The sequence below is a fragment of the Dasypus novemcinctus genome, chromosome 12 (genome assembly GCF_030445035.2).
Source record: "Dasypus novemcinctus isolate mDasNov1 chromosome 12, mDasNov1.1.hap2, whole genome shotgun sequence".
NCBI classification, from domain to species: domain Eukaryota; kingdom Metazoa; phylum Chordata; class Mammalia; order Cingulata; family Dasypodidae; genus Dasypus; species Dasypus novemcinctus.
This window is the reverse complement of record NC_080684.1, coordinates 102,093,584-102,222,351: the sequence shown is the minus strand read 5'-3', so window position 1 is coordinate 102,222,351 and position 128,768 is coordinate 102,093,584. Positions and strand designations below refer to the sequence as shown.

The 128,768-nt window shown below is 44.2% G+C and overlaps 5 protein-coding genes and 1 non-coding gene across 10 annotated transcripts; 2 read left to right on the top strand and 4 right to left on the bottom strand.

Annotated features, from left to right (window-relative positions):
- Positions 1-26,529: 26,529 nt before the first annotated feature.
- NDUFA6 (NADH:ubiquinone oxidoreductase subunit A6) lies at positions 26,530-31,866 on the top strand. The gene is made up of 3 exons (XM_058308854.1): positions 26,530-26,714; positions 30,898-31,013; positions 31,667-31,866. The coding sequence occupies exons 1-3, from the start codon at positions 26,576-26,578 to the stop codon at positions 31,796-31,798; spliced, it is 387 nt and encodes a 128-aa protein (XP_058164837.1). The 5' UTR covers positions 26,530-26,575; the 3' UTR covers positions 31,799-31,866.
- Positions 31,867-33,453: 1,587 nt separating this feature from the next.
- On the bottom strand, positions 33,454-37,068 carry SMDT1 (single-pass membrane protein with aspartate rich tail 1). The gene is made up of 3 exons (XM_004463462.5): positions 36,793-37,068; positions 35,208-35,348; positions 33,454-33,701 (listed from the first exon to the last, which is right to left on the bottom strand). Exons 1-2 carry the CDS (start codon positions 36,976-36,978, stop codon positions 35,211-35,213), a joined length of 324 nt encoding a protein of 107 aa, XP_004463519.1. The 5' UTR covers positions 36,979-37,068; the 3' UTR covers positions 33,454-33,701; positions 35,208-35,210.
- Positions 37,069-37,363: 295 nt separating this feature from the next.
- On the bottom strand, positions 37,364-44,479 carry PHETA2 (PH domain containing endocytic trafficking adaptor 2). Of its 4 annotated transcripts, XM_058308852.2 has the most exons (5): positions 44,325-44,479; positions 43,932-44,046; positions 42,398-42,498; positions 40,696-40,756; positions 37,364-39,543 (listed from the first exon to the last, which is right to left on the bottom strand). In XM_058308852.2, the coding sequence occupies exons 2-5, from the start codon at positions 43,932-43,934 to the stop codon at positions 38,698-38,700; spliced, it is 1,011 nt and encodes a 336-aa protein (XP_058164835.1). In that variant the 5' UTR covers positions 43,935-44,046; positions 44,325-44,479; the 3' UTR covers positions 37,364-38,697. The 4 variants fall into 4 exon arrangements, with proteins under 4 accessions (XP_058164835.1, XP_071075174.1, XP_058164833.1 ...); XM_071219073.1 differs by lacking the exons at positions 43,932-44,046; positions 44,325-44,479 and having other exon boundaries at positions 42,398-43,923; XM_058308850.2 differs by lacking the exons at positions 43,932-44,046; positions 44,325-44,479 and having other exon boundaries at positions 37,364-39,513; positions 42,398-43,923.
- Positions 44,480-44,695: 216 nt separating this feature from the next.
- Positions 44,696-54,588, top strand: NAGA (alpha-N-acetylgalactosaminidase). Of its 2 annotated transcripts, none has more exons than XM_058308848.2 (10): positions 44,696-44,797; positions 45,148-45,230; positions 45,915-46,050; positions 46,409-46,580; positions 47,055-47,232; positions 47,547-47,641; positions 48,317-48,478; positions 49,753-49,950; positions 51,085-51,228; positions 51,695-54,588. In XM_058308848.2, the coding sequence occupies exons 2-10, from the start codon at positions 45,215-45,217 to the stop codon at positions 51,824-51,826; spliced, it is 1,233 nt and encodes a 410-aa protein (XP_058164831.1). In that variant the 5' UTR covers positions 44,696-44,797; positions 45,148-45,214; the 3' UTR covers positions 51,827-54,588. The 2 variants fall into 2 exon arrangements, with proteins under 2 accessions (XP_058164831.1, XP_071075173.1); XM_071219072.1 differs by having other exon boundaries at positions 44,737-44,797; positions 45,487-46,050.
- A 5,198-nt stretch (positions 54,589-59,786) lies between these two features.
- On the bottom strand, positions 59,787-128,451 carry WBP2NL (WBP2 N-terminal like). The gene is made up of 8 exons (XM_058308847.2): positions 128,325-128,451; positions 101,355-101,463; positions 100,957-101,098; positions 100,400-100,492; positions 80,655-80,768; positions 69,569-69,922; positions 60,600-60,653; positions 59,787-60,051 (listed from the first exon to the last, which is right to left on the bottom strand). The coding sequence occupies exons 1-6, from the start codon at positions 128,384-128,386 to the stop codon at positions 69,633-69,635; spliced, it is 810 nt and encodes a 269-aa protein (XP_058164830.1). The 5' UTR covers positions 128,387-128,451; the 3' UTR covers positions 59,787-60,051; positions 60,600-60,653; positions 69,569-69,632.
- On the bottom strand, positions 102,722-102,882 carry LOC111765371 (U1 spliceosomal RNA). The gene has a single exon (XR_002797746.1). It is a non-coding gene; the product is annotated as a U1 spliceosomal RNA (small nuclear RNA).
- Positions 128,452-128,768: the final 317 nt, after the last annotated feature.

The window sequence follows — 128,768 nt, the reverse complement described above, 5'->3', positions numbered from 1 at the left end:
TTTATGCCTGCTATATCTTCCTGGGGGATTGTCCCTTTTATTGATATATAAAGGCCTTTTGTATCTCCTTAACTATTTTGCAGTTAAAGCCTCTTTTGTCCGATATTAGTAAAGCTACCTCTACTCTTTTTTGGTAACTGTTTGCACAGATTATCTTTTTCCAAGTTTTCACTTTCAGCTGGTTTATATCCCTGTGCCTAAGTGGGTCTCTTGTAGGCAGCATATGGATGGCTCGTGGTTGTTTTTTTTTAAATCCATTCTGTCAGTGTACATCTTTTGATTGGGGAGTTTAATCCATTCACATTCAATGATATTACTGTAAATACATTTTTTACTTCCACCATTTTATTCTTTGGTTTTCATATGTCCTATCTTACTTTCATCTGTCTTCTTACTCTTTTGATTATCCTTCCTGCTCTTTGGCCTCTACACTCCCTTCCAGGCGTAGCTCTCCTTTTTTTATTTTCTTTTGGCCTATAAGCCTCTCTTTAATACTTACTGCAATGGCAGGTTTTTTTTTTCAAATTCTCTTAGCTTCTGTTTATTTGTAAATATTTTTAAATCACCTTCATACTTAAAGGTCAATTTTGCTGGACAAAGAATTCACAGCTGGCTATTTTTCTCTTTCAGTCTCCTAATTGTATCATACCACTGTCTTCTCACCTCCATGGTTTCTAAAGGGAAATCTGCACTCTTTTTTGTGGTTTTTTGATGGCATTAATTTACTTCTCCCAGTGCAGTTATGCAAAATAGACGACTGCACTGAGTTCCAAGGTAGAACACCTTCCTGGGTAGAGGTAGAGAACTTTGACACCTCTGTCCCCAGAGGAGGTGTCCCCAGAGCACCAGCTGTGATCAGGACTGAAACTCTGGGGAGCCTAATTCCTAAAAGGCAACACATTATCTCTGGATCTTGCACTAACATAAGACTCCAGCAACAGCACATCCCCCTGTAAAGCTCTGGCTGTCATCCAGGAACAGCAGCAGAGTGGGGCTGCTCAGAAAGCTGGAGACAGATGCCAGCCAGGCAGCTCCCTCACACCACCAACGGAAAGAGGGAAAACAAACGTCTTCAGTCTGTCAAACAGGTGCCCCGGACAGGTGCAGAAACATCTCCACAGAACAGCTCTGATCCTGAGCTGGGGTCAGCCTTCCCCACAGGGAATTATTCTCACGGTAGGTAATAAACGATTGCAGCACACAGCAGCAGCGTCTCCACAGCCAGCGACGCCAGCCTGCAAGCCGCTCTGAAACCATTGGCTCCTGCAGTGATGTAACCACTAATGATACTGTTCTTCCAGTCTGATTTTCCCCGGTACTCCCACAGGCCAGCGCTGCTTGGAAGGCGCAGCTGTCCATGGACTTGTCAATCATCTTCTCTTCACTCTTAGCCAGACTCGGGATCCTGCCCAGGATACCAGGTTCCAGGAGCCAGGGCTGATGCTTGTCACCCTCCAGGTACTGCAGAAGAAGGCTATTCTGCAGTGAGGCTTCAGAGGAACCCACCACTTCCAGCACTGAGGTCTGGAGGTTGGAGGAAGGTGCTGACCTGACTGTAGTGCCCAAGCAATTCTCACATCGTTTTTGCACTAAGTCTTACTGGGGGTCCCTTGTATCTGATGTTTTGCTTCTCCCTTGCTACTCTCAAGACTTTTCTCTTTATCATTGACATTTGACACTCTGAGTAGTGTGTGTCTTGGAGCAGGTCTATGTGGATTTATTCTGCTTGGAGTACACTGCGCTCCTTAGGCATGTAAATTCATTTCTTTCAAGAGAGTTGGGAAATTTTCAGCATTATTCCCGAAATAATACCTCTGCCCCTTTTTCCTTCTCTTCTCCTGGAAATTTCATGACTTGTATTCCTCTTTGTTGCAATTCATGTTTTAGTTCAATTCCCTGAGGCCCTGCTCGATTTTTTCCATTCATTTTTCTCTCTGTTTTCTCTCTGTGCTCTCTAGTGTGGGAGGCAGGTGCTCAACTGCTTGAGCCACCTCTGCTCACTTGTTTTTGTGTATTTTGGCTTGTCTGCTCATTGTTTTTGTTCATTGTATGATAGGTTTTTTTGCTCGCTGTCTGCTTCTTGTTTTTGCTCAATGTCGGCTTATTGTTTGTCTTCTTTAGGAGGTACCAGGAACCGAACCTGGGACCTCCTATGTGGGAGGTGGGCACTCAACTGCTTGAGTCACATCCACTCCCCTGTTTGTTTTGTTTTTAGGAGATACCAGGGATTGAACCCAGGACCTTGTACATGGGAAGGAGGAATTCAACCACTTGAGCTACATCTGCTCCAGTCAGTGTCTTCTTGATGTCCTTTATCTCTTTGCCATATTGTCTTTCTTTTTTTTTTAAGATTTATTTATTTTGTATTTATTTCTCTCCCTTCCCCCCCCCCCCACAGTTGTCTGCTCTCTGTGTCCACTCGCTGTGTGTTCTCCTGTGTTCGCTTCCATTCTTGTCAGCAGCATGGGAATCTGTGTCTATTTTGTTGCATCATCTTGCTGTGTGAGCTCTCTGTGTGTGTGGTGCCACTCCTGGGCAGACTGGACTTTCTTTCACATTGGGCGGCTCTCCTTACAAGGTGCACTCCTTGTGCATGGGGCTCCCCTATGCGGGGGACACCCCTGCAAGGCACAGCACTCCTTGCACACATCAGCACTGCACGTGGGCCAGCTCCACATGGGTCACGGACCTCCCATGTGGTAGGCAGATGCTCTATCCATTGAGCCAAGTCTGCTTCCTCACCATATTGTCTTTCAACTCATTAATTTGATTTTGGAAATTTGTATGAATCTCATTGATTAGTTGTCTCAAATTCTGTCTCATCTGGGCCTTGATAAATTTTCACTTGCACTATTACTTCCATTTTCTTAGTATGGCTCATAATTTTTCCTGATGTCTAGACATCTGATTATAATGGTGAGTTTGTTTTGATGCTCCATTTCTCTCTCTTTCCATAGGTATTTAATAGTGGGAGTCATTGTTAATGCCATACTTTGATTCTTGGTTCAACCTGTTCTAGGGCTTTAGGATTATCCTTGTTAGTTGCTCACATCTGGGCCACGGACCCAGTGATGGGTTGCAGACCTGCTTCCAAGGGCATGGGGGAGGATGGCTGAAAAGGCCAGGTAAAATCCTCTCACTTATTTACTTTAATTTCCTCAGATGCGTGTTCTTGGCCCACCAGCAGATGGTGCTCTCTGGCAGCCCTCTCAGTTCAAAGCCTGGTAGAGTGTGTTTGCTGCAACACCACCTGGATCACTGTTAGAGAGGAGCCTGGCTGAAGGCTAAGAACCTCGGAATTCAAACTCTCTCAGAGGCTGTTCTCCAACCTTCGCAGGCAGCCCCTTCCCTCTTCCTGGGTAGGAAAGAATTACCCTCCTGTCTGCATCCTCAAAAACCAGGCCTGGTCAGGAGGGGTAAATCTCTTTAGCCCTGTGCCAGCCCTGAGGGCAAACAGTGGTACGGCCCTTTCTAGCCTGGATGTGCTCATAGGACACAGTAGACCAAACTTGTTGGCCAAAAGCTGAGTCAGCATTAGACTGTGTCCCTCTCTCCTGTTTCCTGGGGAGGTGGATCCCTGCACCCCACCCCACACCCTGTCTGTAGTTACCAGCCCAGCCAGAATATTCAAAATTGTCTGCTTGTGGTGGTTGGGTAGGGCGTCAGCAGCTGCAGCTCAGCATCTACTCCTGGTCTTTCCACTGACATTTTTCCCCCCATGTGCCTCTCTCTTCTGGCTGTTTCTACCTGTCCTCTAGCAATTTTTCTGGGAGAGAAGTGAGTCCTCTGTCTTTCTAAACCACTATCATCCCAAAAGCTTGGACGTGTGATTTTTGACAAGAGCACCAAATCCATTCTATGGAGGAAAGGATAACTTCTCCAACAAATGTTGCTGGAACAAGTGGAAATCCACATGCAAAAGAATGAATTTAGAACTCCATATCTCACCGTATCCAAAAATTAATTCAAAAATGGACCAGCTGGGAACTGGACTTACCCCGGTGGTTAGGGCATCCATCTACCACATGGGAGGGCCGTGGTTCAAACCCCGGGCCTCCTTGACCCATGTGGAGCTGGCCCACGTGCAATGCGGATGCGCACAAGGAGTGCCATGCCATGCAGGGGTGTCCCCCATGTAGGGGAGCCCCACGCACAAGGAGTGCGCCCTGTAAGGAGGACTGCCCAGCGTGAAAGAAAGTGCAGCCTGCCCAGGAATGGTGCCACACACATGGAGAGCTGACACAAGATGACACAACAAAAAGAAACACAGATTTCCGTGCCACTGACAACAACAGAAGCAGACAAAAAGAAGAACATGCAGCAAATGGACACAGAGGACAGACAACTGGGGCGGGGGGCAGGGAGAGAAGGGGAGAGAAATAAAATAAATCTTAAAAAAAAAAATGGATCAGCCACCTCAATATAAGTGCTAACAAGACAAAACTCTTAAAAAAATATATAGGAAAACATCTTTAAGACTTTGTAGTAATGCATTCTTAGATTTTACAACCAAAGCATGTGCAACACAAGAAAAAAAAGATCAGTTGGAATTCATCAAAATTTGAGGCTTTTGAGGGTGGGTTGTACCATTGGATAGAGACCCAAGTAGTGAAAGTGGGGGTGGACCCACATCCTCGGGAGGATTAATGCCATCAAAAAAGAGGGAACTGTATCTCTCAAGAGAAAGGGTGGCTCCCAGGGCATTAGGGCAATTGAGAAAGTCAGGCCATGAACACTGTTGCAAGTATCTCTGGACGTGGCTCCTCGGGAAATGGAGATTGGCTGTCGCTGTGGGCCCCAAGGGGAGGGGGAAATGGATGTTAAATGGATGGAACCAAGGTAAATGTGGGGGTAAGAGAGGAGTTTTGCGAGAGTACACAAGGATGGCTATAAAACATGTAATATTACACCAAAAACATATAAGGGACGACAGACTAATAATGTAAACCATAATGTAAAACATAGGATAACTAAAAATTTAGAAAACTGTATATCCTAAAGTATGGACCACAATGTAAGCACAGATGTCACCTTGTTTGAAAGCTATTGTCTCAGAGTCTGTACATCAGTTTAAGTAAATATGATATGAATAAGTTATAAGAATATCGCTGTGGAAGGGAAAAGGTTTTATGGTGGATGCATGGGAGTACTGTATATTGCATATATTGCATATATGAATTACTGTCATCTAGGGCTCTTGTGAAGAGAAGCTCAATAATTAGGAAAAAAGAAAAGAAAAAGATAGGATGTAGAATTTTTCCAAATCAATACGTATTCTATATCTAACCTTTAAACCCATCGCTATATTCCATTTTACTAGTAAGGGATCCTGACATTATATTGGGCTTCACTTTTCAGGAAGTTTTGGATCACAGACTGGTTCAACAATGGCAGTGGAGGAATACTGGTATAGGATGTTATTGACAGGTGATATATGGTTGACAGGGAGTTATATAGGGCATATGTCCAGGTTGCATGGTAATGTTTGGATATACTCATAGTGGCAACAATTAAAAACAACAGCTGGGGGGCTACTGGGTTCCTGCCCAGGGGTGCTCTGTTGTAGTCCTTAGGGGAGCAGCGGCAGTCCCCCAGGTGCAACGGTAAGGACTAGGAAGGAATGAGGGTCCAAGAGTGAGCCCCTGATACTAATGACTATGCTTGTGAGCCTATACGCCTGAAATAAGAACAAGGCCTAGAGCAGCACTGTGCCTAGGAGTTTCCTCCTGACAGCCTTCGTACTCAAATATGGCCAGTCTCGAAGCCAAACTCAGCATGTAAATGCAATGCATTCCCCCCAGCGTGGGACGTGACACCCGGGGATGAGCCTCCCTGGCACCGAGGGATCACTACCAAGTACCAGCTAATGATGCAACTAGAAAATGACCTGGAATTAAAGGTTCAATGTGGACCAGCAGAATATCCCTGTCTACATATAATAACAGGAGTTTAAAATGCTGTTTGACCTAATGTAAGGGGGAAATGGAAAGGAGAAATGAGTTTATATGGCTATGAGTCTCTAAAAAAGAGTCTGGAGGATGTCAGAAGGATTGCCCTTATGCACACCTGAGCAGAGTCTCAGAGACAGATAAAGTAGATACAACCCCAGGTACTGGTTCTTTTGAGGGCTAAAGAGACCCACAGGTTCTATGGTCATGGCAGATGGGGTTCACTGCCATGTCAGTTAGCCCTTCTTTGGAGCTGGTGTTTCTGCGTGATGGAGCTGGACACAGATGGGATCTCTTGTCACAAGACTTTCATGCTACTTTACTGGAATTGTAGTTGGTGCTGGGGTTTAAGATATATCTAGGGGATTTGAATCTCTGGACTGACAACATGATAGCCAGGCCCTGCGACTCAACAGACTTCAACTCCTACACTCTGATTTATTGGACTTACCCCACTCAGCTAACATGGAGTTGAAGAATGTCAACCACCACACCATGGAGCCTAGAGTGCCTACAACTGAAAGCAGGAGGATTGCATCCAGTATCCATGTGGAATCTAAGCCCCCTCTTGACATAGATGTGCAATGGACACAACCAATCCAAGGTCCACAGAGAAAATGTGGCATTGGTGTGGGAAAAGTGGCCATGGTGGCTGCTGGGTGCGGGGAATGGGAGGAAGAGATGAGATGTGGAGGTGTTTTCGGGACTTGGAGTTGTCCTGGGAGGTGCTTCAGGGACAATTACGGGACATTGTAGATCCCCCCAGGGCCCACTGGATGGAACGTGGGAGAGTGTGGGCTATGATGTGGACCATTGACCATGAGGTGCAGCGATGCCCAGAGATATACTTACCAAATGCAATGGATATGTCATGATGATGGGAGAGAGTGTTGCTGTGGGGGGGTGGGGTTGAATGGGACCTCATATTTTTTTAATGTAATATTTTTTAAAAATGAATTAAAAAATTTTTTTTAAAAGACAAAAAAAAATTTGAGGCTTTTGTATATCAAAGGTCATTAGCAAGAAAGTGAAAAGAACCTACAGAACTGGAGAAAATATTTGGAAACCATATATCTGAAAAGTGTTTAATAGGCGAAATATATAAAGAACCCCTACAACTCCACAACAAAAAGAGAAAAAACCCAATTTAAAAATGGGCAAAGGACTTGTATAGACATTTCCACAAAGAAGATATATAAATAGTCAATAAGCACATGAAATGATGTTCAACATCATTAGTCATTAGAGAAATGCAATCAGAACCACAGTGAGATACCACTTCACACCCATTAGGTTAGTTATTATTTTTACATGGAAAATAACTAGTGTTTTGGTAAGGATGCAGAGAAATAGGAACCCTTGTGCATTGTTGGTGTGCATGTAAAATGGTGCAGCTGCTGTGGAAAACAGTTTGGCATTTCCTCAGAAAGTTAAACAGATTACCATATGACCAAGCAATTCCACTTTTATGTATATATTCAAAATAATTCAAAACAAGACTCAAACAAATGTTTGTATACCAATGTAAAATAGCAGTATTTTTCACAATAGCCAAAAGGTAGAAGCAACCTGTGTCCATTAATAGATGGAATGTGGTGTATACATGCAATGGAATATTATTCAACTGTAAAAAGTAATGACTGCTGAGAGCATGCTACAATATGGATGAACCTTGATGACATCCTGTTGAGAAAAACTAGCCAGACGTGAAAGGACACATATTATATTACTTCTTTTATTTAAAATACTTAGAAAAATCAAATTCATAGAGACAGAAAGCAGAATAATGCTTACCAGGGCTGGAGGAAAAGGGGAATGGAGAGTTACTGTTTAATGGGTATGAGTTTCTGTTTGAGATGATGAAAATGTTCTGAAAATAGATACTGGGAAAGTTACACGGCATTGACACTGTACTTAATATCATGGAATTGTACACTTAAAATGGTTACAGTGATTATTATGTTATGTATTTGGCCACAATTGTCAAAAAGAAAAAATACAACTCATAATGAGGAGAAAACCAATCAATCTAACTGATCTGGAAGTGATACAGATAGATGATAGAATTAATATACAAGGAGGTTAAAACAGTTATTATTAATAACTGTATTCCATATGTTCAAGAAGCTGGTATGCCAGGTTAAGTTAAATACAAACATAGAAGATCTTAAAAGACCCAAATCAAACTTCTGAAGATCGAAACTACAATGTCTGAGGTGAAAAATAGATTAGACATTGCAGGAGGAAAGTTAATAAACTTGAAGACATACCGATATTAACTTTACAAAATGAAACACAGAGTCTTAAAAATAAAATACAGCATCAGTCTTTAAAAGCTTCATCCTTCTTTGAGAAGAAAGGCTGCAGGTAATTCTTGGCTACTCTGCACATGGCAAGGCACATGTCTGGCTTATTTCACTCAACACAATGTCTTTAGGCTGCATCCATGTTGACTTGCATCAGAACTTCATTCCTTTTTAGGGCTGAATAGCGATCCATTGTATGTATATACCACAAATTTAGCTTATCCTTTCATCAGATGATGGACATTTGGTTACAATCATTGATAACACCACTCTGAACATCGGTGTGCAAATACCTTGAGACCCATCTTTCAGTTCTTTTGGTTATATACCCAGCAGAGGAATTGCTGGATCATATGGTAATTCCATACCAAGCTTTCTGAGGAACTGCCAAGCTGTCTTCCACAGCAGGTGCACCATTCTGCATTCCCACCAGCAGTGAATTAATGTCCCTATTTCCTACATCCTCAACAACACTCTTTGTGTTTTTCCTTAATAGCCATTCTAGGGGATGTGAAATGGCATCCTATTGTGGTTTTGATTTGCATTTCCCTCATGACTAATGATGCTCAGAATATTTTCACATGCCTTTGGACCAATTGTATATCCTCTTTGGAGAAATTTCTACTCAAGCCTTTTGATCATTTTAAAATGCATCTTTTTGTCTTCTTATTGTTCACTTGTAGGATTTCCTTATATATTGTGGATATGAATCTCATTGGGTATGTGGTTTCTGAATATTTTCACCCATTGTGTAGAGTGTTATTTTCCTTTCATGATAAAGTCCTCTGATGCACAAAAGTTTTAAATTTTGCTGAAGTCCCACTTATCTATTTTTTTAATTTTTTTTTCTTTTGTTTGTTGTGCTTTGGGTGTACAGTCTAAGTAGTCATTGCATAACCCACATCCTGAAGATGTGTCCCTGTATTTTCTCTTTTTTCCAGATTTATTTTATATATTTCTCCCTCCTCCACCCTTGTTGTTTGCGATCACTGTGTCTGTTCATTGTGTCCTCATCTTTTTTTTTTTTAAGGAGGCACCAGGAACTGAACATGTGGGAGGAAGGCACCTAATTGTATGAGCTACCTCTGCTCCTGTTTGTGTTTCTCATTGTTTTTCCTGATTGTGTCTCTTGGTTGCATCATCTCATTTTGATGTTTTGTTGGATTGGCTTGCTGACCAGCCCACCGCATCAGCTTGCTGTCTTACTCCTCTTCTTTAGGAGGCACCAGGAATCGAACCCAGTACCTTCCAAGTGGTCAGTGGGTATCCAACTGCTTGAGCCACATCCTGCTTCCTTCCCTATATTTTCATCTAGAAGTTTTATATTTCTAGTTCTTATATTTTGATCTTTGATCCATTCTGAATTGCATGTTGTATACGGTGTGAGGTAGGGGTGCACCATCAATCTTTGGCATGTAGACATCACATTCCCAGCACCAGTCTTTGAAGAGACTATTTTTCCCAGTTGAGTGGACTTGGCACCCTTTCAAAACTCAGTTGATGGGAAGTGGATGTGGCTCAAGCACCTGGGCTCTCACCTATCACATGGGATTGATGTCTCCTAAAGAAGACAAGCAAAACATAGAGCTAACATGACAGGCTGGTGCAGTGAGCTGACACAGAAAACTGACACAACTAGATGATATAACCAAAAGAAACAGCGAGGAAACAAAAGAGAGATACAACAAACAGGGAGCAGAGGTGGCTTAAGTGATTAGGCACCTCCCTCCCACTTGAGAGGCCTCGGGATTCGTTCCTGGTGGCTCCCCCTTCAAAAATCAGAAGATGTGCAGACAGTGAATGCAAACAACGAGGGGATTTGGGAGAAGTAAATAAAAATAAATAAATCTTAAAAAAACAAAAGATTGAAAATATTTAAACATTAAAAAGTCAGTTGGCCATTAAAGCAGGCCTTGATTTCTGAGCTCTCAGTTTAATTCTAATAGTCTATATTGTCTGTCCTAGTGCCAACACTATGCTTTTTTTTTTTAATTTATTTCTCCCTACCTCCTCATTGTTTGGATTTGCTGTGTGTTTGTTGTGTGCTGGTCTTCTTTTTAGGAGGCAACAGGAACTGAACCTGGGACCTGAGATGTGGTAGGGAGATACCTAATCACTTGAGCCATCTCTGTCACCCTGCTTTGTTGTGTCTTTCATTATGTTTTCCTCCTAGTGTCTATTGTTGTGTCATCTTGTTGCATCAGTTCACCACACCTGCCTGTCGCATCAGCTCACTGTCTTACTTGTCTTCTATAGGAGGCACCAGGAACCAAACCTCCCATGTGATAAGTAGGAGCCTCAGTCGCTTGAGCCACATCCACTTCCACCATGCTTTTTTATTTGTATGACTTTGTAATAAGTTTTAAGATTGGGAAAGGTTAGTCCTCTAACATTGTTCCTTTTTTCCAAGATGACTTTGGCTCTTTTAGGTCCCTTACCCTTCCATATTGATATAATGGTTGGCTTTTCTATTTCTGTAAAGAAAGTTGTTAGAATTTTTATTGTGATTGTGGTGAATCTATAAATTGCTTTTGGTAGAATTGACAACTTTAAGTTGGAAGAAGAATTTTTTGAAAAAGGAAATAACCAATTTGTGAGGGAATCAGAAACTGAAAGGGTATTGCCCTAAATCCTCATATTCCAAAGTATGACATCAAAAGATAATCAAATGAAATATCCATAATACCACCATGTTGATATTGGCATGTTATTTAGTGACCATAGATACACATTATTTTTAATGTTAAGAAGGCGTGAAACTGGTTATTTCTTAGAAGCTAGCAATTGTTGCAGTAGTCAGTCAGGGACAGTTATTCGTTATGAGCCTCTTAGAACAGTTGACGTTTATCTTCATATATAATTTTAATAAAAATAAATATTAGATAAAAAGCTAATCAATGTAATTAAACATATTAACAGATTAAAAAAGAAAAACATCATCATCTTAATAGATGGAAGGGAAAAACATTTGACAAAATCCAACATCCATTCCTGATAAACCTCTCTGCAAAGTAGTAGAAGGGTACATCCTAAACCTAAAGAAAGGAATCTATGAAAAACATACAGCTAAATCATAATTAATGGTGAAATATTGAATGCTTTTCGCCTAAGTAGAAGAACAAAGCAAGGCTGTCTGCTCTCCTGACTTCACTACAGCATTGTACCAGCAGCTCTAGTCATATCTGCTTATGCAATAAGTAAAGAAAAAGAAATAAAAGACAACCAGATTGGAAAGGAAGAAGTAAAACTGTCTTTATTTTCAGACAAAATGATTGTGTATAAAATCCTATTGAGGGGTACAGGTGTATCTCAGTGGTTACGTTCCTGTTTCCCATGTATGAGGTCCCGGGTTCAATCCCCGGTGCCTCCTTTAAAAAATTGATTATTCTAGTTAGAAACCAAAAGGTAGGATTCTGCAGGACGTAACTGCTCCTAAATGGATTAAGAGGGGGGATATGGGGAAGGGGATTAGAGGTCAAGACCCTGATACTGTTCAGGACACTTGGTATACCAGCTCAACAAAAAGCTATTAGAGTTTAGCAAGATTGATGGATACAAGGTGACTATAAAATCAATTGTATTTCTATATATTAACTAAGGACAATTAGAAATTGAAATTAAGAAACTACCTTTTTATAACAGCATCAACATATGAAGGATGAAAACTTTTGACAAAAGAAGGGTACATGATCTGGACACTGAAATCTACAAAACAGTGCTGAGAGAAATTAAAGAAAGCATAAATAAATGAAAAGACATACTATCCATGGGTCAGAAAACTCAATATTGTCAACATGTCAATTCCTCCCAAATTGATATATTGATTCAGTGCAATCCTAATCAAAATCCCAATAAGTTTTTTTGTAGAAATTGATACGTTGTGTCTGAAATTCATATGTAAGTGAAAAGAACTAGAATAACCAAAACAATTTTTTTAAACAAGAGAACAAAATTGGAGGACTTATAACACCTGACTTTAAGGTTTATTGCATAGCTGCAATAGTTAAGACAAAATGAGATTAGTGTAAAGATAGACGACTAGAATCCAGCTATAGACACATCTATTGCCAGTTAATTTCAGATAAGAAAAAATGCAATTTAGTCTTTCAGTAAGTGGTCCTAAAACATTTGGATATTCATATGGAAAAAAAGTGGACTTTAATTCATGTATCACACCATGTACAGGAATTAATGAAAAATGGATCACAGATGTAAATATAAAACCTATTTGTAAAATTTATAGAAGAAAGCAGGGGAAAATCTTGTGACCTTGAATTAGGCATAGATTTCTTAACTATAATAATCAAAGCATAATCCATGATAGAAAAATTGATAAATTGAACTTCATTAAAATGGAAAACTTCTGCTTTTGTAAAGGCACTGTTAAGAGAATAAAAAACAAATCACAGCATTGGAGATATTTATAAAGAATATATCTTATAAAGAACTTTTGTCAATAATATGTAAAGAGCACTCAAAACTCAATAATAAGAAAACAAATGACCCAGTTTTTAAATGGGCAAAAGATTTGAACAGGTGCTTCAACAAAGAAAAAAAGCAGATGACAAAAAAGGCACATGAAAAGAGCTCAACTTCATTGGTCATGGAGAAATTGACATAAAAATCTCAATGAGATATCACAATACTCCTATGTGAAAGTATCACAATAAAAAGTCAGACCATACCAAGTGTTGGTGAGAAGTAGCACAACTGGGACTCATCCACTTCTGGTAGGAAAGTAAAATGATACAACAATTTTTTGGAGTTTGGAAATTTCTTTTAAAAGTGAAATATACACTTATTATCTAGACATTCCTAGACATTTCCACTCACGGGAGAGAAATGAAAGCATATATTACTACAAAGACTTGTACATAATGTTCATAGCAGCTTTAATTGTAAGAGCCAAAAAATGGAAACAGCCCAAATGTTCATCAATAAGTGAATGAATAAAATTGTGGAATATCCATATAATGCAATACTACTAAGCAATAAAAGAAATGAACTATTGAGATATACAACAACATGGATGAATCCCAAAGTAATTATGATGAGTGTAGAAGTCAAAAAAGAGTGCATGCTGTATGGTTCTGTTTATTTTTTAAAATCCAGAAAACACAAACTAAATTTTAGTGACATAAGCAGATCAATAATTGCCTGGGGATACAGAGAACAGGGCAGAGGAAGTTGGGAAGGAAGCATACAAAGGGGCAAGAGAGAGTTTTTTGATATGATGGATTATGTTCATTCTCTTAAACATGGTGATGGTTTCACAGATGTACAATATATAAAAACACATGCAGTTCATTGTATGCAAATTATACATCAGTGAAGCTGTTTTTAGAAAGGTATTTACATAAACTATACCCTTTTCTCTTTCTCTAGACCTAAAACAACTAAATAAGCTCTCACATAATCTCTAAAGGAAACCATCTTAATTCTCAATATAAAATCAATATAGATATTTCTTTGTAAGGATAAGAAACAAATAAAGGGCCTGTGAAAATAACTGGCAGTCCCAAAGGGAGAATAGAGTGTGATGATTCATAGCAATGATTACCAAAAAATAGGAGACACCAAGAAATGTTTTATTTAGTATTCTCAATAATATTCAAGTGGTCTTGGTATCTACGAAATGGGAGCATAATGTCTGCTGCTAAGGTTTCCACTACAGATGCAAGAAAAAGAAGGTTCTCCCCATTTCTGTCTCGGCATCAAACTCTGGACCTCTTATATGGCAAACACGAGCCAAGCTGCTTGAGCCACATCCATTTCCCCAGAAATGAACTTGTAAACAGTGACAAAAAAGGAACTGGAGCAGACTGTAATAAAAAAAATATAATCTGATATAGGACAATAGCTAAATTTTAAAATAAAATATAAACTGTAAATAGTTTAATTACTACCAAAAAAATTGAACTAGTGAATTAAAGGAGAAATTCAAGAAATTTATGCAGACAGAGAGGCCAAGGACACAGGGATGGAAATGATGATAGAAAAGATGCGAAATATGGAAGACAAACCTAGAAGATTGACTAGACATATAATAATATTACCTAGAAGAAGAGAGTTGAAGGAGAAGCAATAATCAAAGAAATGAAAGAAGCATGTTCCTTAGACTAGAGAAAGCCCTGACTCTTTAGATCACATGCTTTAAAATTAATTATTGACTCAAAATTAACCAAAGGGTCTGTTTTAGTTTGCCAAAGAGGTGCTGATGCAAAGTACAAGAAATGTGTTGGCTTTTATATAGGGGATTTATTTGGGGTAAAAGCTTACAGTTCCAAGACTGTGAAAAGTCCAAACTGAAGCTTCATCTGAGATGCTTCTCACCACAGTCAGCTACTGTTGATCCCGGGGTGTTGCCACATAGAGAAGCAAGATAGCCACGGATCTCTGTGGAGGTCTCTGCCTTCCCCTCCAGAATCTACTGTCCCGTAGAGCTCAGCCTTGAGTAACCAGGCATAGGGCCTGACTCTTCCTGAGCCTGAGCTCTTGGAGCCTCTCCGGGCTTCTGTTTTCCTGCAGTCCTCTCTCTCACATTGCAGAGTCAAATACACTGGCTTTCTTTTCCTGAGTCTGTTTGTGTGAGTCCAGCAAGGGAGTGGAAACTCAACCTGAGTCATTCCTCACTGATGTAGTTCAATCAGAAGCTTTACAGTGATCTTGTCAAGTAATCTAATCAAAGGCCCCTCAGCTGAGTTTAATGCAATCAAAGGGTACCACACCCAGAGGAATAGATTGTTTTACAAACATAATCTTTCACTTTTTAGGATTCATAAAATAATCTCAAATTGCCACAGGGTGTCATACATATACATAAACTGGTGAGTTTTTTTTTAATTTTAAGAATTCAAAAAGGATGAAAAACACTTTACCAAAAAAAGCATAAAGAATCAAGGTGGCATTAGAATTATCCCATAAAATACTAAATTCCAAAAGAAAATGGATTAATGTTCTACAGAGTTTGAGGGAAATGATTGTGACTCTAGTATTTTATGCTGACCAACCCAGCTTTCAGTGTGAGGATAACAGAGATTCTCAGGACCACTGGTCCAGCCATCATACTGCTTCCCTCTCCTACCCCAGACCACAGAGATAACAGAAAGTGGATCTTGAAATAAATCCATAATAGTGCTGGAAAACAAGAAGTGGTGGCCTCATTGAACCAGAAGCTATAAAGAATCCCTTAAAAAATGGAAGGCAGGAAGACAAAAATGAGGTTGGCATAGGAAACCATAGCACAAAATGCAGGAAGGAGAGCACTGCCATGAAAGGTGGAAGGGTCTCTGAGGGTCTCTGACTGTGTGTGCAAATAGTGGATCTGGGGGGAAGCGGACTTGGCTCAACAGATAGAGCATCCGCCTACCACACGGGAGGGCCATGGTTCAAACCCAGGGCCTACTTGGCCCGTGTGGAGCTGGCCCATGCGCAGTGCTTATGCGCGCAAGGAGGGCCGTGCCACGCAAGGGTGTCCCCTGTGTAGGGGAGCCCCATGTGCAGGGAGTGCACCCCATAAGGAGAGTCGCCCAGCACAAAAGAAAGTGCAGCCTGCCCAGGAGTGGCACCGCACACACGGAGAAGTGATGCAGCAAGATGACACAACAAAAAGAAACACAGGGAAACGGACTTGGCCCAGTGGTTAGGGCATCCGTCTACCACATGGGAGGTCCGCGGTTCAAACCCCGGGCCTCCTTGGCCCGTGTGGAGCTGGCCCATGCGCAGTGCTGATGCGCGCAAGGAGTGCCGCCCCACGCAGGGGTGTCCCCCGCGTAGGGGAGCCCCACACGCAAGGAGTGCGCCCCGTAAGGAGAGCTGCCTAGCGCGAAAGTAAGTGCAGCCTGCCCAGGAATGGCGCCGCCCACACTTCCCGAGCCGCTGACACAACAGAAGCAGACAAAGAAACAAGCCGCAGCAAACAGACACAGAGAACAGACAACCGGGGGGGGGGGGGGGTGAATTAAATAAATAAATAAATCTTTAAAAAAAAAAAAAAGAAACACAGATTCCCATGCTGCTGACAACAACAGAAGTGGACCCAGAAGAACACACAGTGAATGGCCAGAGAGAGCAGACAACAGGGGGAAAGGTGGGAGAAAGAAACAAAAAAATAAATCTTAAAAAAAAAAAAAAATAGTGGATCTGGGGAGTAGAAGAAAGTCCTACCAGGATAATTGGTTTCATATGAAGTAAAAAAGTAAATTTCTCCTCCCTTTGCCCACCAGTGGCAAGCAGAGAGAAAAACCAGAATCATCAAACTCCAATGAATGTAGGAATACCTGGCCAGAGACACACTGGATGGCTGGTGTTTTTGTTTGCCAAAGGGGTGTCGATGCAGGGTACCAGAAATGTGTTGGCTTTTATAAAGGGTATATGTTTGGGGTAAAAGCTTACAGTCCCAAGGCTGTGAACAGTCCAGCTCAAGGCACATAAGAGGTGCTTTATCACCCAAGTCAGCTGCCATGTGTTGCAGCAAGATGGCGCCTGGTCTCTACCTTCCCCTCCCGGGTGTACCATCTCCCTGAGCCCAGCCGAGGGCAGCCAGGCAAGGGCTTGTCTCTTCCTGGGCCTCTTCTCTCAGGCTCAGCTGCTGAGCTTTCTTCTGGCACTCTTCTCCTGATTTCCGTGCAAGCTATCAGGCAAATGACTCCTCTCTCCCCAGGGACTCAGCTGCCTGAGCCTGTCCTTTCTGTCACACGGCAGGATCCAAAATGTCAGAGCTCTCTTTTCCAGCATGTTTCCGTTTTTTATTGGATCCAGCAAGAGGGTGGAGCCTCAACCTGAATCATGCCTCAGTGAAGTAGTCCAACTGAAAAAAGGTCTCACACCCACAGGCATGGACTAGCCCACAAACAAAGCTTTCCCTTTTGGGGATTCATAAAATAATTTCAAACTGCCACAGCTGGTAACAGCCAGAGGCCCAAAATCTAACCACTAGTACACGCTGCTGAGCAATATCTTAACATGACTCCACATGGTGGGACTCCAGACTACATAAAAACATTCAAGGACAGTATCAGAACATCTCAAATTCCTGAACACTTATCAAAAAATTGCCAAACATTTGAAGAAAACAAATGAGGAAAGAGAGGCACCAAACTGCACAAGCAAAATAACTAGTAACTGGGAAGCAGACATGGCTCAACTGATAGAGCTTCCGCCATCCATATGGAGGGTCCAGGGTTCTATTGACCTGTGTGATAGCTGGCCCACACGCAGTGCTGCCATGTGCAAGGAGTGTCGTGCCACTCAGGGGTGTCCCCTGTGTAAGGGAACCCCATGTACAAGGAGTGCACTCCGCAAGGAGAGCAGCACCGTGTGAAAAAAGCACAGCCTGCCCAGGAGTGGCGCCACACACATGGAGAGCTGATGCAGCAAGATGATGCAACAAAAAAAGAGATGGACTTTCCCAGTGCTGCCTGATAATACAAGCAGATGCAGAAGAACACAGAGCAAATAGACACAGAGAACATACAATGGGGGATAAGGGGAGAGAAATAAACATAAAATTTTTTTTTAAACTAATGTCTAAGGGAAGAGTTAATAGAGTAAATCAAAGGAGAATTTAAAGTATATATGCTTGGGAAGCAGACTTGGCCCAGTGGTTAGGGCGTCTGTCTACCACACGGGAGGCCCGCAGTTCAAACCCCAGGCCTCCTTGACCCGCGTGGAGCTGGCCCATGCGCAGTGTTGATGCGCGCATGAGTGCCACGCCACGCAGGGGTGTCCCAGTGTAGGGGAGCCCCACATGCAAGGAATGCACCCCATAAAGAGAGCCACCCAGCACGAAAGAATGCGCAGCCTGCCCAAGAATGGCACTGCACACATGGAAAGCTGACACAACAAGATGACGCAACAAAAAGAAACACAGATTCCCAGTGCCACTGATAAGGATAGAAGTCGTCACAGAAGAACACACAGCAAATGGACATAGAAAGCAGACAACTGGTGGGGGAAGGGGAGAGAAATAAATTAAAAATAAATAAATAAATCTTAAAAAAAAAAAGAGTGCCTACAGCTGCAAGCAGAAGAATTGCATTCATCATCCATGTGGAATCTAAGTCCCTCTTGATCTAGAGGTGGAGCGGACATCACCATCCCAGGATCCACGGAATGGAGGAATGAAATATGAATTAGAGTGGACTTACTGATATTCTACTATAAAACTATTGTGACTAGCAATAGAAGAAATTGTAGCATTGAGGTGGAGAAAATGGCCACAGTAATTGCTGAAGGCAGGAAGAGGGAAGAAGAGATGTGATGTGGGGGCATTTTTGGGACTTTGAGTTGTCCTAAATGATATTGCAGGGTCAGATGCTGGACTTTATATATCCTGCCATAACCCACTGAATGTACTGGGGGAGAGTGTGAACTACAGGGTAAACTACTATCCATGTGGTGCAGAGTACTCCAAAATATGTTCACCAAGTGCGATGAGTGTGCCACAATGATGGGGGAGGTTGTTGGTGTGGGAAGAGTGGGGTGGGGAGGTGTGGGGTATACAGGAACCTCTTATGTTTTTTAATGTAACATTTTTTGAGATGTACATATCTTCAAAAAAATACAATTTACAAAAATGATGGGGGTGTGGGGTGGGGAGTGGGTTATATGGGAATCTCTTATGTTTTTTAATGTAATGTTCCTTGTGATCTCTTAACTTTAATTTAAAAAGTGTTAAAAAAAAAAAAAGAAAGAAGGGAAATTAACACAGACCCCACATGAAAAAAAAATCATAAGAGGATATTATGAGAAACTGTATGCCAACAAACTAGACAACCTAGATGAAATGGACAAGTTCCTAGAAATGCACAACCTACACTGATGTTAAAAGAAATACAAGAACTTAAACCAATCATTTATAGAAATTGAATCTGGCATCAAAAATCTACCAACAAAGAAAAGTCCAGGACCAGATGGCTTCACAGGTAAATTCTACCAAACATTTTGGGAAGAATTTACACCAATCCTGTTTAAACTCTCCAAAAAATTAAAGAGAAGGGAAAATTACCCAACACATTTTATGAAGCCAACATCACCTTAATACCAGAGCCAGATAAAGACGCTACAAGAAAAAAAAAATTACAGACCAGTCTCTCTATGAACATAGATGCAAAAATTCTTAACAAAATACTTGCAAATCAAATCCAACAGCATATCAAAAAACTTATATCACAACCAAGTGGAAGTTAGTCCTGGTATGCAAGGCTGGTTCAACATAAGCAAATCAATTGATGTAATACACCACATTAACAAACTGAAGGAAAAAACACATGATCATCTCAAATCAATGCAGAAAAGGCATTCGACAAAATCCAGCATCCTTTCTTGATAAAAACACTTCAGAAGATAGGAATAGAAGGAAAATTCCTCAAAATGATAAAAGGCATTTATGAAAAACTCATAGCCAACATCATACTCAATGGGAAAGTTTGAAAGCGTCCCCTCTAAAATCAGGAACAAGACAAGGATGCCTACTGTCACCACTGTTATTGAACATTGTGCTTGTGCTTGTCAATTAGACAAGAAAAAAACTAAAGGCATCTAAATAGGAAAAGGGGAAGTAAAACTCTCACTATTTGCAGATGGCATGATCCGATATTGAGAAAATTCTGAAAATCTATGACAAAGCTTCTTGAGTTCAACAAAGTGGCAGGATGCAAGATCAACATGCAAAAATCAGTAAAGTTTTTGTATACTAGTATTGAACAAACTGAGGCAGAAATCAGGGAAAATTCCCATTTAAAATAGCAACAAAAAAAGACTCAAATATCTAGGAGTCAATTTAACCAAAGAAGTACAGGACATATATGCAGAAAACTACAAAACTGCTAAAAGAAATGAACGAAGACCTAAACCAATGGAAAGACATTCCATGTTCATGGACTGACAGACTAAATATGAAAATGTCAATCCAACTCAAACTGATTTATAGATTCAATGCAATACCAATCAAAATTCCAACAGCCTGGGAAGCAGCTCAAGCACCTGGGCTCCCACCTACCATATGGGAGGTCCTGGATCCAGTTCCTGGTGCCTCCTAAAGAAGATGAGCAAGACAGTGAGCTGAAGCAACAGGCTGGTGCGGTGAGCTGATGCAGTGAGATGACACAACCAAGAGACACAGTGAGGAAACACAATGAGAGACTCAACAAACAGGGAGCAGAGGTGGCTCAATTGATTAGGCACCTTCCTCCAAAATGGGAGACCCTGGGTTTGGTTCCTGGTGACTCCTAAGAAGAAGACAAGCAGACATAAGTGCAAACAATAAAGGAGGGAGAAATAAATAAATAAATAAATTTTTTTAAAAAAATTCCAACAACCTACTTTACAGACTTAGAAAAAACAGTTACCAAATTAATTTGAAGGGAAAGTGCACCAAATAGCAAAAAGGATTGTAAAAAAGAAGAGCAACATGAGAGGAATTTCGCTGCCTGAACTTGAAATATATTACAAAGCTACAGTTGTCAGAACAGCACGGGATTGGCATAAATATAGGCACATCAATCAGTGGAATAGAATTTAGATTCCAGAAATAAACCCTCACCTCTGTGACTAACTGGTTTTTTACAAACTTACCAATCCATGTTAATGGGACAAAACAGTTTCTTCAACAAATGGTGCTGGGAGAACTGGATATCTATAACCAAAAGAATGAAAAAGGATGCCTATCTCACTCCCTGTATTAGTCAGCCAAAGGGGTGCTGATGTAAAATACCAGCAATCTGTTGGCTGTTATGAAGTATTTATTTGGGGTATAAGTTTACAGATACTAGGCCATAAGCATAAATTACTTCCCTCACCAAAGTCTATTTTCACATTTTGGAGCAAGATGGCTGCTGACGTCTATGAGGGTTCAGGCTTCCTGGGTTCCTTTCTTCCAAGGTCTTGCTTCTCTCTGGGTTCAGGATTCCTCTCTTCCCAGGGCTTGCTTCTTCCTGGGCTCAGGGTTCCTCTCTTCCTGGGGCTTGCTTCTATTTCTATTTTCCTGGGACTCCAGCTTAAGGCTTCAGCACTACACTCCAACATCAGACACCCACAACTCTGTCCTTTGCCATGCCTTTTATCAATGCCCTACTCATAACTTAATCATGTCCAGGTTCAGATCAGTTTACAAACGTAATCCAATATCTATTTTTAGAATTCATAACTATGTCAAACTGCTACTCTCCACACTCTGAATTCCAAAAATGATATTACAATATTTAAGAAAACCTTAAATGAGTAACAATGCAAGTACTAAATCATATCACAATCAATTTAAAGAAATACAGTTTGTCTTGGGGCAAAGTTCCATCTGCTATAGACCTCTGAAACTTACAAAACAATTTATCTGTTTCCAACACACAAATGGACAAAGGGTAAACGTTTTCATTACAATAAGAAAAAATTGGGAGGGAAACAGGAGACATGGGTCCTCTGCAGTTCAGTAAACCTGCAGGGCATCCTCCATTCCATTTCAGTCTGAGAGTCATTCTTAAGATGATGGTTTCTTCTCCTTGGTGCCTTATGGGAACCCACCCTTTCCATAGGCTTGGCCACTGCCTTTTCTTGGTTCCACCCTCATCATGCATCTGGGTGTTGACCAAGCTCCAGACCTCACCCTCCAAGAGTGTTGGTGTGATTGACACACCTCACCCAATCTTTGGGTTAGAGCCTTAACCCCCATAGTACAGTGACATGAAGACAACATTCCCCTAACCTTTGACAAATAGGCTCAACCCACTCAGAGCAAAGAGTTGACCACCTGGCATTCCCTAATCCATGGGGGACAGGTCCACCACTCTCAGACCTGTGGGGTGCTGACCTTAACTGCCATAATCCTTGGGGAATGTGCTCACCCTCTCTGTACCCTAGGGCGGTAAAACTCTCCCCAAACTTTGGGTGGGAACATCCACCCTCTTCAACTGCTAGTGCAAACTCACCTCTTTGTGTACATGGGTGGGGTTCCTCTCTTGGCCCAACGTGATGTCTTAATTCCAGATCTCAGCTTCCATGGTTTTCCTCTTAAAGCTGTTTCTCCTCCAAGCTCTCCTTTCCATGTTCCTTTTACTCCAAGCTAACGGTGGCTTTGTTCATACAACTCTCTCAAAAACCTTGTTGGTTTAGTATGCAAGAAGCAGGGGTTCAAGCCATCAGACACCATCAGACAGGAAGACTCCGTAAGTTTTTCTGACATAATTGCATCTTCAGTCCTGATTTACAAGTTTCACATTTAGTTAAGTTCTCCAATGGGACACATTCTTCTGGGAGCTTGCCTTCCAGAGGCTTGGAATTTCCAGAATTAGTTTCTGTTTTCTTTGTGTTTGACAGTTCAGTCCTCAGTATATCTCTCTTGTCCAGCATTTTCCTATAAGCAGCAAGCAGAAGCCAAGCTGCATTATCTGGGTTTACTTTGGAAATTTCTTCAGCTAAATACCTGGGCTTGCCATTTTCAAATTATGGCTTCCATAAAACACCAGGAGTTAATCTTGCTAAGTTCTCTGCAACTTTAACACACAGATCACCTTTCCTCCAGTTTCTAATAATAGTTTCCTCATTTACTCCTAAGGCATCATAAAAAGTCTCTTTAACATTCATATTGCTATCTACAGTCTCCTCAAAGCAATCTAGGCCTTCTCCATCAAGCATCTCACAAATTCCTCCAGAACAAACCCCTTACCCATTTACAAAACTGTTCCAGCATTTCGGTAATTGCAAAAGCACTTCCCTGCTCCTTGGTACCAAATTGTGTATTAGTCAACAAAAGTGGTGCTGATGCAAAATACCTGAAACTGGTTGGTTTTTATAAAGGATATTTATTTGGGATAGGAGCTTACATATATGAGGCTATAAAGCATATTACTTCCCTCACCAAAGTCTGTTTTCACATGTTGGAGCAAGATGGCTGCTGACGTCTACAAGGCTTCCTGCGTTCCTCTCTTCCAGGGTCTTGCTTCTTCCTGGACTCAGGGTTCCTATCTTCCTGGGGCTTGCTTCTATTTCCTCTGTGAACTTTCTTCCCAGAGCTCCAGCTTAAGGCTTCAGCATCAAACTCCAACATCAGAAACCCTCAACTCTGTCCTTTGCCATGCCTTTTATCTGTGAGTTCCCACCCACCAAGGGGTGGAGACTCAATGCCCTAAAGACATGACCCAATCAAAGCCCTAATCATAACTTAATCATGTCCAGGTACAGACCAGATTACAATCATAATCCAGTATCTATTTGTGGAATTCATAACTATATCAAACTGCAACACTCCCTATTCAAGAATCAACTCAAAATGGATCAAAGACCTAAATATAAAAGCCAGGATCCTAAAACTACTAGAAGAAATTTTGGGAAACATCTATAATATCTTGTGGTATGTGTTGGTTTCTGGGACCTATACTCAAAGCACACATAACAAAAGAGAAAATAGATAAATGGGACCTTCTTAAAATTAAATACTTTTGCACCTCCCAGGACTTTGTCAAAAGGGTGAAAAGGCAGCTGACTCAATAGGAAAAAATATTTGGAAAGCATATGTCTGTTAAGGGTTTGATACCCATGATATATAAAGAGATGCTACAAGTCAACAATAAAAAGACAAACGACCCAATTGAAAAATGGGCAAAAGATTTGAGTAGACATTGGTCCAAAGAAGAAATACAAATGGCAAAAAACACAAGAAAAATGTTTAACATCACTAATGATTAAGGAAATGCAAATCAAAACAATGAGATAGCATTTCACATCTATCAGAATGGCCACTTTTAAGAAGATAGGGAACTACAAGACTACAAGTGTTGGAGAGGATGTGGAGAGATAGGAACACTTATTCACTGTTGGTTTGAATGCAGAATGGTATAGCCACTGTGGACAACTATTTGGCAGTTCCTAAAGACGCCTAATATAGTCTTGCCACTTGACCCTGCAATACCACCACTGAATATTTACCCAAAAGAACTAAGAGCAGTGACACAAACAGATCTGCACACTTGCCATGGGAATGACTGACTCTCACACCAAAACTCATATACAGGGAGGGCTCCATCTGCTTTATATCCCTTGCTCATATATCATATTTTTAGATTTGGCCAAGGGTGGTGGTTAAAGTTAAATTTCTCAAGGATGTTGAGTCTTGGAACAAAAAACCTTGCCCCTAAGCTCACATCCTATCAAGTGGCAGAAAGGGCAAGAGGAAGCCGTTTTCAAACTTCAAGTGAAAAGAGAGAACTTGTGCAGAGATATGCAAGGACAGAGCTATTTTTGCTCTGAAGCAAGAACAGATAGGCTTTAATAAACACATGATCATATCCATTAATGAAGAAAAATAATTTGGGGAACTCAGTACCCATTCGTGATAAAAACTCAGAAAAATAGAGCTAGAGAGGGACTTTCTCAACTTGATAAGGAGCATCTACAAAACACATACAGCTAATATTTTACTTAAGGGTGAAAGAGTGAATGCTCCCCCCAAAGTTCGGGAACAAGGCAAGGATGTCTGCTCTCACAACTCTTATTCAATGTAGTGCTGGGGGTTCTCCAGTGCAATAAGGTAAGAAAGGAAATCAAAGTCATACAAATGAGTAAGGAAGAAATTAAATTGTCCCTATTTGCAATTGACATGATTGTCCACATAGAAAATCCCAAGGAAGCTAAAATCTCCTAGGGCTAAAAACAAGTGAGCTCAGCAAGGCTGCAGGATGCAAGATAAATATTAAAAAGCCATTGTGTTTCTATATACTATGAACATATGGACACTGAAGTTAAAAAACACAATACCATTTAATATCACTCTAAAGAAATAAAATACTTAGGTGTAAATCTAATAAAACATATACATGACTTGTATGCTGAAAACTACAAAATGCTGATGAAAGCAATCAGAGTATCTGAATAAATGGAGAGACATGCCATGTTCACAGATTGGACAACTCAGTAAAGATGTCAATTCTCCAATTGAGGTACAGGTATAACGCAATTCCTATTAAAATCCGAGCAAGACATTTTTTCATAGATATAGACAAGATTATTCTAAAATTTATATGGAGAGGCAAAGGAACTATTCTAGTTAAAACAGATTTGAAATATAATAATAAAGTGAGAGGAATCGGTCCACCCAATTTCAAGTAATTCTGTAAATTTTTAGCCAATTTATAAAATTGCTGTTTTTAATTAGAAAAAAATAGTATTTTAAGGTGATGAGAGCACGAAGGCACCATTTAACACTGTGTTTGACACGTGAAAAATCATCAAGATCATTTTTTCAACAACTTATTAAGATATAATTTCATACAAAACTCACCCTTCATCCATTTTAAATGTACAATTCAATAAATGTTATATTTACAGAATCATATACCGTCACCACAATCTAATTTTAGAACATTATCATTAGCCAAAAAAGAAATCAAGTGCCCATGTACAGTCACCCCCCATTTTCACTCTCAGGCCCTGGCAACCATTAATCTAAACCTTCACTCTATAGATTTGCCTATTCTGGACCTTTTGTGTACAGAATTGTGCAATATGTATTCTTTCGTGTCTGGCTTCTTTCAATTGGCGTAACGTTTTCAAGGTTCATTCATGTTGTAACATGTGTCAGTACTTCATTCCTTTTATGGTGAGTAGTATTTCCTTGTATGCATATACCATATTTTGCTTACTCATTCCTCAGTTGATGAGCATTTGGGTTATTCCATTTTTTTTACTATTCTGCATAATGCTGCAATAAATACTCTCATACACGTCTTTGTCTAAAATGCGACTGATGAAATAACCTATTGTCCTAGGGCTGGAGCCGCCCCAAGAACCTAAGAGCCAGGAAAGCTCTTTGCTATCTACGATGGGCTTGGTGAAAGAGGTGATTGTAAAAGGGAAAAAGTTTTAAAAATGTAACTGCAGAAAGAGAGCAAAAGAGCCGGGCCAGCGCGCCGTTATCCTCCTCGGCCGCGGCCTTCCGTTCCCGCGGCCGCGCCCAGGGGCTGACCAAGGAAGCTCTTCGAGGCCTGCTCCGCGGCCCTGGCGCCCTCTCGCGGCCTAGCCGCGCCGTCGCGGCCCAGCAGCCACCCAAGGCCCGAGCGACCCCTGGCGGCGGCGCTCCTGAGCGCGACCGTTAAGGCGGGCAAACGCCCAACGCGAGCTGCCCCGCGAGAGCATGCGCAGTCCCCTGCAGTCGTCCTCCCACACAGAGAGCGGCCTTTCAGCCAATCAGGGAGCCCCAGGGCCGTTCTCCCGCCCACTCGCGGAGTTTGGGGGCGAGGCGGTCAATTTTAGCCAATGAGAAGAGACTTTCGTCCTTCGGCCGCACTCCGGGGGGGATGAGAGGCGGGGCCGGGCGGGGGCTTCTCCAGCAAGATGGCGGCGAGCGGCGTCCGCCGGGCCGGAGCGGCGGCCGGCACCGCGGTGAAGCCCATCTTCAGCCGGGACCTGAGGGAGGCCAAGCGGAGGGTGCGGGAGCTCTACCGCGCCTGGTACCGGGAGGTGCCGACCACTGGTGAGCGGCAGCGGCGCGCGCGGGCCCGAGGCCGCCGCCCAAGGTCGCAGCTCCGCGGGCCTCCGCTTTGTCCAGGCCTAGCCGAGGTCCCCTCTTAGGGCAGAGGCGATCCCGGGTGCTTCGGGGAAGAAGGGTCCTCCCAGGCTGTGGCGGCGGCGCCGAAGTCAGGCCAGCCTTGCCCAGCGTCCGTCCGTCGCTGCTTGCCCAGCGTCCGCACCGTCCGGCGCGGTGGCCACTTTGTGCCTGTAATTCTTAGGGAGGCCTTGGGATAGAGGACAGGGACTGTCCGTGACGCACTCATATTATAGGTGAGGGCACCTGAGGCCCCGAGGGAAGTGATGTGCCGATGCTGCATCTGGAACCCAAAATCATCTCTGGAGTCCCAGAAAATATTTACAGACCCTCATTAGGTTATGTAACCAAATGGCTGTAGGAGCTCATTCAGCTCCCACACCCTCCACAGAAAAAAGAAACTGAACCTGGCAAGGGAAGTAACTTTCTCAAGGTCGTCCTTGGTGCCTTTTCTTGTCCTCCAGGCGAGACGGCCTTCTCCCTCCAGGCTCCCAGGACTTGTTCCCTAGCCCTGCCTGCTCCAGGTATTCCTTGCGAATTCCTCTCTCAGCCCTCTTGCAGCCCCCTACAATCTCCCCACTGCGCTGGCCTGCCCCACTACTCCAGAACCCCTGCCTACACTTGATGTCAGAGATCCAGTCTGCTCCCCTGAAGAATTAGTATGTAAGCTCCGAGAGTGCAGAGACTTTCTGGATCTTGGCATCCATCTCCGTCCCTAATGCACGAAAGCTGGAAAAGTTCCATCTACCTTGCCGAGGGCAACACAGATGTTAGGGGCTGTCTGTATTTTATTGACTTGATTTTAATGTTTTAACGTGGATCTTCAGTGCTCAGAGGGGAGGTGTTTTTGAGCCTTTTGGCACCCAGCACCGTCCTTGCCACCTTCCCACCTGTGGGAGTGAGAGACAGTAGAACGTGGTGGTGAGCACAGGCCTTGGGCAAGTTATTTCATCTCTTTGTACCTGTTTTCTCACCTCTCAAATGGGGACAACGGTACCCTCTTCTGGGGGCTACCTTATTAAACATGTTACTGTAGCCAAAGTTCTTAGAACAGCACTTGCTACGCACTCAGGAAATGGTAGCTTCTGTTGTTAACCTAGCAGGAGCCTCCACACAGAATGGGGACCAGAGAGTCCCTAGCCTCAAGAAGCTGACTTGTGGTCATCAGACCAGAACTTACTACAGGATATAAGGGGGGGGGGGAATTTGGGTGTTCTGCTCGTTCCAGGTCAGCAAATTCAGATTCCTCAGGCGGCAGGAGGATATTGTGTGGGGGAGGGAGATACACTTAAATTCAGATACTTTTGAAACTTGGTATTTGCCCAGAACCTTTTCCTCTTGGGGAGTGGGGATGGGGGGTGGGCAGGGTGATGAGGCCCAGGTTCAGGAAGAATCATTTGCCCAGGGGCTAAATAAAGGGATGAGTTTGAGATAGAACCTGGTGTCCTGACTCCCAGTACCCACCTCTTTCTTCGAAATCACCCTTCCCAGGACTTTCCCTCACACAGCTGTTTGGGAAGATAATGCCAGAGTCAGAGAGGTCCAGTGCGGAGAAAGAGAAAGCAGAGGGTTGTACAGGCCCAGAGAGCAGGGGAGGAAGGGAGATAGGGAAGGGGTCTAGGGGAGGTACACCCTTATAGGGAGGGTTGGTGATCTGTAGCTGCTCAGTTCAGCCCTGTGGCTACACTGATCCACTGTCCACCACTGGGACCCCAGCTGAGTAAGTGAACCAGAGTAGGGAAATATTTGAGCTTTCTCCCTTACAAAGTATATAATGATTAACTGATCACGAGGTTTACAAGGGTTAACAAACAGTGACTTACATTCCTGGGATATAGAGCAGCCCCCAAACCTGCATACTCAGATACAGCTCATTTCCTCACAAGAATGGATAAAGGAGCCACATGGCACGACCAACCCCTTCCACATCCCTAGAATTCACTACCCCTAGCCCACCACCCCCTAGCCATACAAGGGGAAAAGTTCACCTCTGCTGTTCCCTACTGACCCTTGGGTCTTACCCAAGACCCGACCCCCTCCTGCTGACTAGCATTTTCCCACCTATAGAAGTACTGTCAATTCATGACTGCCTCTGCCAGGGGCTGGCTGAAGTCTATTCTTCAGACGCCTCCATTGGGAGAGTTTCCAATAAACTTTCTTCCTGCAGTCATAGGTCTCCACATCCCAGTGAGCATCTTTTTTCTCCTACAGGATAAGTAAGACAGTAATGACCATGTATTGAAATGCTTGCTTAAGGCCCGACACTATGCTAAGTGCTTTACATTGACTTATTTTAGGTTGACCTCCACTTGTTTCCCTGTGGTACAGATAAGAGGAAATTGAGGCACATAAACTTGGGTCAGGTCACACTGCTAGTAAGTAGAAGAGTCAAACTTCAGACTCTAGCACCTAGCCCTTAGCTCCCACTCTGGGTTCCCTGCGTCCCACCAGAGGTGGTTATGCTGCAGTCTGTGGAGCAGAGAGCTGTTTGGCTTGATGGTGGCCAGCTTGGGAAGAGAGCACAGGAATAGAACTGCCTTTGAAAAACAGTTTGTGCTGTTTGCTGGCCACAAGATAATGGTAACTTTCCCAGATCATCTAGTAAGTCAGGTTGCCTATTTGCATTTGTTTTTGCATCTCTTTGTCTTATTGTTCCTTTTATTTCTCTTTTTTTGAAATTCCTAATATGTCTGTGGCCGGGTGTTTAATAGCCGGCTTTCAGGGGGTAACTTAGATTTATAGTTTGCCCGTTTCCATGGTATAAATACTTCCACCGTGGCTGATGTTAGGTTAACAAAGTGAAGCCAGTAGCATTTAGCTCTCCGGCTCTGGCTTACCATTGAGACTGAGTTATTGCCAATGTAACTGACCCTCAGAGTTGGTAAAACTTCTCTATAAAACTGGGATTCAGTTCTCCTGTTGGGCTTTTGCTGTCTGCTAATTCCCTGTTGGGTCAGAAACATTGTTGTCAATCGAACATGGCATGGTATTCCCCTCAGTAGAAGCATTTTTCTGTCACTAAGTTTTGAGTGTAAAGATTCAAACTTTATTGTTGACAAATTCAGTTGCGTAGGGCCTGCCTGGTTTTCTGAGCTGTTGTGATGGTTCTGTAGACCAGAGTGGCCAAGGCACAGAAATGGCCACAGCATATGGCATCCTTCCCACCTGAGCACACACTGACTCCTCTCTCAACCATGAGGCCCCTTCTAGCCCCGAGTCTCGTTTTTGCTGTCCCCTCAGCCTGCTGTGCCCTCTCTTCTCTGCATTTCACTTCCTGCTCAAGGTCCCGTTCACACCATTGTTGTCATCAGCATGACCAGAGGAGGTTGACAGAGCCAGGGAGGGGACTGCAAAGGACTAAAGCCTGGTTTTCAGAGGACATATACGTGCCTCATCTGAATCCACCGAGTCTGTGCCCTATTTTAGGCACATTTGTGGTGGCTGTCCCTCCAATTAGAATTTTAAGACTGAGAGAACAAAAGCTACACCTTCAACCTCTCTCTCCTTCCTCCAAGTAACCTAACATGGTATTAACTGCTTGTTGGATTGAAGCCTTCCCTACCTGTACAGACCCTCAGCAATCTCATCTCCCTTATTGCCAAGTTCTTATGTGCTTATAGCCTACACCACATCATTTTGCATTAATGTCAACCCTGTCATTGTCTTTTGCTGATTGTTCCATGCAGTAATAATGCTAACATGTATTGCAAGCATTTTCCATGCCAGGCACTGTTATCTCATGGAATCCTTACAACAACTTAGACTTCTGTGTGCTATTACCATCCTCATTTCACTGATACACTCTGACACAGAGATGTTCACTTCACAGGACCAGATACTTGATAAGTGGCAGAGGTGGGATTTGAACCCAGGCAGTTCATACTCTTGAACTGTGCTATGCTGCCTCTTACCACACACAATCCAAGTTCCTTCCGAGCAGGCACTACACCTCATACCTCTTCACAGCCTGAATCCTTTGCTTAGGCTGAGGCTGATATTTGAATGGTTTGAATGGACAGCCTGTACGTCCTTAGTGGATAGCCATTGACTGGAATTTTTAAAAACCTGTTTTAACCATTTAATTTCTACCCCAATCATGCTTTCTCTCTAGTGCACTTATTCCAGCTAGACATCACTGTGAAACAGGGACGGGATAAAGTCCGAGAAATGTTTATGAAGAATGCTCATGTCACAGATCCCAGGGTGGTTGATCTTCTGGTCATCAAGGTAACTGACCCTCCCTTACCAATGAAAAAGAACAGCTGGCTTGTGAGGTGCTTATTAGTCGTGCCAGATGAACATTTTGTCTCCAAGTTTAAAAAGCAACTTCTGGATTAGCATCTGTTGCTCGGTATTTAAAAAGAGCCACTGAATTTGAAGGTCATAGATTATAACACTGTTCAAGGGAAAATCCACTAGGGCTTGCATTTTATAACAAAAGATAAAGAAAGGAAAGTGTGAATTCTAAAACCTCGTCCCTGGTTGCCAGCTTATAGCTGGGAGAGGCAGGCAGGTTGGCAGTCGGCCCTATGTAAGTAGGACCACTTACATAGTGGCCTGATTCTGTGTCTCTGGCCAGGCACATTTCCATCAGTGTGGATCAATGAAGAACATGAAAGAAATATTAAGCAGAAACAAGTCATTTAGGCCTAGGGAGTCATGGGGTAAGGGCCTATTTACTCTTGGGGCCCAGTTAGCCACAGAATTAAAGAGTATTTGAAAGGCCTCAGAGACAGTCTAACCCCTCATTTCCCAGATGTAGAAATTGTCCATACAGAGGACGTTACTTCCCCAAGCTGAGAACAGAACAGAATCTGGGCCTTAAGCATTTCCTTCCACTTAACAGCTTTGACTGAAGACCTCTTCTTTCACTTGTACAGGGAAAGATGGAGCTGCAGGAAACTATTAATGTGTGGAAGCAACGGACACATGTTATGAGGTTCTTCCATGAAACAGAAGCACCAAGGCCAAAAGACTTCCTGTCTAAGTTCTATGTTGGACACGACCCATGAAGTCACTCATTGGAAAGGTGCATGTTGATATTTAATTATTTTAGGGCACAAATAAACTCATTATATAATGGTGGCTTCATGATAGAATTCTGTTGATGAGCCAACAGGAAGCTTGTGTGTCTGCATTCTCTCTCCCCTCTAGCCTAAACAAGTAGGGTCTTGGTATAGATACCACCTAGTATTCCTGTTTTCCTAAAGTGTGATGTTTCCTGACCTGATTGGATTGTCCTCTTTAGAGTCTTGCTTATCAGTAAACAGGAAGAGATGAGGCCACCTGCTCAAAAACTGTCATACTGGGTACGAGGCCGGATGACTTAGTTAACTGTGTTCCTGCAACCTCCAATTGGACAGCTTGGTGTGAGAGCAGATTATCCCAGATTAGCCAGCTTTTGCTGTCAGAGGGATCAGGGCAGCACTAAGAGACACGGAAATACAGCTGACAAACTGGGCTATTTTCCCCTGGATTCCAAAGAAAATGGCTGCTGAGAGAACTAGTCCCTACTTGGAACAAGCACCATTTCTTGAAATGAAATTAATTTCCTACCCAATTAGGCACCCAAGGGACACAGCTGTGCAATATAGACACAACAGAAATATTCCTGTTTTTGTAAATTCTGGTATAGCTGTAAAGTGACAGGAGAATGAACGTTGACCCAGGTTGAAGAATGACCTATTTGCTTTGGATGTCTTTTCTTGCCCTTGACTGTCCAAATGCTGAAGAAAGGCATCCAGTATCAATAGGTATAATTACTAAGGATTCCCAAACATTTCAGTACCAGGGACCCTTTTTCTTTTTACTGAAGGAACCCATGTCTTAAAAGAATCAGTCTAATAATGACATTTCCTAAACTGTTTTTAACTAACAAAGCTCCTTAGGATTGGTATGTGTTAACTAGCCAGAATTACTAAATGCACAAAAAGCTTGCGGCTTTAGTGAGCCTTTGTAGCTTTATTGAGGGAAAAATTTTTTAAAAAGGAAAATCGTTTCTCTCGGGCTTTTATAAAAATTGACACTGGGCCCCAAATCCCCATGACTTTTGTGGATCTATAGGGACCTGGGGATCCTAGGTTGCGAATCAGTGGTCTACATGTTCAGCTGATAAATAAAGGGCAAGGGAGTAGTCATGGCTCAGGCAGTTGAGCGCCTGCTTCCCAATAGGAGGTCCTATGTTTCGGTTCCCAGTGCCCCCTAAAAACAAAAAAACTACAAGCAAACAAATGTAAAAACAAACTCAGGGGAGCTGATGTGATTCACTGGTGGAGCGCCACCTTCCCACATATAAGGTCCCAGGTTCAATATCCAGTCCTGGTATCTCAAAAAAAAAGGGAAGCAGAGACAAGAAACTGTAACAACCAGAGCCTCCTTATTTTGAGGACCTTTGGCCACAGAAATACTCCACATGCCTACCATTCAGTCATACGTAGCTGGCGTTTATTCTTTTTATTTGTAATTTGTATACCACTTTTATATAGTTTTAAAAAATTATCTTTGTCATACATAAAGTAAACTATTGCAGATTGTCCTTTGGGGAAAACAAAATAAACTTCATTTCTCCTTTCGAGACTTAGAATATGCATTTTCCTTTTTAAATATTCAAATCAATTTTTTTTAAAAACTCCAAAGAAATATTTCAGAGATAAACATTATATACAACTTTTATATAGTTTTAAAAAAATTTTATTTGTAATTTGATATCTTGTTTTCCTAGTGCTGAGTGGGCAGCCCTTTGCAGGAAACCTCCCAGAGCCTGGGGATCTGGGCTATATCATCATGAACCATGCAGGCTTCACTGGAGTTGGAAGGCCAAGGGCTTTCCTTGGGCCCTTGGGAAAGGAGGAGAGGCTGACAGCATCATTTCTTAATGAAGTTAGGGCTTTCTCTTTTCTCTACTTCCTGCATGCCCTGTAAGAAAGGAAAGCAGAAGTGAATTGGGGAACAGAGCAATCTTGTGTCCTCATATTGAAAGAGAACTCCAGAAGGTGATTCTAGCAAACACGGCAAGAAAAATGCAGTTTTTTGTACATGTCTGATTATTCTATGTCTGTCAAGCATTCATACCACAGGCAAAGCACTGGGGGTGCAAAAGTATAAAAACTTATGTTCCCTGCCAGGAAGAAGCTCATAGTCTAGTAGAGTTCTAGTGTGTGTGTGTATGTGTGTGCGCAGGCATGCAATAAAGTACATAACAGGGAAACGGACTTTGGCCCAGTGGTTAGGGCGTCCGTCTACCATATGGGAGGTCCACGGTTCAAACCCCGGGCCTCCTTGACCCGTGTGGAGCTGGCCATGCGCAGTGCTGATGCGCGCAAGGAGTGCCGTGCCACGCAAGGGTGTCCCCCGCGTGGGGGAGCCCCCACGCGCAAGGAGTGCGCCCATGAGGAAAGCCGCCCAGCGTGAAAAGAAAGTGCAGCCTGCCCAGGAATGGCACCGCCCACACTTCCTGTGCCGCTGAGGACAACAGAAGCGGACAAAGAAACAAAAGCAGACAAAGAAACAAGACGCAACAAATAGACACCAAGAACAGACAACCAGGGGAGGGGGGGGAATTAAATAAATAAATAAATCTTTAAAAAAAAAAAAAACATAACAATCACAAGAGAGATACTGGTCAGTGAGGGAGGAACGAGGGAAGATTTAAAGATGGTAGGCATCTGATTCAGACTTTAATGAATGGATGGAATTAAGATGGAGCAGTGGGAAAGAGCCTTCCACATGGGAGGAACAATGAGGCAATGCTTGGGGGTCGGTAGGACTGTGCGTAATTCAAGAAATGGTGAAAACTGGGAATAGGCATGTGGTTGGAATATGGAAGATGAGGCTAGGATAAGGTGTGTCCAGAGCATGGCAAGCCTTGAATGCCAGGCTGTGGAGTCGGAGTGTCCTTATCAACAATAGTAACTAAGAAACGTGGCAGTGACAGCCAAGTAGCACATGCTAAAGCACAGGGAGTCAACCCACGAAAACTAAATGGAAAGGCCCCAGGCTCATGTGATGGCTGTGTACAGACTGCTGGTACAGAGCTCAGTAACTGCAACTAACAGAGGGGAGGACATGCAGTTTCTAAATTGCACTTTCTGCAGCTGCTGAAATGAAGCTGTTTGTAGTAGGTATATAAGGCAATTTATCAGGGAAATTTGTGAGTTGAGAATATGAGGGTACATCCAAACATCCTGACCTAACTGGAAGAGACCCCACTGAACTTCTAAGTCAGTAAAATTGTTTTCCTCTTGCAGTGCAGAGAAAAGGCAAAATAAAAACATCAGCCATCAAGTGTGTCAATTTATTGGTCTGTGCTCCTGCCCTGGGGGTGTGATGCTGCTACCTTTGCCCCAGACTAAACTGCATCCAGTTCAGATGCTTCACCCCACTTCCTGTTCCTGGTCCATCCAGGGGAAAAGCAAGTCTTACCTGTTAATCATCATCATCATCATCTTCTGGGACAAAAATGTCATGCTCTTCAAGCAGAGCTGCAAAGTTCTTGCTAATGAGCGTCCCAACATAGAGGAAGGGGACCACAATGGAGAAGACACGGAGAAGGCCAAAGGACATCTGCAGAGGGTCAGAGTGGTGGCTGTAAGCTTCAGAGCTCACTGTGCCAAGACCACCGAAGGCCTGGCGCTCTTGAGCATTCCCTACTGTGGACCCCACATACCTCATAATTTTATTTAATGTTCCTGGACAAATTCAGAGGAAGGAAAATAGAAGAGAAAATAAAGTGGTGGTTTTTATGGCCATTAAAGTAGATACTGGAAAGAAAAGATTAAGGCACTCTAGACATCTAAAAATTAGGGCCCAACCTGGTAATTACTTACAGATACCTACAGACAAACAGGTGAGGAAAAAGTATGAAGAGGGCTGGGGGGCTATGGCAGTAGAATTCAGCTTTCCTTGAAGACACTAAATGCATGAAAATGAATTACAAGGAAGATGTACATGCACAGTGAAGAGTAATCTATGCAATTCACTAAACATTTTCCCTGGTGCTGAGAAATTTGATTCTACTACCTTAAATTTTAGGAGAAGGTGTGTTCTGAAAAGTAGGCATGTCTGTACACTAAAATGTTAGCTATTTAATGGACTAGGGAATTGACAGTAAAATCTCAACATTTCCTATCTTAATGTCTTCCTGGAGTTTCCTAAAAGAAAATTTTCAGCTGTGTTTTGTCATGAGGTGGCTCTTCACCAGCATGGACTCTACACCTTTCTGCATTTTGCTGTGAAACAACCATATAGTAACTTGTCTGTGTAAGCCAGTTTAGGTCAAGCTAGCTTTAATTTGTTTTTTATTCCCACACAGTCCTGGTTCAAAGAGCAAACTTTTATTTGGTATAAGGGACAGTTCATTTCATTTAAAAAAACTTAAGAATCGAGTTGGTGCTGAGGGCATGGAAAAAGTATAGGACCTGGTGGGAGTGTACCAGCAAGACACCGGATGCCGGGGCCTCACTCCGCTGCAAGCCTTCGGTACTGGCTTCTCTGCTCTGATTCTTCATTTGTCAACATGGGGATTATACTTCCCGGCACCCTCATGAAGCATGAATTAAGTAAAAGGTCAAAACTCATAAAACTATAAAGCCTGTCCCACGCACCCTTTATTTATAAAGTCCTTTCACAAATCATTATTTCGGTCCATCAGCTGTGAGGGAGACAGGGCCGGAAAGATTGCCTGATTTGCTAGGCTGGATTCACGATCGAGACTTCTCGTTCCAAAGACAAGTGGCGCACGCCTCAAGGCAAGCTAGGGCACCTGCGGCCTCTCTCAGCTCTTCCCTGCGTGGGCTTCCCTCCGCCCTGCCCGACGCTGGATTCTAACCCAACAATTGCCCCCATCTGTCAAAATTAGCCACCTTTTTGTGCACCAGCTGCCCCGGCTCCACCTTCGAATTTAAGGTGATCGTCTGATTGGCCTTTGGTTTTGTCAATCGGCGCAGAGCCGCGCGCACTCCCCACGCTGATTGGCCTCAGCCCCATCGCCCCACCCCCAGACACTCACTTTCACCGGTTTGGGCAAAATGGCGCCGCTGCGGGTAACGATGACTGACCTCGACGGTACCAGACTCCGACCTGAGGCGCCCCGCGCGGCGGCGAACTCGCCACCTTTCCGCAAGTTTGGCCCGCGCCCGAGAGCTCCGTATCGGACGGTGGCCAAGGCCACCCACCGAGCCGCTCCGGACGCCATCGCTCAGCTCCGCCCCTGACCCGGCGGCGGACCCCTCGCAACGGCCTTGGAGACGCCCTCGGGAAGAACGCGCTCCACAAGCCTCGCGAGAGCCGACGAGAGGCTCAGCTCTCGCACCTGCGCAGTGAGCCGAGTTCCGGTTGCAGTGGGCTAAAGTCGTTTGTTGCTGTCCAGGATGGGTGACGGCACGAGAGTGTCACCGATGCCCCAACCCGCCTCATTCCGGATTCTGGCGGGCGGGACCCTCATTCTAGGAGTAACATGGGGGGCTTCTGATTTGTGTCATTGTTCCCGCACCCAGGACAGCCAGGGCCTGGCAGAGCAGGCCTCAGAAGGCGGTTGGGGGAGTAAACTTAAGGAACCATATGAGTAATAATTAAAGAAATTTTTAAAATGTTTAAAACTGTTTTAATCGTATAGAAACGGTGTAACAATAACAAAGTAGCAAAGGCCTGTAGTATATGTGTATGAAACAAGGTGAAGCGGGCTGTGGGGTCCCAGTACCAGCCTGGGAAGGTGGCCCCTCTTCCCGGAAGTCTAGTAGCAATGACCTCGGGACCCTGGGCGGCATCTCAGCCTCGGCCTCAGGCCTAGCTGGGCCTTGGTCAGGCTGCCCAAAGCTCCTGCAAGGGAGAGAAGCCAGGAAGGGGCTTGTTTCGGGAGAAGGGTTCCTGGGGCCCGGGCTTTGCAGCTTAGGAGCCAGCCAGAGCCACGGCAGTTCAAGCGCCCCAGGCTGGTCTGACCTCCAGCTCTGGGATCAGCCACTTCCCTTCCCAGAACAAGCTAAAAGGAAAATATTTGGTTCCATGCTGGCGAGAATGGTAAGAAGGGGTTGACAGGTATGCCCTGGGTGACAAGTAGGATTGTGGACAAGTTCCAGATGGTTTGCTGGTGCTTTTAGGACAGGAACACCTCTGTGGGAACTGAGCCTGGAGAGAAGGGTTCAGCACTGGGTGCAGGGAATCCTGTGTCCAAGCTCCTAGAAAGCCTAGGACTGAGAACTGAAGCAGCAAACCGACTTCCCCCAGGGAGCCACACTGTCTCCCCACCTGCTCTTTTAACTGCCACTTGGCAGTGCCATCTCCAGGAGCTGGCTGCTGAGGATGGAGTACAAGAAGGGTTTCCAGCCCCTCCAGGGGCTACTGACAGGACAGCCAGAGAGAGAGGGTGGGGAACACTTTCTGAGCAGAATAAATCCCTTTGCCCTTGCTGAAGCCTCCAAAGGGCCTTAAGCAAACTGCCTAATGGGAGTGCCATGTCCAATCTTCCCACCACTCTCAGGAAAATCTGGCTCCAAAACCCCCATGGCACAATGAATTCACTTCCTCTGGCAGAGTCAGTCCCTCCGGCCAATACTGCAGCCAACCTCTGGTGTTTAAATGCACACAAGACTCCCTATGTTAGGAATTGTGGCTCTAGAGTCTGGTGGGCAGGGCCACGTAACATTTCCCACTTCCTCCGTTTCAGTGTGGCAGTCAGGAGAACTGGGTTTCTGTGGCTGCCGAGCAAGCCACCTTTCCTCTCTGGGTCCCAGGAAATACAGGGGTTGGAAGAATTGATCTCTAAGTCCCCTCCAGGAGCCAGTGTGGCTATGGAACCAGGAGGAGGCCTAAGGAGCAGGAAGGGGAGAAATCCCCCCAAAGCAACTTTGGAAATGAGTAAACATTCTACTCCTGAAAACACTCTGGCCCTGGCATCCTAACCCCAAGGGGCCCGGGCTCAGGACCTATCCTGTTCCTTGCACTCTGGCCGGCGCCCCTGGGCCCTCTGCAGCCACCCCCGCCTCAGCTCCACAATCTCCTGACCATACCAGTCATGCAGGGTGGAGAAGCAAGAAGTCTCGGGGGACACAGGGCTTTGCCCCCTGCCCAGGAGGGGGCTGGCAGGGCCCTGCAGCTCCCACTCGGCCAAGCCCCACCCTGCTGGCCTGCTTCCCCCTTCCTCCACCCAGCCCGTGGAGCCGCAGTCCCTGGAGGGTTGGTGGCCATTTTCCAGGCCGGGGGATCTGTGGTCGGGAGCCTGGGGCCTACAGCGGCCGGCAATGGCCTTCCAGGATGAGCGGCGATGCAAGGCGGCGAGGCTCTGGCGGGCTTCGAGCAACTGGCTCTCCAGCTCGCGCACCACCAGGCGCATGTAGCCAAAGCTGGCCCGCGACAGCACCTTCACCCAGGCCTCCTGGGCCGCCGGCCCGTCCGCAGCCAGCAGGTGTGGCCGCACGCCGGGGACATCGAAGCAGATGGCAAAGGCAAATTCCTCAGGCACGGGGGCCTCGGCCAGCTCTACTGTGCAGCCCTCCAGCACCACCAGGCTCAGCGGGGCCCGCGCCTCTCGCCCCTCGAAGGAGAACAGCAGGTTGCCTTTGAGCACAAACCAGCATCTTCGGCCCGCACCACTGGGGCCAGGGGGGTTCCCCGGGCTCCCCCAAGTGCGCAGGAAGCCCATGTGGTCCGCCGGTGAGTTGCTCAGCGCGTAGTGGACCACGCTCCTCTCGTTCAGCTTCATGGCGCCCGGAGGGAAGGCCTGTGGAGGGAAGGCCTGTGGAGGGAAGGCCTGTGGAGGGAAGGCCTGTGGAGGCGGGAGGTGAGAGAGGGGGCCGGCGTCAGAGCCCTGGGGCAGAGCCCCGAGGAGGCCCAGGTGGCCCCGCCCACTCGCGCATGCCCCCAGGTCCTCAGGGTCTTCATTGAAATGGGCTGCTCTCCCCTGCCTTCTCCCGCAAAGGGCGGTTGTGAGGCCAAAACCCCCGCGTGGAGGACTCAGGGAGAGAGAGTGCCATCAGACTGCCAGGCAAGGTGGCGCCTGGGCGCTGCTTTTTAGAGTCCAGAGACACAGGCCCCAGCTGGGCTGAAATGACCCTAAAGGAAGAGGAACCGATGGTTTCACCGATGCTTAAACCATCCCCTAACCAGGCGGGTTCTCAGTCTTCCGGGGGCCCCCTCTGGTCTGCCATGGGTACAGGGCACAGTTGGTCCTTTAGAAAGTCTCTGCAGGGGCGGACTTGGCCCAGTGGTTAGGGCGTCCGCCTACCACATGGGAGGTCCACGGTTCAAACCCCGGCCTCCTTGACCCGTGTGGAGCTGGCCCACGTGCAGTGCTGATGCACGCAAGGAGTGCCCTGCCACGCAGGGGTGTCCCCCGCGTAGGGGAGCCCCATAAAGAGAGCCGCCCAGCGCGAAAGGAAGTGCAGCCTGCCTAGGAATGGCGCCACACACATGGAGAGCTGACACAACAAGATGACGCAACAAAAAGAAACACAGATTCCCGTGCCGCTGACAACAGAAGCAGACCAAAAAAAAAAAAAAGAACACACAGCAAATGAACACAGAACACAGCAAATGAACACAGAGAACAGACAACTGGGTGGGGGGAGAAGGGGAGAGAAATAAATAAAAATAAATCTTAAAAAAAAAAGTCTCTGCAGCCTCAAGGCCAGATGGAGGCGGGGCGGGGTGGGACTTGGGTAGGGGCTCGCGTGGTCAACAGGAGTGTGGCTCAAACACAGGTCATGGCTGAGTGGGACGGCCATAACCGCTGAATGCGGGGGCCCCAAGGATCACAAATGACACCTAATTCCACTGTCCTCCTTACTCCTGGAAACTAAGGCCCAGGGCAGGGCTGGGGGCTGCTCAAGGTCACACCACCAGACCAGTGGAAAAAACGGAGCTTGGGCTCCTGACTCCCTCACAACTTCTGGGGTGGTCTTGGCTGTGACCCACTTACCAGCAGACACTGCTTGTCTGGGCACTCGCTCAGCCCTTTGGTCACTTGGTTCCCAGGGAACCTGCAAAGCAATTTTCAAACTCAGTCAGCCCAGTCTGAAGGATGAGAACTCCTACTCATCCTTTGGGGCCCAATGAAACCACCACCTCCTCCAGGAAGCCTTCCCTGCTGCCCTGATAATACCCCCCTCCCAGACCAGGCACCTATTAAGGGATTTTAAGGGAAAGGGCTGGGTCTCCTTGTCTTCACCTTCACTCAGCCTGTGGTTCCCTGTCCCCCGGGGAGCTGGTCAGGTCCCAGAGCTAAGAGCTCTCACAGTTTAATGCTTTCCCTGCCGCACTTATCTGTCCAACTTTTAAATCACCTAATCCCACAGGCTTCCCGCATCACCTTGTCTAAGAGTCCCCAGGAGCCGCCCCCTCGTGTTCTCATTTCCTTCACCCCACAATGACCTCATCTGCCTTTCTGCAGGGTTCCCTCTCCCCCAGGGCCCTGAACACCCCCTCCCCCCCCCCCACCGCGCCCGCCTCCCTCCCAGGGCAGGACTAGGCTGGGGGCGGGTTGACCCCACCACTCAGAAGTGCTTGGTAAACTGGGAACCCAGCAGGGAACGACAAAGCCCCCTCCCTGGAGGAGCGACATTCCAGCGGGGGAGACACGAGGCCAGCAAACAGGACCACAACTAACGTGCGGGCCGGTGACCACGCTGCGGAGGGCGGCCCGCAGGCGCCCGGGCTGCGGGCAGGGCCAGTGCAGACGGGGAGGTGGGCAGGACCTCTCCGAGGCGCGGGCCGCCGAGGAGGGCGGAGAGAGGCTCGGCTCCGGGGGCCCAAGAAGGCTGCAGCTGCCCCCTCCCCAGCCGCGTGTCCCCGCCGGCCACCGCCAGGGCTGCGAGGCCGCGACCGCACCGCCCGCGGGAGCGCGGCGCACCGCGTTGCGCGGATTCTTTTGTTGGGGAGTGGCGGGCTGGGGCCCTGGGACCGTCCGCGCGGTGGTTACCGCCCCGGGACTCAGCTCGGCTCTCGCCCTGAATCGGGGTTCGCCTGGGCCAGCACTTGCCCGGCGCGGGCTGCCACCTCTGTTTCCCGGCCCGTGCAGCGAGGCTGCCCCTGCCACGTCCCCGCCACCAGACCCGCGGGGTCGCGCCTTCCCGGGGCCGCCTCCTCCCGGAGCCCACCGGGCCCGCTCTCACCTCCTGGCCGCCGAGCGCGCCGGGGCCTAGGAGGGCGGCCCATGGGGTTGGTGGCAGCCGCACCCCGGGGGATCCCGGCCCCAGACCCCGCGCATCCACCCGGGTTGTGAACGTAGCGGCGGGAGCCGAGAGACCCCGCCCGGGCAGCTCGGGTTACCGCTCCCGCCCCTCCCCGCCCAGTACTTACTGGCCTCGGGAGCCACGAAGCCGCTCCTGGCTCCACTCGTGAGGGAAACTGAGGCCCGAGAGGGCGGGGACCTCCCTGAGCCACAGAACTGGTCGTTGGAGAGGCAGCCTGGGGCCCGGGGTCCTACCTCAGGCCCACCGCCCGGGGAGCCTCGAGTCCCTCTCTCGCTCCCCAGAGCACTGCACCCGCAGCGCCAAGCCTGGGAGGCCTCGACTGGGGGGAGCATCCTCTGGGCGGACTCCTACCCAACCGGGGAGGCCCAGCCGTGCAGCCCCCGCCCAGCTGCTTGGCCAGCCCTGCAGGACCCACTCTCCCGGGCCCACCTGAGTCGGCCAGATCTCTGCCTCGCTGGCTGATCCGCTACTGCCCCGCCACTCCAGCCGGCTCTGCCCAGCACGGGTCCAGGGGTCCCGGCCAGGGAAGGCTGCAGGAATGGATAACCAAATGCAGAAGCTGGGTTTCCCGGAAGCCCAGGGTACCCCAGGCTCTCAGAACATCTGCCCATTTACTTGGGGTTCCCGCCTCAGAGCCTTTGCCCTTGCTGTTTCCAGAATGCTCTTCCTCCTCCCTCGGCCCCTCCCCTGAAGGCTTCTAGCATCATTCAGGTCTCAGGTGAAGCATCTCCCCCAGGCGGTCCTCACATCCCTGAGTTATATTTTCTTTGGGGCACTTACCACCATACCAGCCTTTCTGACATGCATGCGTTTATTTCCTGCTTACTATCTGTCTTCCCTGTTAAATTTTATTTAATAGACAATAAAGCATAATAAATGTTAGAAAAAATAGACCAGGGTAAGGGCGACTGGGAATTGCTAGGTGGGGAGACTGAGATGTTGACAAGATTGAGAGGGTGACAGATATTTGAAGATGAGGGAGACAGCCATGCCCATATCCGGAGGAAGAGCCTTCCAGGATAAGGAAACAGCTGGTGCAAAGGTCCTGAGGCAGCTACACACCTGCGGTTTGCCGGCCTGTGAGGAGGCCAGTGTGAATGGGAAAGGCTGAGGGGGGGGGAGGGAACAGGTGGGAAGGTGTGGGGAGGGGCTTCTTAAAGTCTGCAGGGCTTTCATTTTTTACTCTAAGGTGAGATGAGCCGCTGTTACAAGATTTTAGTGAGAAGTACCCTGAGCTGAGCTATGTTTTAAAAGGTCACTCTGGGGAAGCGGATGTGGCTCAACTGATAGGGCATCCGCCTACCACACGGGAGATCCAGGGTTCAAACGCCGGGCCTCTCGGGCCTCCTGGGCCGTGTGGTGAGCTGGCCCACGCACAATGCTGCCGTGAGCAAGGAGTGCCCTGCCACACAGTGGTGACCCCATATAGGGGAGTCCCAAGCACAAGGAATGCACCCCGCAAAGAGAGCCCCCGCCTCCCCGGGTGCACGAAAAAGACAGCACAGCCAGCCCAAGAGTGGCATTGCACACACGGAGAGGTGACGCAGCAAGATCCCCATACCGCGTAGAATGCAAGTGGACACAGAAGAACACACAGCAAATGGACACAAGAGAGCAAAACAATGGGTGAGGGGAGAAGGGAAGGAATAAAATAATAAACCTTTTAAAAAATAAATGAATAAAAAATAAAAGGTCATGCTGGCTGCTGTGGAAAGACCAACGTGGGGGAAGCAGGAGACCAGTGGGGAGGCTGCTGCAATGATGCCGAGCAAGGTGGGCTGGAGGCTGGGCTGAGGGTGGCAGCAGGGACAGCAGTGCGAGGTGGCCAGATTCGGGCTCTCTTTTGAAGGTGGAGAGGTAGAGAGTGCAGGATTTGCTGATGGATTGGCCGCGGGGGGTGAGGGGAAAACGAGGCAAGGACAACTGCAAAGTTTTAGGCCTGAGCACCTGGAGGGAGAATTACCATCAAGGGAGACTGGACGGTGGCAGGTGTTGAGCTTGGGGTCCGATATTGTAGCCATTCAAGTGCAGGTGCCCCGAAAAAAGTGCTTGGCACGTGTTAGGTGCTCAATAAATACCTGAGGAACGAAGGAGGCGAGGCCTGTGCAGAGTGCCTGGGCCAGCAGCCCTCGTCAGCCAGCGTTGGCCGCGCGGGGAGGCGGGGTGTGGGAGGCGGGGAGCGGGGGAGCGGGGACACTGGGGGGGAGGGGGAGATATAGAAGCGGGGGTGCGGGCAGGCGGGGTGAGGGGGGGCGGGGGAGTGGGGAGGCGAGGGGGGGGCGGGCCTCCGCGCCTCGGCACCGGCCGTGTTCTCCAGGGCCACCTTCCCCCGCCCATCCTGGCTACCCGCGACTACCATTTTTGAGTGCGTTTCCGCGGGCCACGCGTCCGGGCGTCCTCTCACTTCCTCTTAACAAAAAACCCAGCCCACAGCTTCCCATGAGCGCCTACTGCGTGCCGGGCCCTAGCCTCGCCGGCCCGGACGGCGCGGGGAGGAGAGGACAGCCCCGCGCGGAGACCGACCCGCTGCCCGGAGGCGCCCCGCCCCCGGCCCCGCCCCCGGGCCCGCCCCCGCCCCGCCCCCGGCCCCGCCCCGGCCCCGGCCCCGCCCCGCCCCGCCCCGCCCCGCGCAGGGCGGAGTTTCGGGGCGCCGAGGGGGCGGGGCCATGGGCGCGTCGGACCCCTGGGGGCGGGGCAGGGGCTGCTAGGGGCATTCCGATAGGCCCCGCCAGGCCCCGCCCCAGTGGAACGCGGTCGCAGGATCAGGTGACTGGGGCGCTCGGCTGCCCCCAGCCCGAGTCCCGCGGCGGGTCTGAGCCGCGCGCGAGGGTTAGTCCGGCTGTCGGGGGCTTTGTGGGTTCCCCGCGTCGGGACTCTGGGGTCTGCCGTGCTGGGGTGGGGGTCCCGGGGGCGGGAGCCCCGGCCCCGGTGGGAGTGCGGAGCCTGCTCCCTGCCCTGCGCCTCTCCCTGGCTGGGCGCGGCCCGGCCCCCGCCCCTCTGGCCCGGCGGGGGGCTGGCCTGTGGCCCCTTCGGGGCTCCGGGCTCCCAGTCCTGCAGGGGACTGAGGTCTAACAGTGAGGGCAGTGAGGGCGGCTGGAGTGTAGGACCCGCTCTTGGCGTCCAGGACGGCAGCGCTGGCCGGGCCGTCGTGACCCCGGGGCTCTTCTAACGTTTCTTAGCTTCCATCGCCCAACGTACAGAGCTGGTGAAAAGCTGAGCAGGTCCTGAGACGCTGTGGCCAGAGCCATGTTGCTCGAGACAGGTACCGGCGGGGCAGGGTGGCTTCGGAAGGGAAGGTGGTCGATTGGGGCAGTGGAAGGTTCCTCTTGTGACTAGGCCTCCTTCCCTGATGTGGGTATGTGGGGCGCCTTGTCTCTCTTTCTGGACCAAGAATGGAGAAGGAAATGCACCGCACGCAGGTATCAATTCTCCTTCAGAGGCCACTTCCTTGTGTGGACTGCATCCCGTGTGAGGCTGTCCCACCCAGAGAACAGCCCATATAATAATTCATCTTTCAGATAAGGAAACCGAAGCCTGAGGGGAAAGGAGCAGGCCCAGGAGAGCTGGCTGGGGCTGGGTGGAAACTGGCTGACCTGTCCCACCCTTCTGAGGCCTCTGAGGGCTGTGGTGGAAGACTGAGGAGACCTGCCACAGTGTCCTGCCAGGTCCCGTGTGTGGAGACGAGGCGAGCAGTTCAGGGCACAGGAAAGCTCAGGTGCTGGGCTTTGCTAACCCCGGCACGGCAGTGGCTCAGACACACTGCCTGGCCCTCGCCACCACTGCCCTGCCGGTGCTGCAGGAGCCAGCAGTTGCAGGAAGAGCCAACTCTGCCTTAAGCCCCGGAGTCTGGTTCCCCTAATGGGTAGGCAGGCGGAGCAGCGTGACGGGGCAGTGGGGCGAGGCCCGCTGTGTGTGGGAGCCCCTCACACCCTCCTGTGGCTGGCAGCGTCCTTGCTGCTGCTGGTGGCCCAGGTGCTGGCGCTGGAGAATGGGCTGCTGCGGACGCCACCCATGGGCTGGCTGGCCTGGGAACGCTTCCGCTGCAACATCAACTGTGACGAGGACCCCAAGAACTGCATCAGGTGAGGCTGCAGCCGCCGTGACACAGCCAGAAAAGAGGGCAAGGCCAGAGCCTGCCCTTCCAGAGAGACCACAGCCGGTGGTGACAGGTGACTCCCAGCCCCATGACCTGCCTGGGGCCTTGGGGCCTGTAGGGCCCCTGAGATAATTGCAAGGAAATAACTGTCCAGGCCCGGGCAGAACCTTGTGCTTCCCTCCACCTGGCTGGCTGGAGCCCTGGCCCAGCCCTGCTCCTTAAACTGGGGGCGAGACCACTCCTTTCACCCCACCCTGCCTATTGCACAACCCCTGCGGGCTGAGGAAGGGGGGAGCTGAAGCCAGGCTGAGCCACAAGCTGCCCCATCTGCCTGCCCTTGCTAGTGAGAGGCTCTTCATGGAGATGGCCGACCGGCTGGCAGAGGACGGGTGGCGGGAGCTGGGCTACGTGTACGTCAACATCGACGACTGCTGGATCGGCAAGCGCGATGCCAAAGGCCGCCTGGTGCCAGACCCCAAGCGCTTCCCCAATGGCATCGCCCACCTGGCTGACTACGTGAGTCCCAGCCCCTGCCCCTTGCCCTGGGGGCTCACGCACTCCTTTCACCCATCCTGCTTAGGATCCATTTATACAGTCCCTGTCTTGAGGGACCACAGTGTGGTGGGGAGAAACACCTCGGTGTGGCCCACTGTGGTGGATAAGAGCCAGGAGGGGCAGCTTATCCAGCTTGGGATTCCAGGAAGACTCCCTGGAGGAGGCAGTTCTTGAGCTGATACCAGAGATGTGGTGTTCGAGGAGAGGGCATGGCAGAAGCAAAGACCTAGGGGCAAGAAACAGCTCCTGGGAGGTGTGCCTCTGTGTTGGAGGCAGGGGAGGCCCATCCCTGCCAGGGCCCAGGCCAGCAGGCTGGGTCCCTCTCTTTGGGCAGTGGGAAGCCATTGGCAGTTTTAATGGGGTCTGGTCAGTTGTGCCTATAGGAGGCTACCTGAGGGTCCTGTCTGCGCCCACCATGTCCTCGTCCCCCAACAGGTTCACTCCCTGGGCTTGAAGCTGGGCATCTACGAAGACTTGGGCAACTTCACCTGCATGGGTTACCCAGGCACCACGCTAGACAAGGTGGTCCAGGACGCGCAAACCTTCGCCGAGTGGAAGGTGGACATGCTGAAGCTGGACGGCTGCTACTCGACCCCTGAGGAACGGGCCACGGGTGGGTCCCTCCGGGGCCTGGGGTGATCAGGTGGATGGGGCAGATGGCCACAGGGGACCCTACAGTGCTCAGCTGGCTGAACTCAGCCTGTGTGTGGCCCCTAGGGGGTTGTGTTTCCTAGGCGCCCTCTCCCTGGGCTGGGGGATCTCAGCTCCCAGGCCCCCAAACCTGGGGCGCCATGGCCCACCCAAGAACTGGGGAGGCCCTTCTTTGGGTGTGTTTCCTCATGCTTGGTAGGAGTGGGTTGGGACTGAGACCCCCAGACTGCCTCTTAGGCCTCCCCTATCCTACAACACGGGGACTGGACTTCCCAGGGTACCCCAAGATGGCTGCTGCCCTAAATGCCACAGGCCGCCGCATTGCCTTCTCCTGCAGCTGGCCAGCCTACGATGGGGGCCTTCCCCCCAAGGTAAGTCCTTCTGTGGGCCCGCCTGGCAGCACTCCTCACCCCAGACCTCCTCACTTCCCCTGTGCCAGCTCCCGAGGGGGCCTCCCACAGTCAGGGCTCTTCTCACCATGGTTGTCCTCGTGCTGCTTTGTAGGTATTTAGGGAGAGGGTGGCAGGTACTCTAAGGGGGTGGGGGTCAGCCAGCCCAGGCTCTTAGAGAAGAAGAGGCACTTGTCAGGCTGTAGGGGCTGGCATCCAAGGCCAGGGCACCGCAAGTGGTCAGAAGCCTGGGTTGTGCTAAGGGGGCTGGAGATCTGGACGCTGGTGAGGCCAGGCAGAGCTGAGACTCTGCGGGTCCTAGTGGGCCCCTTGCCAGGGCCTCTTAGCACATTTGACACTAGAAAGTGCAGGATCAGACTTACAGACCAGGGACGGAGAAGGCTGGCAGATGGTAGGGGCGCATTTGCAGTGGGTGTGCAGTGGGGAGAGTTGTGGGTGCCCCACCCCAGGCCCACCCACTGAGCTGACCCCAGCTGGCATGAGAGGTCAGGCAGACTCCTGGCCCCAGTGTCCACAGGGGAGGCCCGAACAGCCCATCCTCCGTCCCTTGCCGAGCCGCCCCGGCCCCCATGCGGGCCTCCCGCAGCAGGGCGTGATTCTGGGCCGGCCTGGACTCTGCCTCCCTCCAACCCCCAGGTGAACTACAGTCTGCTGGCCGACACCTGCAACCTCTGGCGTAACTACGACGACATCCAGGACTCCTGGAAGAGTGTGCTCTACATCCTGGACTGGTTTGTGACCTACCAGGACATACTGCAGCCAGTGGCCGGCCCCGGGCACTGGAACGACCCAGACATGGTACCGCATGGAGGGACCTGACCCGAGGGCCCACCACCCACGATGCACCTGCCCCCACTGCCTGGAGTTCTCCCTTCCCAGATGCCCACTGCCAGGGGCTAGCCCAGCGTTTCTGAAAGGTGTCCCTGAATGCCTCAGACTCACCTTGGGAGCTTGTTTACAGTTGTGTCTGGTCCCACCCCCCGCCCAAAGGTCAGAATGTTGCAACAGAAACTTGGGAATACCCACGGTGAACCGTCTTCCAGGCAGCTCTGATGGTTCTCAAGCTCGCGGACTTCTTCTGTAGGAGAGGAGATACTGTCCTTGGCAGGGGGGCGCTCATGAGAGCCCGTGCTCTCTTGCCATTTCCAGGGCCCGACTGCCCTGTCATCCCGTCCTCTCCACCCAGCCCTGCCCTCCCTCCCCCAGGAGAGCTGGCCCCTTCTACCCCTTTGTACCTATCTCACATGTAGTCTTGGAGCCTATTTTTTGTTTTGTTTTTTGTTTTTTGTTTTTTCTCCAACTTAGAGTTTTTTCGCTATCTTCATTTAGCCAACAAGTGTTTACTACCAGCGCTGCTTACAGTAATTCTAGGCCAGGTGGAGGGGCAGCCTGGAGAAGCAGAATTAGGCCTGCTCTGGACTTCTTGCTCCAGCTCTGCCACTTCTCGGGCAAGTTCATTTGTTCTGTGCCTCAGTTCTGTCTGTTGAAAATAGGGATAGTAATGGTGGCAATCTTCTGCTTTGAAATGGCAATGGAGCTGCTTTGATGGCTGAGATACCCCTTTCAAATGCTTGCTTTCAAAAGCTTTCAAATGAAAGCTTAGTTAAATGATGACTAAGTCCTGGTCACAGTTGTGTTAGTGGTCATCATGGGTGTCGTGTCTGTGGATTGCTCCTTCTGGTGTCAACAGTCCAGTCAGCTGGGGTTAGGTCAGTGGGTGGCTCGTGGTGGGAGTAGGTCTGGTTTCCTACTACTGCTGCCCTGGCTGTACTTCTCAACTTCTGCATCCCAGTTCCTAGCACTTTCGACCTGAGGATGCCATTTAATCATCTGATCAACCCGTGGTGCAGCCCTAGCATGTCACCACTCCCCTTTTCTTGGTGAAAAAGCACCTGAGGCTTAGATGGAAAGTGTCTCGACTCACCCCAGGGCCACCTGCTGGGGAATAGGGTTCTGAAGGCCCCCCCAGGGCTGTCCTGCCCCACCTCATCTCTGCGGGCCCCCAACCGGGGGCTGGCCCCGCGCCGGCCTCCTGAGCGCAGAGCTGAGTGCGCCTCTCCTCTGCCCGCCAGCTGCTCATTGGGAACTTCGGGCTCAGCTTTGAGGAAGCGCAGGCCCAGATGGCCCTGTGGACGGTGCTGGCGGCCCCCCTCTTCATGTCCACGGACCTGCGTACCATCTCCGCCCAGAACATGGACATTCTGCAGAACCCACTCATGATCAAAATCAACCAGGACCCCTTAGGCATCCAGGGGCGCAGGATTGTCAAGGTACTGGGGCATGGGAGGAGGGAGGGGAAGGCTGAGGAACTGGGCTCAGGTGGTCCCAGCTCCCCAAAGAGCAAGGCTGCAAGCCTGGAGGACATGGGGGGCTGCGGATGTCACAGGGGCAGGACGTTTGGGACCTGTCCAGCCCTCCCCAGGGCTCCCCCTCCTGCTCAGGTGACACAGGGCCAGAGCAAAGAGGCTCTTAGGAATTGAGGAAGGGAGGTGTCATCCCACAAGTATGTATGAGGACAGCGAGACAGTGGGCTTCTGTAGAAGCCTGAGATGTCACTCAGAGAACAAGGCTACCCTCCAGCTCTCAATGAGTTGTTTTGGCCAAGGAATACTACTACTAGTGGTATTTACTATTTATTGAGCACCCACTGTGTGTCAGGTATTTCAGACACATTTTCTCAGCAAGACAGATCCTTTTTCTCTGCTTTATGAGTGAAGAAAATGAAACTTAGAGAGTGTAACAGCCTTAGCCCAAGGCCACACAACTGGCAAATGACACAACAGGACTTGGTTCCAGCAGCAGCTGTGCTCTCTGCACAAATCCCTGCTTCTGTGGTAAAGAAATCTAACAACTATGGAAGAACTAAAGAAAGTGCTATAGAACTGTAGTGCCCAAAGGAGTTATCCCGTTAGTCCCCGCCAGAAGATGACAATGGAGCCAGGCCTGGAGGAACCTTCTGGAAGATGGTGCTTAACCTGAAGGCCAGCCCTGCTGTGCAACCCCTGGCCCCTCAAGGCCAAGTTCATGGGTTCGTGGCTCCCACTGGATGGGGTCCTCTGCTCCCCTGTCCCCTGCTGTCTCGGGGCAGCACTTACATGACTTCCTTTCTGTATCTGGTCCTGTTATTCTATGAGCTCTTTGGGGCAAGACCTCGTGTGGAGTTTTATCTCTGTCCTAGCATGGGGCCAGATACCGAGGCAGTGCCAGCAAGAGTCTGAGTGAGGAAAGGAAGGGGGAAGGCAGGTGTAGATAAGTTGGGGTGCCAGGGGACTGCAGCATCCTCCAAGCCTCTGTGGCCCCAGAGCTGCGGGCAAAGGGGACCCAGAGGTCAAGGGAGGGCTGAGAAGGAGACTTCAGGGCCAACCCGAGCAGGGCCCCCAGCCAGAAACCATTTGTGCGCCCAGGAAGAATTCTTCATTGAGGTGTTCCTGCGGCCCCTGTCCCACGGGGCCAGCGCGCTAGTCTTCTTCAGCCGCAGGACCGACATGCCTTATCGCTACCAGTCCTCCCTTGCCACCCTGAATTTTACCAGCTCCCACGTGTATGAGGTGAGTCTGCTGCTGCATGCAGGGGCCTATCCGGGCTGTGGGCTTCGGGGGTGCCTGGGAGGGTGTCGTGTGGGGGTGGTTCTGGGTCACACCAGCCTTGACTAGGCCGTGGGCCCTCCTCTGGCAAGCTGCATGAGGGGCAGCGGCAGGCACCGAGGGCTGTGGCTGGCGCTGCTCGGAGCGTCAACATCCTCATGCTGCCCAGGCAGCTTTGCTAGGTATCAACAGATGAGCCCATTTGCCTCTGAGGCCTTGCTGCCATGTTCTCCAGGCCCTCTGTGAGCTGGGGCTTTCTCCACTGCCTGTTTCCAGGCATCTGTAGGCCCTGCTAGTGGAGGGCCTACTGGGTGGGAGAATCCAGGTGCCCACTTCCTTAGAGCATGCTGGGAGGGCCTGCACAGAAAGGCCAAGGCCAGGCTTCTCCATCCTCTGAGGTCTCGGTGTCATCAGTGACATCCCGTTGCAGGCCCAGAACGTCTACACGGGTGAGATCATCAGTGACCTCCATGGTGAAACCGAATTCACAGTGACCGTCAACCCTTCGGGGGTGGTGATGTGGTATGTGTACCCCAAGAGCCTGGGCAAGGCCCACCATTGAGGAGCTGGACGTGGAGCAGAGGCTGGGACAGCCCCACTGGGCCCAGACCATGGAGCCTCAGCCTGGTGAGGGCCAGTGGGCAGGGTTCCCTGCTCCCCGGCCTGCCCAGCATCCTGACCCCATCACGCCCAAAGGGCAATCCCAGGACCAAGTTTCATGCCTGCCTACGTGGGAACACTGTTGGTAACTTGCCTTGGGGCAATTTCCTGTGGCCTTCCCGGCCTCTACCTCATCTGGACAGTGCCACAGATGTTGCTGAACAACTCAGCCAGCTTCCTGAGCCCAGAGGCAGGGGTGCTGATGCCCATCTGCACCTCAGCCCTTGACCCTCTCCTTGTTGACTTTGAAATCAAGATTTGGAAGTTTTCTTCTAATTAAGAATAGAGGTCTGACTTCTTAACCAAAATTCCCATGAGTTATTAGACTGGCTTTCCTACCCAAAGAAGGCCTTGCAGACGGATACTGCATGGGAGCGGGGTCGGAAGGAGCCTTGTTCTCTCAGATCCCCAATAAAGCTATTCTTTTGTCAAGTAGTTGTAAGGCAGTCTGGGGCCCCAGCTGCCTACAGGGTTCTGGGTGGCCCTGGGCAGGGTGCTGGTTTAAAGTTTCCCCTTATGTGTAAGATGTGTGGCATCTTCTGGCCCCTCATATTCCAAAAATTACCTTCCTAGAAGTTGCTCTTCCTAGAAATGGCAGGCTTGCCTCACACCAGGAAGCCATCCCTGCTCTGTCCTCACACTGTTGTGCTGGGAACAACAAAGGGCAGCATAGCAGTGATGTTCTAAGCCCTCCCCCAGTTCAGATGCTACAGGGTCTGCTCCTCTATCCCCACCTCTGCCACCCCCCGCCACACAGCAAAAGAGCCTCATCTCTTGAGGAAACTTGCATTGTGTTAGGCAACTTTCTGCTCCTCTCCACCTTTCTGACATGGCTTCATTCACTCCTGTGTGGCACTGTGGGGTGAGGGGCAGGGGTCAGCTTTCTTTTCTCCCAAAGGTCACCCTGTGGCCTCTCCTCTGCCCATAATGCCCCCTGGTCCCAGCATTTCAACTGCTCTCCTCTGTGGCAGCTCCACCACCACCCCTTCTCTCACAATCTGGATGCACAGAGTCTCAGATTCTCCAGCTATGTCCAAGGCATGTCCAGGGGCTCTTTGTGTCTTAAATTGTATTTCCTGGTCCTCCTATAGAAAGGGATAGCAAAGTAAAAAATACATAAATATTTTTTAAAACACAGGTTCCTGCTTCTGTCCCTTTGGCATTTACTTTCCAACCTCTCCTCCTCTAGCTCAGGCCGCAGGGTACCTGTCTTCCCTGGTGACCTGCAGTGGAGCAGGCTAACCCAGGCCTCCTTGGGCCTTAAATTTTGGAGTTCCAGGGCCCCAGGCCTTGGACTGTCCTGTCCTGTGGGACCTCTTATGGATGGACCACCCATGCTCCCCACTTTGGGGTTTTGTGGTCCTTGTATTTTCTTAAAATCTGTTTTATTTATTTCTTCCCACTCCCTCATTTGCATTTGCTGTGTCTGTTTGTTGTGTGCTGGTCTTTTCTTAGAAGACACCAGAAACCAAACCAAGGACCTCCCATGTGGGAGGGAGTCATTCAGTCACCTCTGCTCCCTGCTCTGTTGTGTCTCTCATGTTTTCCTGTGTGTGTCTTGTTGCGTCAGCTCACCACACCAGCATGTTGCATGAGCTCTCCATCTTGTTCATCGTCTTTAGGAGGCACCAGGAACCAAACCCAGACCTCCCACGTGGTAGGCAGGAGCTCAATCACTTGAGCCACATCTGCTTCCCTGGTCCTCGTGTTTGGAGTATGCTGTAAAGGACTGACAAGCACATAGTCCTCATCATTTTTTTTAATTTTTAATGAGGTGCCAGGTCTTGAACCCAGTACCTCATATGTGTGAAGCACACGCTCAACCACTGAACATCCCCTGCTCCCCCACCATTTTGTAGTGCCATTTAGGATTACTGATTGAGTCTGAGTCACCAGAGAAAGTTCCTTTTCCCAGCTAGTGTCAAGAGGCTGGTTCCCATAGGAGGACAAAAGCCTACCTCATCCCAGGCTGCTCTGGAGGCTGTCAGCCCATGCGTAACTCCAGCTTTGGGCCTGGGACACAGCGCTATTCAAGCCAAATGGAAGGGTCTGGGGTGGAAGTACTTCTTTTGGCAGCCCCAGGAAAGAAGTCTGTCCCACCACCTGCGTTATGATGGAGTAGTGGCCTTGAGACCATAGAATTGGGACTTGGGGCTGGGATTGAGCCTAAACGTGTCCAAGCAATCCCTTGCCCTCCAGGCCTAGAGAGGTTATACGTCTTCACTGACCATGTAACTTGTCCTATTGTCCTCGGGAGTCTGGTTTCCATCTCTTGACACACGTTCTGCCTATCATACAGGACATTGTTTAACTCCTTTCCACCCAAATCTTTTTCCCTAGTTCAAAGCAGTCTTAAAAGAGTAACCCCCTACTCCTTTTTTTAAAAATTTTTATTATTGGAATTTTCAAATAGAAAAAATAAAATGGTACAATGAACTTCCGTGTACTTATCATCCACCTTCAACAGCTATCAATTTGGACTATTGTTTCATCTCTCTTCTTTCACACACTTTTGGTGTGTATATGGAGTATGTGAAAGCAAATCTCAGAAATTATTTCATGCTAAATATCACTGTGTATCTGTAATAGATAGGGTCTTTAAATATATATATATCCTAATATACAATTACCTGTCTACCAAAATAAATTCTTAAGATCACCTAATACCCAGTCTGTGTTCCGTTTTTGCCAGCTGTCTCAGAATGTTTTTATGGTTCAAATCAAGATCTAAGCAAGGGACATCAGTGAAAATGGTGCAGTAAGAACTTCTGGGGAAACGGACTTGGCCCAGTGGTTAGGGCGTCCATCTACCACATGGGAGGTCCGTGGTTCAAACCCCGGGCCTCCTCCTCCCGTGTGGAGCTGGCCCATGCGCAGTGCTCATGCGCGCACGCAAGGAGTACGCCCGTAAGGAGAGCCGCCCAGCGCAAAAGAAAGTGCAGCCTGCCCAGGAATGGCGCCTCCCACACTTCCCGTGCCGCTGACAACGGAAGCGGACAAAGAAACAAGATGCAGCAAATAGACACAGAGAACAGACAACCGGGGGAGGGGGGGGATTAAATAAATAAATAAATTTTTTTAAAAAAAAGAACCTCTGGAAGTTCACCTCTCCATTAAAGCAATGTAAAAACTCACATATTATCAAAATCAACTTTTTCAGAATTTTGGAAATAATCCAAAGGTTTGCAACTACCCAGAGAGCATTTAGTCAAAATGACTGAAGGAAGAAGAGTGAAATTTGTTCTTAATTTACGCTATTCCCATCCCCCACTGCCCAGCTCCAGTGGCAACCTTGAAAAATGGCAGCCTGCATTCCCAGGACCAGGGAGAGCAGAATGGAGCTGGAACTTTTTCAAAGCCTGTTTCCCAAAGAGGAGTCATGATTTGACTTATCTGTGGTTGCTGGAAGATCCCATCCAAAAGCCCTGTTAAACCTTACTCAAATTAGAGGGCAGAGATGAGTGATTTTTCAGAGTGGTTACCCAACTGAGGCAATGATAACAGTTGGGGCCAAGAACAAACCAACCAAAAATCTTAAGTTAAAAAGCTGAGGAATGAGATGTCCATAGGGGCTGTATTAATCAGCCAAAAGGGTGCTGATCCAAACTACCAGAACTCTCTTGGTTTTTACGAAGGGTATTTATTTGGGGTAGAAGCTTACAGTCACAAGGCCCTAAAGAATCCAACTCAAAGTACCATAAGAGATACTTTCTCACACAAAGTCATTCACCACGTGTTGAAGTAAGATGGTGGGTGATGTCTGCGAGGATTCAGCCTGCCTTCCTGCTCTTAAGGCTCCGTGGTCTCAGCTTCTTCTAATTGCAGCAGTAGGCTGGCATAAGGCTTGTCTTTATTCCCAGGGCTTGTTTCTTTACTGGTTCAGCTGCTCTGGTCTCTTCACAAGGTCAGCATACACTATCAGGCTTATCTCTTCCTAGGACCTCTGCCATGTCTATGGCGTTCTCTCTTCCTGTGTTTTTCTCCATGTATCTACTTCTGTGTAAGGGTCTTTTTTAATCAATCCACCAAGGGGGTGGGGACTCAACCCTACGTGCCCTAGTGATGTGGCTGAATCAAAGCCCTAATCTTAACATAATTTAATCAGACATTTCAGCTGAATCTAATGAAATCAAAGGGTTATCATGCCCAAAGGTACAGTCTAGTTCACAAACATCATCTATATCTTTTTGGAATTCATAACTAATATCAAACTGCCACAGGGGCTCTGAAAATCTTCAACATATACCTGGGAATGTGCATGTCAGGGCTGTGCTCATGCTCAGGAAGGACCTGAGAAGGCCCTAAATTCTCACCTCTTAATGACCTTGAGGCACTGCACAAGCAGGAAGTGAGGCTAAAGCAGAGTTGTAAATTTCCTGACTGGTGTTGAAGGTGTGCCTGAACAGGTACACACAGCCCCCTGGCAAAGGCTGGGTCGCTTTTTGGTTCTAGGCATTTAAGGAAATATCTGTCCAATCATTAGCTGACCACTAAGCTAACTCAGTAGAGCTTTCCATGGCCACACACAACAAATATATAGATATTACAGAATTATTTCAGAAAAGTCACTAAACATCAACAGCTACAAGTAGCTACACCAACAAATCCTGGGGAGGGGTTTGCACAACTATGTGACTATAATAAAAATTCCTTAATTGTATACTTTAAAATAGCTAATTTTATGGTATATGAATTATATCAATTAAAAATAAAAGTCAAGCCAGGACCACAAATTGGATTTGGTTGGTATATCTCTTAAATCTTTCTTCATCTGCACTGGTTCCCCCCTCTTCTGAGGGCCCGTTCCTATCATGGGCATTTCCATCTTGACACCTACTCTGCTGGATACTGGGCTCCTGCCTTCAAGAAGTTGCAGTCTAGGGAGGATGATGACACATCTGAGACTGCAGCAAAGGGTGATAAGAGCAATGACTGACATTTGTCTAGGACACGGGACAGAGTGGTGAAGCTGGGGCTAGGGGGAGAGGCAGAGGCAAGAGAGATTCAGAAGAGGGGACAACTGAGTTGGGCCTGAAATGGTGAGTAGGTGGGACTGTTGAAGAACAAAAGGAACAAAGAAAATGGTGACATGTTCAAAGAACTGCCCAGAACTGAGTATGGCTCCACAGGCCTACAAGTGTGTGTGTGTGGGAAGGGGGAGGTGGCACTCAGGCCTGCCTGTACCTCATCTCAGGTTCTAAGCATGTGAGGGTGGGTGGTCGGAAACATGGTAGGTCCCCCTGACTGCTGTGTGCAGGATGGATGGGAGTAGACAAGACTGGAGGCAGGCTGTACCATTAAGTTCCCAATCCATCCTTCTCTTCTCTGCTTTGTGGGGTGGGGCTGCCTCATTTCTAATTTGTTAACTGGCTCCCTGTTAGGCTCTGCCCATAACGTGTGCAAGAGGGAGACTGAAAGACTGGAGGAGCATGAAAGCTTCCTCTCTTATGAGTATGACACCTGGGTCATGCTTCTTCACCCCAGCAACAGAAATTCATTCCATTAACAGTAGCTGAGTCCAGCTTGCAGGTTTTCTAACATTTGCAACTTTAGCTTTGTCTAAGAGACACCAGCATCAGTTGGCCAGTGCCCCTTCTCAGAGGTCCACTCCCAGCCCCACAGGTCCCTTGTCCGAGTCTGAGGCACCAGCACTAGTTAAGCAGTGCCTCTTCCATTCCAGTGGATTCATCTTCTAAGTGGCTAGATTTTAATAATTCCAGTCTCTTCCCTTTCTTCCCCTAGCTGTAGAGGTGGAAGCTGCTTTCTGCAATCATTACCTCCATGAGAAGTTAACATTTTTTTTCCTGTCATTTCAGTTGCCTTAGACAACAACTATATAGTGAACACTCCTTTATGTTACAATCTCTCTTCAGATAACCACTGTGGACCCCAACAGGCACATCAACCTAGGAATCAACTTTACAAGCGTCCAGGCAAGAGAGAGGGAGGCCGGGATGGGGGTGGCTGCAGTGAAGATGAAGAGGAATTGGCCAGACCTCTATGACTGAGTGGCAGTGGGGAGGGGCTACTGAGGCAACAGGCTCAGGCCAAAGACATATTGGAGGTAAAATACAGACAAAAGGTTGTTTTGGGGGGTGGGGGGAGTGTGAAAAGTATCTATTTCCCAATTACCACCAGTCTCTTCAGTCAAGAGTATAGAGTTTCTAAACTTACTTGAGGAAAACCCAAAACCTGGATTGCTGTTTAAAGACACTAAACCAGATCTTAGAAAATTCTCCCAGAGTCCAAGGGTGGAGTGCGTATGGGGAAAGGGGTCCTACAAAGACTGACTTTCCAGCTGAAAGAGACCGTTTACCTCTTCAAGGAGGAAATGCAAGAGAAACTGAACAAAGGCAGTGCATACTGACTACCTTCTACACTGACTCGGGGTATGTAATATACTAAATTGGGGTGATTTTCCTCATTAAAACTGCCCAGTTTATAGAATGAGAACAAGCTGCATATGGTGATTTATGCATTTTACTAGCTAGATTGAAATCCTGGCTCCATCATTTACAAGTGCCAATCTTGAGCAAGCTCTTTCATCTCCCTGGGCTTATGCTCTGTCCATAAAGTTTGATCAGAGCTCCTTCTCTAGGACCGTTGCTTAATAATTAAATGAGCTAATAATTTATGTGAAGCACTCAGAATGGGCTCTGAAAAAGGAATTATTCAGGCCCGGGTTTTTCTACATGGTGGTTTTGCCTTTAAGCCTGGGACCCCCTGGCATTTAAAACACCGTGGGAAATAAGAGGCTCTTCCCTTAAATGGGCCCCCCATTCCTCATCTCCTTTTTAGATCTCGGTCTGGGAAGGGGGCAGGGAGATTTGCAGGTGAGGACCTGGGCAATGCCTCCTGGTTGGGGCACTGGAGGCCCAGCTGCCCAGACCCTCTGCCTTCCTTATCTCCATGACTGGCACTGCCATGCACGCACTGCCCAGGCCAGAAACAAGGCCATGACCCCTCACCTTCTTGCCATTCATTCTTGTTTTCTGGACCTTTCCAAGAGGCCTTCACTGGTCTTCCTACCTGCAGTCAGGATTCCACACCAGATGCCAGGAACTTCTTTCTCAGATGTAAATCTCATCAGCTGCCCACTTGGGCAAAACCTTTTGATGGCTCTCTATAGTCTTCAAGATAAAGCCTGAGGCCCTGGTGTGACACAGAAGGTCTCTTACCATCTGACCCCTCCTGACCTCTCCAGCCTTACCCCTACCCCCGCTCCACGCTTCCCCCTCTCCCTCACCCACTAGCTCTCTTAGCTAAGTCCTGCTTGTCCTTGGATCTCAGCATAGGCATCCCCTCCTCCAGGAGGCCTGTGGGACCACCTCAGGCTGGTGAGAAGCCCCTCCTCCAAGCCCCATGCAGACCTCTCTCAAGGCCCTCTTGTCAGGAAGCAGGAGTGTCTCTCTCCCATTGGTCATCAGGAAGAGCCACAGGCATAATGTCAAAATTGGGTCCAAGGGAGAAGCCCAACCTTGAGCAGAAATATTTCTAAAATGGTTCCCAAATTGAAGTATGCCAAGACCCCAACAAGGGCCTGAGGACCAGGGCAAGCAAGACCATCAGAGCAGCTCAGAGATGGAGGTGCACACCACCTCCACTGGGGTCCCATGCGAGGCACAGTTCCTATCTCTTCCCATCCGACACTTGAGGGGCGGTGGGATCTGGGATAGGGTTCATGCTCATAAAACATAAGGAAATTGTCCATACCTGGGGCAGTCTACTCTCGAGAGCAGGGCTGGGTCTGACTCCTCAGCGCACAGGGACTGGCACAGGGCAGCCTCAGTAAATGCTTGACTGACCTGACCTTAGGAAGCCCAGGACACGCTAAGGGGCACACAACAAACACAGTCAGCCCACAAGCTCTCATGTCAATTTATTCTGTCCCTTCCTCTCCAAGGAAAGGCAGACAACAGGCTTCCCCTAGTCAGGTGAATGCTCCATCAAGGCGATTTTTCAGAGATGTCAGCACAGAGATGATCCATCTCGCTTGGAACCAGACGAGGAACAGGGTGAAGCAGGACAAGCAGAGCCCAGACAGGAAGGCGAGAGCCAGGCCACATCCAAGCTGCCCTACTTGTGGTCCCGGAGTTACCAGCACAAGGCAATGCAGTACACACAGACCTTGGGAAATGGAGAGACCAAGGCCAGGCAGAGGTGTGGGGATGGTAGATTTTAATCAAGGGTGTAAGAACAGGGTGACCCCAGGCTCTTTGGTTATTTTATCTTCTCTTTTCTCCTCAGGACATGCTCAGGAAGGGGCCTGCTTTTAATGAGAACCCTGATATCAGTCCCCATCCCTGAGCCTTTTAGGTGAACTGGTTCTATTTCTCCTGCTCTGGTTGGCCTGCAACCAGCTTTCAAGCATCTTCCCTGAGAACAGAGGCCTGCTCACATGCATCTGTTTTGAGGTACTGAGTGTAGGGAAAGGCACTTTGGAATTAAGCTGCCTTGACAATGGCTGTTGCATCTGCCTAGAAAAATCTTCTCCGATATCTGCATGGCTAGCTCCCTCACCTCCTTTATCTTTCAAGACTTGGCTCAAATGTCATCTCAACAAGGTTCCCCTAATGCAATCCATCCCTGGGCTGCCCCCTCAGCATTCCCGACCTCCCTTACTCTGTTCTATTTCTTCCCATGGCTCTTATCTTATAATATTTCATATAACTTACTTTTGGCATGATCAGGCCAGTACTTGCCCAGGAACTGCATCTACTGCTTGGCACCTATGGGATGAAAAGAAGGTACAGGAGAGCAATCTCCCAAGTCAGAGGTTAGGAACCAGGTTCAGAAGCCATGTCCTGCCTCCACACACCTAATAGTTATGAGATCTCTGCTTTCCCAAGGTCTTCAAGTTTCAGGATATTTGGCTGTAAAATGAAGATAATAGTAGAACCCAACTCACTGGACTCCTACAGGGGCTAAATGAGATAATACTTATAAAATGCTTAGCACATTATTTGGTACCCAATTATCTAATTATCATTAAGTCACTTTTCAAGGCCTTTAAACACCAGAAAAGATCTACAGGACCACCCTGCCCAAAGTGACTTTTTCTGGTAGGAACTATATAAATGATGGTTGTGAGTTGTGAAGAGATGAATTATAACCCATGCTTTCAGGACCACTCTACTCAACCAGCCAGAGACGGGACAGATTTTACTAAAGTATGAATTTTAATTTCTAATCTTTTTCGAGACTCTGTAAGACAAAACTGATTCTGCAAATTATAAATCTTCAACTGGTGGCCAGAACTCTGTAGTGTATACGTATGTTGTATATGTGTGTATAATAAATCAAGAAATAGGGTACAATTTGTTTGTGTCTTTATTCACTCATTCACTCAACAAGTATTAACTAGACACCCACCCTGTGCCACAGCTTCTGCCAGGCCCAAACAATGGGTTACAGGCTCTGCTCTCAAGAAGCTCACAGGTTATAGGGAAGGTAGGGATGCAAAAAAACTCCACTAGGACTGGAACAGTACTTCACTGGAAACACCCAGAGGGTACAATACAAAGTCAGCAAAAGAGCAACTACCCTAAAAGGGGAGTTCAGGAAAAGTTTCTCAGAAGAAAGAACTGGGCTGTTTTGAAAGGTGAGTAGAACTGGCTGGGTGAGTCCAGTGGGAGGAAGGCCCAGATGCAAAGGACCCACCCAGGTCAGTGTCTGCAGGCCAGATGTGGTGAGCACTAGACCCACGGGGAAGGTTACCAACGATGAGAGGAGGAAGGGGTATGGGGACGGAGAGAAAGAGGGAGCCCTGGGAGTGAGTAAGAAGCCGAGTATCCAGTACCAGTCCCCAACAATGTAGGGGTGAAAACCAGGAGGGCAGAAGACACAGGCAGGCAATTCACAGAAGAGGAAACATAACTGCTAATAAATAAACAAATTATACATGACCTCATTAGCAATCAAGGAGGTACAAATCAAAACCATGAGATACCACTTTACACTCACTAGACTGGCAAAAATCAGAGTCTCTCAGGTGCTGGCCAGAGTGTGAGCAGCAGGAAGCCGGGACAAGCCCTGGGGGTGGTTACCTGGAGGGCACTGGGATGAGAGGGGAGAGAAGCCACACACAGAGCACTGATGCTTCAGGTAATGTTCTACTTGAGTGGTCAGGTGATGAGTTCCCTTTATCATTATTCTTCATTGCTTACCTAAAATTTACATATCACTTTACATGCATTAAATATTTCATATTTTATTTAAAAGAGAAACAACAATAAAAAGAGGAAGCAGAAGGAAGTCACTCTCCACACATAATTATCCCCAGTGTAATAGATGCCTGATGTGGAATTAGGTGGGTGACATGTGGCCTCTATGAAGCCCACTCCAGAAATGGTGGGGCACTCCAGAATGCCTTGCTCTGAGCCAGGCTTGGTTTTTTAAGAGCACAAGAGACACTTCAAGCAAGCCCAAGGGTAAGAGCTATTAGCCCAACTCATACACTGGGGGAACCCCAGGGCACCTCCCAGCCCAATTCATGCTTCCCTTATTTATTTATTTTAGGAGGTACTGGGAATTGAACCTGGGACCTTGTATGTGGGAAGTAGGTGCTCAATCAACGAGCTACAGCTGCTCCCTCATACTTCCCTTTTCTTCCTTGCCATTTCCTTTGTTCAGGGTGCCCAGCCCACATTCTGCTCCAGTAATTCCCATACTTCTTTGCAGCAAGGAATGGCCAGTTTTGACCACTGAGACCTTCTGCAGAGTTTTCTTGATAAAGAGAGGACTGCTGCTGTTGGTACATCCCTCCGCCCTCCCTTTTTTCCTGCCTTGCATGTAGACTGGATACCTGGAGATAAGTGGTCATCTTGACCATGAAGCAACTATCCTAGGGATGACAGAACTGGCAGGTAAAAGGAGCTGGGCCCTGGAGAACATGATGGAGCTGCTGTATCAACCTGTGTTTGCTGCCTCCTGCATTTTTGTTATGCGAGGAAAATATCTATTTAAACCAGTACAGTTGGTTATCTTTTATTTGTAGCTGATTGCAATTCTCATTGAGAGAGGAGTTTCCTTCCCCGTCTCTTTCTTCTCTTTTTTTAATTGTTTTTCAGACATTCCACCCAGGGTAAGGGAACCCAACGAGGAAAGCCAGAAACCTAGTTTTAGAACCAGAAGCTCTTCTCTCAGGAAGAATGGCAGAGAGAAGCAAACAATTATTAACAATTATTTCCCCTCTTGCCCTACAGCTCTGGATAGTAAGTTCTTGGACAATGAGGACCATATTTAAACAACAATGACTCCTCTCCACAGCCCAAGGCATAATGTCTTATACCAAATAATGACCTGATAAGTGTTTTCAAGGAACTCAAAGTTCAGAGCAGAGACAGACATGTAAATAAACAATAACAATTGTGATGGTTAGGCTAACGTGTCAACTCAGCCAGGTAATTGTATCCAGTTGTTTGGTGAGGCAAGCACTGGATTAACTGTAATACAAGGACATTTATGGACTTAGTCACCAATACATTTACTGCATAGATGACTCATTATATCCATAATACAATCAACCAAGGAGATTGCCATCAGCAATAAGTGACATTTTATCCAAATCAGTTGAATGCCTTAAGAGGGGGAGTGATTTCAGCATTTAGAGAGAATTTCCCAGCTTGGTTTCAGACGGCCAGTGTCTCCTAGGCACTCATTGAGGGCCTTCATTGGAGGCTTTGGTTTGCAGCCTGCCTGTAGAATTTGGACTTGTGCATCCCCACGGTCATGTGAGAGAACTTTACAAAATCTCATACTATTTACAGATATCTCCTGTCGATTGTGTTTCCTTAGAGAACCCTGACTAATAAAACAATATACTCTGAAGTTGCTCTAATCAGGATAATATACAAAATGCAGTGGAAGCACATGAAAAGATGCTCAACATGATTAGCCATTAGGGAAATGCAAATCAAAACTACAATGAGATACTACTTCACACCAACAAGGATCGCTTTTTTTTTTTAATGGAAAATAAGTGTTTGAGAGGATATGGAGAAATTGGAACCCTGATGCATTGTTGGTGGGAATGCAAAATGGTGCAACACTATGGAAAGCAATATAGTGGTTCCTCAAAAAAGTTAAACATGGAATTACCATTCAGTACCTGAAGGAACTGAAAATAGAACTCAGATACTTGTACACCATTAGTCACAGCATCATTAATTCATAAAAGCCAAAAGATGGAAATAACCCAAGTGTTCATTAACAGATGAATGGATAAACAAAATGTGGTACATATACACAATGGAATATTATTTGGCCACGAGAAGGAAGGAGTACTGAGACACTGCAACATAGATGAAACTTGAAAACATAATGCTGAGTGAAATAAGGCACATAAGGACAAATACTGTGTGGTTTCACTTACATGAAATATCTACAAAGAGCAAATTTGTGAAGACAGAAAGTAGATTAGAGGTTATCAGGGCATGGAGAATGGGGAAAGAGGGACTTGCTGTTTGGCAGGTAGAGAGTATGTATAGATTTTGGAAATAATAGAAAAGAATAGGAAATAATAATTTAAAAAATAAATGGAACAGCCTCTGTTTTTCAGAACTATCCAAAATGCAGTGACATGGAGGAAGAAATAACATCTGAATCTGGCTGGCCAGTTGAGGAAGATTTCACAGAGTTTGGGTTGAGCTGTAACAGATAAATAGGAGTTTACCAGGCAGCCAAAGGGAACATAGTGTTGATGCTGGGAGAGGGATGGGTAGAAAGCATCCTAGGCACAGACATGGTGAAACAGGAGAGCAAGACATGTGTTAGTAACCCAGGAGAGGGAAGTGGTTGCGGCTCAACTGATAGAGCATCCGCCTACCATATGGAGGGTCCAGGGTTCGATACCCAGGGCCTCCTGACCCACGTGGTGAGCTGGCCCACGAGCAGTGCTGCCATGTGCAAGGAGTGCCGTGCCACACAGGGGTGTCCCCCACATAGGGGTGCCTCACACACAAGGAGCACACCCCACAAGGAGAGCTGCCCTGCATGAAAAAAGGGCAGCCCACCCAGGAGTGGCACCGCACACACAGAGAGCTGACACAGCAAGATGATGCAACAACAACAACAAAAGTGACAGTTTTCCAGTGCCGCATGACAAGAATGCCAGCAGATACAGAAGAGCTTATAGTGAATGGACACAGAGAGCAGACAATGTGGGGGAAGGGGAGAGAAATAAATAAAATAAATCTTTGAAAAAAAAAAGAAACCCAGGAGAAACTGTTGCATCTCTCTGGGGCTGAGAAGGAAATTGTCCTTCCCTTTCTTTAAAAAAGAAAATGAAACCTCAAAACTCTAGCTCCAGTGGCTTTGGGTAAGGCACTCAAAGATTAGTTGAACAAATATTTAGGCTTTAAAAGTAAGTCACGGGGCGGCGGACTTGGCCCAGTGGTTAGGGGTCCGTCTACCACATGGGAGGTCTGTGGTTCAAGCCCCAGGCCTCCTTGACCCGTATGCAGCTGGCCCATGCGCAGTGCTGATGCACGCAAGGAGTGCCCTGCCACGCAGGGATATCCCCTGCGTAGGGGAGCCCCACGCGCAAGGAGTGCGCCCTGTAAGGAGAGCCACCCAGCGCAAAAGAAAGTGCAGCCTGCCCAGGAATGGCGCCACACACGGAGAGCTGATACAAGATGACACAACAAAAAGAAACACAGATTCCTGTGCCGCTGACAACAACAGAAGCGGACAAAGAAACAAGATGCAGCAAACAAACACAGAGAACAGACAACTGGGGTGGGGGGGCAGGAGGAAGGGGAGAGAAATAACTAAATAAATAAAAACTTAAAAAAAAAACATTTAATGGTAAATGGATTTTGGTTAAAATAGTGAAAAATGACGTGCAAAATACTTGTTTTCAAAGGAGGCATTTAGAAAGATAGGACTGAAAATCACTGTACAATATACTTTCCTAAAATTTGCTTTTTTCATTTAACAATGTCTTAAAATTTTTCATGTAGTACCTAATGATTGACCTCATTTTTATTCTTCTTCTTCTTCTTTTTTTTTTTTACATTTCTCAAATAAATATACTGGACACCTATAAATTTTTTTTTAATCATACAATATGTTACACAATATATTTGGTTGATAGTAATGCATTCATATGTATTTGTCCTTCTGTGTCTGGCTTGCTTTGCTCAACATAATGTCCTCCAGGTTCATCCAGGTTGTCATATGCTTCACAGCTTCATTTCTTCTTATGGCTGCATAATATTCCTTGTGTGAATACACCACAGTTTGTTTATACATTCATCTGTTGATGGACACCTGGATTGTTTACAACTTGTGGCAATTGTGAATAATGTCACTATGAACATCTGTGTGTACATGTCTGTTCATGTCACTGCTCTCATTTCTTTTGGGTATATACCTGAGAATTCTTTATCCAGCAAAATTGTCCTTCAAATATGAAGGTGAGTATAAAATATTCACAAACAAACAGAAACTAAGAAAGTTTGTAAAAAAAAGAATTCGACTTTGTAGGAAATATTAAAAGAGGCCTTAGAACCTGAAAGAAAAAGATAGGAGAAACAGGCTTAGAGGAGAGTATAGAAGAAAGAATAGCAGAAAGGATAATCAAAAGAGTAAAAAGACAAAAATAAGAATATAATATGAAAACCAAAAAATAAAATGGAAGAAGTAAATAGTGCATTTACAGTAATATCCTTGAATGTGAATGGTTTAGCCTCCCCAGTCAAAAGATACATACAGACTGACAGAAAGGATTAAAAAAACATGAGCCATCCATATGCTGCTTACAAGAAACTTACCTTAGACAGAGGGCTACAAACCGGCTAAAAGTGAAAGGTTGGAAAAAGATACTTCAGGTGAATAGCAACCAGAAAAGAGCAGGGGTAGCTATACCAATATCAGACAGAACAGATTTTAGATGCAAAAAAGTTATGCGATATAGAAGGCCATTATATATTAATAAAAGGGATAATCCATCAGGAAAATATAACAGTCATAAATACCTATGCACCTAACCAGGGTGCCCCAAAATACATGAGACAAATTCTGGAAAAACTGAAGGGAGAAATAGAAATCTCTACAATAATCGGTGGAGACTTCAACACCCCACTCACACTATTAGATAGAAAAACTAGACAGACGATCAACAAGGAAACAGAACTTGAACAATATGACAAACGAGTTAGACCTAACAAACATATACAGAACACTGCATCCAAACACAGCAGGTTATACGTTCTTCTTAAGTGCCCATGGGTCTTTCTCCAGGATAGACCACATGTGGGGTACAATGCAGCTCTCAATAATATAAAAAATTTGAAATTATGCACAGCACCTTCTCAGATCATAATGGAATGAAACTGGAAATCAATAATAGCAAAAAAGTGAATTTGCAAATATGTGGAGACTAAACAATACACTCCTAAATAATCAGTGGGTCAAAGAAGAAATTGCAAGTGAAATCAGTAAATATATTGAGACAAATGTAAACAAGAACACAATGTAGCAAAACTTATGGGATACAGTGAAGGCAGTCTGGAGAGGGAAATTGATAGCCCTCAACGCCTATATTAAAAAAGAAGAAAAATCTAAACTCAAAGATTTAACTGAACAACTATAGAAACTAGAAAAAGAACAGCAAACCAATCCCAAAGCAAGCAGGAGAAAAGAAATAATAAAGATTAGAGCAGAAATAAATGAAATTGGGGACAAAAAAAGAAATAGAGAAAATTAACAAAACCAAAAACTGGTTCTTTGAGAAGATCAATAAAATTGACAAACCCCTAGCTAGACTAACAAAGAAAAAGAGAGAGAAGATGCAAATAAATACAAACAAAAATGAAAGGGGTGAAGTCACAACTGACTCCACCGAAATAAAAAGAATCAGAAGAGGATATTATGAGAAACTGTATGCCAACAAACTAGACAAACTAGATGAAATGGACAAATTCCTAGAACTGCACAACCAACCTAGACTGATGCTACAAGAAATACAAGAACCAAACAAAACAATCACATTTAATGAGATTGAATCCATTATCAAAAACCTCCCAGCAAAGAAAAGTCCAGATGGCTTCACAGGTGAATTCTACCAAGCATTTCAAAAAGAACACCAATCCTGTTTAAACTCTTCCAAAAATCTGAAGAGGAGGGAAAATTACCCAACACATTTTATGAAGCCAACATCATCCTAATATTAAATCCAGTTAAAGATACTACAAGAAAAGAAAATTACACACCACTCTCTCTAATGAACGTAGATGCAAAATTTCTCAACAAAATGCTTGCAAATCAAATCCAGCTGCATATCAAAAGACTTAAACATCACAACCAAGTGTGATTTAATCTGGGTATGCAAGGCTGTTTCAACATAAAAAAAATCTATTAGGAAGCAGGTGTGGCTCAAGTGATAAGGCCTCCACCTACGACATGGGAGGACCCAAGTTCAATCCCTGGGGACTCCTGGTGAAAAAGAAGAAAAAAAAGCATGCCTGTGCAGCAAGCCAGTGCCCACGTGGTGAGCTGAGTGTGTATGAGGTGATCCAAGTGCCCACGCAGTGAGCTGATTGCCCACATGGCAAGTAGAGTGCATCAACCAAATGAATGGATAAACTGTGGTGTATTCACACAATGGAATATTACGCAGCTATAAGAAGAAATGAAGTCGTAAATAGCATATGACAAAATGGATGAATCTGGAGGACATCATGTTGAGTGAGGCAAGCCAGATACAAAAGGACAAATACTGTATGATTGCATACAAACCAAACACATTGTGTAATATATTGTATGATTTAAAAATTTGTATATGTATCCAGTACATTTAATTGAGAAATGTATGTTTTTATTCAACTGTTTTTTAATGTTGTTTATATTTTCGATTATCAAATGCACCAAATAAAGTTTATTAAAAAAAAGGTATACCATTTTTACATGCCCACTAATGGTGTACAGAAATAACCTTTTCCCTATATCCTTCTCAATACTTGTTTTCTCAATCTTTTAAATTTTGGAAGTCTGTGGAGATAAACTGGTTTCTCATTTTGAGTTGCATTTCCCTAAAACAAGTAAAGTTGTACATCGTTCAAAAGTTTCTTATCTCTCTATTGCCTTGAGACATCATTTTCAATGGTTGCATAACATTCCAGTGTATGGATGTACCATAATTTACGAAATTACCCCTTACAATTGGAAATCTAACTTGATCCATCCTTTCCCTAGTATAAATAATGCTGTGATAAACAATTGAGTATTCGACTTGATATTTCTAACACATATCTAAGTGCCTAGCAAACTGAGCATAATGCATGTTTCTTGAATGGGGGGTGGGTAAGGAGGAAGGAAGCTTTTTCCACATTACATTCAAGGTATGCTAAAAATATTGCCCAAAATCAAGCAAATTATTGGAAATTATCCTTATGATTCTACTCCTTCTTTAGTCCAGCTAATCAAGAGTTGACTCTACTTGTAAAACCTAGGCTTAGTTTATAAGAACTCTGTATTTTCTACATGATTCTTCTGTAAACCTAAAACTTCTCTAATAAAAAAATTAATTAAAATTAAAATTAAAACAATCTTGGCTTGGAAGAAAAACTTGATCTTCCCCTAAGATTATCCTTCCAACAGCTGGAAAGAACTATCCCAGATATACCTTAATATGATCACATACCTGAGGTCCTCCTTATCTTGACTTGAATTTTTAGGTGCCATTTTGCTTGGTAAATCTTCAAAGTTTACATCCTGGAATGTGGAGAATAGGCCTGAGAAGACGAGGTAGAGGGATGAGAAGCCTCATTTCCAAGAGACTGCGGTGCCACATTCCCTGCAGGTGGGGCTCCATAGCCCCCAGGTAGGGGTTGATATCCTGGAGGAATGGCTTGATATTCCGGAGGTGGGGCTTGATATCCTGGGGGTGGGGCTTGATATCCCAGAGGTGGTGCTCCATATCCTGGAGGTGGAGCTTCATATCTTGGAGGCAAGGCTCCATACCCCGCAGGTAGGGCTCCATAGATAACAACTGGGACTGAGAATGAGAAGTGAAAAAAATTCAGTTACTCAGTGGTTAGTGGTAAATGTAAACAGGGAAGAAATGAGAAGAAAGATAAAAAATAATAGTGAAGACCTCCAGTTTCCAGTCCAACATATAAAGAGCTTAGAATTCATCATTCCCATCCTCACAACATAAAAAAAGCTGAACAAACCAAAAAATTAACAACTCTTCTTAGAGCCAATTGAGGTCACAGGGTAAACTGCCAACCTAAAAAGTGGAAAGACAGGTGAATACAGAGAACCACACCTTACCAGGAGCAGAAGACACCACTGACTACTAGAGACCAAGAGAGGATTAGCTTGAGGGATAAGAACTGCTGGCGGCCCAAGCTTAGGAGGGAGACCTACAGTTTCGTGAGTTTTACTTTAAGAGCCCCATCAAGTTCTCAGGATGAAATCTGGAGAAATATTCCCCTCATGCTTCTGGAAGAAGGAAGCAAAAAGTAACCATTCTGAAATATGTCCAGAGCATTCTTTTCTCCTTAACAAAGGCCTAATCTCAAGGGTAACTGTTTTACCAGAGTCTAACCAATATGAGTTTTACTAGAACCTAACCAAAGTGAGTTTTACCAGAGCCTAACCAAAGTAAGGCAGGGAAATATACAATGACAACCCTTCCAGCCTTCCTATATTACCTAAAGTGGGAAGTGGAGAGCCGGAAAGCACTTGTAAAGGTCACAGCCCAGCGACATAGGCCCGCCAAAAGACTGAGAACCAATCACAGGAATACAGAACACTTTCCTTTTCCCCACATCTTACTGTCACATTAAGAGCACTTCTAAATAATAATAGGGGATTACTGCTGAAATAGCTGCAATTCTCTTTAAGGAGTCTCTAGGGAAACCCAAAGAAAACAGCAGGAAAAAATAAGAAATTAGAAGAAATTTTAGTCTGACACCTGCAGATATGGCAACTAATAAACATAGTCTAACTTCTAATCAGATAAGCATAAAACCTCACACTAAAGGCCTATTTACCGAAGATACTTTTACCTGATATGTCATTTATTTTTCAACAAAAAATTACTAGGCATTCTAAACGACAAAAAACAGTCTGAAAAACTAAAGCAAACATCCAAACAAGACTCAGATATGGCAGAGATTTTAGAATTATCATAAAAAGTATTTAAAATAAATATGGGGAAGCGGAGTTGGCCAAGTGGCTAGGGCATCCGTCTACCACATGGGAGGTCCGCAGTTCAAACCCCGGGCCTCCTTGACCCATGTGGAGCTGGCCCACATGCAGTGCTGATGCATACAAGGAGTGCCTTGCCACGCAGGGGTGTCCCCCATGTAGGGGAGTTCCACGCACAAGGAGTGCGCCCCGTAAGGAGAACCGCCCAGAGCGAAAGAAAGTGCAGCCTGCCCAGGAATGGGGCCGCACACACGGACAGCTGACACAGCAGGATGATGCAACAAAAAGAAACACAGATTCCCAGTGCCACTGATAAGGATAGAAGCAGTCACAGAAGAATACACAGTGAATGGACACAGAGCAGACAACTGGGGGGGAGGGGAGAAGGGGAGAGAAATTTAAAAAATAAAATAAAATAAAATGAAATGAAAGATTTTAAAAAAAATAAAAAACAAAATAAATATAATTAATATGCTAAGGGTTCTAGTGGAAAAAGTGTATAACATTCAACAATAGATGGGTAATATAAACAGAGAGATGAAAACTCTAAGAAAGAATGAAAAAGAAATTCTAGGAAAAAAAACATTGTAACAGAAGAGATCCATACCAGAAATACATTATAGTGAAACTGTCAAAATCCAAAGACAAAGAAAGAATTTTTGCAAGGAGCAAGAAAGAAGTGACCTTCACATTCAAAGCATACTTACTAAGATTAGCAACCAATTTCTCATGAGAAATCATGGAGTCCTGAAAGGTAGTGGGATGACAATTTTAAAGTCCTTCAAGAAAAAAAACCTGTCAGCCAAGTAAATCCAAGTATGTATCCAGCAAAATTATCTTTCAAGAGTGAAGGAGAAATGAATACATCTAGAGATAAACAAAAGTGAAGTACTTCATTACCAAAAGAACTGCCCTATAAGAAATGCTAAAGGGAGTCCTTCAGGATGAAATAAAAGGACACTAGATGGTAACTCAAAGCCATGAGAAGAAATAAACTGGTAAAGTTAACTATAAGGGTCAACAGAAATAACTACATTATTTTACTTTTTGTTTGCAATAGCTTTTTCCTTCCTATGTGACTGAAAAGGCAAATGTTTAAACAATAATTAATATCTATGTTACTGGCATACAAAGATGTACAAAGATGTAATATGAGACCATAACATTATGAGGGAAGACAGAGATGTCTAGAAGTAGAGCATTTGTATACAACTGAAATTAGGTTGGCATTATTCAAAATAAATGTTAACATGTTAATTGTAATCACAAAGGTAACCACTATGAAAATAACTAAAAACTAAACAGAAAAGGAAAGAAGAGAATCAGAATGATAACTACCAAAAAGTCAACTAAAACAACAAAAACAAAAGTCAGTAATTAGGGTAGTAGAGGAACAAAAACATAAGACAATCAGAAAATAAATAGCTAAATGGCAAAATTTAAGTCCTTCCTTAGCAGCTGTTACCTTAAATGTAAATGGATAGGGAAGCATATATGGCTTAACTGATAGAGCGTCCGTCTACCATATGGAAAGTCCAGGGTTCGATACCTAGGGCCCCCTGGCCTGTGTGGTGAGCTGGCACATGTGCAGTGCTGCCGCGCACAAGGAGTACCATACCACGCAGGGGTGCCCCCCACATAGGGGTGTCCCACGTGCAAGGAGTGCACCCTGCAAGGAGAGCCGCCCCTCACAAAAAAAGTCCAGCACGCCCAGGAGCGGTGCCACACACAAGGAGAGCTGACGCAACAAGATGACACAACAAAACGAGACACAGATTCCTGGTGCCGCCTGACAAGAATGCAAGCCAACACAGAAGAACACACAGCAAATGGGCACAGAAAGCAGACAACAGTAGGGGAAGGGGAAAGAAATAAAATAAATCTTTTTAAAAATGTAAATGGAGGGAAACGGACTTTGGCCCAGTGGTTAGGGCGTCCGTCTACCACATGGGAGGCCCGCGGTTCAAGCCCCGGGCCTCCTAGACCCATGTGGAGCTGGCCCATGCGCAGTGCTGATTCGCGCAAGGAGTGCCGTGCCACACAAGGGGTGTCCCCCGCGTAGGGGAGCCCCACGCGCAAGGAGTGCACCCATAAGGAGAGCCGCCCAGCGCGAAGGAGGGAGCAGCCTGCCGAGGAATGGCGCCGCCCACACTTTCCATGCCGCTGACGACAACAGAAGCGGACAAAGAAACAAGATGCAGCAAAAAGACACAGAAAACAGACAACCAGGGGAGGGGAGGGGAATTAAATAAATAAAAATAAATCTTAAAAAAAAAAAAAAATGTAAATGGATAAAACTCTTACTAAAAGGCAGGAATTGGCAGATTGGATGAAAAAACATATATATGCAGCCTACAGAGACTCACTGTAGAAACAGACACAAAGGGGTTGAAAGTAAAAGGATGGGAAAAAGCTTTCCATGAACACAGTAAGAAAAAGAGAGTCAAGGTGGCTATATTATTGCCAGAAAAAATAGACTTTAAGTTAAAAAATTTTACAAGAAACAAAAGGACATTATATATTGGCAAAATGTTCAATCCAGCAAGAAAACTAACAATTATAAACATATGCACATAACACCAGAGTCCCAAAATATATTAAACAAAAATTTACAGAATTGAAGGGAGAAATAGATATTTCTACAACAATTGTTGAAAACTCCAATACACCACTTTTAATAACTGATAGAACATGTAGGCAAGATCAATAAGGAAAGAGTTCTTGAACATCACTGTAAATCAACTACACCTAATGAACATATATAGAACACAAAAGTGGTTCAACATAAGAAAATCAATGTAATACACACTAATAGGATAAAAGAAAAAAATACAAATATCAATTGATCTTGATGCAGGAAAGGCATCTGACAAAACCCAACATCCTTTCATGATAAAAAGCAAAAACTGAAAATAGAAGAGAACTTCCTCAACATGATAAAGGACATATATAAAAACTCACAGCTACTATCATACTCAATGGTGAAAAACAGAGCGCTTAACCCCTAAAATCAGGAACAAGACAAGGATGACTGCTTTTACCACTGCTATTTAACGTTGTATTGGAGTTCTACCCAGAGCAATCAGGCAAGAAAAAGAAACAAAAACGTGTTAGTTTGGTGCTTCTGTGGGTCCCAGAAAAGACCATGCCCTTAGAGTTAATCCATGCGTGTGGGTATGAACCTGTTTTAGGTGAGACACTTTGATAGACTTCAGTTAAGGGATTTTTTATTAAATTAGTTCAGTAAGACATGACCCAGGGTTGGTACTAAGTCTCTCACTGGAGTAGTCTATAAACAGAAGAATATGGAGAGAAGAAGCTGCAGAAACAAAGGGAAAAGACACAGGAACTCAGAGATGAATCCACAGAAGTTGAGAGAGCAGAAAGCAGTGGAGCCTGGAGGAAAAGGTAGAGGCTGGCAGATGCCGCCATATGCCCCATCATGTGCCTTGCCAGATGAGAAAGGAATCTAGGACCACCAGCAGCCAGTCCTCAGGGAGAAAAGCATCACCTGGTGAAAGCTTGATTAGGACAATTTCACAGCCCCAGAACTGTAAGCTTATAAGCTAATAAATCCCCATTGTAAAAGTCAACCCATTTCTGGTATATTGCATCTGGCAGATTTTAGCAAACTAAAAACAATGCATCCAAATTGAGAAAGGAAGAAGATAAAACTTTCCCTGTACACCGATAATATGATCCTAGATATAGAAAACCCCAAAGAATCTACAAGAAAACTACTAGAGCAGTAGCAGTGGCAGGGTACAAGATCAATATTCAGTTGTGTTTCCATATACCAGTAGTGAATAATATGAAAAGGAAATTAAGGGAAATGGATGTGGTTCAACCAATTGAGCTCCTGTCTACCATAGAGGAGGTCCAGGGTTCAATGCCCCGGGCCTCCTGGTGAGGGCAAGCTGTCCCACACGGCGAGCTGGCTCACATGGAGTGCCAGCCCACATGGGAATGCTGCTCCATGAGGAGTGCCGCCCTGCATGGGAATGCCACCCAGTGTGGGAAAGCCACCCCACGCAGGAGTGCCGGCCAATTCAGAGAGCTGGCACAGCAAGATGACTCAACAAGAAACACAGAAGAGAGAAAATAAGAAGACATATCAGAACAGGGAGTTGAGGTAGCTTAAGAGAGTAACTGCCTCTCTTCCACTCTGGAAGGTCACAGGATCAGTTCCCAGAGCTGCCTAATGAGAATGCAAGCAGACACAGAAGAACACACAGTGAATGGACACAGAGAGCAGACAACAGGGGAACGGGGAAGAAATAAATAAAAAATAAACCTTTAAAAGGAAAAAAAAAGGAAATTAAGAAAACAATTCCATTTACAATAGCAATTAAAAGAGTAAAATACCTAGGAATAAATTTAACCAAAGTTGTAAAGAAAACTACAAAACATTGCTGAAAGAAATTAAAGACGACCTACATAAATAGAAAGATATCCCATGTTCATAGATTGGAAGACTAACTATTGTTAAGATGTCAATCCTACTTGAAGTGATCTCCAACTTCAATTCAATCCCAATCAAAATTCTAGCAGGTATTTTTATGGTTTGTTTTTGTGTTTTGTTTTGTTTTTTCAGAAATGGAAAAGCCAATCCTCAAATTCATATGGAATTGAAAAGCATCCTAAATAGTCAAAAACATTTTAAAAAAGAAAAAGTTGAAGGACTCATGCTTCCCAATTCCAAAACTTATTACAAAGCTACAAAATTCAAAATAGTGTAGTACTGGCTTAAGGATAGACATACTTATAGACTGATAGAATTGAGAGTCCAGAAATTAAACCCATACATGTATTTGGCCAATTGATTTTCTATAAGGGTGCCAAATCCATTCAGTGGGGAAGAATAGTCTCTCCAACAAATGGTACTGGGAAAACTGGATATTCACATTCAAAAGAATGAATCTGCACCCCTACCACTCACCACATAAAAAATTAACTCAAAATGGATCAACAACCTGAATTTAAGAGTTAATACCATAAAACTCTCAGAAGACAACATAGGAAAATATGTAAGGGTCTTGTATTAGACAATGGAGACTTAGACCTTACACCCAAAACATGAGCAACAAAAGGAAAAACAGATACACTGGACTTCATCAAAAATTTAAACTTTTGTGCATCACAAAAGTGAAAAGACAACTTTATCTAATGGGAGAAAATATTTGGAACCACATATCTGCTAAAGTTTAATATCCAGATATATAAAGAACTCCTACAACTCAACAACAAAAAAGATAATCCAATTTTAATATGGCCAATGGATGTGAATAGACATTTCTCTAAAGAAAATATAATCACATGAAAAGATGTTCAACATCATTAGCCATTAGAAAAATGCAAATCAAACCAAAAATGAGATATTTCATACCTACTAGAGTGGCTATTATTTTAAAAATGGAAAATAACAAGTGTTGACAAGGCTTCAGAGAAACAGCAACCCCAGGACCATTGTTAGTGGGACTGTAAAATGGTGCAGCTGCTGTGGAAAACAGTTTGGTGGTTCCTTAGAAAGTGGAACATAGAATTACCATATGACCCAGTTATATGTATTAGTCAGCCAAAGGGGTGCTGAAGGAAAATACCAGAAATCTATTGGCTTTTATAAAGGGTACTAATTTGCGGTAGAAGTTTACAGTGACCAGGCCTTAAAGCCTAAGTTACTTCCCTTACCAAAGTCTGCTGCCACATGTTAGAGCAAGATGGCTGCTAATGTCGGCAACAGTTCAGATTTGCTCTTCCTCTTAAGGCTTCATGGTCCCAGCTTCTTCCAATGTCAGCTGTAGGTTGGGATAAGTCTCTCTCCTGGGGCTCTTTTCTCTCTGGGTTAGCTGCTCTGTTCTCTCCACAAGGTCAGCCGTAGACTAACAAGTTTGCCTCTTCCTGGGGCCTCTGCCATATCTAACAGAGCCTTCTCTCTTCCTCACATATCTGTTTTTCTATGTGTTTACTTCCCAGGGCTCCAATATTAAAACTCCAACTAACTCTGCCTTGTTGTTTTCTCATGTCCTACTGACACGGCCCAATCAAAGCCTTAATCATTATTTAATAAACTAAAAATGAAATCTCTGAATCCAATACAATCAAAGGGTATTGATAGATGTAGGATGACCGAATACCTGAAAAGTAACTTGTTTCTCTCCCTGTTGCTAGGATACAAAGAAAAGAATTGTATGTAAATCAGAAGGTAATGAAATGCAACCCTCTCTTTGGGCCAAATTCCACTTTTGGTGATCAAGAATATCCTGTTGAAGCAATGAAGTATGAAAACCAGCTTCAACCAGTTGGCCGGACCTGCGCAGAAGCAGCCCCTTGCTGTCCTCACTTCAACTTGCTTAATTAACATAGTAAAATTCCCACCCAGAGGTGGAGTCATAAGCACCTTTCTTAATCATGCAATGTATGCACAAGTGTGATTTCCTGAACATACTAATCATACAATTATATAACCAGCTAAACCAGCTATGTGTGTTCATCCATATGGATGAACACTAATGCACAATCAAAGCAAATGCTAAGGAGTAACTTGAGTATTTAAACAAGAGTGAAACTGCAGCATAGGGAGTTGGGTCTGAGTCACTTCATCCTAGCCTTGGCTCCGTACCTCTGCAGACGTAATAAACATGAGTTTGCCTAACTCTTATGTTGAAGTTTTCTTCATGCCATCTCTGATAATCCATAAGGGCCCTGCTTTGAGGCCTAACAGTATCACTAGCCCAGAGGAACAGACCAATTTACAAACATAATCAGTATTTCTTTTTGGAATTCATCAGTAATATCAAAGTGCTACACCCAACAATACCACTTCAAGGTATATACCCAAAAGAATTGAAACCAGGGATTCAAACAGATATTTGTACCCCAATGTTCATAGCAGTATTATTCACAATAGTCAAAAAAGTGTAAGCAACCCAAGTGTCTACGAACAGATGAATGAATTAAAAAAACATGTTACATACATGCAATGGAATATTTTTGTGCCATACAAGTAATGAAGTACTAATACATGCTACAACATGAGTGATTCTTGCACATATCACATTGTGTGAAATTAGCCAGACACAGAAGGACAAATGCTGTATGATCACACTTGCATGAAATATCTAGAATAAACAAATACAGAGACAGAAAGTAGAATATAGGTTATCAGGGGAAGGGATGGGGGTGGTGCATGGGGACTTATTGTTTAATGGGCATAAATTTTTTGTTTTGGATGATGAAAATGTCCTGAAAATAGTGGCGAAAGTTAAACAACATTTTCAATATACTTAATGTCATAGAACAAAAGGAAAAGTTACAGACTGGGAGAAAATATTTATAAACTACATATCTGACAAATGACTAACATCTAGAATTTGTAATAACTCAAAAATCAGTAAAAAAACAACTGATTAGAAAATGGACAAAAGATATGAAGAGACATTTCACTAAAGAATATGTACAGGTGGCAAATAAGCACATGAAAAGATGTTCAATATCATTAGCTACTAGGGAAAGGGAAAATTAAATCACAGTGAGATATCATTATATACCTATCAGAATAACCAAAGTAAAAAATATTGACAGCACCATAAGCTGGAGAGGATGCAGGAAAAAACAGATCACTCATACATTGCTGGTGAGAATGTAAAATGAAACAGCCACTTTGGAAAACAATTTCACAGTTTCTTAAAAATAAATAAATAAACATGCAATTACCATACAACCCAGCAATTGCACTCCTAGGTATTTATCCCAAAGAAATGAAAATTTACATTCACACAAAAACCTGTAAAGGCATGTTTACAGAGTTTCGTGTGTAATAGCCAAAAGCCAGAAACAATCAAGATGTTCTTCCACTGCCAAATGGTTAAACCAACTGTGGTATATCCAGTCTATGAAATACTACTTAGCAAAAGAGAGCAACAAACTGACACACATGATAACGTGGATGACTCTCCAGAGAAGTATGCTGAGTGAAAAAAGTCTACCCTAAAAACTTACATGCTGTCAGATTCCATTTATATAACATTCTTGAAATGAGAAATTATAGAAACAGAAAACAAATTAGCAGTTGCCAGGGATAAAGGAGATGGAGCCAAGTAGGTGTGGCTATAAAAAAGACAACATGAAGGATCCTTGCCAGGATGAGAATGTTTTGTATCTTGGTTATCCATGTCAATCCCGATTGTGATATTGTATTGCAGTTATGCAAGATATTACCACTGTGGGAAATTGGGTAAAAAGTACAAGAGATCTCTATTATTTCTTACAACTGCATGTGAATCTACAATTATCTCAAAATAGAACGTTTAATTGAAAAAAAAAGACTTACTTTTAGATTATGGGCATTAGTTGTTTTTTTAAAGAGTTATTTATTTTATTTATTTCTCTCCCCTTCCCCCTCCCCTCCACTCCAGTTGTCTGTTCTGGCATTAGATTTTAATAACCCTTAAAAACTAAGGTAACTATTAAGGTTACAAATAAGTAGCCTTTAGTTGTACACAAAACTAAAAGCCCAGGGGCATACACATCATGCTTCAGTGAGAACCTAAGAAAGGGCTTGCATTTTGAGGTCTGATGACAGCCTATTAAGAGACCCCTTGTAGCCCATCAGTAGACAGCACACCATATTTGAGAATCACTGATCTATCTACTTTCCAGGAACGTGTGTCAGCAGCACTGCACAGGGTGACTGTTAAAAGGATACAAGCCATGAAGCCCAGGGCTTGCATTCTTCCATGATTCTGAAGAAAGCATGGCACAAGCAGGATGACTACGCATGTGTGAAATGGGAAGGGGGAAGCAGGAAAGAGCATAAGTTTTCTGCTCCGCCTGTGTGGTGGTTTCAAGCTATGTACCCCAGAAAAACATGTTCTTAAACTTAATCCATTCCTGTGGGTGTGAACCCATTGTAAGTAAGACCTTTTGATGAGACCCAACTCAATCAGGATGGTTCTTAATCCTATTAATGTAATCCTTTATAAAAATAATGAAATTCAAACAGAGGGGGGAAAAAAGCCACAGGAAGCAAGTGTAAAAGGTCAATGGAACACTGAACAGAAGGGAGAGGCCAAGAGAGGATACCATGTGCATTGCCATGTGGCAGAGGAACCCAGGACCAAGGATCACTGGCAACCAGCCCTAGAATGCCAGTCTTTAGGAAAAAAGATTCGCCTCGATGATGCCTTGATTTGGATTTTTCCTAGCCTTGAAATTGTGAACCAATAAATCGCCACTGTTTAAGCCAACCCATTGCCTGATATTTGCTAGAGCAACCAAGGAAACTAAAACAAGCTGTAAGCTGGAAATTACTCTTCCTACTAATGGGAGATTCATAGGTATCCTTCACCTTTTTACTTTAACATAAAAGTTAAAGTAAGCCAGAAACCAAAGCCCAGTCACTTTCTGATTTGCCAATGTCTGGAAACGAAGCCATGGATTTGACCATTTTCTAAACTCCTAAACCTCTCCTGCTTCTTCTGTAGCAGATTTCGAAGCAAGTCTTCACTGAACACATCTTTGGGTCCCAAGCATACTTTCCACCTACCAGGAAGAACCTCCCAGCCATACCTTACCTGCACAAGGTGCCTGAGGAGTGCTCATTGTGTTCTGCTGCCCAGAAATAACCACATACATTCCTGAAGGGCCATACCAGTAATTTAGGGATCTGAGTGGAGCTCCTCTGGCAGCTGAGAAGAGAAATTTAACAAATTATAACTCTTTTTATTCTTTTAAGTCAAATGTACAGCCGTTACCAGCCCAATAATTAGCAGAGTATTAACCACTAGTTTACACATGTGACCAACAATGCTTCCAGGATTTAAGATAAAAAATACACATGCCCATTGTTCTGAACTGCATGCTTCTTGAGGGGAGAGATCATGTCTTAAATTGTTCTTATTCATGGTCTAGCATAGCACATATCACACTACTTTCTCAGAAAACATTTCTAAGCAAGGATTCTACCAAGTTGGCAAGATACATCTTTTAAAGAAAAAAGTAAGGGCATTATTAGGCTTTGGAGTCAGACCTGGTTTCTAATCTGAGTCCCATCGGCTTTCAACCTTGGGCAAGTCACATATCTGCTCTATTCTGTAACTCAGATTGCAACTGCTACATAGGATTGTTGTGAGGATTTACTAATGATTGGAGTTTTAATGGGTCAAAACATCATGATTATTCTAATGATAAACTAAAAGCAAGGATATGCAGGGAGGTAACTATAAATGTTTTGGGGGATATGGGGGAGGAGGGGAGAGGCTGAGATATTGATACAGTTCAGAGACATTTGGTATACCAACTCTGCTTTCTTCCATTTGATGAGGACGTGGACTGGCTGCTTCTGTGTGACTCAAAAACCAAAAGAGCTGGGGAGAGAATGTGGTTCAAGCAATTGGGGGCCCACCTCCCACATGTGAGGTCCCAAGTTTGGTTCTCATTGCCTCCTAAAGAAGACAAGCAGACAACAAGCAAAGACAATGAGCAGACACAATGAGCAGACAACTGGCAGATGAGGGAGCCATCTGCGGGATGGGGGGGACCAAAATAGGTAAGCATGTGCCTTAAATGGAAATGCAGAGATCGCTACCATAAATTCTTCCAGAGGGAAGTGGACTTGGCCCAGTGGTTAGGGCGTCCATCTACCACATGGGAGGTCCGCGGTTCAAACCCCAGGCCTCCTTGACCCATGTGCAGCTGGCCCATGTGCAGTGCTGATGAGCGCAAGGAGTGCAGTGCACTCAGGGGTGTCCCCCGCTAGGGGAGCCCCACGCGCAAGGACTGTGCCCCATAAGGAGAGCCTCCCAGTGTGAAAGAAAGTGCAGCCTGCCTAAGAATGGCCCCACCCATACGGAGAGCTGACACAACAAGATGACGCAACAAAAAGAAACACAGATTCCCGTGCTGCTGACAACAACAGAAACAGACAAAGAAGATGATGTAGCATAAACACCGAGAACAGACAACCGGGGCGGAAGGGTGGGGGGAAGAGGAGAGAAATAAATAAATAAATCTTTAAAAAAAAAAAGGAAAAGAAAAAATAACATTTAAAAATAAATAAAGGACTACTCTTTCATTAAAAATAAACAAATAAATAAATAAATTCTTCCAGAACAGCAATGTAAACTCTCAATATAATCAAGCAATGGCACAGCAAGAATCAAGCACTCCCATCCAGGGAAACCTTACTTTCAGGGAAAGTGTCACAATAGCCATGAGTCTCTGTCCCCATTTATTATGTCTTAGGGTCTATTCAATTTCACTAATACTGTGTTAAAGTTTTTAATCCAATACTGTATGTCTTTTGGTAATTATTCTTCTGTAAGAGCTTAAAAACTTGAGAAGGTGAGGATATTGTTTTTCTTTTCTAAACTATCTCTTGTATTATTAGGTGTTTAGTCTGCCAGGTGAGTTTAACTATTAATTTATCAAGTTCAATGAAACCCACCTGACAGTTTAGACAAGCAACTAAACAATGTTAAATTGGGCAAAAGACTTGAACAGACATTTCTCAAAGAGGAAATACAAATGACCAAAAAGCACATTAAAAAATTCTCAACATCACTTGCTCTTAGGGAAATGCAGATCAAAACTACAATGAGATACCTTAAAGAATGGCCATTACTTAAAAAACAGAAAACTACAAGTTCTGGAGAGGATGCGGACACATCCTTTCTTCTTGGTGGGAATGTAGATATGGTACAGCTTCTGTGGAAGACAGTTTGGCAGTACCTCAAGAAGCTGAATATAGAACTGATCATATGATCTAGCAATCCCGGTACTAGATATATTCAGAAGAACTGAAAGCGAGAATGTGAAGTGACATTTGCACACTGATGTTCACAGCAGAATTACTCACAATTGTGAAACTATGGAGCCAGCCCAGTATCCATAAACCGATGAATGGATAAACAAATGTGGTATATACATACAATGGACTACTAGTATGAACAAAAGAAATCAGGATGCATATATAAATATGATGAGTAAACTCATGGAGATAAACTTTAGAGTATAGGTTACTAGGAAACAGAATGTGGATTGAGAATGGGAGCTCACGCTTAAGGTATGCAGCATTATTAATAAAGTTAACTGCAAAAGTGTAGAAATGAAGAGTTGATAGTAACACTTTATAGTGAATATAACTAACACTGCTGATTTAAAAATGTGATTGTGACTGAAAAGTCTAGTCTGTGAATGTAAATGTGAATTGAAAGGAAACTAGAGAATAATCTAGGGAATGTATAACAGTTATTTCAGTGGTAGATTAAGACTGTGGTTAATAATATAAATATAAGCATCTTCTTTTACAAAGTGCTAAAAATATGGTGATACAAGGGAAAATTACAACTATTATAACCTATGGACAATAATAATATTGTGATATTTTGCAGCAATGACAAGAAGATATTATTTCAATTCTCAGAAAGAACTATGGGGGGGTATTAGTCAGGGTTCCCTACGGAAACAGAATCAACAAGAGATATCTGTCAATAGTATGTGATTTTATGAGTCTTTCACGCAGCCGTGGGGATGCACAAGTCCAGGTTCTGCAGGCAGGCTGCAACCAGAGACTCCAATGAAAGTCCAAGGAAGGTTCTTGACAAGTTCTGGGAGACGCTGACTGCCCAAAGACAAGCTGGGAAATTCTCACTCAACGCTGGAACCACTTCCCCTTTTAAGGTACTCAATTGATTGGCTAAAGCATCACTCATTGCTGATGGCAATCTTCCTGATTGAGGTAATTGTAATCAGCTATCTATGATTTACCACTGCAGTAAAGTCAATGGTGACTAAAGTTCATAAATGCCCTTGTATTATAGTTAGCCCAGTGCTTGCTTGACCAAACAACTGGGCACAATTACCTGGCCAAGTTGACACAATAGACTAACCATCACAGGGGGTATAAAGGGATATGGAATTTTTCCTTTTGGAGTAATGAAAAATTCTAAAATTGACTTGAGGTGATGACAGCACAACTCTGTGATGAAAATGAGAGCCACTGAGTTTACACTTTGAATTGTATAAAGATGACACTGTATAACACAGAGAAGCCAGAGGTGGAAGGTAGACTATGGTTAACAGGACAAATGAGAGACTGTTCTCTCATGAGCTATAATAAACATATAATACTAATACAGGGAGTTAACAACTGAATGGGTTGGGGGAAATACACACCAAATGTAAGATACAGGCTATAGTTAGTAGTAATATTTTGATGATGCTATTTCATAGTTTGTAACAAATGTTTCACAACAATGCAAACTATTGATGGTGGGGTGATGTATGGGATCCCTGTATGAAAATATGCATGTTTTTATTATAAGTTTACAAATTTTACTATACATTTATTGTTTATGTATGTTCATGTGTGAATTATAAACTTCAATAAAATTTTATTTCAAAAAAATTTTTTAGGGAAGTGGTTTTGGCTCAACTGATAGAGCATCCACCTACCACATGGGAGGTCCAGGGTTCAAACCCAGGGCCTCCTGACCCATGTGTGAGCTGGCCCATGTGCATTGCTGATGCATGCAAGGAGTGCCGTGCCATGCAGGGGTGTCCCCCATGTAAGGGAGCCCCACGTGCAAGGAGTGTGCCCCATAAGGAGAGCTGCCCTGTGCAAAAAAAGTGCAGCCTGCCCAGGAGTGGAGCTGCACACATGGAGAGCTGACGCAGCAAGATGACGCAACAATAAGAGACACAGATTGCTGGTGCCACTGACGAGAATACAAGTGGACACAGAAGAACACACAGCGAATGGATAGAGAGAGTAGATAACGGGGGGGGGGGGGGGGGGGGGGGGAAGGGGAGAGAAATAAAAATAAATAAATAAATAAATCTCTCCTTTTTTTTTTTAATTTTTTTAATGGCAAAGACCCTGGGTCCCAAATGACTATGTGGAACAACCCCCGCCTCCCCAACCCACTGATTGGCTTTAATGTAAGGGATAATATCTACAGTCACAAGCCACTGGTAATTCAGGATTTATCTGTTTCAGCTGCTAGCATTTGCATTATGCTAATTCACTATCCATCTAAAGGTGCCCTTTCTACCTGTTACCCTCCCTTTCGATATTATATTGGTTTCCTTTACAACAATTTCCATGAGAAGTAATTATTTTATTCATTTATATGTCTGCTTATTTTTAATCTGACTCTCTCACTGGACTAAAAATTTAATAAAGACAGGGACCATGTCAGTCTTGTTCATGGTTGTATTCCCAATCATCTCACCTAGTGTTTGGCACACAGCAGTGCTCAATAAATATTTGTTAAAATCATGAATCAAAGTGCCCTAACAAATCAACTTTTGTCAAAAGAGGGGGAGGGAATCTTGCCTGGTGAAAGAATTAGATAATGAAGCAAGGACATTAAAGAAGCTGCTCTCATAAGGCCTGACTCTTGCCAGGGTGGGGTGGGTAGGTTGTCACACCAAAGCCATAATATAATCAGACCCAGAACTGTTCCAGACACTGGGCCAAGTTCATGTAAGTCACCTACATTTTTTTCAAGTGGCGATGCATCTGTTTGGATGCTGACTTTAACTTTGCAGAAGCACATCTGGATGACAGCAGCATAAGGTTGCCTAATTAGTCACCTAATCCCTAGCCCATAATCCTCAGTATTGTAAGGTAAAATATAAGAGTTATTTAAAGACCCAGTATGCAACTGTCCTGAGTTTCCTAGACATCTGTAGCAAAGAGGAACTGTAATTCAAGTGTCCCCTGGTCCTGGATCCCCCATCACTGTACTCCTCTAACTGCCAGGACTGCCTGTTCCCCAGAGTTGAGCCTCCAGATGCTACCTGCCATTTAGGACCTCCAACAGCTGTTGAATGGGTGCAGCTTGTACATTCCCTGGCTGTAATCTCCTTACACTGTTAAACTAAAGGTAAATGGTAACAAATATTCTCACTTCTCAGCCTCCTCTCATCTGGCTCCTCTATCACCTTTCTTCTACAGCACTTTGCTGAAACCTCTCTCTGAGACCACCAACAAACTCTAATTTTCCACATGCCTTTCAGTCATTTTACCAAATATCTCTGCAACAGCTGACATGGATGACCACCTTCTACTGTTTGCAAATTTCTCCTCGACTTCTGGGATAATAAACTCACTTAATTCTCCTCTTCCCTCTCAGTCCAGCCTTTCTGAATCTTCTTTGCAGATCACTCCCCTTATGTCCATCCCTCAAAATGTTAAGGCTCAGTCTTTAGAAGCAGCTGATCTCCTGAGCTCCAGGCTGCATGTCCAGTGGCTTCTTCTATTACCATGTACCTCACATTTAATATGGTGGAAGTGATAAGAGTATAGGTTCAAAAGGACACATCACTTATGTAGTAGTCCTGCCAAAATGAATACCCTGAATATAACCATAAGCAAACAGACAAACCCAAATTGAGGGACATTCTGCAAAACAATAAGCCTGTACTCTTTAAAAATGTCAGAATGTCACACACACACACACACACACACAAAGGCAGAGCAGGGAAGTGGATGTGGCTCAAGTGACTGAGCTCCTGCCTACCACATGGGAGGTCCGTGGTTTGGTTCCCAGTACCTCCTAAAGACAGTGAGCTGGTGTGACAGGCAGGTGTGGCAAGCTGACAACAAAAGGATGACACAACAAGAGACACAAGAAGAAAAAAAATAGCATGAGAGACAGAACAAAGCTGAGAGCAGAGGTTCCCAGTGCTTCCTAAAGAAGACTAACAAAACAGCAAGTTGACACGATGGGCAGGCATGGTAAGCTGACGCAACAAGATGGTGCAACAAGAGATCAGGAGGGAAAATACAATGAGAGACACAGCAAAACAGGGAATGGAGGCGGCTCAAGCAATTAGGTGCCTCCCTCCCACATTGGAGGTTCCAGGTTCAGTTCCTAGTGCCTCCTAAAGAAACAAAGAAGACCACAGATATGGCAAGTGCAAACAACAAGGGGGTGGGGAGAAATAAATAAAATAAATCTTAAAAAAAAAAAGGCTGAGAATGTTCCAGATTAAAGGAGACTAAAGAGATATAACAACCAAATTCAATGTTTGATCTGGGATTAGATCTTGGATTGAAAACAAAAAAGTCTTATTAGGAACAGTAATGGGACAATCATTTTGAGCATAAACTATATATTAAATAATAGCTTTTTTCAATGTTAAATTTTCTCAATTTCATAGTCCGCTGAGGTTATATAAGAGAATGCCCTTCCTTGTTCTATGAGATATAAGTATTTAGGAACGAAAGTAATGATCTTTGTAACTTACTCCCAATAGTTCAGCAAAAATTTTAAAAAAAGAATAAGATATCTTAAATATGAGGAAATGGTTACAATGGGTAAATCTAAAGGAAAGATCCATGAGAGTTCATTGTAATATTCTTACAACCTTTCTACAGATAAGATTTTTTTCCAAATAAAGTTAAAAAAGAGAGAAGAAGAGATTTAGTGTTTAAAGTCCATCTCCATCACTTGTTAATTGTAAATTATATAACTTTTTTCCTTTTTTTTTTTTTCCGGAGGTACCAGGGATTGAACCTGGGACCTCCTATATGTGAAGCTGATACAACAGGATGATACGACAAGAGACACAAGAATAAAAAATAATAACAAGAGAGACAGAACAAAGCATTCAGCCAGTGAGCTACACCTGCTCCACTATATAACCTTTTGACTCAATCTCCTCAGCTATAAATAGAAGTTAACTAAAAATTAATTAATTTTAAAAGGAAAAAAAATAGGAGATAATGATAGTACCTACCTCAGAAGGTGGTTGTGAGGATTAAATAAATTAACACATGCAAAGGGCTTAGAATACTACCAGTACATGGTAAGCATTCAATAAATGTTAGATAGGGAAACGGACTTTGGCCCAGTGGTTAGGGCGTCCGTCTACCATATGGGAGGTCCGCGGTTCAAACCCCGGGCCTCCTTGACCCGTGTGGAGCTGGCCATGCGCAGTGCTGATGCGCGCAAGGAGTGCCGTGCCACGCAAGGGTGTCCCCCGTGTGGGGGAGCCCCACACGCAAGGAGTGCGCCCCTGAGAAAAAGCCGCCCAGCGTGAAAAGAAAGAGCAGCCTGCCCAGGAGTGGCGCCGCCCACACTTCCCGTGCCGCTGACAACAACAGAAGCGGACAAAGAAACAAGACGCAGCAAATAGACACCAAGAACAGACAACCAGGGGAGGGGGGGAAATTAAATAAATAAATCTTTAAAAAAAATAATAAATGTTAGATAGTATTATTATGTCTGAAATCAAATTCATTTTCTCACCAATTTAGGCTGCCTCTTATATTCTTGACCTTGGTTTATAGCTTCATGATCCATGCTGTCTTCATTCTTCAGGGTGACTCTCCTTCTAGATGGCCATCCTTGTAGGTGACCCCAGCGCTTCATTCACGCCTCCACTACAGCACATGCCATGAGTATGATAATATATTCACATGTCTGTCTCTATTGGACTGTGAGTTCTTCAAAGGTGGGGGACACCTTGTCTGTATTTTTAATATCCACAACAGTGAATGGAACTGAGGAGGTGTTTATAAAGATTTGATGATCAAAGTAAATTGATGTGGGAGGAAGGGCGCCCGGCTTGCCACAGTAGCAAACAGTGCGGCAAGAAGTGACACCGCCTCTGCCCACTGGGCCTAGATAAGGTGACCACGCCTGACTAGGCCTTTGCTGCTAGCGGCTGGCCGGCGCTGCCCTCCCCCTTTCTATCTCCCGCCTAGCCCAACGTCCAGCCAGCTCTCACTCCCCCTTTCCCCTCCCCTATTCCAAACCTCTCAGCCAGCCCTCTGCCTAGCAACCGCTTACAATCACCTATCAGGAAGCAGTACCCGCCCGCACCTATCAAATCCCTCCACACAGTCCCTAACCCTATAAAGCTGTGTCCCCTTCCGCAATAAACCAGACTTGTGCCATCAGCCTGTCTCCGCGACTCCTTCCTGGGTCGTGCGCCCTCCACGCCTTCGGAGCCCCCGAGGGAAGCCTCAGCGGCCGTAGGAGGCTTTCTTCCCCATGCCAGGGACCCCGCTCGTCCCACAACGGGATCTCACTCGTCCCATAACAGGGACCCCGCTCGTCCCATAACAGGGACCCCGTTTCGTCCCTCAAATTGATGAATAAATGAACAAACACAGGAAGCCAATTCTTGCCAGGTTCCAAAATGGGATATTTTTATATTACTTGTTATATTAGTTTTACATTCAGGAATACATTCCATTTGGTAATAACTTTTGTTCACATAGCATTCTAGCTGCTCTCATTTTTTTTAAGTGGCTGAATGTTAATTTTTGCAAAGAAGGAAGGTCTATAATCAATGATATAAGCTTCCATCTTTCATTTTTCATATAGGTTTTTACATTTATTCTCTTAAGCAGATTGACAATTTTCTTTTTTATTATTACCTTGGTAAGCTTTGGAGATTAAAACAACAAATTTTGAGGGGGAGGCAAGATGGCGGCTGAGTGAACTTCCCGGTTACTAGCTCCTGGGGGGAATTGGTTGGGAGGCGTCGGAGACTCTTTGGGACCGGCTGTTTCGGGATTTTTCCTGGTCCGGAGGTGTCTGGACATCGATTTGGAGGGAAGGTAACAGAGAGGATCCATCTGTGAAATATACACGGAGATCCCAGCTACGTGTGGAGGACTCCCTCCTTGGGTAGGCGGAGCCGAGGCAGCTAGCACCGCGCGGAGCCCCGGCGGGCGGCGGCCAGGGTAGCCGATTCCGGCCGAGCCCGGCTGGCGGGCGGGGGGGGGCGGAGCCCGGCTGAGCTCGGCCGAGCCCAGCCGCGCCACGCCGGGCGGCGAGCGGGAGAGCCGCGCCGCGCCGCGCCGCGCCGCGAGCGGGAGAGCCGAGCCGCGCTGCGCCGCGCCGGGCGGCGGGCGGGAAAGCCAAGCCCGGCCGAGCCCAGCCGAGCCCAGCCGAGCCGCGGCGGGCAGCGGGCGGGGGACCGGAGCCCAGCTGAGCCCAGCCGAGCCTGGCGGCAGGGTTTCTGTTCTTTGGGTTTTTTTTATTTTTTATTTTTTGTTGTTGTTGTTGTTCTTGTTGTTCTTTTTTTTTTTTTTTTCAATCCTCTCTTTCTTGTCCCCAATATTCTTCTTATACTATTTTACCTTAACAATACAATAGGTCCTACAGGAAATACCTCACATTTGCTGGGTTTCCTCACCCTCCACTGCTTCATTTCTCTGTGAATAGATTTAGCCTATCTACACTATCCCCTTTCCCCTACAACTTGATATCCTCCACCATCTGCTATCTCTCCTATATTCCATCTCCCTTTCTTTGATCCACAAAGTGTCTAACTCTTAATTTCTAATACCTTTGTTTAGTTTTCCATCTGGTATTCGTCCCTGAAACTATTACCTTTCTTTTCTCTTTCCTCTCTCACGAAAACAATAGCCTCTTAGTACGTACCACATTCCTCCCATATTCAGTCGTCTACCTCATTATAGGTACTTTCCTACTACTATAACTCTACACAATTTACATGATCTAACCTCCATCCTCCCAGAACTCATATTGTTGCTTTGTAAACATATATCACCAATACTACTTCACACTTTTTCCTTCCTTACACAATTGACTTTCCCCAGCACTAATACCTTCCTTTAAAGTGAGCTTAACTAGCAATAAGAAATTGGAATAAGAAGAACAAAGTGACAAAGAGAAGATATAACACTTACGCAAAAACAACAGCTAATTAATCTCCAAGACTAGACAAAGAAGCTAAGGAACTGATTAAACCCGTCAAGAAAAATGTTGACAAGACAGCAACAAAAATCTACAAACCAAACCAGTAATCAGGAAAACATGGCTGAATCCAATCAACAAACTGAAAATCAGGAAGGGGGGCAGGACTTCGCACAAGCAATGAAAGATCTCAGAACATTTATCACCGACAAATTTGATGAAGTAATGAAAGAGGTTAACAGCGTGAAGACAACACTCGGAGGGGAAATTGCAGACATGCGCAAAAAAATAACAGATATGATGGAAATGAACACCACAATTCAAGAAATAAAAAATACACTTGCAGCAAATATCAGCAGACTAGAAGAGGCAGAGCAGAGAATTAGTGATGTGGAAGACAGTGCATTGGAAATCAAACAGATAGTAGAAGTGGTCAATAAAAAGGTAGAAAAAATCCAGATAGGACTTAGGGACCTGAATGATAACGCAAAACGCTCAAACATACGTATTATAGGCATTCCAGAAGGAGAAGAGAAGGGAAAGGGGTCAGAAGGAGTGTTGCAGGAAATAATGAATGAAAACTTCCCAAATCTACTGAAAGAGACAGATGTACATATCCAAGAAGCACAGCGCACTCCACTGGTCATAAACCCCAACAGGCCCACCCCAAGACATATACTTGTCAAATTATCCAATGCTCAAGACAAAGAAAAAATTCTAAAAGCAGCAAGAGAAAAGAAAACCATCACATACAAGGGAAACTCCATAAGATTAAGTGCTGATTTCTCATCTGAAACGATGGAGGCAAGAAGGCAGTGGTATTATATAGTCAAGGTACTAAAGGAAAAAAATTTCCAACCAAGAATACTCTACCCAGCTAAACTAGCATTCAAAAATGATGGAGAGTTCAAAATATTCACAGATAAACAGAAACTGAAAGAGTATATCAACAAGAAACCTCCCCTTCAAGAAATTCTTAAGGGAATTCTGCAGGAAGAAAGGAAAAAACAGGACAGTCAGAGATGGAGGAGAGTGTAAAAGCAACAAGAAAGACAAAAATAGAAGGGGAAAATAAAATAATACAAACAAAATATAACAAACACAAATCCAACCAAAATATGGCTACCATAAATAACTCTCTAAACGTAATAACACTGAATGTCAATGGATTAAACTCACCTATCAAAAGATTCAGACTGGGACACTGGATAAGGAAATACGACCCATCTATATGCTGCCTACAAGAGACACATCTTAGACCCAGAGACTCATGGAGGTTGAAAGTGAATGGCTGGAAAACAATCATACAAGCAAACAACAACCAAAAAAAGGCAGGAGTAGCTATATTAATATCAGACAAAATAGACTTTAAATGCGAAACAATTGTGAGAGACAAAGAAGGATACTATATTTTAGTGAAAGGGACAATTTGTCAAGAAGATCGAACAATCATAAATATTTATGCTCCTAACAAGGGCGCCTCTAAATATGTGAGGCAAACGCTGGAAAAACTAAGTGAAAGAATAGATGCATCTACAATTATAGTGGGGGATTTTAATACACCACTATCAACTCTGGACAGAACATCTCAAAAGAGAATCACTAAAGAAACAAAACATTTGAACAGTATATTAGAAGAGCTGGATCTAATAGACATATATAGATCATTACACCCAAACACAGCAGGATACACATTTTTCTCAAGCACACATGGAACATTCTCCAAGATTGACCATATGCTAGGCCACAAAGAAAGGCTTAATGAATTCAGAAAGATCGAAATCATACAAAACAATATCTCTGACCACAGTGGAGTCAAGCTGGAAATTTGCAAGGGACAGAGACCCAGACTTCACACGACAATTTGGAAATTAAACAGCACACTCTTAGAAAAACAGTGGGTCAAAGAGGAAATCTCAAAAGAAATCAATGACTACCTTGAAACAAATGATAATGATAACACAACATACCAAAATTTATGGGATGCAGCAAAAGCGGTACTGAGAGGGAAATTTATAGCCATAAATTCATATATCAAAAAAGAAGAAAGAGCAGAAATTGAAGAATTAACTGCACATTTGAAGGAATTAGAAAAACAACAACAAAGTAACCCAACAGGAAGAAGAAGGAAGGAAATAACAAAGATAAGAGCAGAACTAAATGAAATAGAAAATAAGAAAGCACTTGAAAAAATAAACAAGACCAAGAGCTGGTTTTTTGAGAAGATCAACAAAATTGACAAACCTTTAGCGAGACTAACAAAGAAAAAAAGAGAAAAGATGCAAATACACAAAATAAGAAATGAGAAAGGTGAAATCACCACTGACCCCACAGAAATAAAGACTATCATAAGAGGATACTTTGAAAAACTATATTCCAACAAAAATGACAATTTAGAGGAAATGGACAAATTCCTAGAAATACATAAGCAGCCCATACTGACAAAAGAAGAAATTGATGATCTTAACAAACCAATCACAAGCAAAGAGATAGAATCAGTCATTAAAAATCTCCCAACTAAGAAGAGCCCAGGGCCAGACGGCTTCACAGGTGAATTCTACAAAACATTCCGGAAAGAACTAACACCAATCCTGTTGAAACTATTCCAAAAAATCGAAACAGAAGGAACACTGCCTAATTCCTTCTATGATGCCAACATTACCCTAGTACCAAAGCCAAACAAAGACACCACAAGAAAGGAAAATTACAGACCAATTTCTCTAATGAACCTAGACGCAAAAATACTTAACAAAATACTTGCTAATCGTATTCAACAACACATTAAACGAATTATACACCATGACCAAGTGGGATTTATTCCAGGTATGCAAGGATGGTTCAACATAAGAAAATCAATCAATGTAATACACCATATAAACAGATTGAGAGAAAAAAACCACATGATTATATCTATAGATGCAGAAAAGGCATTTGACAAAATACAGCACCCCTTCCTGATAAAAACACTCCAAAAGATCGGAATACAAGGAAACTTTTTGAACATGATAAAGAGTATATATGAAAAACCTAAAGCCAACATTGTTTACAATGGCGAAATCCTGAAATCCTTCCCTCTAAAATCAGGAACAAGACAAGGATGCCCATTGTCTCCGCTCCTATTTAACATTGTCTTGGAAGTACTGGCTCGAGCACTGAGACAAGAACCAGATATAAAAGGCATTCAAATTGGAAGGGAAGAAGTCAAAATTTCATTATTTGCAGATGACATGATCCTATATATAGAAAACCCTGAGAGATCTACAAGAAAGCTCCTAGAACTCATAAATGAGTTTAGCAAAGTCGCAGGTTATAAGATCAATGCGCAAAAATCAGTAGCATTTCTATACACCAATAATGAGCAAGATCAGAAGGAAATCAAGAAACAAATACCATTCACAATAGTAAATAAAAAAATCAAATACTTAGGAATAAATTTAACTAAAGATGTAAAAAACTTATACATCGAGAACTATACAAGATTGTTCAAGGAAATCAAAGAAGACCTAAATAAATGGAAGAATATTCCCTGTTCATGGATAGGAAGACTGAATATTATTAAGATGTCTATCCTACCAAAACTGATCTACACATTCAATGCAATCCCAATAAAAATCAACACAGCCTTCTTTAAGGAACTAGAAAAACTAACTATGAAATTTATTTGGAATAAAAAGAGGCCCCGAATAGCCAAAGACATATTGAAAAAGAAAAACGAAATAGGAGGAATCACACTTCCTGACTTCAAAACATACTACAAAGCTACAGTAGTGAAAACAGCATGGTACTGGCATAAGGAGAGACACACAGACCAATGGAATCGAATTGAAAGTTCAGATATAGAACCTCATGTATATAGCCATATAATATTCGATAAAGCCACCAAACCCTCTCAACTGGGAGAGAATGGCCTATTCAACAAATGGTGCCTGGAGAACTGGATAGCTATATGTAGAAGAATGAAAGAGGATTACCATCTCACACCTTATACAAAGATCAACTCAAGATGGATCAAAGACCTAAATATAAGAGCCAAGACCATAAAGACCTTGGAAAGCAGTGTAGGGAAACATCTACAGGACCTTGTAATAGGAAATGGCTTCATGAATATCACACCAAAAGCACGAGCAGCAAAAGAACAAATAGATAAATGGGACTACCTCAAAATTAAAGCCTTCTGCACCTCAAAGGAGTTTGTCAAGAAAGTAAAAAGGGAACCCACACAATGGGAGAAAATATTTGGCAACCATATATCTGATAAGAGACTTATAACTTGCATATATAAAGAACTCATAGATCTCGAAAACAAAAAGATAAACAACCCATTTAAAAAATGGGAAAAAGATTTAAACAGACACTTCTCCAAAGAAGAAATACAAATGGCTAAAAAGCACATGAAAAAATACTCCAAATCCCTAGCTATCAGGGAAATGCAAATCAAAACTACAATGAGATACCATCTTACTCCCATAAGATTGGCAGCCATGAAAAAAACAGTAGAATACAAATGCTGGAGAGGATGTGAAGAAAGGGGAACACTCATCCATTGCTGGTGGGAATGCAGAAGGATCCAACCATTCTGGAGGACAGTTTGGCAGTTTCTCAAAAAATTATCCATAGATTTGCCATATGACCCAGCAATACCACTGCTGGGTATATACCCATCAGATCTGAAAACAAGGACACAAACCGATATATGTACACCAATGTTCATAGCAGCATTGTTCACCATCGCCAAAAGTTGGAATCAATCCAAAAGTCCATCAACAGATGAGTGGATCAATAAAATGTGGTATATACACACAATGGAATACTACTCAGCTGTAAGAACCAATACACTACAATCGCACGTGATAACATGGATGAACCTTGAGAATCTTATGTTGAGTGAAGCAACCCAGGCATTGAAGGACAAATACTATATGACCTCAATGATATGAAATAAGTTAACTGCCTCAGAGAGCTAGAGTCTGGAAAAGTGGCTTACTGGAAATCGGGGGGTGGAGGAAGGATGTGAGTTAATGTCTGTAGGGGTGGAATCTGTGATGAGCTGGGGGTAAGTATGAGCACAAAGAAGGGACAAAATGGGGGCAAGGGGTTACCTTCGGGTGGGGTTTTCTGGGTTTGAGGGGGGCTGGGGATGGGAAGAGGGGAAATATGGTCCAAGAAATAGGGGGGAGGGAGGGGCAACATACAAACATGGGAGAGTGCCAGAAGTTCATTGAGAACTAAATGTTGAGTAAAACATATCAAAGTATAAGTAGGAGGGTTACCTGGTTAGGACGCTCAGGGGGTATGGTCTGATGCGGGAGGACTCCGGAGGGAATAGCTGAAGGCTCATTTTGCCAAGGTGGGTTCTACCATTGGGTGGGGTGGACCCATATCCTGGGGAAGACTAATGCCGTCGAATAGAGAGAACTGTATCTCTTGTGAGAAAAGACGGCTCCCAGGGCATTAGATTGGCAGGCGTTGTGGGCCCTAAGGGGAGGGGAAAATGGACGTGCAATGGATGGAACAAAGGTAAATAAGGGGGCAAAAGAGGAGTTATGTGAGAGTACATGAGGATGAATATAAAACAGCTAATATTACACCAAAAACATATAGGGGACGACAGACTAATAATGAAAACCATAAGACAAAACATAGGATAACTAAAAAATTTAGAAAACTGTACAACCTAAAGTATGGACCACATAGTAAGCACAAATGTTACCTTGTTTGAAAACTATAGTTTCGGAATCTGTACATCAGTTTCAGGAAATATGATATGAATAAGTTAAAAGATTATTGCTGTGGAAGGGAAAAGGTTTTATGGTGGATCTGGGGAAATACTGTATATTGTATATATGAATTTTGGTGATCTAAGACTCTTCTGAAGCTGACATTATGTTGGGATTCACTTTACGGGAAGTTTTGGATCACAGAGTGGTTCAACAATGGCAGCGGAGGAATACTGATATGGGATGTTATTGACAGGATATATATGGTTGACAGGGAGTTATACAGGGCATATGCCCAGGGTATATGGTAATATCTATATATACTCATAGTGGAAACAATTAAAAACAACAGCTGGGGGGGTACTGGGCTCCTGGCCGGGGGGTCACTGTTGTGGGCCCTGGGAGAGCAGCGGCAATCCTCCAGGTGCAACGGCAAGAACCAGGAAGGAAGGAGGGCCCAACAGTGGGCTCTTGATACTAATGGCTACACTTTTGAGCCTATGCACCTGCAATAAGAACAAGGCCTAGAGTAGCATTGTGCCTGGGGGTTTCCTCCTGACAGCCTTCATGTTACTCAAATGTGGCCACTCTCACAGCTAAACTCAGCGTGTAGATGTGATGCATTCCCCCCAGCGTGGGACACGACACCCGGGGATGAGCCTCCCTGGCACCGAGGGATCACTACCACATACCAGCTGAAGAAGCAACTAGAAAATGACCTTGAATTAAAGATTCAATGCGGAACAGCAGAATATACCTATCTACATATAATAACATGACTTCGGGAAGCGGTTTGACCTAATGTAAGGGGGAAATGGAAAAGAGAAATGAGATTATAAGGCTGTGAGTCTCTAAAAAAGAGTCTGGAGGTTGTCAGAAGGAATACCCCTATGTACAACTGAACAGAGTCTAAGAGACAGATAAGGTAGATACAACCCCAGGTATTGGTTCTTTTGAGGGATAAAGAGACCCACGGGTTCTATGGTCATGGCAGAAGGGGTTCACTGCCATGACAGATGGCCCTTCTTTGGAGCTGGTGTTTCTGCGTGATGGAAATGGACTCAGAGGGGATCTCTTTTCACAAGACTTGCATGCTACTTTATTGGAATTGTAGTTGGTGCTGGGTTTAAGATATATGTAGGGGATTTGAATCTCTGGACTGATAATATGACACCCAGGCCCAGAGCCTCAACAGACTTCAGCTCCTACACTTTGACTTATTGGACTTACTCCACTCAGCTAACATGGAGTTGAAGAAGGTCAACCACCACAACATGGAGCCTAGAGTGTCTACAACTAGAAGCGGGAAGAGTGCATCCAGTACCCATGTGGAATCTAAGCCCTCACTTGACATAGGTGTGCAATGGACACAACCAATCCAATGTCCACAGAGAAAATGTGGAATGGGTGTGGGAACGGTAGCCATGGGGGCTGCTGGGTGTGGGGAACGGGAGGAAGAGATGAGATGTGGAGGCGTTTTCAGGACGTGGAGTTGTCCTGGATAGTGCTTCACGGACAATTACGGGACACTGTAGATCCCCCCAGGGCCCACTGGATGGAACGTGAGAGAGTCTGGGCTATGATGTGGACCATTGACTATGGGGTGCAGTGATGTTCAGAGATGAACTTACCAGGTGCAATGGATGTATCACGATGATGGGAGAGAGTGTTGCTGTGGAGGGAGTGGGGCGCGGGGGCGGTGGGGTTGAATGGGACCTCATATATTTTTTTAAATGTAATTAAAAAATAATAATAATAAATATTTAAAAAAAAAAACAACAAATTTTGTGTATTTAGAGAGGATTTTAACCTAGAATCTCATGAAATCCCCTTTATCACAAAAATTATAACAAAATTTCATTGGTTTAAGTGCTTTTCTTTTTTTTTTAAAGAAAGAGTCCGTAACTCATCAGATTCTCAAAGTGGTCTGTGATTTTAAAAAAACATTGCCAAATAAAGCTTAATTAACTTCAAAATAACATTGGAAGGTGTTAAGTGGGAAGAGATAAAACAAAATGTCCACGAATTGATAACTGTTAAAGCAGGTACATAAGGGTTGAATATACCATTCTACTTACGTATGTATATATATACACCTTTTTCAAAATACTAAGTAAAAAAGAAAATGAAGCATCACTTCTGCTAGCCAGACAATGAATATTTGAGTAAACGTTTTATCAAATTTCTATAACTATGCTTGCTAGGCACTAGGGAATTAGTGGTAAATAAATATGACCACTTCCCTATCAGAACTTCCATTTTAGTGAGGAAAATAGAGATGAAATAACAGGAAGACTTAGACTAATCTAGAGGGGCAGAGGAAGCTTCTCTAAGAAAGTGATATTTAAGCTAATACATGAAGGATCAGAAGGTGCTATGCAAGTTCAGTTCCAGTTAGAGGTGGAAAGCAAGGGACAAGTGTAAAGAACATTCTGGGCAGAGCAAGTTGTGTGAACGTGCAGAGAAAAGAAACAACGAGGCACAAGAGTCCATTTTGATTGGGATATAAAAGCTGAGAGAGGAGGGGAATATGAAGTGAGGCTAGATTGAATAAAAACATATCATAAAATAATTATTTTTATTCTATGTACAAAAGAGTTCTTGGGTATATCCGTTAGACAGGCGTTGTAGGGCTTGCCAGTAACTCTAGCCCTCTCTCATGGAAGACCGGGATTAAAAATAGTTCATGGCCAGAATAGGGAGAAGATAAAAAGCCACATCAGAAGAATAGCTGAGGCAAATGGAGCTCCCTGACCTGAAGAACAGACTGCTCACCCACTGAATGTACAGGGGGAGAGTGTGAACTACAGAGTAAGCTATTATCCATGCAGCACAGCAGTGTTCCAAAATGTGTTCGCCGAGTGTGATGAGTGTGCCACAATGATGGGGGAGGTTGTTGGTGTGGGAGGAGTAGGGTGGGGGGATGGGGGGTATATGGGAACCTCATGTTTTGTTTTCGTTTGTTTTAATTTATTTATTTATTTCTCTCCCCTCCCCCCTCCCCCCTCCCACTCTCCAGTTGTCTGCTCTCTGTGTCCATTCACTGTGTGTTCTTCTGTGACTGCTTCTATCCTTATCAGCGGCACCAAGAATCTGTGTTTCTTTTTGTTGCATCATCTTGTTGCGTCAGCTCTCCGTGCGTATGGCGCCATTTTTGGGCAGGCTGCACTTTCTTTTGCGCTGGGTGGCTCTCCCTAAGGGGTGCACTCCTTGTGCGTGGGGCCCCCCCACATGGGGGACACCCCTGCATGGCACAGCACCCCTTGCATGCGTCAGCACTGCGCATTGGCCAGCTCCACATGGGTCAAGGAGGCCCTGGGTTTGAACCGTGGACCTTCCATGTGGTAGACGGACACCCTATCCACTGGGCTAAGTCTACTTCCCTCCTATTTTTTTTTATAATGTAACCTTTTTTGTGATATATGTATCTTCAAAAAAATACAATCTACAAAAATGATGGGGGTGGGGGAGTGGGGTGTGGGTTATATGGAAACCTCATGTTTTTTAAATGTAACGTTCTATGTGATCTATTAATCTTAAAGAGTTTTATTTTAAAAAATAAAGATAGAATAAAAAAAAAAGAACAGACTGCTCAATGGACATATGAAAGCAGCATTCAAATGCACAAAGAACTATAAGGTATAATTAGTTATCTAAGTATCTGACTGTAAGCACCCACTAGACTGCACACTTCTTCAGGGCAGGGAGGGACTGTAGAGTGTGACTCTGTGTGTTCCCTGCATGTGGTATGGTACTTGGCACATAGTAGGTAGGCTCAGGAAATGCTGGCTGAATACCCATGTAACTATGAACTCCCTGACGACAGAGGCCAGAAAACCTTGATCGGGTAATGGCCCTACCTCAATTCCACAGACCTCAAAAATCCAAGTGCTTAATATCTTTACCAGCATCACTCACCAGCAGAAGCAGCTTTCATCATCAACTGGGCAAACTGGATGCCACCTCCTTTTCGGAAGGCTAATTTAAACACAGCCTGTCCTTCCCAGCCACCTGGGGAAGAAATGGCACACACACACACTGAGAAACCAGCACACCTGGCCATTTAAAGACCACTGTAAATACTGAGAGAAGCACTACCCCACAAGGTGGAGCAGCTTTCATTTGAATTCCAACATAAATCAAATCTGCATCTTAATCCTGCAAGTGTTTTTGTTTGGTTTTTTTTGTTTGTGGGGTTTTTGTTTTTTGAGGTACTGGGGAGTGAATTCCAGAGCTTGTATGTGGGAAGCCAGCGTTCGACCACTGAGCCATATCAGCTCCCCTAAGTTGGTTTTTCTTTTTTCTGTTTTTTGCTTGTTGTTTCTTTTTTTGTTTATTTCTTTTTAGGAGGCACCAGGGTCCAAACCCGGGACCTTCCATGTGGGAAGCAGGTGCTCAACTGCTTGAGCCACATCTGCTCCCACTTCTGCAAGCTTTTGAGGAGAAAAAAACAACTGCTGAGGGGGAACACTTACCATCTGGAGCTGCCATAATGGTTCCTTTAATGAAGTTGGGGGCAAAGACTGGTTGTTCAACAGTGCAGTCCTTCATCAAATTGAACGGCATCATAAAAGACAACATGGGATCGTTAACAGAGTGTGAAGTGATGAAGATTACCTAAGAGATAGGAAAGAAACTTTGGAAAAGAGTAGAGAATCCGTCCATGAATTGAGATATGTAAGAACAACTCTAAGGACAAAGGCTGCTCTGTCACCCTGGCCTAACTGAGAAACATCATCCAATTTCTTCCACCACTCTTCAACATGGAAAATCTCAAAGTGCAAATGTTTAAAATCATTTTGATAGTCAATTTTTAACTGCTCTCCATTTTAAGGAAACCAAATGTAGATTTCAAAGCAGAAGTAGAAATTACCCGGTATGACGTGAGAAATACCGTTCCCCTCTTTGTCCCACTAAAAAGATCGGAGCCCTCTGGCTGCTGTGGGAAGGAGAGCTCCACGTCATGACATTGCTGGAAGACACTATGGAAAAGAGCACACAAATGAGAAGTTATTTAATATGATACACATAAACTCTTTTTTTTTTTAATTATTTATTATTTTTTTTAATTACATTATGAAAAATATGAGGTCCCATTCAACCCCACCGCCCCCACCCCCCACTCCCCCTACACATAAACTCTCAGATTACAAACCCCAAAGCAGTTGTTGCTATGACTATATTACTAGTATTATTACTATTTTATTGAAATGAAAAGGAATTTAAATAATCTAATTCTTTGACAATTCACTCACATTTGCCTTCTACTTTATCACTGGACTTATTTTGTTCTTGTCTAACCAACTTCTACTCTCAAAGTTTACCATTCACTAATTCTTATGTTTTTTGTATACTAAGTATTATGAAAGATAGGAAATGTTTCTTTCATTCTGGTAAAGAAGAGAAGGTGCTAAGACTACTCCAGTGCCTTCTGACGTGTTGTTCCCTCTGCCTGTTGCACTCTCTCCCCACTGTTAACTTGACAAATTCGGACTTATCTTATTCTCACATGTAGAATTCTGTTGGATTTCTCCTTTCATAGTAATCATCATAATATTATATTTATGTGTTTATTTGTTCAACATCTCCCCCTAATGATCATTAGGGACAATGTATGCCTTCTTTGCCACTGTACCTCTAGCACACAGTGGGTGCTACTAAATATTTATCCAAAGAGTGAATGAATGAATCATAAATGCAGATAATAATATAAGCAATAAATGATACACATCACAAAAATGGCAAAAAAAAATGTCATAGCAACTTAGTAGAAGGAGAGATTAGTTTTGGTTGAAGTAACTATAACAGCTGTGATATGAGCTGATTCTTAAAAGATGAATGGTATTTCAGTAGACAGAGGTGAGGGTAGTAGACAGTACAGACGGGGAGCAAATGGCATTAATGGAGGTACAAGATCAGATTCCAGAAAAGCAACTGCATGCTTAGGAGCAGCCCAGGGGTAGCGCTTCATCAAAATACAGCACAGGGGTGAGGATGGTGGAGATTGTGAGATAAAGCAGGAAAGGCACACCAGGACAAAAGCTCAGAGAGCCTAGTCATCATGTGAAAAGCAGTGAGAATCTGTGCGGCTGCCAAATTCTCAGCAGGCAGTCACATGATCAAGGAGGTGGTGGTATATAGGAGAGATCAGTTCCTTAAATAGTCTTGATATGAGGTAATAAGAATTGGAACTAGGGCAGTAGTTATGTGGATGAAAAGGAAGGGAAAGATTTTTTTTTGCAGGGAAGAGAGCAAACACAGTCCCCCACTACACAAATTGTGCAGTCGCGTATCCCACATTTGGGGAACTCACAGGGGCCAACACATCCGAAGTATAATGTATAAGCCTCGCCCTGGGAAAACCACCTTTGTGGTCATGATATCTGCTGAAAAGGAAAGATTTTTAAAAGACTGTGAAGATATAGAATGTCAGTGAAAAGAGAATGGGGAATTCCAAAAATTATCCTTCTACAAAGTAATGATGGACTATAATAAATAGCTTATAGCAACCAGGAGAATCAAGAGAGAAAAAAAAACAGCTGAAACTAGGTGAGAGAGCTCTTGGCATTTTAATATAACCTGGTGCCATCTCCACTCCCAAGCTCAGCAGCAACCTTGAAGACAACAGCCCCCATTCCCAGTGCAAGTACCTCGTACCAGAGGAGCAGAATGAACCTTACTCTCAAAGAATTGTGGTTGTTTGTGTTGACATGTCTGGTGGCTTCCTGAAGGATCAACTCAAAGGGTGTGCACCCAACTTGCAACTCTCCCAGGACTCAGACAGCTACCAAGGAGGCATTTGTCAAAACCACTTAAGGGCCAATGTATTAACACTGCCACATAGGGCAAGAGATAACAGAATAAAACAGTAAGTAAATGGAAAATCCTGGGAGGAAAGCCTGGGGAATTAGACACTATAAGGAAAAAGGGCTTTGAAAAGCTCCCACATACAACTGGGAATCTCGAAGGCCATGTGCATGCCCAGAGCTAGGCACATACTCAGATAAGACCTCAGAAGGACCTAAACTCTCACCACTGGCTAACCTTCAGGCTCTGTGCAAGCAGAAATTGCAGGATAAGGCAGAATTGCAAAATGCCAGGCTGAGTATTGAAGACTTGTCCTAACACACATGAAGAACCCACTAGCTGATCACTAAGATAATGAAACAGAGACTTAAGTTACCATACATGAGAAAGAATATAGACTTTGCAAGGGTAGTTCAGAAAAGCCACTAAACAAACAAAATAACTACAACCACAGCAATAACAAATTCTGAGGAGGATGGAGAGTCTGATTTAAACAGTTTCCACATTATAATATCCAAACTATCCAGTTTTCAAAAAAATTATGAGGTATGCAATTAAACAGGCGAGTATATACAGGAAAAAAAGAAATCAACAGAAAATGTCCCCAAGGAAGCCCCGACATTAGACTTGTTAGACAATGATTTTAAATCAACTATTGTAAGTGTGTTCAAAGAACTAAATGAAACCATATACAAAGAACTAAAGGTAAATATGAGAAAGATATTTCAACAAATATAAAGTATCAATAAACAGAAATTATAAAAAAAGGACTAAACAGAAATTATGAAGTTGGAAAGCATAATAACTAGTGAAAATTCACAAGAAAGTTTCAGCAGCAGATCTGAGCAGACAGAAGGAAGAATCAACAAACTTTAAGATAGGACAATAGAGATGACCCAGTCTGAGGGTTAGAAAGGAAAGAGAAAAAGCAAAATGATCAGAGTCTAGAAGACCTGAGAGACACAATTAAGCATGCCAACATATACATAATGGGAGTCTCAGGAAAATAGGAGGGAAAGTAGTGAAGGAATATCCAAAGAAATAATGGCCAAAAGCTTCCCACATTGGAAGAAAACTTTAATCTACACATCCAAGAAGCTCAATAATCTCCAAGTATGACATACTCAAAGAAATGCACACCAAAATAAATTACAAACTATTCAAAGACAAAAACAAAGGGAGAATCTTAAATGCAACAACAGAGAAGTGACTCATAGCATATAACGGATCCTCAATAAGATTAACAGCTTTCATCTCATTAGAAACCATGGAGTCCAGAACGTAGAGGGAGAATATATTCAAAGTGCTGAGGAAAGCAGATATAGCTCAAGTGATTGGGCTCCTATCTACCACATGGGAGGCCTTGGGTTCAATTCTTTGGGCCCCCTAGTGATGAAGGCAAGCAGGCCTGCACTGCTGACACAACAAGATGATGCAACAAAGGGAGACACAGAGGAGAGACAGTGAGAGATGCAGCAGACGAGGGACCTGGGGTGGCTTAAGCAGTTGGGTGCCTCTCCCATGTCGAGGTCCCTGTATTGGTTCCAGGTACCTCCTAGAGATAAGACGAAACAAGAAAACAAGCAGATACAGAAGAATGCACAGTGAACTGATGCAGAGAGCAGAGAGCGGGCACAGGCGGCTGGGGTGGGGGATAAATAAAAATAAATAATAAATTAAAGTTTTTTAAAAGACAGAAAAACCCACAAAGTGCTGAAAGAAAGACTGCCAACCAAAAACCCTACATTCAGCAAAACCATCCTTCAAAAATGAATGAAAATATATTTTGTTATAACTTAAAAAATTGCACAGGACAACATAGAAGAGGTGGCATTGGATTGGGAAAAGTGGACATGGTGGCTGATGGGTATGGGGAAAGGCAGGAAGAGATGAGAGGTGGAGGCGTCTTTGGGACATGGAGCTGCCCTGGATGGTGCTTCAGAGGCAATCACCGGACATTGTAAATCCTCACAGGGCCCACTGGATGGAATGGAGGAGAGTATGGGCCATGATGTGGACCATTGACTATGAGGTGCAGAGGTGACCAAAGATGTACTTACCAAATCCAATGGATGTGTCATGATGATGGGAACGAGTGTTGCTGGGGGGGGGGGGGGAGAGGTGGGGTGGGGGGGTGGGGTTGAATGGGACCTCACATATATATTTTTAATGTAATATTATTACAAAATCAATTTAAAAAATGTAAAAAAAAAAAAAAAAAACTGCCTCAAAAAAAAAAAATTGCACAGGACAGAGTGTAAACTATAATGAAAACTATAATCCACAGTTAGTGGCAATGCTTCAGTATGTGTTCATCAATTGTAATATATGTACCACACTAAGAAAAAAAAGAATTTTTTTGAAATGAAAGAGAAAGGTTGTGAGAAGATGGAGTATAAAGCTCCAGGAATTTGTCCCTCTACCAAAACTACTGACATGGCAGTAACTGTCTGAATCAATTAATTTAGAACTCTGGAGTCCACTGAAAATTTTTTTAAATTTTTTTAATTTAATTTTATTCTTTTTTTTATGTTTACTTTTTTAGATTTACTTTTTAATTTTTAAAAAAATTTTAGATTACATAAATGTTACATAAAAATATAGTGGTAATTTTATTCTTATTCTTTTTTAGATTTAAATTTTTCTTTTTTATTCTTTATAAATTTTGTTTTATCTTTATTCTATTTGTTTTTGGTTTGTTTTTTTAAAGTTCTTTCTCTTTTTTAAAGAGTCTTTTTTGTCTTTCTTTTTTTCTTTTTTTTTCTTTTTTTTATTTAATTTCCCCCCCTCCCCTGGTTGTCTGTTCTTGGTGTCTATTTGTTGCGTCTTGTTTCTTTGTCTGCTTTTGTTTCTTTTGTCCGCTTCTGTTGTTGTCAGCGGCACAGGAAGTGTGGGCGGCGCCATTCCTGGGCAGGCTGCACTTTCTTTTCATGCTGGGCGGCTTTCCTCACGGGCGCACTCCTTGCGCGTGGGGGCTCCCCGACGCGGGGGACACCCTTGCGTGGCACGGCACTCCTTGCGCGCATCAGCACTGCGCATGGGCCAGCTCCACACGGGTCGAGGAGGCCCAGGGTTTGAACCGCGGACCTCCCATGTGGTAGACGGACGCCCTAACCACTGGGCCAAAGTCCGTTTCCCTGTCTTTCCTTATTATTCTAAAATTTAGTCTCTTATTTTCTAAATTCTTACTTAATCTTATTTCTACTGGAATTCTTTTCAGCATTCAGGGAAGAGCTGGATGAACAGGCTGGTAAATTACAGTAAATACCACTCTTCATGCAGTGGCTACCATTCCCCAAACCCCAACAACATGGCAGGTAGCAACAGGGACTGCAAACTGGAGCTCCTGGTGCAGTTTCCTGGTGCCAAGTTGTGCTATAAGGACTTACTCCTCCAAAATCAGAGTGTGTGGTATGACTTCTGATCAGCTCTTTCAGATCACTGGGAGGCCAGCTCTGAGAACAGCCATAGTTCCAATCCCCCTCGGGCAAAAGTGGCAGAGGACTCTTAAAGGGCAGTAACCTTTTATCCTTTTTTTTTCCCTCTTTTCTCTTTCCAGTCCCCACTTGTGAGCAAAAATAATTTGGAAGAGTCACAAATTGATGCCTCCAGCCTCAACAAGAACAACAAAAACCTAGCAATCCCAGAGGAGTGGGAAAACTAGATTTCCAAAATTACAACAACATAATACTTGGAATGTCCAGCTCTTAACAAAAATTTACAAAATACACTAAGAGACAGGAAAGTATGACCTATTTACAGAAAAAAATAATAATTTTCCAGAAACCATCCCTGAGGCAGCTTAGACATTTGAATTATTTGTCAAAGACTTTGAATCAACTCTGGTAAATGTGTTCAGTGAGCTAAATGAATCCATAAGCAAAGAACTAAAGGAAATTTAGAAAACCTTGTCTTAACAAAATAAAGAGGCAGAAATTATAAAAAGAAACCAAATAGAAATTTTGGAGTTGCAAAGTAAAGTTAGTTGAAATTAAAAATTCAGAGAAGCAGATTTGGCCCAATGGATAGGGTGTCTGCCTACCACATGGGAGGTCTGTGGTTCAAACCCCGGGCCTCCTTGACCCATGTGGAGCTGGTCCATGTGCAGTGTTGATGCACACAAGGAGTGCCTTGCCACGCAGGGGGGTTTCCCACGTACAGGAGCCCCACACACAAGGAGTGTGCCACATAAGGAGAGCCGCCCAGCGCAAAAGAAAGTGCAGCCTGCCCAAGAATGGTGCCACACACGCGGAGAGCTGACACAACAAGATGACGCAACAAAAAGAAACAGATTCCCAGTGCTGCTGATAAGGATGGAAGCCATCATAGAAGAACACACAGCTAATGGACACAGAGGAGCAGACAACTGGGGTGGGTGATGTGGGGGAAGGGAGAGAAATAAATAAAAAATAAATCTTAAAAAAAAATTCACTTGACAGATTCAACAGCATATTTGAACAGGCAGAAGAAAAGATCAGTGAACATGAAGATAAGATGTAGCGGTTTGATATGGGTTATGAATTCCAAAAATAGATACTGGATTATGTTTATAATCTGGTCTGCACCTGGGTGTGATTAAGTTATCATTAGGGGGAAGCAGGCTTGGCTCAATGGATAGAGCATCTGCCTACCACATGGGAGGTCCACAGTTCAAACCCAGGGCCTCCTTGACCCATTTGGAGTTGGCCCACGCACAGTGCTGATGCAAGCAAGGAGTGCTGTGCCATGCAGGGGTGTCCCCGCATAGGGGAGCCCCACGTGTAAGGAGTGCACCCTGTAAGGAGAGCTGCCCAGGAGTGGTGCCACACACGCAGAGAGCTGATGCAGCAAGATGACACAACAAAAAAAGAGACACAGATTCCCAGCGCTGCTGATAAGAATAGAAGTGGACACAGAAGAACACACAGTGAATGGACACAGAGAACAGACAACTGGGGTGAGGTGGGGGGAAGAGGAAAGAAATAAATAAAAAATAAATCTTTACCAAAAAAAGTTATCATTAGGGCTTCGATGGGCCATGTCATTAGGGCATGGCAAAGGACAGAGTTGAGGGCTTTTAATGTTGGAGTTTTGATGTTGGAGTTTGATGCCAAAGTCTTAAGCTGGAGCCCCAGGGTGAAAGACAGAGCCATTCGTCTGATAATCTACAGCTGGCCTTGTGGAGAAAACAGAGGAGTTGAGCCCAGAGAAATCCAGGAAGCCTGAACCCTCACAGATGTTGGCAGCCATCTTGCTCCAACACATGAAAATAAACTTTGGTGAGGGAAGTAACTTATGCTTTATGGCCTGGTATTTGCAAGCTCCTACCCCAAATAAATACCCTTTATAAAAGCCAACAGGCTTCTGGTATTTTGCATCAGCACCTCTTCGGCTAATACACAAGATGATTGAAATTATCCAGTGAGAGGAGTAGAAAGAAAAGATAATGAAGAAAAATGAACAGAGCCTGAGGCACCTGCAGGACACCATCAAGCATACCAATATAATCAAAATGGGAGTGCCAGAAAGACAAGAAAGAAAGAAAGGGGCAGAAAAAGTATTTGAAGAAATAATAGTCAAAAACTTCCCAAATCTAATGAAAGACATGAATATACATATCCAGTAAGCTCAAAGCTTACCACCAGTAAGATGAACAGCAGATTTCTCATCAGAAACCATGGAGGACAGAAGACAATGGGATGACATATTAAAAATCCTTTAAAAATTGTCAACCAAAACTTCTATATCCAACAAAATCATCCTGCAAAAATGAAGGAGAAATGAGGACATTTGCAGATAAACAGAAAGTTTATTACAAGACCTCTATCCTACAAGAAATACTAAAACATGTCCCTCAGGCAGAAATAAAAGGACACTAATTTCAACCCAAAAGAAGAAATAAAGAACATTAGTAAAGGCAAGTATATAAGTAAATATAAAATCCTTATTACTGTAACTGCTTTTTTCTCCCTATTTGACTTAACAGGCAAATGTATAAAATTATATGTAAAATCTAAGTTAACAGGTATATAAAGTATAAAGATGTAATCTAAACAGTAACAATATAAAGGCAAGGAATGGAGATATATAGTAGAGAGTTTGTATACTACTAAAACTAGGTTGGTACTAGTCAAACTAGGTTATTACTTTAAGATGTTAACTGTAATCATAAAGGTAAGCACTAAGAAAATAATTTTTAAAAATAAAGAGAAAAGAAGAGAAGAAAGGAATTAAACAGTACAATACAAAAAGCAACTAAATACCACAAAAAAAGGCAGCAATGGGGTAATTGAGGAAAAAACATACAAAACATGCAGAAAATAGTTAAAAGGCAGAAGTAAATCCTTCCTTCTCAGTATTACCTTAAATGTTAATGAATTAAACTCTTCTATTAAAAAGTAGAAATTGGTAGATTAGATGAAAAATATATAGATTATTCCTCTATATATTGTCTAGAAGAGATCACCTTAGGTACAAAAGCACAAAGAGATTGAACGTAAAAGGGGGAAAGATACTTCACTTGCAAACAATAATCAAATGAAAGTCAGGGTCTTCCAGGGAAGATTGCAGAATAAGGAACACCCAGATTTAGTCCTTCCTCCAAAATAGCTATTAAGCAGGCAGGAACTGTCTGAAACAAGTGTCCTGGGGCTCTGGAGGCCAGAAGGACACTGAAAAGCATCCAGGGAAGAAGAGGCTGATAAGTTACAGTAAAGAATGATAAGGAGCTCTCTTCACACAGCAGCTGCTGTCACCGATCCCCCAATCTCATGACAGGCTGCCTTGGGGTCCAGTCCTTCACTAGCTGCTGCTGACAGAAAGGGACATAAAAATCCTCTTCCTTGGGAAATGGACTTTGGCCCAGTGGTTAGGGCGTCCGTCTACCACATGGGAGGTCCGCGGTTCAAGCCCCGGGCCTCCTTGACCCGTGTGGAGCTGGCCCATGTGCAGTGCTGATGCGCGCAAGGAGTGCCGTGCAACACAGGGGTGTCCCCTGCGCGTAGGGGAGCCCCACGCGCAAGGAGTGCACCCATAAGGAGAGCCGCCCAGCGCGAAGGAGGGAGCAGCCTGCCGAGGAATGGCGCCGCCCACACTTCCCGTGCCGCTGACGACAACAGAAGCGGACAAAGAAACAAGACGCAGCAAAAAGACACAGAAAACAGACAATCGGGGGAGGGGAGGGGAATTAAATAAATAAAATAAATAAATAAATAAATAAATCTTAAAAAAAAAAATCCTCTTCCTCAAGAACAGGGGTGAACATGTCCAAGTTCTGACAGATTTTTGTTGTTGTTTAGGAGGCACTGGGGATTGAACCTGGGGTCTTGTACATAGGAAGCAGGCACTCAACCACTGAACTACACCCAATCCATCTGATCATGGCTTTTGATTTGCAAATTTGCATTGCTGGGTCCTGGCTCTGAGCTATTCTTTCAACCTGTCTTGGACAAAGGCAGCAGCAATGTGACAGTCTGAATTTTGTGAATCCCAGAAAAGATTATGTTTTTTAACTAATCCATTCCTGTGGGATGACACCCTCTGATTGTATTAGATTCAGTTAAGGGACACTGATTAGATCACTTGATTAGATTGTTGCTGTTGATGTTATTAAGGTACCGGGATTGGACCCAGGACCTCATATGTGAGAAGTTGGTGCTCAACCACTAATCTACATCAGCTTTCCTGAGTTGGTTTTTTTATTCATTTAGCTTGTTGTTTTAGATTTTTCAGTAGGCACCAGGAACAGAATCTTGGACCTTGCATGTGAGAGGTGGGTGGCTCAACTGCTTGAGTCACATCTGCTCCAATAAGATTGTTTTTGATTGAACTACATCAAGGAGGCAAGACCAAGGCGGGGTCTTTGTCCAAGACAGGTCTCTGTCCTCTTATTGGAGCCTTATATAAATGGAGACACAGACACAAAAAAAGGGAGCTCTGCCATTTTGACCTGGCCATGTGAGAGAGAGGACTCAAGGAACACTAGCAACCAAAGCTGAGACACAAAGCCCCAAGAGGCTAGGCCCATGGAGCAGCTCAAGTTTGCAGATATGCAACATATGCCTGACTGCCCACAGCTGGGCTCAGGGAGAAAGTGGAGCAGCCAAGAGGAAGGCAGAGAAGGCCCAGAAAGAGACAAGCTCTATGTCTGATTACCCACAGCTGAGTTCCAGGAGACAGTAGATTCTAGAGGGCAGGGATACTTAACAAGGGGTCCATACGCCTGAACTGAGATTCAAAAAACATTATTCTTGTGGGGACTTGTTGGTGTGGGTGTGATGCCCTCTTGCCTTGTCATGTGGAAGGATGCCAGGATCACCAGTAGCTGGCTTTGATGAGAAAGCATCTCTGATGGTGCCTTGATTTGGACATTCCATGGCCTCAGAACTGTAAGATTTTCCCCTAATAAAATTCACATTAGGGAAATGATTGTGGCTCAGGCAGTTGGGCATCTGCCTACCACATGGGAGGACCTGGGTTTGGTTCCCAGTGCCTTCTAAAGAAGAGAAGCAAGACAGCGAGCTGATGCAACAGGCTGGTATGGCAAGCTGACACAACAAGATGACACAACAAAGAGACACATCGAGGAAACACAATGAGAGACACAACAAGCAGGGGGTGGAGATGGCTCAAGCAATTAGGTGCCTCCCTCCCACATGAGAGGTCCTGGATTTGATTCCCCATGCCTCCTGAAAATAAGAAAAGCACACAAAGAAAAGACACAGTGAGCAGACACAGAGCATGAGGGGAGGGGAGAAATAAATAAATTAAATTAATCTTTTTTAAAAATTCACATTATAAAAAGTCAAGCCATTTCTGGTACTTTGTATTGCCGGCCCTGTGACAAAGTAATAGAAGCAGTCATTATTTCAACTCCACCCCAGACAGGGGTGGAGGTGGTGAAGATTAAGACAGTGCGTCCTCAAGGCTGCAGGGAAGAGTTTGCTAAAGGGCAGCTCTTCCCCAAGACTGGAGTGGGCATGGCCTGGCACTCATCACAGCACTGGATTAGTGAATTTGGATGGCTGGATCCCAGCTCTGAGCTACCGTTCAATCAGCCTGAGACAAAGGCAGCAGGAAGTCACCATTTCAACTCAGTCACCGTTTCAACTCAGTCATTGACAGGGATGGAGGTGGTGGAGATTTAAAGAGGCATTGCCTCTTAAGGGCTGTGGGGTACAGCTTGCTAAAGGGTGGCATCTGCTGGGCAGGTCAGGAAAGCCATCAAAGAGGATTTTGGCACCCTTCCTGATCCCCTCCCCAGGACATATTGGAGCCAGTCTATGCCCCTTTCATGGGTCCCTTTCCCTGTTTTGACAAGGACAAACTAATTTGGGAAAGTCTTGTCTGGGTGACTCTCCTCCCAGAATTTGCACCAAAGGCAAAAGCAGCTAGAGACAATGAAAGGAATGTAAAAAAATAGACACAGGTGGGGATGGATATAGCTCAAGTGTTTGAGTGCCTGTTTCCCACGTACAAGGTCCTGGGTTCAATTTCCAGGATCTCCTTAAAACAAAACAAACAAACAAATGAAAATACCAATTCTCATGTGGGGCAGATGTAGCTTAGTGATTGAGTGCCTGCTTCCCATGTACAAGGCCCTGGTTTCAATCCCTGGTACCTTCTAAAAAGCAAAAATACAGTAGAGGCATACAAGAGCAGATGTCAACAGGCAGAAGAAAGACTCAGCAAACTAGAAGACAGGACAACTGAAATATAACAGACAGAAGAACAGATAGAGGGGGAAACAGACTTGGCCCAGTGGTTAGGGCGTCCGTCTACCACATGGGAGGTCCGCAGTTCAAACCCCGGGCCTCCTTGACCCATGTGGAGCTGGCCCATGCTCAGTGCTGATGCGCGCAAGGAGTGCCCTGCCACGCAGGGGTGTCCCTCGCGTAGGGGAGCCCCACGCGCAAGGAGTGCGCCCTATAAGGAGAGCCGCCCAGCGCAAAAGAAAGTGCAGCCTGCCCAGGAATGGTGCCGCACACACAGAGAGCTGACATAACAAGATGATGCAACAAAAAGAAACACAGATTCCCATGCCACTGACAACAACAGAAGCGGACAAAGAAGACACAGCAAATAGACACAGAGAACAGACAACTGGGGTGGAGGCGGGAAAGGGGAGAGAAATAAATTAATTTATTTATTAAAAAAAAAAAAAAGAACAGATAGAGAAAAGAATGGAAAAGATTGGGTAGTGTCTCAGGGATTAGAATGACAGAACAAAGTGCAAAAACATATGCATTCTGGATGTCACAGAAGGAGAAGAGAAGGGAAAAGGGGCAGAAAAGATATTTCAGGAAATAATAGTCAAAAATTTCCCAACTCTTATGAAAGACATAAATAAAAGACATATATATATATATATATATATATATATATATACACACACCTCCAAGAAGCTCGACATACTCCAAACAGGATACATCCTAATAGACCTACTGTGAAACACATACTAAGGAGAATGTCAAATATCAAAGATAAAAAGAGAATTCTGAAAGTAGCAAGAGAAAAGTGATTCATCATATACAAGGTACCCACAATAAAACGAAGTGCCAATTTCTCATCAGAAACCATGGAGGTGACAAGGCAGTGATATGATATATTTAAGGTGCTGAAAGTGAAAAACTGCCAACCAAAAATTCTTTATTCACCAAAGCTGTCCTTCAAGAATGAGGGAGAGTTTAAAATATTCACAGATAATAGTAATTGAGAGAGTTCAACAACAAGAGACCTGCCTATAAGAAATACTAAAGGGAATTCTGCAGGCTGAAAGGAAAAGACAGGAGAGTAGAGTGAAGAAAGGAAGAGTATCAGTAAGGGAAACTAAAGGGGTTTTTAAAAAGTGACCAAAAAATGATATATAAAAACCAAAGGATAAAATGGCTAAAGTACTGCCTTTACAGTAATAACATTTAATGTTAATGGATTAATCTCCCCAATCAAAATATGCAAAATGGATTAAAAAGTATGATCCAACTATATGCTGTTTAAAGACTCATCTTAGATCCAAAGACACAAATAGGGCAGCAGACTTGGCCCAGGGGTTAGTGCGTCTGTCTACCACATGGGATGTCCGCGGTTCAAACCCCAGGCCCCCTTGACCCGTGTGGAGCTGGCCCATGCGCAGTGCTGATGCACACAAGGAGTGTCGTGCCCCGCAGGGGTGTCCCCTGTGTAGGAGAGCCCCACGCACAAGGAGTGTGCCCCGTAAGGAGAGCTGACCAACGCAAAAGAAAGTGCAACCTGCCCAGGAATGGTGCCGCACACACGGAGAGCTGACATAACAAGATGACGCAACAAAAAGAAACACAGATTCCCGTGCCGCTGACAACAAAAAAAGCAGACAAAGAAGACGCAACAAATAGACACAGAGAACAGACAACTGGGGTGGGGGGGGAGGGGAGAGAAATTAAAAATAAATAAATCTTTAAAAAAACAAAACAAAACAAAGACACAAATAGGTTGAAAGCGAAAGTTGGGAAAAAAGGGCTTGGGGCAGGGGGAGTGGATGTGGCTCAACCAGTTGAGTGCCCACCTCCCACATCGGAGGTCCTGGGTTTGGTTCCCTGTGCCTCCTAAATAAAAAACAAACAGACAATGAGCAGACAAATGAGCAAAAAACAATGAGAAGACAACGAACAAAAACAATGAGCAAACCGATGAGGGAGCTATCCGGCTGGGGGGAAGAGCTGGAATAGCTACACAAGCATTGGACAAAATAGACTGTAAATGCAAAACCATTTTAAGAGACCAAAAAAAAGACATTATATATTAGTAAAAGGGACAATCCACCAAGAAAAAATATTAATCATAAATATTTATTCATCCAACCATAGTGCCCCAAAATACATGAGGCGAACACTGGAAAAACTGAAGGGATAAATAGATGACTCTACAATAATAGCTGGAGTCTTCAATACAACAAAAGATAGAACATCCAGACAGAGGATCAATAAGGAAACAGAACTTGGATAATATGATAAATGAACTAGACCTAACAGACATATACAGAATATTGCATGTCAAAACAGCAGGATAAACATCCTTCCTAAGTGCCTATGGATCATTCTCCATGGTAGACCACATATTGGTCACAAAACAAATCTCAGTAAATTTACTTTCTCTGACAATAATGGCATGAACCTGGAAATCAGTAACAGTGGAGTACTAGAAAATTCACAAATATATGGAAATTAAATAAAACACTCTTAAAAGTGGGTCAGAAAACAAATTGCAAACGAAACCAGTACATATCTTGAGATGAATGCAAATGTAAACACAACATATCAAAACTTATGAGAGGCAGTAAAGGCAGTGCTGCAAGAGAAATTTATAGTCCCAACTACTTATGTTTAAAAAAGAAGAGCGAGCTAAAATCAAAGACCTAAGTGCACACCTGGGGGAACTAGAAAAACAACAGCAAACCAATCCCAAAGCAAGCAAAAGGAAAGAAATAGCAAAGATTAAAGCAGAAACAAATGAAATTAAGAATTTAAAAAAATAGAATTAGCAAAACAAAAAGTTGGTTCTTTGAGATGATCAATAAAATTGGCAAACCCTTAGCTAGAATAACAAAGAAAAAAAGAGAAGATGCAAATAAATAAAATAAAAAATGAGAGGGGGGATTACTAGATCATAAGAGGATACTATGAACAACTGTACTCCAACAAATTAAACAACTTAGATGAAATGGACAATTTCCTAGAAACACACAAACAACCTAGAATTCTAGAAGAAATAGAAGACCTCAACAGACCAAGTACAAGTAAAGAGATTGAAGCAGTCATTGAAAACTTCCCAACACTGAAAAGTCCAGGACCAGATGGATTCACAGGTGAATTCTACCAATCATTCCAAGAAGAATACCAATCCTACTCAAACTCTTTCAAAAAATTGAAGAGAAGGTCACACTACCTAATTCATTCTATGAGGCCAACATCACCCTACTACCAAAACCAGATAAAGATACTACCAGAAAAGAAAATTACAGACCAATTTCTCTTAGGAATATAGATGCAAAAATCCTCAGCAAAATATTGGAAAATTGAACCCAACAGCATATTAAAAGAACTATACACCATGATCAAGTGGGTTTTATTCCAGGTACGCAAGGGTGATTCAACACAGAAAATAAATATAATGCACCACATTGACAAAATGAAGATGAAAAAACACATGATCATCTCAACTGATGCAGAAAAGGCATCTGACAAAATCCAGCTCACCTTCTTAATAAAAATGCTTTGAAAAATAGTAACAGAAGGAAAGTTCCTCACATGATAAAGGGCATACGTGAAAAAACCCACAGCTAATAATGTACTCAACAGTGAAAGACTGAAAGCTTTCCCTCTAAGATTTGGAACAAAGCAAAATGCCCACTGTCACCACTGTTATTCAACATTGTGCTAAATGTTCTAGCAAGAGGAATTCGGCAAGAAAAAGAAATAAAAGGCATCCACATGACAAAGGAAGAAGTAAAACTTACACTATTTTCAGATTACTTGATCCTATATATAGAATGTCAAAAAAACTAACAACAAAGGCACTAAAGCTAGCAAATGAGTTCAGCAAAGTGGTGAGACACAAGATCAACATGCAAAAATCAGTAGTGCTTCTATACACTAGTAATGAGCAATCTGAGGAGGAAATCAAGAAAAAAAATTCCATTTACAATAGCAACTAAAAGAATCAAATATCTAGAAATGAATTTAACCAAGAATATAAAGGTCTTGTACACAGAAAACTACAAAACATTGCTAAAAGAAATCAAAGAAGATCTAAATAAATGGAAGGACATTCCATGTTCATGGATTAGAAGACTAAATATTGTGAAGATGTCAATTCTACCCAAACTGATTTACAGAGTCAATGCAATCCCAATCAAAATTCCAACAGCCTATTTTGCAGAAATGGAAAAGCCAATTATCAAATTTATTTGGAAGGAAAACAGACCCCGAATAGCCAAAAATATCTTGAAAAAATGAAGTTGGAGGGCTCACACTTCCTGACTTTAAAGTATATTACAATCAAGTGGATTTGGCCCAATGGGTAGGGCATCCCCCTGCCACATGGGAGGTCCAAGGTTCAAACCCAGGGCCTCCTGACCTGTTTGATGAGCTGGCCCACGTGCAGTGCTGATGTGTACAAGGAGTGCTGTGCCATGCAGGGGTGTCCCCCATGTAGAGGAGCCCCACACGCAAGGAGTGCGCCCCATACAGAGAGCCACCCAGAGTGAAAAAAGTGCAGCCTGCCCAGGAGTGGGGCCACACACATGGAAAGCTGACACAGCAAGATGACACAACAAAAAGAGACATGGATTCCGGGTGCTGCTGACAAGAATACAGATGGACACAGAAGAACACACAGTGAAGGGACAGAGAGCAGACAACTGGGGGGTGGGGAGAGAAATAAATAAAAATAAATAAATAAATCCTTAAAAAATAAAAAATATTACAAAGCTACGTGATCAAAACAGCATGGTACTGACATAATGATAGATATATTGACCAATGGAACCAAACTGAGTATTTAGAAATAGATCCTCATATCTATGGCCAATTGATTTTTAACAAGGCTGCCAAGTCCACTCAACTGGGAAAGAATAGTCTATTCAACAAATGGTGCTGGGAGAACTGGATATCCATATTCAAAAGAATGAAAGAGGGCCATTATCTCATACCATATACAAAAATTACCTCAAAATAGATCAAAGACCTGCATGTAAGAACCAGGTATAAAACTCCTAGAAAAAAATGTAGGGGAGCACCTTCAAGATCTTATGATAAGAGATGGTTTCGTATACTTTACACCCAAAACACAACCAATGAAAGAACAAAAGGTAAATGGGACCTCTTTAAAATTAAAAACTTTTGTGCAACAAAGAACTCTGTTAAGAAAGTGAAAAGACAACTTATTTAATGAGAGAAAATATTTGGCAACCACATATTCAATAAGGGTTTAATATGCAGAATATATAAAGAAATCCTCAATGCAACAATAAAAAGATTAGGAAGCAGTTTTGGCTCAACTGATAGAGCGTCCTCCTACCATATGGAGGGTTCAGGGTTCAATACCCAGGACCTCCTGACCTGTGTGGTGAACTCGCCCACGTGCAGTGCTGATGCAGGCAAGGAATGCCATGTGGGTTATCCCCCACATAGGAGTACCCCACGCGTAAGGAGTGCGCCCCACAAGGAGAGCCACCACACGTGAGAAAAACGCAGCCCACCCAGGAATGGTGCCGCACACACAGAGAGCTGACGCAGCAAGATGACGCAACAAGAAAAGTGACACAGTTTCCCAGTGCCGCATAACAGGAATGCAAGCAGACACAGAAGAACACACAGAGAATGGGCACAGAGAGCAGACAATGGAGGGGGAGGGGAGAGAAATAAATAAATCTTAAAAAAAACAACAACAACAACAAAAAAGACAATCAACCCAAATTAAAAATGGGCACATTTTTATAATTGTACTATTTTTTTTCTCTCCCCTTCCCAGACCCTCCCCCAGTTGTCTGCTCTCTGTGTCCATTCTCTGTGTGTTCTTCTGCGTCCACTTGTGTCGGCGGCACCGCAATCTGTGTCTTGTTTTGTTGCATCATCTTGCTGTGTCAGCTGTGTGTGCGGCACCATTCCTGGGCAGGCTGACCTTTTTTCACACTGGGTGGCTCTCCTTACAGGGCGTGCTTCTTGCGCATAGGGCTCCCCTACGTGGAGGACTTCCCTGCATGGCACGGCATTCCTTGCATGCATCAGCACTGCGCATGGGCCAGCCTATCACATGGGTCAAGAGGCCCTGAGTTTGAAACTTGGACCTCCCATGTGGTAGGCAGACGCCCTATCTGTTGGGCCAAATCTGCTTCCCTAGTTGTACTGTTAACTACAGTCTGGTTTCACTAAAGGTTCACTGTGTAGTACAGTTCCATCGATTTTTTTATCCTAATTTTTATTGTTGCCATAAATATCACCTAGCATTTCCTCTCTTAACCACATTAGATATATGTATATATATATATTTTTAATATTTATTTTTATTTATTTCTCCCTTGTTGTTTGTGCTTGCTGTCTGCTCATCTTCTTTTTTTTTTTTTCAAGATTTATTTATTTATAATCCCGCCCCCCTCCCCGGGTTGTCTGTTCTCTGTGTCTATTTGCTGCGTCTTGTTTCTTTGTCCGCTTCTGTTGTCGTCAGTGGCACGGGAAGTGTGGGTGGCGCCATTCCTGGGCAGGCTGCACTTTCTTTCGCACTGGGCGGCTCTCCTTATGGGTGCACTCCTTGCGCGTGGGGCTCCCCTACGCAGGGGACACCCCTGTGTGGCACAGCACTCCTTGCGTGCATCAGCACTGCACATGGACCAGCTCCACACGGGTTAAGGAGGCCCTGGGTTTGAACCGCGGACCTCCCATGTGGTAGACGGACGCCCTAACCACTGGGTCAAGTCCGTTTCCCTCATCTTCTTTTTTAGGAGGCATCGGAAACAGATCCTGGGGACTCCCATGTGGAAGGGAGGCACTTAATCACTGGAGCCACCTCCACTTCCTTAGATATATATTTTAGTGCTGTTAGTTATGTTCACAATGTTGTGCTCCCATCACCACCATTCAGTACCAAAACATATCCAACATTCTAAATAGGAACCATATATATTTTAGGAGGTACCAGGGATTGAACCTGAGACCTCATACATGTAAATCACGTGCTCAGCCACTGAGCTACACCCACTCCACCCTGTATATTTTAAGCCTCAACTTCCCATTCTCGATCCCCACCCCATCTCCTAGTAACCGATATTCTAGATCTGAATCTATGAGTTTGTATTCTAATTATTTCATATAAGTGAGATCATACAATATTTGTCTTTTGTATCTGGCTCATTTCACTCAACCGATGTCTTCAAGGTTGAGCCACATTGCCGTATGTATTTGAACTCTATTCCTTTTTATGGCTGAATAATATTCCATTGTGTGTTTATACTACATTTTATTTATCCATTCATGTACACTTGAGTTGCTTCCATGTTTTGGCAGTTACAAATAACACCGCTATGAACACTGCTGTACAAATATCTGTTCAAGTCCCCACTTTCAATTCATTTGAGTATATACCTAGCAATGGGATTGTGGGGTCATATAGTAATTCTATACTTAACTTTCTGAGGACCTGCCAAACTGTCTTCCACAGCTGTTGCACCTTTTTACGTTGCCACCAGCAATAAGTGAGTTCCTATTTCTCCACATCCTCTACACCACTTCTATATAGCAAGCCATCCTAAAGGGTGTGAAACGATATCTCATTGTGGTTTTGATTTGCATTTCCCTAAGGGCTAATGATGTTGAGCATCTTTTCATGTATTTTCTGGCCATATGTGTATCTTCTTTGGAGAGATGTCTATTCAATTCTTTTTTCAATTGGGTTGTCCTTCTGTAGTTAAGTTGAAGCATCTCTTTATATATTCTGGATATTAAATCTTTATCAGATATGTGGTTTTCAGATATTTTCTCCCATCATGTAGGTTTTCATTTACTTTCATGATAAAGTCTTTGATACACAAAAGTTTTCAAGTTTTATGAGGCCCCATTTATTTATTTTGTTCCTCATGCTTTTGATGTAAAGTCTAAGAAATTATTTCCTAATACAAGGTCCTGGAGACACTTCCCTATGTTTTCTTCTAGGAGTTTGATAGTTCTGGTTCTTCTATTTTGGTGTTTGATCATCTTTGAGTTGATTTTTGTGTAAAATATAATAGGGACCCTCCTTTTTTTTGCAAATGGAGATCCAGTTTTCCCAGTACTATTTGTTGAAAAGACTATTCTTTACCAATTGAGTGGTCTTTGCCCCTTGTCAAAAATCAATTGTCCATAAATATGATGGCTGATTTCTGAGTTCTCAATTCAATTCCATTGGTCTATATGTCTTGTCCTTGTGTCAGTTCCATGCTGTTCTGATTACTGTGGTTTTGTAATAAATTTTAAGATCAGGAAGTGTGAATCTTCCAACTTCATTCTTTTTTTCCAAGATGGCTTTGGCTATTCAGGGCCCCTTACCCATCCATATAAATTTTATGATTGGCTTTTCCATTTCTGTAAAGAAGGTTGTTGGAATTTTAATTGCAGTTGCATTGAATCTATAAATTGTTTTGGGTATAACTGGCATCTTAATGATATTTAGTCTTTCAATTCATGAACATGGAATGTCCTTCCAGTTATTTAGGTCTTCTTTTATTTCTTTTAGCCATGTTTTGTAGTTTTCTGTGTGTAAATCCTTTACATCATTGGTTAGATTTATTCCTAGATATTCTTTTAGTTGCTTTTGTAAATGGAATTTTTTCTTGATTTCTTTTTCAGATTTTTCATTGCTTATGTATAGAAACACTACTCAGTTTTGAGTGTTGAGCTGATACCCCACCACTTTGCTGAATTCACTGATTAGCCCTTACAGCTTTGTTGACGGATTTTTTCAGGGTTTCGTGTATACAGGATCATGTAACCTGCAAATAGGGAAAATGTTACTACTTCCTTTCCAGTTTGGGTGTCTTTTATTTCTTTTACCTACCTAATTCTTCTGGAAAGAACTTCCAGTACAATGTTGAGTAACAGTGGTGACAGTGAGCATCCTTGTCTTATTCCTGATCTTAGAGGGAAAGTTTTGAGTTTTTCTCCATTAAATATGATGTTAGCTATGGGTTTTTCATATATGCCCTTCATCATGTTGAGGAAATTTCCTTCTATTCCTCGTGTTACAAGTGTTTTTATCAAGAAGCTGTGCTGGATTTTGTCATATGCCTTTTCTGCATTAATTGAGATTATCATGGTTTTGTTTTGTTTTCCTTCTTTCTGTTAATGTTTAATGTGGTGTATTACATCAGTTGATTTTATGTTGGACGACTCTTGCAAATCAGGGATAAATCCCATTTTAATGTGTTATGTAATTTTTTAAATGTGCCAATGGATTCAATTTGCTAGTATTTTGTCAAGGAGTTTTGCACTTATATTCATAAGAGATATTAGTTTGTATTCTTTTCTTGTGGCATCTTTTTCTGGTTTGGGTAAAAGGTTGATGGCCTCATAGAATGTTTTAGGGAGTGTTTCCTCCTCTTCAACTTTTTTTGGAAGAGTTTGAACATAACGGAGTTAAGTCTTCTTTGAATATTTGGTAAAATTCCCCTATGAAGCCATATGTTCCTGGGCTTTTCTTTCCTGGGAGTTTGTTTTTCGTTTTTTTAGGAGGTAACAGAGTTTGAACCCAGGAACTCATACATGGGAAATAGGTACTCAACCACTGAGCTACACTTCCTCCCCAGTGAGTTTTTTTTTTTATTACTGATTTGATCTCTTTGAACTGATTGGTTTGTTGAGATATATGAGTCATCATAGGTTGTTTCCAGAAATTTGTCCATTTCATCTAGGTTATCTAATTTATTGGTGTACAGTGTTGATTCCCCCTATTTTTTGTTTACTCCCTATTTGATGAATCCACAATAATCTTTGTTATATCCTTTCTTCTCACTTTGGGTTTAATTTGCTCTTCTTTTTCTAGTTCTTCCAGTTTTGAGGTTAGCCCTCCGATTTGAGGTCTTTCTTCTTTTTTAATGTAAGCATTGAGATATAAATTTCCCTCTCAGCACCGTCTTTGCTGCATTCCATAAGTTTTATTTTTTTTATTCCCCCCCCCTCCCCATATCTGTCTGCTCATTGTCAGCTCATCTTCTTTAGGAGGCACTGGGAACTGAACCCAGGACCTCCCATGTCCTGGACAAGTGCCTAACCGCTTGACCCACTTCCACTCTCTGCTGGTTACATCATCTGCTGGTTGAAGCATTCGCTGGTTGTGGCTTCTGTTGGTTAGGTTGTCTGCTGGTTGCGGCAGGTGTGCTAGTTGTGGTGTCTGCTGGCTATGGTGTCTGCTCATTGTGGCATCTGCTCATCTTCTTTAGGAGGCACCAGCAAAAGAACCAGGACCTCCCATGTGGGAGGCAGATGCCCAATTGCTTGAGTCACATTTGCTCCCTCCCATAAGTTGTGGGGTTTTTTAAAATCTATTTATTTGTTTGTTCGTTTGTTTGTTTATATATCTCTCCACCCCCCATTATCTGCTCTCTGTATCCATTTGCTATGTGTTCTTCTGTGTCTGCCTGTCTTCTCTTTAGGCGGCACCAGGAACCAATCCCAGGACCTTCCAGAGTAGGAGAGAGATACTCAATCTCTTGTGCCACCTCAGCTCCCTGGTCTGCTGACTCTCTTATTGACTCTCCTCTGTGTCTCTTTTTGTTGTATCATCTTGTTAAGCCAGCTCTCTACTTGGGCCAGCTTGTCGCTATAGGCCAGCACTCCTGCGTGGGCCAGCACTCTGCTCAGGCCAGCTCACTGCACAGGCCAGCACTCCATGTGGGGGCAGCTCTCCACTTGGGCTAGCTCACCGCATGGGCCAGCTTGCCTTCACCAGGAGGCCCCAGGAATCAAACCCTGGACCTCCCATATGGGAGATGGGAGCCCAGTTGCTTGAGCCACATCCGCTTCCTGTCCCATAAGTTCTTGTATGTTATATTTTCATTTTCATTTGCCTCAAGAGATTTCTTAATTTCCCTTTTGATTTCCTCTTTCACCCATTGGTTGTTTAAGAGTACCAATGGCTATTTTCTACAGAAAGCTGATCCCAAAGTTCATATAGAATTGCAAGGGGCCTAGACAGCCAAAGCAATCTTGGAAGAAAGAAAAAAAAAAAAAAGGTAAAGGACTCACACTTGCTGATTTCAAAACTTGTTATGCAACTACAGTTATCAATATACATCTATGGCCACCTAATTTTTTATTAGTTTCAAAACCATTCAAAGAAGAAAGTACAGTTTTTTCAACAAATGGTGCTGGGACAATTGGGTACTCAAATACAAAAGAATGAATTTGGAATATAAACAAAAATGAATTCAAAATGGATCAAAGACCTAAATGTAAGAGCTAAAACTATAAAAGTCTTGGACGGAAACATAGGTGTAATTCTTCATAGCTTTAGATTAGGCAACAGTTTCTTAAATATGACCCTGAAAGCACAAGCATCCAAAGAAAAAATAGATAAATTGGACTTCATCAAAATTCAACTTTTGTGCATCAAAGCATAAAGAAAATGAAGAGAATCTAAAGGATGGGGGAAAATTTTGCAAATTATATATCTGATAAGTATCTAGAATATATAAAGAACTCTTATAACTCAACAAGAAGACAAACAACACAATTTAAAAATGGGCAAAGGACTTCAATAGACACTTCTCCAAAAAAGATATTCAAATGGCCAATAAGCATAAGAACAGATGCTCAGTCAACATCATTAGCTATTAAAGAAATGCAAATTAAAACTACAATGATACTACTTCACACTCACTTGGCTAGCTAAAATAATAATAAATAAATAAATAAATAAACTGTTGGCAAAGATACAGAGAAATAGGAACCCTTATATGTTGTTGATAAAATGTAAAATGGTACAGCCACTGTGAACAACAGTTTGGTGGTTCCTCAGAAAATTAAACTTAGAATTATCACATGACCCAGCAATTCCTACTCTTAGGTATTTACCCAAAAGAACTGGGACTTCAATAGATACTTGCACACCATCACACCATTATTCACAATAGCCAAAAGTAGATACAACCTAAATGGCCATGTACTGGTGAATGGATAAACAAAATATGATATATCCATACAAGGGAATAGTATTCAGCCATAAAAGGAATGAAGTATTGATACACACTCCAACATGAATGAACATTGAAAACAACTATGCTAAGTTAAAGATGCCAGACAGAAAAGGTCACATATAATATCATTCCATTTACATAAAATGTAAATGGAACAAATTCATGGGACAGAATACAGATGGTGGCTGTTAGGGGTTTGGGGGTGGGTAAGAATGGGGAATGACTGCTTCATTGGTACAGGGTTTCTTTATCTGTTGATGATATGTTCTGGAATCAGATGGTGGCGATAATTACACAACATTGTGAATGTACTAAAAGCCAGTGAATTGTACACTGTATGTGAATTTTATATTATGTGAATTTTACCACAACTTTTTAAAAATGGGTTTTTTGATTAAGCAAAAAAGCTCAAAATATAAATCAAATAAAAAGACTATGAAGTAATAGTCCACTGATCTTTGGATCTGGGGAAAAAAGTCATTAGAAACTGAAGGTGATCTTTTTCTCCAACAAAATATAGAAGTAAGAAAAAGAAGCCCATAGGAGATGGGGATATGAATTTTGCTTTACAAGTACTGAATTTTTCAGGAGGTAGGAGTATACTTGCAAATTCTTACTGTCACATCCTTGGGTCGACATCTTCTACAGGAGGGTTTCTCAACCTTGGCACAACTGACATTTTGGGCTAGATAGTTCTTTGCTGTGGGGAGCTGTCCTAGTCATTGTAGGTCAGCTTAGCAGCATCTCTGCCTCCAGTAGCTCTACACACCAGATGCCAGTAGCACATTCCACTCTGCCCCAAATTGTGACAACTAAAAAAGTCTCCAGACATTGACAAATGTCCCCTATGGCGTCAAACTGCTTCAGGCTAAGGACCACTGTCCTACCAGGATGGCACACTGGTTGCAAAAATTCAATGAAAGTAGAGGACAGCAAAACAAAGATGAAAGTTTGCCATCTTGGTAAATGGTATAATGTGGAGAACAGATTTATGAGAAAGGGGAAAAACTGCAGATGAAATTTCATAGTACTCTTTAATATTATCTTGCCCCCAGCACTAACTAGAACCTCAGCAAGGGTTCACGCTGTAACGGTTAATGATCTGAACCTAAGATAATGCCCTTTTTAATTCACTGAGCTCCAAGTAAGTGCCAAATACTCAATAAGCAAGGACTTTACATACAACTAGGTTGTAAGTAGGCGACCCAACTAAAAAGTGATAGTTCTGACATTTGAACCAGTCATCAAAAGATAAGCTATTAAAAAATGGACAAAGTTTATGAACCAAGGAAATTTACCAAAGACATGTAAATAGTCAAAACATGAAAAAATAAGTTCACTAGTAATAAAGAAATACAAATTTTGAAGATTCCATTATTCTTTTATCACAGACTGGCAAAAACAGCAAAGATTAGCATCAGATGATGGCATGGGTATGGGAAAATGGACACTGAATACTGCGAGAAATGTTAGTTGTTAAAATTCTGAAGGGCAATTTTCACAATATCTATATATTTTAATCTTTTTTAAAAGTTTCTGTTTCTGACTCCACAATTCCATCCCAGAAATAGATCCCAAAGAAAAAACCTGACAGGTGGGCAAAGATATATTTTCAAAACTGTTCACTACAGCGATGTTTATAGTGATGAGAAATTAATAACCAGAATTTCCCAAGTGGGGACTTGAGTAAATAAAGATTTATACACAGCGCAATAACAGCCATTGAAAATAAAGACAGTGAAAAAAGTATTCACAATATATTGGCAAATAAGGAAAACAAATTACAAAAGAGTCAGAAAAATTGAAGTGTATATTTCTACAAGGGAAAGCTCACAAAGGTATATAACAAAATGTAAAAAGCACTGATGTTGGAATTTGGGGTAATGTGAAAATATTTTTTTTTCTAGAGTGAATACATACGGTACTTATCTGCACCTGTTTTGAAATATGGGTAGTGGTACCTCAATGCTTCCCCTCTTTACCAGTAGAATCTGGCCCTTACATTCAAGATTTCTCAGCTGAGATGAGAAAAAAAGAAAGAAAAAGTCTCCACATCACAGAGCCAAGGTTCAGTCAACTTTCTCCCTCCCACGCTTTCTTTAAAGGTAGTTACTATCCACGAAGCCAGAGCACTGCCAGGGCCCTGTTGGTGGAGAAAGCAGAGTGGCAGGCCTTTTCCTTTCTGAGGGATAGCTGGAGTAGAGTTAATGCACAGTGCCTAGATTCAAAGCCAAGTTCCAAGTACAAGCCCGGCCCTGGGACTTGGAGCAAATCCTTTAATCTCTCTCGGTGGCGGTTTCTTGCCTGTGACAGAGCAGTTACAAGAAGAAAACTCTTAGAACAGTTGTGCTTGGCATGTTTAAGGGCTCACCAAATGCTAGTATTAAGTACTCAAGAGTACAGAATAGACTCCATAAAGATAATTCGCAGGACCACAATAATATCAGCATTTCTGTTATGGTTATTTAAAAAAAAAAAAGCTTCATTTCCTGCCTCCAACACGCAAACAGAGTAACGAGCGAATCGGTGGCCCAGTGCGGTTGGCCCACCCCCGGATTAGCACGTGTTCGCGGCACCGTGGGACAAGCACGCGGGTCCCAGTGGCCAGGGTGGAGAGCGACCGTCGCCTCCCATAAACCCGAACAGAGCAGCAGGGGCCTTTCAGGCCCAGGGAGGACGTGCCAGCTTGACGCCCCGCGCAGTTCTGTCAAGAAAATATTCTGGAGATGGAAGCCTGGGGAAAAGATCCAGGCATCAGCGTTTGGCAAGGGCTCCAGGGATCTTTCTAAAAATGGCGAGGTGGGAAAGCTGAGGAGTGGGCCTGGAAGAGGGGAGCGGGGGAGAGTCGAGGCTCCTCCTGGCTAAGGCAAGCGAAGGGGGCCGCGTCCTGGCCGCCACCGACGAGGGTGCGGCGCAGCTCGGCGCCCTCCAGTTCGGGGCCTCTCCCCCAAGACCCGCGCGCCTTCTCTTCACCTGGTTCCCGAGAGCCGGGGGCGGGCTGCGCCGGAGACCCAGCGAACGCCGCAAAGGCGGAACGCTTCCCCCCGCAGCCGCCCGGCGGCTCTGTCAGGAGGGCTTTCTTCTCAGCCCCGCGCGCTCCCCACAACACACCCAAGAGCAGGCGCGCTCCAGCCCCCTCACGCCTCGAGGTGGCGCGCGCTCCCGCCCCGCGCCCCCGCCCCCACAGCCGCGAGGCCGCAGACCCGCGAGGGGCGCGCGCTCCCAGACATGGGGGGGCGGAGCTGGAGGGCGGCTGTCGAAACAGGCGGGAAAGTCCCTGATTCGCTGAGCGCTTGCGGGCCACCGAGGTCTACCCGCTTCGGCTCCTCCCCCTGGCAGGAATCCGGGGGTTCCCTCAGGCACCTTTCCCCTTCAGGGATGATGGCCCCGTGGCGGTTGGCTGTGTGGTTCTGATTCACCGCCATCTTGCTCCCGGCCCACGCCCGCCGCCCCTCAGCGGGGGAAGGGGCGGGATCTTAGCCGACCCGTGGGGCGGGGCTCGGAAGGGGAGGGCGGAGATTATGGCGCAAGGGCCGGGAGCGAGTGAGCGACGGGGGTGGTCACGTGAGGGGGGCGGTCAGAGGACGAGGCGGGGCCAGGGCTGGGACACGCCCCTGCAGGCTAACGCTGGCAGTTGCCCCCAGGAGCGGGTGGCACCTGCCCTTCCTCCTCCAAAGGGTGATTCTGAGAATCCAGTGCCAAAGGCTTCGAGGCCTAAAATGCTAAACTTCTTTTTACTTCGGTTACACCTCACAGATAGCTCCAGAAGTCATTCAAATGGCACCAGAGGTCTTCATCCACAGGAAT

Bases quoted from the DNA above. Each gene is read 5' to 3' on its own strand.
- NDUFA6 (XM_058308854.1), top strand. From the start codon at position 26,576: ATGGCGGCGAGCGGCGTCCGCCGGGCCGGAGCGGCGGCCGGCACCGCG. The intron at 26,715-30,897 runs GTGAGCGGCAGC...CTTTCTCTCTAG, and splicing joins CCGGGAGGTGCCGACCACTG to TGCACTTATTCCAGCTAGAC. The intron at 31,014-31,666 runs GTAACTGACCCT...TCACTTGTACAG, and splicing joins TTGATCTTCTGGTCATCAAG to GGAAAGATGGAGCTGCAGGA.
- SMDT1 (XM_004463462.5), bottom strand. From the start codon at position 36,978: ATGGCGTCCGGAGCGGCTCGGTGGGTGGCCTTGGCCACCGTCCGATAC. The intron at 35,349-36,792 runs GTGAGTGTCTGG...GACCCTCTGCAG, and splicing joins TTTTGCCCAAACCGGTGAAA to ATGTCCTTTGGCCTTCTCCG.
- PHETA2 (XM_071219073.1), bottom strand. From the start codon at position 42,579: ATGGGCAGATGTTCTGAGAGCCTGGGGTACCCTGGGCTTCCGGGAAAC. The intron at 40,757-42,397 runs GTGGGCCCGGGA...ATTGCTTTGCAG, and splicing joins CAGAGATCTGGCCGACTCAG to GTTCCCTGGGAACCAAGTGA. The intron at 39,544-40,695 runs GTAAGTGGGTCA...CCGCCTCCACAG, and splicing joins CAGACAAGCAGTGTCTGCTG to GCCTTCCCTCCACAGGCCTT.
- NAGA (XM_071219072.1), top strand. From the start codon at position 45,827: ATGGGTAGGCAGGCGGAGCAGCGTGACGGGGCAGTGGGGCGAGGCCCG. The intron at 46,581-47,054 runs GTGAGTCCCAGC...GTCCCCCAACAG, and splicing joins TCGCCCACCTGGCTGACTAC to GTTCACTCCCTGGGCTTGAA. The intron at 47,642-48,316 runs GTAAGTCCTTCT...TCCAACCCCCAG, and splicing joins ATGGGGGCCTTCCCCCCAAG to GTGAACTACAGTCTGCTGGC.
- WBP2NL (XM_058308847.2), bottom strand. From the start codon at position 128,386: ATGGCGGTGAATCAGAACCACACAGCCAACCGCCACGGGGCCATCATC. The intron at 80,769-100,399 runs GTGAGTGATGCT...TTCTCTTCTCAG, and splicing joins GATGAAAGCTGCTTCTGCTG to CTGCCAGAGGAGCTCCACTC. The intron at 69,923-80,654 runs GTAAGGTATGGC...TCTCATTCTCAG, and splicing joins TCCTCAGGCACCTTGTGCAG to TCCCAGTTGTTATCTATGGA.